This window comes from Jatropha curcas, chromosome 8 (genome assembly GCF_041381405.1).
Source record: "Jatropha curcas cultivar XTBG-Jc1 chromosome 8, XTBG_Jcur_1.0, whole genome shotgun sequence".
In the NCBI taxonomy this organism is placed as follows: domain Eukaryota; kingdom Viridiplantae; phylum Streptophyta; class Magnoliopsida; order Malpighiales; family Euphorbiaceae; genus Jatropha; species Jatropha curcas.
Window position 1 is genome coordinate 25,846,733 of NC_143158.1, and position 111,589 is coordinate 25,958,321.

The 111,589-nt window shown below is 31.4% G+C and overlaps 12 protein-coding genes, 1 long non-coding RNA gene, 1 other non-coding gene and 1 pseudogene across 15 annotated transcripts; 6 read left to right on the plus strand and 9 right to left on the minus strand.

Moving 5' to 3' along the window:
* Positions 1 to 4,589: 4,589 nt before the first annotated feature.
* Positions 4,590 to 5,818, minus strand: LOC105635611 (putative xyloglucan endotransglucosylase/hydrolase protein 23; annotated as a pseudogene). The gene is made up of 3 exons (XR_016322228.1): positions 5,545 to 5,818; positions 5,264 to 5,457; positions 4,590 to 5,185 (listed from the first exon to the last, which is right to left on the minus strand). The product of XR_016322228.1 is annotated as a putative xyloglucan endotransglucosylase/hydrolase protein 23 (transcript).
* A 5,642-nt stretch (positions 5,819 to 11,460) lies between these two features.
* TRNAR-CCU (transfer RNA arginine (anticodon CCU)) lies at positions 11,461 to 11,533 on the plus strand. Its single transcript has one exon. It is a non-coding gene; the product is annotated as a tRNA-Arg (tRNA).
* A 153-nt stretch (positions 11,534 to 11,686) lies between these two features.
* LOC105635612 (putative xyloglucan endotransglucosylase/hydrolase protein 25) lies at positions 11,687 to 14,089 on the minus strand. The gene is made up of 3 exons (XM_012218694.4): positions 13,637 to 14,089; positions 12,913 to 13,106; positions 11,687 to 12,151 (listed from the first exon to the last, which is right to left on the minus strand). Exons 1-3 carry the CDS (start codon positions 13,919 to 13,921, stop codon positions 11,821 to 11,823), a joined length of 810 nt encoding a protein of 269 aa, XP_012074084.1. The 5' UTR covers positions 13,922 to 14,089; the 3' UTR covers positions 11,687 to 11,820.
* Positions 14,090 to 15,741: 1,652 nt separating this feature from the next.
* LOC105635613 (cyclin-dependent kinase C-2) lies at positions 15,742 to 22,310 on the minus strand. The gene is made up of 13 exons (XM_012218695.4): positions 22,151 to 22,310; positions 21,901 to 22,056; positions 20,508 to 20,589; positions 20,202 to 20,292; positions 20,048 to 20,077; positions 19,753 to 19,862; positions 19,586 to 19,658; positions 19,378 to 19,498; positions 19,108 to 19,225; positions 17,808 to 17,947; positions 17,624 to 17,681; positions 16,631 to 16,701; positions 15,742 to 16,523 (listed from the first exon to the last, which is right to left on the minus strand). The coding sequence occupies exons 2-13, from the start codon at positions 22,008 to 22,010 to the stop codon at positions 16,001 to 16,003; spliced, it is 1,527 nt and encodes a 508-aa protein (XP_012074085.1). The 5' UTR covers positions 22,011 to 22,056; positions 22,151 to 22,310; the 3' UTR covers positions 15,742 to 16,000.
* Positions 22,311 to 24,723: 2,413 nt separating this feature from the next.
* Positions 24,724 to 26,749, minus strand: LOC105635614 (xyloglucan endotransglucosylase/hydrolase protein 22). Its single transcript, XM_012218696.4, has 3 exons — positions 26,383 to 26,749; positions 25,855 to 26,048; positions 24,724 to 25,296 (listed from the first exon to the last, which is right to left on the minus strand). The coding sequence occupies exons 1-3, from the start codon at positions 26,656 to 26,658 to the stop codon at positions 24,909 to 24,911; spliced, it is 858 nt and encodes a 285-aa protein (XP_012074086.1). The 5' UTR covers positions 26,659 to 26,749; the 3' UTR covers positions 24,724 to 24,908.
* A 2,881-nt stretch (positions 26,750 to 29,630) lies between these two features.
* On the minus strand, positions 29,631 to 31,533 carry LOC105635634 (NAC domain-containing protein 2). Its single transcript, XM_020679911.3, has 3 exons — positions 31,060 to 31,533; positions 30,448 to 30,728; positions 29,631 to 30,374 (listed from the first exon to the last, which is right to left on the minus strand). The coding sequence occupies exons 1-3, from the start codon at positions 31,469 to 31,471 to the stop codon at positions 29,901 to 29,903; spliced, it is 1,167 nt and encodes a 388-aa protein (XP_020535570.1). The 5' UTR covers positions 31,472 to 31,533; the 3' UTR covers positions 29,631 to 29,900.
* Positions 31,534 to 46,146: 14,613 nt separating this feature from the next.
* LOC105635636 (xyloglucan endotransglucosylase/hydrolase protein 22) lies at positions 46,147 to 47,413 on the minus strand. Its single transcript, XM_037641308.2, has 3 exons — positions 46,915 to 47,413; positions 46,646 to 46,839; positions 46,147 to 46,568 (listed from the first exon to the last, which is right to left on the minus strand). The coding sequence occupies exons 1-3, from the start codon at positions 47,185 to 47,187 to the stop codon at positions 46,160 to 46,162; spliced, it is 876 nt and encodes a 291-aa protein (XP_037497236.2). The 5' UTR covers positions 47,188 to 47,413; the 3' UTR covers positions 46,147 to 46,159.
* A 950-nt stretch (positions 47,414 to 48,363) lies between these two features.
* On the minus strand, positions 48,364 to 49,648 carry LOC105635615 (putative xyloglucan endotransglucosylase/hydrolase protein 23). Its single transcript, XM_089724829.1, has 3 exons — positions 49,277 to 49,648; positions 48,977 to 49,170; positions 48,364 to 48,880 (listed from the first exon to the last, which is right to left on the minus strand). The coding sequence occupies exons 1-3, from the start codon at positions 49,547 to 49,549 to the stop codon at positions 48,487 to 48,489; spliced, it is 861 nt and encodes a 286-aa protein (XP_089580955.1). The 5' UTR covers positions 49,550 to 49,648; the 3' UTR covers positions 48,364 to 48,486.
* Positions 49,649 to 51,766: 2,118 nt separating this feature from the next.
* On the plus strand, positions 51,767 to 53,067 carry LOC105635616 (putative xyloglucan endotransglucosylase/hydrolase protein 23). The gene is made up of 3 exons (XM_089724828.1): positions 51,767 to 52,136; positions 52,243 to 52,436; positions 52,533 to 53,067. Exons 1-3 carry the CDS (start codon positions 51,864 to 51,866, stop codon positions 52,924 to 52,926), a joined length of 861 nt encoding a protein of 286 aa, XP_089580954.1. The 5' UTR covers positions 51,767 to 51,863; the 3' UTR covers positions 52,927 to 53,067.
* Positions 53,068 to 54,923: 1,856 nt separating this feature from the next.
* LOC105635617 (putative xyloglucan endotransglucosylase/hydrolase protein 23) lies at positions 54,924 to 56,224 on the plus strand. Its single transcript, XM_089724830.1, has 3 exons — positions 54,924 to 55,287; positions 55,375 to 55,568; positions 55,664 to 56,224. Exons 1-3 carry the CDS (start codon positions 55,024 to 55,026, stop codon positions 56,055 to 56,057), a joined length of 852 nt encoding a protein of 283 aa, XP_089580956.1. The 5' UTR covers positions 54,924 to 55,023; the 3' UTR covers positions 56,058 to 56,224.
* A 4,978-nt stretch (positions 56,225 to 61,202) lies between these two features.
* On the plus strand, positions 61,203 to 62,500 carry LOC105635620 (putative xyloglucan endotransglucosylase/hydrolase protein 23). The gene is made up of 3 exons (XM_012218701.4): positions 61,203 to 61,573; positions 61,680 to 61,873; positions 61,971 to 62,500. Exons 1-3 carry the CDS (start codon positions 61,310 to 61,312, stop codon positions 62,362 to 62,364), a joined length of 852 nt encoding a protein of 283 aa, XP_012074091.2. The 5' UTR covers positions 61,203 to 61,309; the 3' UTR covers positions 62,365 to 62,500.
* A 2,885-nt stretch (positions 62,501 to 65,385) lies between these two features.
* On the plus strand, positions 65,386 to 66,654 carry LOC105635618 (putative xyloglucan endotransglucosylase/hydrolase protein 23). The gene is made up of 3 exons (XM_089724774.1): positions 65,386 to 65,732; positions 65,824 to 66,017; positions 66,113 to 66,654. The coding sequence occupies exons 1-3, from the start codon at positions 65,469 to 65,471 to the stop codon at positions 66,504 to 66,506; spliced, it is 852 nt and encodes a 283-aa protein (XP_089580900.1). The 5' UTR covers positions 65,386 to 65,468; the 3' UTR covers positions 66,507 to 66,654.
* A 535-nt stretch (positions 66,655 to 67,189) lies between these two features.
* Positions 67,190 to 68,520, plus strand: LOC105635621 (xyloglucan endotransglucosylase/hydrolase protein 22). The gene is made up of 3 exons (XM_012218702.3): positions 67,190 to 67,544; positions 67,644 to 67,837; positions 67,971 to 68,520. The coding sequence occupies exons 1-3, from the start codon at positions 67,245 to 67,247 to the stop codon at positions 68,374 to 68,376; spliced, it is 900 nt and encodes a 299-aa protein (XP_012074092.1). The 5' UTR covers positions 67,190 to 67,244; the 3' UTR covers positions 68,377 to 68,520.
* A 784-nt stretch (positions 68,521 to 69,304) lies between these two features.
* On the minus strand, positions 69,305 to 70,576 carry LOC105635622 (putative carboxylesterase 2). Its single transcript, XM_012218703.4, has one exon. The coding sequence runs from the start codon at positions 70,502 to 70,504 to the stop codon at positions 69,548 to 69,550; it is 957 nt and encodes a 318-aa protein (XP_012074093.1). The 5' UTR covers positions 70,505 to 70,576; the 3' UTR covers positions 69,305 to 69,547.
* A 28,318-nt stretch (positions 70,577 to 98,894) lies between these two features.
* LOC119370234 (uncharacterized) lies at positions 98,895 to 102,871 on the minus strand. Its single transcript, XR_005177787.2, has 2 exons — positions 102,084 to 102,871; positions 98,895 to 99,263 (listed from the first exon to the last, which is right to left on the minus strand). It is a non-coding gene; the product is annotated as an uncharacterized LOC119370234 (long non-coding RNA).
* Between the last annotated feature and the right edge of the window lie 8,718 nt (positions 102,872 to 111,589).

Here is a 111,589-nt window from a genome sequence, read left to right on the forward strand (position 1 = left end):
CACATGAAACCTGTTCTGAAATATGGTAGTAAGGAAGTGGTGTATGCGGATGTGGTTAGTAAGCTCCTTACTGAGGAGAGAAGACTGAATGAAATGAAAAATAAATCATATGAGGATTCAGCTTTATTTGTCGGTACCAAGAAAAAGAATAAAAGCTCCGGAAAGAGGAAGGTTGTCTGCTGGGTTTGTGGTCAAACTGGACACGCGAGGAAGGATTGCTCGAACGGTGGAGCTGATTCGGCTAGAAGCTCTAACGTTGTTGCTGCCAATGTGATCTCCTGTGGCGAAGGAGATGATGTGTTCTCTCTGTAATTGAGAGATGTGTGTCCTCATGGCATGATTGCTACCCGTTGAGATGCCATGAAAGAGGACGGATTATTGGTAGCTGGTCCACGGAAATGCGCACGGCATTGGTTGACAGTTGATGCAAAGTGTGTGGTGGAAAAAATATGTCGATGGCTAATGAACTCTCAGAAAAGTCAACAGGAGGGTTGCACCATAAACTACTAGCGGGATCCGACATGGCCGATGGAAAATTCTTGGAGTCGGTAAAGTGGTTCCAAGTGGCGATACTCTTTTATGGTGGAGTATGATAATTCTTGACGATAAGAATTATGATTGTCGGTAGCAGACAATGTTGTGTTTTTTTTTTATTTTATTTTCAAGGTGGAGATTGTTAGCCTCCTTTGTTGAATGTTGAAAATAAAAGAAAAAAAATAATATAAAATTAACTTTTGCTCAATCCCACATCGGGGAGATTGAGATTTGAGGGTAGGTGGTTTGGTTATAAAAGGAAGCTAATGTTTAGCTTTCCAAACACACCAAAACACACTTGAACGTGTTTTATATTAGGGAGCCTTTTGGAATCCCTTGGAGTATAAAATATTTGGGGTGTTTTGAGGGTGTCAAGTAGAAAAATATTTTGTAATTGTGGTTGTAACAATTTGCCGCATAGTGAATATTTTTCTTGATTGTCGTTTGGCAACGGCCGTGGTTTTTCTCCACTTGGGGAGTTTTCCACGTTAAATTATCGTGTTCTCTTTAATTTCTCAGTCATTATTTTATTCTCATTTGTTCCTGCTTGAAGCCGATCCGAAGGGCGGGAAAAATAGCGATTTTCCTAACAAATAATTATAATAATCTTAATGTTGCAAAATCAAAATAACTTACAATTTTACAATCTTGTAATAATACATCCATTTATGTAAGGTTTTGGTCGTCGTACCTTTCTTTCAAACCATTCCACAGAAAAAACGGATATTTAATTATCAAATATACAATGAAAGAAAGTTATTGCCTTTGTGATATTTTTTATTAGATCCTTAATTTCCTTCTTTAATTTTATCTATAGGATCCATCGCTTCTAAATATAATAATTCTTGCCCGAAATACAAAAGTTCATAATTTCAAGATCTATATATTTAATATCACGAAAGTTATTATAATAAAATAACGTAATTTTATTAGATAATAAAATCATAAAAAAATAAATAATTGAATAATAATATATAGATCTTACTGGCAATTTAAATTAAATAAATTCAAAAAAAAAAATAAAACTTAAGATCTAAATATAATAAGAACAATATTATTTTTATAATGGACAAATAAATTATCACGATGTATTCCAATATGAATATACATAAACCGATCAAAAATAAAATATCAGTTTATAAACTAATAATTGCTAAAACTGTCATTATTTATCAATGAATTCAAAAACCTTACAAACTGATGCAACGAATATATATTCACATCAGTTATATATTTGTTCTTAATCTTTGCGCTCTATATAAAACTTTATAAATAAAAATATAAACTCGTAAAACGTGATCTAACCATGACTGAGGATTCTCAAAGCAAGCACGCAGAATAACATAATTGATAGTAAAATCGCAGAAAATAATCAATGAAACTAGTATCACATCATAACATAATTATATTTAATCAATAATAATTATTCATGCATGTCAAAAATAAGTATTTTCTCATATAAGCAATCGAATTTTCATATTCCGGATTCGAATGTAATTCTAGAAAAATTTAGAGGATACATACGTAAATATCAATTTATAAATTCTTAAGAAATCGATTCTGTGGCTTACATAGTTTCTATAGTCTCAAATTACAAGATGAACTCCTTTTTTTTTTTTTAACCCATATCAATAATGCCACTATAACTGCAACACAGTAAACAAAAATTCTGCTGCTCATCAAGTGATAATATATAAATATCTACATATATTTTTATTTTATTTTATTATATTTTTTTTATGAACACAGTAAACAAATCTAGCAAAAAAAGCATATTGAGAGTAGCATATATAATATATTTACAGCATAAATTCAGATAAACATATATAATCAAACTAGTATTTATAATATATGTATACTAATTAATTATGTCGATGCACTAATAGATCATAACATTGGATTATTATATTTAATCTTAATAAATCTTGCTATCTCAATGATTCATAATATATTATCATTAGATCAATTCATAATAAACATACCTTTAAATTTTGAATAAATTAAAATACTTCAATCTTAACTTAGTTGTCGCAAACCATACGTTATCCTTTTGATTACAAAAGTGGTAGAATGAAATCGTGGTAGAACAATCATGATGATAACGTATTATAAAATAATAGGAAAAATAGAGAGAAGACGATACTGTATTTATTATTGATGAGAAGCCACATATATATAGTTACATAAGTGGATCCCTAACAGAGTTTTACATAAATCAGGAAGACAGAGTTCGTAATAATTAAGAATATAGACTTTTAGTCTATATAGGACATCTACTTATTTTTTGTAACAAGAAGTAGAAAATGTTTGAAAATAAGAAACAGAAGAAAAAGAGGAAGAAAAAAAAAAAGAAAGAAAACAAAAAGAGGCAAAACGAAAAATGAGGAGGAGAAGGAGAAGAAGGAGACAGAACAAGATGGTGATAAAAAATAAAAAATAAAAAGAAGAAGAGGATGAAAGAAAGAACAAAAAAAAGGAAGAATAAGATGATGATGAAGAAAGAAAAGATAGCAAGAGAAGAAAGAACAAAAAAAGGAAAAAGAAAAGAAGGATGAAGAAAATAAACTAAGAAAAGGAAAAAAAAAAAAAAAAAAAAGAATGAAGACAAAGTGAAAAAAAGAATGGTGCTTAAAAATAAAATTTCGACATTTAATGATATAATTTGTTTTTCGCTAAATGCTGAAATTTTATCCGTATATGTTGTTTTTGCTGTCCATTATTCTTTTTTTTTTTTTTAATATCAGTAATCTGCTAGTAAATGCCAATAAACTAGTGTTCATGAATGCAAAATATAGTTTATTCCATGTATTAATTAATTTGTTGTGCACTCTCTGTATATTAAATTATTAAAAGAAACTATTAAACAAGACTCTTAAATTAGTTTTTCATTTTCAACACTTTATATATATGACTATATTTATTGCTTCACACTTATAAAGATAAATTTAAAAATTTGGAGTTTATTTCCTAATTAAGAGATCGTTTTTGTTTTTGTTAATTTGTTAGTAAATGCAATTTATAAATTATAAATTATAATATATGAATAAAACAATCCTTTTAAAAAAATGATAATAAAGCAAACCGCACAATAGGCGGGCATTCAACTAGTTTAAATATATAATCTCATGTTACTAAAGTTTTTTTACTTACGGGCTGTAACTCATTTAGCAACGTAGGCTGGATATGTGGGAAGAGCTTTCGAATTCGATACGCATTAAATGCATTTACAAAGGAGCCTTAACTATGACTAAGCCCCAAGCCGGATTACGCGTCCTCATATCTGATAATGGGATTCGGATACCGGTAGTTTACACCAAAAAAAAAAAAAAACTTCAGTTTTTCTTTAAATGAGAAATAAACTGATACTATATGAGATTTGAAATCTAATTGTCAACTAGAGTTCTTGTAGCTCAGTGGATAGAGCAACTGTTTCCTAAGCATAAAATTATAGGTTTGACCCCCTATCTGGCGCGTTTAAAAAAGAAAATTGACTTTTTGTACTTGTTAAGCATACTTTATATTTTATGATTTTATGAACGTACATAAGAAAAAAAATGAATTATATGAGAAATTGAATTGCTTATGCGGTATTTTTATTATTATTTTATTTGATTATTTAATTTGAAGAAATTAAATTGTAAAACTCTTCATTTCTTTTCCACTAATTTATTAACCATATAATAAATATATTACATTAATAGAAAAATTCTTTGATTTTTTTTTTTGCACTAACAATTGAAACAATAAATATATTACAATTTAATATATCATATCATTAATAAAAGTAATAACTTTATTAATATTCTTTCAAGTAATAAAAATTTTTATTTTCTTTTATTCAATAATTAATGAAATTAAGTGTATCATTGATATTATTTCAAAGAAATAAAAATTTCAAGATTACTTTTCTAATACTCTATAAAATTTCGGTTTAAATTTGTAGTGCTTCTTTTTCCTACTCTATATTCAATTTATAATGAGATAATATTTAATCGGATACAAAAACAATTAAAATTCATGGCCCAAAAATATTGAATATTTAATAAATAAGAAGATAAATAATAAGTTTGAGCCTGTATAATGTTATTTAATTTTTTTAAAAAAAAATAATAAAATTATACACCCGTGCAATGCGCGGTCATTTGACTAGTAATAAATAATATAAAGCACACACTGGAAATGTGTATGCATAACAAGACAAAAAAATACAATTAAATTGCCATAATTATTTTTGTTCTTACAGCTTCAAACTAGCTAATTGGTGACATAACACTCAGTAGGAAGGCCTTGTGGAAATCGTCCAGTGTCTTTACAGTAATCGTATATCATGTAATTATCTTGCACCCATTTCATCTGACCTTGTCGAGCATAATCAAGCTTTTCCCAAAGCCATGAATTGTCATCAGATGCAGAATTTGTGCCACAAGAAGATGTTCCATTAGACCATACGCAGGCATTGGCACTGAAGTTCCTGTAAGAAGCAATAAATGGAGCTTGACTCCAATCTGTCTTTACAAGACCGCCTCTTGTAGCCCAATCATCAGCATTCCAGAGACTTGAGTAAATTTTCATTGGCTGATAACTTGGAAATGGAACTCCACTGGATTCCAAGTTCTTGAATTCTCTAATAGGAATGCCATCCACAAAGAATCTGAAGTTCACAAAGTACGATTCAATATAAAGAATTTGTATTTATTATTTGAAAGAAGATTAATTAATGTATTCTTACATTATGCGTTGCGAATTCCAGAGAATGGTGTAAGTGTGAAAATCGGCAGTAGGATCGAACCAGAGATAGAATTGTTTCTCTCTATCGCCTTTGCCTTGGCTGTATATATTCGTATGGAGAATATAAGGATCCCCACTTAAATTCCCCAAGAACTCAAAGTCGATCTCATCATGATTTGTTCCTAATGAGGAAACCTGCACCATATATCTAAGTATAATATTAATTATCAGAATATTAATTAAGGCTTAATTACATATACATGCAGAGAAAGAGAGACTTACGTAATAGGGCAGTGACAGTTCCAGCAGAATTTCCAGGGACAAGTTTAATCTGCATATTAATCTTAGCAAATAAATATTCATTCTTTGATTGAAATCCTGACCCAGTGGATTCATCAAGAGAGAGTGTCAGAAGATCTCCATTGTTCATTTGAACATTTCCCCATGTAACGTAAAAATCATTGTAGAAGTTACCGGCGACGAAAGCCGACGAGAAACTGATTAGAAGAGAGATTATTAACCCTACTGCTCCTCTCATACTTGAATGTAAAATGAAAATAGGTTGGTGATGAATTTAATTTGATATAGTGATTGTATTTATATAGAGAAGGAATGCAGGGAAGCGACAAGGTAAAAAAAAAAAAAAAAAAAAAAAAAAAGGAAACAGAATACAGATTTCTGTTAATAGTTTATTAGCTGTCAATTAAGAGGAAGTTGCTTTTAGGCACTAACATAATGGACATCCATGAATAATAGCATTGTTGAAAATTTTGTAGGAATTTAAGAAAACAAAAATTTGAGTAGAATAAAGTCAAAATAAACCATTTATATTTTTAAATATTAAATTTTAATTTGGATCTCTACTGAAAAAGAAAGACGATAGCTTTAACTTTATCTAAATCTCGATCAGAATTAAGTGGTTTGTATTAATGAATCTGGACACTTGCCCTTGACATAAAAAACAGACGTGCGCGTCCTTTCTAACCTACGTGATACGTTGCGTTTTTCCTGTTCAACTAGTAAAGAAAGAAAATAAAAAAAAAAAATCAAAAGACTTGGTTTTTGTTTATGCGCGTTACGACTTGAGCTGTCAGAAATACCGTCACAGTCCATACACCAACGTATTCTACCAAACGTTTTCCTATTTAACGCGCTGTCTATTAGTATTTTCTATTTTGTCATTGATGGTCCAGTTAGTATAAAATTGACTAAGAAATTCATTTATAAATAAATCTAAAAATTGAAAATTTTTTATTTTTATTTTAAAATATATTTGTTCATAATAATCTTAGAAGATTAAGAGGATGGATTGTCTAGATTTATGGAATTTATTTAGAAATTTTATAATTTTTAGTAGAATTTGGTTTAATTATATTCAAATCTATAGAATTGAGTTAATAAAATTTAATTTTTCATTTTTTCTCATACGAATACAAAAATTTTAAAATATAAATAAATTTCACAAAATTTTATGAAATTTATTTATTCCAAATAAAAGGTGTCAAGAATTGTTTCCCGCAGCTATAATAACCGCGGTCGAAAATGTGTCAAGAATTATTTCCTTGTAACTATAACTCGGTTATCAATCATGAAAATACTTTGTAACTATAACTCGGTTATCAATCATGAAAATACTTTTCGCCGATGAGTGAATCGACTCACTCACATACTAAAAGAATAATTAATTTCTTTTTAAAATATAGTTTTTGGTATATAGATGAATTCATATGTCAAACTAAGTTTAGTAAATTATAAATCATGCCAATTCACTGTAATGTTTATTTAATAAAAAAAAAATTTATGTAAGAATTTATCTAATAATCTCTTAAATTTTCATTATTGGTTTTTTAATTTATTATATATATATATATATATATATATATATATATATATGTGTGTGTGTGTGTGTGTGTGTGTTAAATTTGAAATAAAAAGACAGTTAAAAATGGACAAAAAAAAAAAAAGAACCCTTTGTTTAGTTTTTTTTTTTTTGTGAATTTTTGCATTGTTTATGTGTCTATATTTTGATTGCACTACTTACTGTATATATCTTATCTACATGTATTTCTGAAAAAGTTTGCTGTTTCTTCTTTTTCTTCTCCATTAATGGCTATTTCTTTTATTTAGTATTTATTTTATTTTATAAATTTACGGATTTTTCTTTATTTGCTTATATTTGAATAGCCACCTAATGTAGATATCTACATCAGTATATATATATATATATATTTATAAGGAATTGCTAAATAGATTCATGTTATCTAACAATTTCCTTTAGATTATTTTCTAAAAGTAGCTTATTACTGAACATGTACAACAATAAAAATATGTCAACACAAAACCCAGCTATTTTTACCTTTCCAACACACAATTTATTTATTTTTGATTACATTTTAAGATTATTTTATTCTTCTCTCATTTATTGTTGATTCATCTTCAAGTTTCATCTAATAACAAATGGACGTATGACTTGACAAGTCAAATTCAAATCGCCTCAATGCTTAAAAAAAAAAAAAAAATCAATAGTTCATGAAATGCACCGCAGCCACCTAGTCATTATTGGATTCACTCCCAATTGAATTTTTTAAAAAAATTATATATATATATATATATATATATATATATATATATATATACTAATTAGTCATTTTTATCACGTGCATTGCACGTTGTCAATTCTCATTATATTTTTATTTTTTTTATACTTTTTAATTTTTTATTTATATAATATTAAAATATAAGTTTTGTTGAAATTAAAATAAATATAATTAGTTAATTTGTATTAGACGTTACCATATAAGCTACTTGTAATGTTATTTCTTATGTGTTTGATTCTATTTTTATATAATGAAATGGTTTCAAAATAAAGTTCAATTTAATCCTTATACATAATCTTTTAGTCCCTAATTTATAAATACATATTCTTAAAATACTAATAGGTGCTCAAAAAGAAAATCAAGTTATCACACAATACCCAAACCTTGCCCTCAATCCTAAATCAATATCTATATACAGATTTAATGGAAAATAATAATAATTCTTTTACTGGTAGATAAAATAAAAGAAATGAGAAGATGATAATTATTTTGGCTATAGTGAAAGAATTACTTACCAAGTGCATTAAAGAAAGGAATATATGAACATACACACAAACTCTTGAAATCTAAAAAATGACTCAAAACAGAAAGATATAGTTCTAGTTTTTTTAATTCATAAACATTATTTTCTTTCAAGTCAAACATATTTAGGATATAAAAGAAAAAATATCAAGAAAATTAAAAATGCTTAATCACGAGGCCATCTATTTATTGCAAGGGAGATATAAATCTTTTACTAAATTAAAGTGATAGTAGTTACAAATTAATTCAATAACGAAAAAGAAAATAATAAATAAATTTTTATTAAGAATAAAACTCTTTTAAGAATTCAACATGTAATAAGAAATAAATTATATTAAAAGAATTACTAATTTGAATTTCAAAAATAACTTTGAAAATGCTATAATTTAATTAAATTTAAATTTGATGGAAAAAAAATCAAGTCAATAAACAATATTACAAAGCAAATCAAGTATTTGAATATGAATTTGAGTTTATTCAAATGTTTTATTTCTCTATTGTTCTAAGTCGCAAATTTAAAAATAAATAAATAAGTTAATTAAGTAATAAAAAAAAAGATCACATAAAAGAAACGATATATCATCTCCAAATAAACCCACAATTTTTCCTACAACCATAGAAAAAAAAGAAGAATATACTTTTTTTTCTTTTTTATTATATATATATATATATTCATTTAAAAAATAATTTTTAGAAATCATATCCAATCAAAAATGTAATTTTTCTTTTTAACCACAGGTATCTGAGCCCACTGGGCTATAACTAAATACTGCTCGCATTAGGTAGGATCAAGAAGAGATAAAGTGCTCCTAATGAGTATTTGCTTCATCCATAAGGTTTGAACTCTCAACCTCACTTAAGGAAGAAGAGTGTTAAACTACTCATCCAAACACTCATTCGTACAAAACGTAATTTTCGAATTGGCTATGACTAACACTATTTTAAAATATTCTAAATTTCATTGAGGGCAATATCAGAAATCCTATTATTTCCCCCAATTTTCACATTTATATATAGTATAGATATAGACAAATATTTACCATATAACATGTTCAAATAATTGGTTGTGCCTTAGTTAACAACTGTTTATTTTAGTCTAAATTCATGAGTATTATTCAATCAGTATGGAATGAAATGACTCTTATTTTAATTTCATTCCGAAATAATTTATACTTTGAAATTTCATTACATTCGGTTCTAAATGGGTTTTAAAATTTAATATAGCATTTTATACTATTCTATGAAAATTCGGCCTAGAATTTAGTAATTTTAAATTTTTTGGCTATAAGTACAAATATAATCTATATTGTGATATATTTTAAGATATAAATTTAAAATTTAATAAAGAATAATTAATATGTTCATTTAAAAAATTCGAATGAGGTAGTTCAGTGGCAAATAGCATTTATGGGGTTGATTTTATAGCTTAGATTATAGGTTCGAGCACTTACATGGTTGATCATTATAACTTAAGTTATAGGTTCAATCCTCAACAATGCAAATTTCCCCAAGCCGGACTCTTTGCCCCGAAGACGAGCGAAAATTAGTCCAATAGAGTGGGGTATTAAAAAGGAAACTTTCTTGTCAAGCACAATGAAAGATAAGGACAATACCTTTTCTTGATTGCTAGATGACTTCAACTTAAGAGCATATAAATTATGACTCTATGAAGCCAACTTTAGTTTTTTAATTTATGTATAGAGTTTGTTAGGCCAATATTAATTACTAATTAAGATTAAAATTTTCATTAAACTAGGTTGCTTACAATTAAACGGAAGTTTTTTAAATACTAAATTTTAAAATACTTTATTCAAATATTTAATTTAATATTTTTTGTAATTTAATATTTTATTATTCAAATATATAATTAAAAACTAAAAAGAATGAATAAAATTTCAGCATAAGAATTAGAATATAGAATTTTCTAGTATGTTACTTTCTATATTCCATATAACAGTTTTTAAAAAATGCATTCCAACATAAAATTTAGTTTGGAAAGAAAGATTTTGGATTGGAATTCCAAACTAATTTACATGTCTAAGTTTAATGACAACTCATTCAACCTCTAACTTATCCATTCAAATAATAATAACAAAAAGTCAGTCACTAATTAGCAATGAAATATATAAAATTAGTGACATATGCGTCAGTTGCTAATTAGCGTTTTTTTATCTAAAGGTGTATAATGATATTAAACTTATAAGTCACACGATTAAGTTCTGGGAAAGTATAATAAAACATAGGCTAAGGGACATTACAAAGGTGTTGAAAAAATCAATATGATTTTATACATGGTAGACCTACAACAACAACAACAACATTTTTCCTTCTAAAAAGAGTGATAGAAAAAAGAAAATGGATCTATGCATAGTGTTTATTAACCTAGAGAAAGCTTATGACAGAGTATTGAAGGGAATACTCTAATAGATATTAGCTAAAAAAAGGAGTTCCTGCGAAATATATAAGCATCATCCATACAATAACCGGTGTGAGAAAATCACGGTGTAGAGGAGTTTTCTGTAACAGATGGGCTACATCAAGGATTTGCTTTTGAGTCCATACTTATTTATCTAGTGATGTATGAGCTAACCAATAGTGTTCAAGAGGATGTTGTTTAGTGCACATTATTCAAATGATATTGTCCTAATTAGTGAAGCTAGTGAGGGAGTAAACTGAGAGTTGAAACTATAGAGGGTAAGGATTTTAGACTAAGCATAAGTAAGATGGAATACATGCACTGTTAGGTTAAAGAAAAAAGCAGGAAAGTGAGGTTATAATATTAATTGAAATGAAAGGAAAAGAAAAAAAAAAAAAAGGAGAATTTGTAAATGAAATGAAATTAAGTTACAAAATTTCACAATAAAAGTCATTTGCTAATTAAAATATTTTATTTTATATATTTATTTATTTATATGTTAAATATTTAAGATATAAAATTATTCAATAACATTTTAAAATGAAAATAACAACACAATACATTTATTTTAAATTAACGTACAAAACAAACGATGTATAAAATCTGAGGGAATCAAATAATATGGCAGTACAATTATGATTGTTATATTAACAAATCAACGAAGCGCCTGTAGCTCAGTGGATAGAGCGTCTGTTTCCTAAGCAGAAAGTCATAGGTTCGACCCCTATCTGGCGCGTATATATTTTTCCAAATTTTGCTAATAATGGAAATTCCAATTTTTTTTCAAATTTTTTTTAATATAAAATATTTAAAATTAACATTAATATTGACAAACTAACTTATAACATCATCGTATTTTTAAAATTTATCTACAAATATTTTCCATCTATGAAAAAAACAACATTATATTATTACATGTGGAATGTTTATATACATACTTACCCATATGAACATGACACATACACATATACCTTCTATCTTACAATAATTGTTATATTTAGGAATAATTAATTACACTATTAGCTAATGATAACATTCTGGAGGGAAGCCATGAGGGAATCGCTTAGTGTCAGTGCAATAATTGTAAATCATGTAATTTTGGTGCACCCATTTGAGCTTCTGTTGTATAGTCGCATCCAGTTGCTGGTTTAGCGAAGGCTGAGCATTGAAGTTTCTGTAAGAGGCACTGAAAGGAGCTTTACTCCAATCTGTCTTTATAAGACCACCTCTTGTGGCCCAATCATCTGCATTCCACAGGCTAGAGTATATCCTCATTGGCTGCTTTTTTGGGTAAGGAACACCGTTTGATTCCATGTTCTTGAATTCTCTTATGGGAGTTCCATCTACCAAGAACCTAATTCAAGAATTAAAATCAATAGTTAAAATTTATTTATTTTTTTTAAATTAAAATGCAAAGCTATCTGGTGAGGATATTTGGTATTTGAAATTTTAATTTTAATTTTAAATTTAAAATAAAATAACATCCTAAATTAAATTAAATTAATTCGATTAAATTATAATTTTTTTATATAAAAATTTAATTTATTCAATCAATACTAATTCAATTGATTTGAACCGAAACGAAGTCAAGTATCCTAGGATCTGTGTGGACACATGGCGAGAACCAAAACATGGTGCTTGCTTCGCCTGGTTGTACATTTTGGCGACATGGCTATGGCTGAGGGTGAAACATCGCACACGTGGGACAAAATTGTCTCCAAGTGCTACAGCCGTGCTCAACGAAACAATATAGCTGCTCTCAGAAATTGTTCTTTTCTTAGGCCTTGGCTTTTTTAAGAGATGGACTAAAAACTAGTTTAAAACTAACTAAAAATCAATCAGAATCACTTTGGAAAAAAGTAAATTTTTTAAAAAACTCAAAATGAGTCTATCTAATGCAGTCCCCTCGAAGAGTTCCAGGAGTTCGAACCTTGATTTCAAATCCTCTTGACCATAAATATTTTTATTAATTTAGTGAATTCAAATGAGAGAGTTATTCATGTTATGTAGCATGCAGTGTTGACGGCTCATTAAATCTCTCAATGAATATAAAAATAAATAAATGAAAACTTAAAATGGAATTAAAAAAAAAAGAAATGACTAATTAATACTTACAAAATGTGCTGAGGATTCCAAAGAATAGAATAGGTGTGAAAATGTGCTGTTGGGTCAAACCAAAGGTGGAATTGTTGCTCTCTCTCACCCCTGCCTTGGCTATACACATTGGTATGAAGTGTGTAAGGTTGACCACTCAAGTTTCCCAGGAACTCAAAGTCTATTTCATCCCATGTAAATCCTGGTGATTTCATCTGAAATAACACAATTAAATTAAGTAGCTAGCTAGTAATATAGATATACCTTGAAGAATCTAGATATATTAAATATTAAATATTTATATTTTGAATATTTTGAATTTGAGAAATTCAAAAATTACTTTTTTTTTTAGAATTTAGATATATCTTTTCACTTTTTAGTATCCAAGAATCTTTTTTCGAACTGTAAGTCGTAAAAAATTTTAATCTTTTTAATAAATGCACTTTTATTACTGAATTTTAATTTTTATTTTCACCTTAATGCAGCAAATCAACACATTGTTGATATAAATTGCCTATTTGATAAGCCACTTTTTGGTGAGACATGTTAATCTTGCCTACTATGAATATATAAATTAAATCAATATAATACTTATGTACAGAAAAATAAATTTCGAAAAGATGGACAAAAGTTATTTTAAATTTTCAATAAACAATTTAAAAAAATAAAATAAAATTACATTTTATGGATAAAAGAACATATAGAATTGAATATTTATGCAAATTAAAAATATTGGAGAACTTACATAATAGGCAGTGACAGTGCCAGCAGAGTTGCCAGGAACTAGCTTGAGTTGCATATCAATCTTGCCAAAAAGATACATTTTCTTTGATTGAAAGCCAGAGCCTGAAGTTTTATCAAGAGAAAGAGAAAGAAGCTGACCATTGTTTAGGATCTTTCCTCTACCTTGTCCCCAAGTTATATCAAATTCTTGGTAGAAGTTACCAGAAGAAGCAACCACAAAAGAGCCAACCAAAATGGAGAATAACACAAATATAAACCTACTTGACTTAGGAGAAAAGGAAGCCATTAATGGATACAGTATGGCCAGTGAAGCTTGGTTGAAAGATGAGTGTTAAGTTTATAGTAGTGAGAGAAAATACAAGCAAGAAATGAATTGACAAAAAAGGAACAATTTTCTTTTATCTTTTCACGGATCTAATAAATAGTCTTGGTTTTAATTAAATAGAGAACTTAATGCTAACCATGTTGAAAGTTGCTCTTTTTTGTAACAAAAAATACCTTTTCTTTATATATATATATATATATACTTCCGGTTAGTTGTCAAACTCGTGTCCGTTTTAACAGTCTATGGTAAATCTGATTAATCCTCATTTATTTTCGAAAGCAAATACACTGACATATAAGAGTTTGCATTCGAAGATTGAACCCATAATTAAGTTATTGTAATCAATACTAAAATGTTAATGCTTTTCTCTCAAATGTAATTAACACAGTTCACAGTTATTTATATGAAAATCTAAATTGAAACACAACCATAGCATCTACTATCAAAAATTTATAAAAAAAAAAAAAGTAATATGCATTTTCTTTAATAATATTGGCTTATTTGAACTTAAATCAATTGATGTAAAAGATTAATATTAACAAATTAGATAATTAATTTTTCGGACTATATACTTTTTATAATGTAAATTCGGAAAAAAAATCCAACAAACCTATTAAGGACAGAACAAATCCATTAAAAGTTAAAATTATAATTAAAAAATATTGAAAGATTGCATGCATTGTAGGGTTGAAGCTGTGAACAGGTGGGTATAGAAATGGTCCAAACCTGTGATGTCTTTTCCTTTTTCTTTTAAAAAAAAAAAAAAAAAAAATACAAGTTTGAAATTGTTGAACAGGTTCAGTGCTTGCCGCTTTAGGACAAACACCTGATGTTTATCTTTATCCGTTCCAGAACTCCAAAACTGGATTTTCTGCCGCCACCTCAACCATAAATCTGACAATTAACTATTAATTAATAGATATTTTCCTGATACAAACAGAAAGAAATATCTTTGGAATATTCTCGGATCAAGTCTTTTTTTTTATTTTTTAACACGTTTCTTCACTCATATAGAGATGATACTTTAATAAAATTCTCGTGGAGAGTTCAAATTGAATTTGATATATTGCTTTGTGAAATTAAATATGGTTAATGACAAATTTCAAACTTAATAATATTTGAAAGCTTTTAAGAAAATTTTTAATTCAAGTGCCTACTTCATTCAAATATAAAATTATATTTTAAATTTCTGAAAAGTGAGATGAGATAACATGAATCTTTTTTTTTTAACTCAAAATTTTAAATTTATAGCCCTGATATAAAATCTCTTTAAACACTAATAGCTCCTAAAATTGAAAAGATTGTTTCCTCACGGATTCAACTAATTATAAAGGACGAGTCCATGTCCAAATAACTTTGACGACAAAACCATCACATGAAAAACATCTCTTTCTTCCCTCTCCACTGGCTTGTGAACAAACTGTCCATATTCAATTCATGTTGAAACTAAAAGATTTCCAAAGAAATTTTGTTAATTGAATTCAAGAATATCTTTAATCAATGAATTATGAAATATATATATTTGCTATGTATGGATAAGCACAGCACTGACTGTATTTTTTTTGATATTTCGTCCTGGGATAGACTTGGATATTATTTAAATAATTTTAGAACAAATATGATTAGTAAAATTATTAACAGCTTAATATATTCTTAAATGGATTTTAATTCACTTTCATTTCTATTCGATAATGCTTTATCCACTTATATAATCTTTTGATATTTATAAACACATTTACCTACTTGCTATTGCAACCCAATTTATATAAATAAATAAAATATTTTATGAAATAAAAATGAATTATTTAGTAATGCAGATACAGCCAAAAGAAAAAAATTACAGCCATCTATAATTCTAAGGTTCCAGAGGGATTTAGTGATGTAGATCACAACCATAATATATTTGAAACTAAGCTCAATAATGGTCTCTGCTCTCTAGTACAGAAATTTGGAACTGCAGGAACCATAAGAAAATTCTAAAGAACTCAAATGATCATGATTTCAATATATGCTTAAACCGAGTTTAATAATCAAATCACACTACTGTTGCCATCCATAATGCTGGTTGTTCCGGTTTCCGCCCATCATGTTTGAACCTCGACCAGCGCCAGAACTACCATATGGAGCGCCACCTTGGGGATAATTTGGGGCACCTTGGGGATAATTTCCACCACCACGAGGGGCACCAGGCATGCCACTTGAACCATAGGGAGGTGCCCGACCATGTGGAGGATATTGTCCAGTCCCGTAGCCTCCACCTTGACCTCCACGGTTTGGATGGTTGTATCCTCCACTTGTTCCACTTGGGGGGTATCGGCCAGGCCCGGGTTTGCCATAATGGTGGCTAGGCCCTGCAGCGACCGCTGGTTGTGAATTATGTACAGGCTGATTAGGCCCTGACCTCATTTGTGCATGTGCCTGACCAGACTGCTGAATAGGTGGAAGGCGACCATGCTGCTGGGGGTGTTGCAGTTTCTGACGTTTTGCGTTTTCTTCGTGCTGTCTTTGTTGCTGGCGCTTTTTCTTTGTCTGAAACTCGTGGGATGATTCATATTTAGGTAAACTGACCGAGAAAAGGAAAACAATTGGTCAAGGAAACAAGCCTACTAACATATGCTACAATCATTGTGTTATTTAAAATAAAACAATGCAGCCAAGAGCAAGCCAAACCTCCTAGGGTCACAAGGCAATGGGTCAGTCCAGAAATATTCAGCATCAAGTGCATCCTTAGCAGATATTCTCTGTTTTATAATGAAAAATAGTAAAAAGCACAAAGTGAGATATAGTTGAACATAATTCAACTGATGCAGCACAGTGAAAATTTGAATTTTGCATTCAGAACACCACCAACTGATAATCCAGAGAACATTGCAGGGGCATTTTTTTGTCTCTCCCTCTCTTTAATCTTTTTGCATGCACTTTTTTCTGTTTTGCTAGAGTTCATTAAAACTTATCATAGATCAGAAGGTAAATAAACTGTAACCTGGATCTGCACCTAGGTTACCTCGTAAAGAGCAATTCTCATACAAATGTTCAGAGAGAGATCCATATCCATTTACTTCAAAATTAAAAAAAAAAAAAATTAAAAAATGAAAAATGCCATCTTTGCAACACTTAAAGCAGCCAATTCATCAGGCCAATGTCTATCATCAAAACCATGAGGTAAGAAAATCAAATTGAAAATAAAGTGCACACTAGTCTAAGAGATACTAGTGCAGAATGATTAATATTATGGCTGTTGGCTAACAGAGTTGTATAATAACATTAAGCAAGAAGATGGCACATACTCATAGAAGGGCTTCTAAACAAAATCAATCAGAAAGAAAAAAGCAACGCCAAGAAATGTAGAAAGCCAATTTCACTAGTCATGCATTTACATCCCTGATAACTTTATACTCTCAAGGAAAATGTAACACAGATTCATCAAAAGATGCAAGGAACCGGTTTAGTTCAGTCAGTTTACCAAACTGTGTGCAGCCCTAAGGGTGGGAATAGTCCAAACTAACGTTGACATGTAACTCCAATTTAAAAATGACAAATAACTCAACTCCTAGACATTTAACAGACATTCAGACTCCAAACCAGTAGTAGAACATAGGATAATCTAAGCCAATTCTATCATATTAAACAAAATGACTATTAAAAAAACTGATAAAAAGATACCTGAGAGGGATCAAGCATTAGCATTCTCTCCAATAACTCCAGAGCATGACGGTCAAAACTATTACACACACACCAAAAAAAAAAAAAAAGAGGTAAGAAGGCAGAAAAACTTGGGGGGTTTGGCAGGGACGAGTGGTGGGGTTTGAAGAATTAAGCAAAAGGCACAAAAATTGGTAAAACTTACTGTCTGAAAACCTCCCTCAGGCGTCTCTTCATAGGCCTTGTTGGTTTAAAATTATTATACCAAGGAGTCTTAGAAACTCCAGGCCAATTAACCTCATCTGGAGATCCACACAGCTCAAAAATCTTATTTAATTGTTCTGGCTACAAAAGTCAGAAAAAGACTATTAGAATTATAGCAAGTCAGCAAATTACTGATGTAACAATTAAAAGAATCAAATTGCAACATAAAATCAACTCCTATAACTTTTTCTCCGAATCACAACAATAAACTTTTGTTAGGGAAGTCTTGAAAATGACGAACAAGTTACCATACATGTGTCTACATAGTAATGAAACACAAAAGCTAAAAATCCAAACAAACAAGGCAATTTATGGATCAAATCGCACAGCATAGACAGCAGGATAAAAAACTTGTAAATATTTGGACAACTCCTCTTTTTAAATATAAAGTAGGTGAGAATAATTGTTGACTTTAACATTTGACTAGGGAACTAGGTTGGTTGAATGGCGTTAGAAGGGGGAAAAACAATGTTAAGAATTTAACAAGCACTCCAATAACAATAACCACTGTAATGAGCCTCAGCCCCACAGCTAGTAAAATATATATAAGAAAATTCATACAATCCGCTAAATAATAATTAAACACAAATTAAAATCTTAGTAAATTACCCTTTAATTACTCCTGTAACATTTCACCACTATTGCTTTAACCCTATAACAAATTAACAACCTTCTATGTATTTATCCCATAACTAATCAAAGAAAGCACATCTATAGAAGGCTAGCTATCAATACCTGACCAAAAACAAGATAGAAAGATCAATATCACTAGTCTATTTCACTCAAAATTATCTAGACATGATCATGATGCAGGCCTGGCAAGATTGTGAACACTTGAATAATGGGTCTCTCCCCTTGTTTTTCTTTTTCCTTCTCTTTCTAAAATTAAAATGTCATTATCCACTCAAAACACATTTAACAGTGATGCTATTCAAATTAGGGGTGGTTAAATATTGGGAATGAAAGTTAACCTACTTCATGAAAGGAGTTAGATTCTTAGATACGCCGGTGAACTTAATTGAGCTAGATCTGAAGTGAATCTTATATTTCAGATCCATATTTAAATAAGGTTTTTTACTCATATTCATAAACTGACATTCATGTTCAATAAAAAAAAAAACTCAAAAAATGAAATTAATTCATTATCAAATTCACATCTCACAATTCAAATCCTTCTGTCCAAGTGCAAGGTGATGATCATTCATGAGGCATGTAAAAATCAAGAATTCTAATCTACTTACCTCATCTTTTCCAGGAAAAATTGGTTTCCCATGAAGAAGTTCAGCAAAAATACAGCCGACAGACCACATATCAACAGCTGGACCATACTTTGTTGCTCCAAGCAGCAACTCTGGCGGTCTGTTCAAAAGAAGTAAAAGTTGCATTTTCATTTTTATGTTTCTTCATATTTCTCACATTAGTTAGGTGGAAGGAAGTAGTGCACTGTGTAATAGAAAGTAAAATTTTAGCTAATCAAATATGAACAGTCTTTTCATTGTATAAAACTCTACCTGTACCATAAAGTAATAACACGATTTGTAAGATTTCCAGTGTGATCACTTGAGAATGATCGAGCAAGCCCAAAATCTGCAAGCTTTAAATTACCTTCATTGTCTATGAGAAGATTAGAGCCTGCAATGAAAAAAGAGTTCAACTACCCATTGTCTTCTGAAGTAAAAAAACAATATTCAATGATAAATTATTTGTTTCCTTAATTACCTTTTATATCACGATGAAGCACTTGGTTTATGTGACAATAGTGAAGGCCTGTTAAAAGCTGCCTCATATAACACTAAAGAAAAAAAGTGCAAGAGTCTGAGATAAAATGATGAGAAGAAAGGATAGTGTCAATGTGAAGCACCAGAAGCTCCATCTCATCTTGATACCTTAATTTGAGGAACTGAAAATCTCATCCCAGGACGATCAGCAAGACCTGTCAAATCATGGTCCATGTATTCAAAGACCATGTATATTCCACCTTTATACTTGTTACCATCTGCAAACCAACATTACAGTAGTCATTAATCAACTACCCTTAAACAATCTGACCATGTGCATCATTGGATGCAAAACCATCAAAAGAATGGTATGTGCATGCACATGTGCACTTGGATGGACACATCCACACACTAAAAAATTGTGATAAACCAACAGCAAAACATGCAAGAGTGGAGGACTTGCCTGTCCTCCCCTGCTCATCCTTCTCAGGACCTGAAAAACAGCCCAATAAATTTAGATATCTAAAGGAAACAACTCCTACACTATGTCATGAATAATTACATCAAAAGTGCAACACCATACATGTACAATGAAATTGGAAAGCTTACAGCCTTACCAGGAGAAGTCACGATCTCTTTCAACTTAAGCACGTTTTCATGATGTAACTTCTTTAGAATTTTGATTTCACGTATTGCTGTAATGGGAAACTGCAGAAAATTCAAGAATTATTTAATAGTGGAATATATATTTCTTTTCTATATTGAGCAAGATAAACTGACAACCCATTTTTAACTCATTGAACTCAGACACAATGCATAAAAACTAAAAGTATAAAAGGATTAAACAGAAGATATAAAGGGATATATCAATGTCAATCAAGTAATTTGTACAAACAAATAAACTCATAAGAATATAAATGTACCCCTTCTCTTTCATTGTCCATTCTTATTTTCTTCAAAGCAACTATTTCACCTGTCTTGCGTTCTTTGGCCATGTAAACCTGACTGCATGAAGAAAAGCATGCGCGCCAATCATATTAATGTCATCAGCTTCAAAAATCATAAAGGAAAAAATATGGAAATTTTTCTTTGACAGAAATTGAAAAAAAAAAAAAAAAAAAAAAAGCTATGAAGCAAAGGGCTGGACAAGAATGTGAAGCATGTTTAAATTATAAGATACTCATGCTTGTGTTCTTTACAATATATTGTACTATTTGTTATTTCTGTTCACTTTTCAAAGAAATTCAAGGCTGGGCAATAATGAACAGCTTGCAGGAAATTTAGACAGTGGAGAACTTGAGGTTCGCAACGATGAAAACTGCGTTGAACGTTGAAATATTCTTCTCAAAATTATGAGTACCAAGGACATCGTTTAAAAAATTTTGGAAATTGCACAAACAATAAATACCACTTGGCAGAAAAAAACATCAACATCACATTATGTTGCTCTTAGATTATGGAAAGACATGCTTAGATTCATTATTTTGTCATGCCGAATTACAAGCATAGATGTTTTAAAGGAAAATTATGCACTTAGAATAAATTTCTACTATCTCTTACTTTAAACAGTCCTAATCGCATCATCTTATTAGCCCAATATGAACCCAAAGTAACATATTTTCCAGTTTTTTTCCACTAATCAAACATTTCAAATACATTCCAGATCTCAACTTGTGTTTCTATACAAGACATTCCTTCTAGCAGATCATACCTATAAACCCTCTGTTCACCATTGTTCTCTTTTCAAACATCCATGCAGTCAATAACTAATTACTAATTAGTTTACAGGAACTAGATCTCCTCTCTTTTGATACAAACCATGAAATTCATTAATTAGTCAAATTTTTGCACACAATAAAAGTAGCAATTGTCAGATTACTTAAGCTATCTCACATTTTGGCACTGTTAACACATGCACATATCCATTCAGCAATAATTACACCCTTTGTTCTTTTTAGGCTTTTATGTGGGTGAATTAAGGCAAGTATGTATGGGTGACACCATTAACAACTCTCGTTACTTCTCAAAATCTATCCTTTACCAGACATCTCCATCCACAAACCCAAATGTTCAAATTCTCAAATTCATTCAACTTAAGCTTTTCATGAAGCTTCATAACGCATCATGAATTCATTACACTAATGTAACCACAACCACAAGACCATCAGAATATCCTATATGGGTGTAGACAGAAATTAATTTGAAACAACATTAGATTTTGCAAAACCCTAAATTTAAATTTAAAAAGAAAAAAAAACATGCACACACACAAGGAGCACCAAAAAGATAACAAATTTGACGGGGAAAAAAACTGACCCATAAGTACCCTCGCCAACCTGCTCCAATTTTTCAAAACAGTCGACGCTTCTTGAACCCCACAAGGGCGACTCATGGATATTGAGCTGTCCAGCGGCCGCAATAGCCATTGTTTAATCCTCCAACCTTATTCTTCTTCCCTTTGTTTCTTGATTGCTAAAGGTAAAAAGTCATAATATTTCCATCTTAAATGCCAAAATAAGAAAATTACAAAGGGAGAAACAGAGAGACAGCGAAGACATGGATATACCTTGTTGTACTGAGACTATGGAGTTCAGACCCTCGATCAAGAGAGAGACAGAAAAGAACAGTGGCCGTTGTGACGACAGAAGTGTGAAGGAGGAATAGAATTTGACGAGTCGTGTTTTGAGGATGCTACGCTATTAGCTTTTTTGTGTTCCGAGTACGATTTCTAAAACGATGTCGTTTAATTGGTAGGAGAAGACCAACAATGCATTGTTAATGGAGTATACGCCTGTTTGTACCGGCTTGTTTGGTTGAATTACATGTGTAAAAATTCTGTGAAATTCAATTAAATTCTACTTTTTATCTATTTGATTTGACTGGAATGCATAATTAAATTTTAAAATTTTAATTTTATGGATTTAATTACACCTAAAAATAAATTTTATCAAATTTGATTGGAGTATAATATTATTTGTTGGAGTAGATGGTATATATTTCTCTTTCTTCATTTACAATAATTAATAACTCAATAATAAATTTACTACATTAATAATAAATCCTTTAATTTAATTTTCAATAGTTAATAACATCATAACAAATTGATGCCATATTTTCTTTTTTTTTTAAATTTTAATATTTTAATTTAAGTATCTCCTAATTTGAACAGATTCTTATTCAAAAATTATAAAATTCTTTATTTTTTTTCAATGTTATAAAGCTATTCATTTTCTCTTTCCAATAATCTAGGGATGAGCAAAAGTATCGACCGAACCGACTCATTTCGATTTGATTTGATTTGATGTCCAAGAGAGATTTGGTTAGTCGGTTCATTCGGTTTGAACCAAATTTATTGTTCGGTTCAATTTGATTACACAAAAATTCAAGGTTGGGCTTAAAACCGAACCAAAATGGTAAAATCGATAAAAATAGACCGAAATGACTGGTTTGATTTGATTGATTTAATTCATATACAAATTTTGGTCCACTTCGATTTATTGTAAAGAAACATCGGTTTATATTTTATGGCTTCGATTTAGTTTGAACCAAACCGAACGTTTATTCAACTTTGCAATAATCTATCTATCTATATATAAATATACACAACAATAAAAGCCGACATGGCATTTAGAGATTTGAATTATTGACTTGGGATCTAATTTGATATTATTTAATTTATCTAATCTTTTTATACAAAAAAATTATTATTACATCCCTATATATATCGAAATACAGTCACTTTATCTCTGCCATTTTAGAAATGCTTTTTGAAGTCTTTATAATTTCAGTCCGTCGATCATTTAGTACTTCCATCCCATTTAGCAGTGAAGTCAATGAAAAAAGACAAAAACTTTTATCCTCCTCTCACATTTTCGTTTTCTATCAAGATATCCGCTCCTTCATTATCTTCTTCACCAAATACCACCATTAAAATTCATCCCAGCATTAATCAAAAATTAACAAAACATTCAAAATCCAAATAAAATATCAAAGAAATATTCAACAAGAGATCAACAAAATCAAAATAAAAAAAAAGTAAAATAAAATCAAAATAAAACATAATAAAATGAAAAAATAAAAGAAATCCTCGGATTTCATGGTGGGTAATCATGAAAATCTATAAAATACAAAAATAACAAACAAAAAGATTATACATTTTCTAATTTTGTAGATAAAAAAATCTTTAATGAAAAATATGAGAAAATAGAAGGAGGAAGGGAAAAGGAAAATATGCAAAATTAGGGGAGCGGCAATCGTAAATAACTCAAAAACGTTTATTAAAGAAATAAAAAAATAAAGAAAAACCACCTTTGAAACTTCATCCCATAAAACAAGAAAAGTAAAATATAAAAGACATCAGATAAAAGAAGGGACATAGTATGAAAAATATGTCATTCTTTTTTTTTTTTTCCAATGTTAATAACCCATAATATATTAATCTAAAAAATATTTTAGAACTCTTCATTTTCTTAATTTTTTATTTTAGATCAAAATATTTTTTTATTTTATTTTTTTTAAAATATAATTCATTAATTATAATATCAAACATTACACAACACTCATATAGATCATATATGAAATTTTATTATCAAAAAGCTAATAAAGTTTACTAATATTTTAACAAATCAAAAGAATTGTATTAGCTGATATTTTAACAAATCAAAAGAATGGTATATATTATTTTGAATAATAAAATTAAAATATAAAAGAGATAATATTATATCATTCCACATCTTGACAAAAGATGTAAATTTTCGTTTCGACAACATAATATAACTTTTTTAAGATCTTCTATACTTTTGTTTTTCCAATAACATATGATGAGTTTGAACAAATGACGTACTAAGATGATTTTTTTTCCTAAGAATTTACAACATATGATGTACTAAGATGAGTTTCTATGAAATCAAGATCTAAGGTCTTCAACTAAATAAAATTAAATATTAATTATACTTTTACTTTAGTAATAAATTTTCATAAAGAACGGACCAAATCCTCACAGAAAATGAACAAAAAATTCAAAATACAGAGACAACAAAAATAACAAAAACCAAAACAAATCTACTGAAAGAAAAACAGACCAAATTTATTAAAAGTGAACAAGAGATGAAAAAAAAGAAATAAAGAGTAAAAGATGTATTGAAGTAAAAAAAAGAAGATAGGACTACTATTTTACTTTTTCTTATTCCTTTATAATTTAATTTAATCATATACATCAATTTCTGCATTGCTCCAATCTTATATCAGATAAAAGAAAGAAAATCTGGAAAGCTCTAGAGCCAAAAAAAAAAAAAAAAAAAAAAAGAAGCAAAACTCTCTCTCTCTTAATTCTTGTTAGTGATAGTACATTCTAGAGGAAGGCCCTGAGAGAACCTCTTAGTATCTGAACAGTAGCTGTAGACCATATAATTCTTTCTCACCCATTTAAGCTGCTGTTGACTTGCAGAATCAAGTTCTTGTGAAAACCATTTGTTATTATTAGAGCAAGAAGAAGCTCCATTAGACCAAACACAAGCATTGGCATTGAAGTTTCTAAAGGAAGCAGTGAAAGGTGCTTGTGTCCAATCTGTCTTCACTAATCCTCCTCTTGTTGCCCAATCATCTGCATTCCATAAGCTTGCATACATCCTCATTGGTTGGGTTTTTGGGTAACCCACTCCCATTGATTCCATGTTCTTAAATTCTCTAATTGGTCTACCATCAACGTAGAATCTGTTTAAAGATAAAATTAAACAAGTCAGCAATAGCCCAAAACAATAGTTTCCTAATAACTTTTGATTTTTTTTTTTTATAATTATAATAGGGAAAATTCCTATTTTATCCTTATATTTTATTAAAATACATGACTCTGTGCTTGCGTTTTTAGAAATACATAGTTTTGTTCTTATCTTTTACTTCTCTCATACTGTTATACCATTCTGTTAATTTTTTATACATTTCCGTTAAATTCAGGAACATATTAGTTAATTTTTCAAAATACTAGGACAAAATAGTTAATAAATATAAAAATAAATTAGTTAATTTTGACAAAATATAAAGATAAAATAGTAATTTTTTGACGAAAAAGTACAAAAAAATTAATAGAATGATGTAATATTGCAACAGAGATAAAAGATAAGGATAAAACTATATATTTTTAAAAATGCAAAGGTAATGTTGTATATTATGGCAAAAATAGGGGTAAAATCATAATTTTCTAATTATAATAATATAATTAGAAGCAAAGTCAATAATTTTCAAACAGAGCACTATTCGTATGCATATACTTACACAATATGCCCAGGATTCCAAAGCACAGAATATGTATGGAAATCAGCCGTTGGATCAAACCAAAGGTAAAATTGTTCTTCTCTATTTCCTTTTCCTTGAGTGTAAACATTAGTGTGGACTAGATAAGGGTCGCCACTAAGGTTTCCCAAGAACTCAAAGTCTATTTCATCCCAAGATGATCCTTGAGAGTGGAACTGCAAAGTAAAACATTTCTTTTCTTTTAGTAATATATAACAATAAAATATAAAAAGCCGTGTTTCACAGCAACTTTTTAAATAGCTTTTTAACAATTTAATCAATCAAAACGTTAAGTTATTTTTCACAGTGTTCAATAACGTAGTGTTTGAATTATTTTTTAAAAGTTAAGACAATATTTTATAAAAAATTAACTTTTAGCGTATTATGAAAAGTTACTTAAACAACTATCAATTACTCAAACAGCTATCAAATCGGCTAATTTGGACGCACAGACAGAAAGAACTTAGAAAAAAAAAGAAAAGAATCTAAATATTAGAACAAGTATCTTACATAGAAAGTGGTAACAGTGCCAGCAGAATTGCCAGGGACAAGCTTGAGTTGCATATCAAATTTGCCAAAGAGATACTCATTCTTGGATTGGAAGCCAGAGCCAGAGTATTTATCAAGAGAAAGTGTAATGAGATTACCATTATTAAGTATTTTACCACGCCCATCTCCCCACGTAATATCAACATCTTGGTAAAAATTTGCAGCCATAGCAACCATAAAAGAAGAACCCGCTATAAGCATCAATAGTAGTAGAGCTAAAGGATTTGATCGAGCCATATTAGCTAGTAGGGCAAGTAAGGCAGTTTCAGGAGTTTGGGACTCTGAGATATGTTTGTTTTGTTTTTCTGACAAATTGAAAGGATTCAATTTGGTGGGTATTTATAGGGAGAGGTAGAGGTAGGAATGTTCAGATTTTGGGTTGTTGCAAAGAAATGAGAAGTCTACAGCTGGATTCCAGAAACTAGAGCACATAGAAATGCTTGTCATGATCACCTATTCCAACTACATGCAGCTTCTAGGAAGTACTATTTATTGGTTTGTTGTTGCCTAGGTTTTGTGTCCACTGTCTACACCTAACCCACTAGCAAATTCTCCTGCTCACAAATTCTGTATTTTGTACCAATTAGTTGGTTTTTTCACTACTGTTAAACATTATTAAATTAACACCAACATGCAGTTGGATTATAAGAGAGATCGTTCCATTTATATAGGCAAAAATTTTTATTTTACAAGTTCCATTTACATAGGTAAACTTAAAATGGATTTTGCGTGAAGTACAAAAATCATTTTGCTCCTTTTTTTATTTTGTGAAATGCATTAATATATATATATAAGTTTCTGTTATGTTGTGACAAACTTATTTATTGATGTATTGAGGGTAAATAAAGAAAAATAGAGAAAATTTAATCTTTGTGCAAAAACAACTTTGCATATAAATGATGAAACGGATGGAGTATAAATTTTACTTGCAAGATAAAAGGTTTAAATTCACTATTATTGTGTCGAAATATTATTTAGTTCGAGCTTGAAGAAAACATATGCCAAGTAAAAAATATATAAAAATAAAAATTATATTTAAATTTATTTATTCATTATTTATTTTAGATAGCTTTTTATAGTTTTTGAAAATGATTTCTCATGTATACTTTGATTTCCATTGATCTCAATAAAAATTTACATTTTGATTGACTTAGTAATTAAGTGATTAATTTTTTCATAAACAAAGAATTATATTCTAATTGAATTAAATTTTTAACTCATTACAAGCTAAATATGTCAAATAAAAGGATTATAGTGTATTTTTCACATTATACTCTAAATTTATAAAAATTCATAAAATAAAATACTCGAATTTAAGTCTCGAGTGGTATATGCCAATTTTTTGCAGAAAATTAAAATATAAAATGGCTTTTATTTTTTCTTTTTTTTTTTTGGAAAAAAAGAACTTTAATAGTCAAAATAAATGAATAAGGGCCTGTTCGGTAATATTAGCTATTAGCGACTAGCTGTTAGCTGTTTTAATAGTGGTTGAAAGTGAAAATGTTCAATAAAAATAATTGTTCAATTGACAATAAATTTAAAATGACAAAAAAAGGCATTGAAATATTCACCTAAAATTTTCAATTAAATTCATTATAAAAGAATGATTTCATATCTAGATTTTCAAAATTTAAGAGAGTAAAAATTGAAAAGTTTACTATTTTATAAATAAAATGGAAAATTTTTAATATTTTAGGAGATCAACATTTTTAATTTTTAATATTTATTTGAATTTAAATACAAATATATAAATAATATTTTGTTTTCTTTTACTATCAAATAAAAATAAGTTAAACAAAAAGATAATAAAATAATGTGATAATTAAGGATAAGATTTTATATTAATTAAGGATAAAGATAAGATTGAAAAAAAAAAAAAATAGTAAAACAAGTGAAACGCTGAATATTTAGATAACACTCCATAGACTTTTAAAAGAACTTTAACTAATTCAAAACACTAAACACCATTATGTAACACGACCGCCCTTAGTAACCTAGAATTGACTCATGGCTAGTTGGCTACGATGCCAACTTGCACCAATTTATACTGGTTACGCCGGTAATTGGTAAGTTCCCCCAGCCACTTATTTGGTAGGGTAGGCTATAACTAGAATGTTCCTTGGTCTAATAAAATCTTACGCGCTCATAGTGCGCAGGCGGCAGCCACTTAGTTGAGCTTTGACCTTCTAAAGGACCATTTCCACCAAAAGCTTGATTGCCCCAAAATAAACAAACAAATAAAGTAAGAAAATAAAAAATATTTGGACACACATAATGAATGCTCGCAAAAAATCATCTCCCACTCATGTTCTTTTCTACCTACAAAAGTTAGAACTAAGTTTATCCATATCTATGAAATTAAGTGAATTATGTGATAAAAGCCTATGAATGAATTATTTTTGTTTATGACCAGCAACACCTTCACTTTTATATTGTTACAATGTTTACTATGTTTATTTCATTAGTAAATCTTTTTCACTTATTCAAAAAAAAAAAAGAAAAAGAAAAAAGAAAGGATAAGGAAAATATGTTTACAAAATCTTTCAATTTTTGAAATCTTGATTTTGAATGAGTCAAAGGATAAAAAAAAAAAAAAATTCTAAATATAGGATTTTTAGATTTTGAATTTCAAAATGAAATTTTGATTTTGTTTATCAATTCAAATCTTTCGGAGAAATTTAAATTTTGATTTTCTGCTTTTTTTTTGGGTTATTTTTATTTTCTATTATTTGTGACAAAAATAAATTTTTTCAGCTGTGTGAAACTTATTATTAAATTAAAAAAATTGAATGTTGTTCTTACATAGTTTAAATACTTCCGAAGTTTTAAATGTATCCGATATATATTTCAGCCTTTTTGATAATTAATAATTTGAAAATATCGATCTTTTCAGAATTAACTATGTATGGTTAGGGTATGTGCAAATTGAGGAGTTTTTTTTTTTTTTTTTTTTTTGCTTGATTAGAGTTCTTTTTTGGTTTTATTTCAACTATTTATTCTCTTATCTCAAAAAAAGAGATAATCTTCTCATATGAACTTTGTATTGTTGATCTTTTATCTAATATTTTCAAATTAGATTGGATTGTTTTGGGTGAGCTTGAACCCTAAAAATGCTATTTTTCCTGTAAAATAATTAGGACTATAAAAAAATGCTAATGGTGGCAATAGTACATCTAACAAGCAAAAAAATAAATCACACAAAGAAAACATTAAACAAACTAAAATAAATCACATTAACAAATCCTAATAGCAAATGCTTAGCATAATCAACCTAGTTAGAAACCATCTTCTAAGCTAAGTCATATTGTTTATCTAGCTATCATGCCTTTTCAAAGATCACCAATCCTAACAGCAAAAACAGCTAAAACATAACCTAAGAATTAATATGTTCAAACAACTAAATTTTGCCTTAAAAAATTAAGGTCAGTACGCCAATGGAAGCTATCACCTTCAAATTGCAGACTCTCCACGCAATATAGTCAATGATAGTTGTCACCATTCTTGTGTTGATAGGGCGGGAAATGATCATAGTTGTCAAAAGAGGAGAAATCACCCAATGTATCCAGATTCTCCAGAGGATGATAATTGAAATAGTCAGTTGAAGGATTGGAATGACTCTGAAATGGAAGGTTGGGACCTAACACAGGTCCGATTCCGTAAGCATACTGCTCGTCGAACGATTCAACATATCCATTAAAATGATGAGATGCAACCAAAGTAGAATTTGCAATATGGGTATTAAGATATGGATTGATTTCATGGTTGTAAGTTCCCACAATAGGCAGTAAGTTTTCTTTCGATTCTCTAATTGGCAACATTGTTGAATGCTCAAGCTCATGCTCATTTTCATAAGCATCAGTTTCTTTTGTCGGAGCTTGACCTCGAGGTCGAGCGGGAGCTCTAAAGCCTTTATCAAATTTCTTATATATCCTACATAAGACCCAGTCATCAAGCTGCCACAAAGAACAAGGTGAGACTAAGAATTAGGGTTTTAAAAGATATTAAACAAAAGGGAAAGAGGAAAACCTTCATATCGTTTCCCTGTCTTTTTCTCTTTTGAGGTTCGTTCACTCTATATTCATGCATAATCCAATCAGTTTTGTCACCTCTCGGAGGTTTTCCTTTGTAGAACACTAATGCCTTCCGGAATCCAACTTTAATGCCTCCACTGTAAATAGGCTTATCTGCACCGGTAGCCTTCCAGTATCCATCGCCAGCAGCTCGATTAGGTCTGTCCCCATTTGGGTACTTTCGATCTCTCGGCGTGAAGAAGTACCATTCATTCTCCCCATGTGGTTTATAATTTGCTGCCATAAATTCATCATATTCATTTTGAAGGACAAAATTAAATACGAAATAATCATAATTGAGAAAGAAAAAAGCAAAATATAAAAACAAAGCAAAACGCACATATCCAGATGCTTTATTGAAATTTAATTATCAAAATACAAAACAAATCAAAACCCAATATAATTCAAATAAATAATATATATATATAGTACGATTCCTTTGTCCTCATGATTTATGTATCAATCCATCAAAGAACTAATTATAAAACGACTCAAAGAATCCAAATATGGAAACAAAAGGTGATAAAAATCCAATATATGATTTAGTATTATATATATAAATTATTACCTGCAAGAGTCTCAGGATTATGCTTATATAACTGAACCTCTCTGATCCTATTAGCAGGCAGAGGTACGTTATCAATTTTCTTTTTGAGGTAGCTAACAACAAGCTCTCTGTCATAGGGTTTAAACCTATACCCAGCTGGGAAAGAATCCAAATAAAGCTCTTCGTTATCTGCCAGAACCCTAAATCCTCCATTATCACCATCAACAGAAGCAACAATAATATTAGTACTGTTATTGTTGTTGTTGCCATTGTTAATCAAAGGATCAATAACTGAAGTATTAGAAGAAAAATCAGTATTAGTAGGAGAAGAAGGCAGATGATATATAGAAGGGCTATGGCTTTGATCAGTAATAGTGTTATCTTTGTTTTCAGGGTTTGTTACAGTAACCTCCCGCTTATATTGGTCCTCCATCGTAGGACTCTGTGAAGGAGAAAGAAGAGAGTTTTTTTCTGATTGAGATACTGGAGTTTTGAATGATTTAGAATACAGGGACTCTATTAATATAAATATCAAACGAGTTAAAAATATTTAATTGAAAAAATATAGATAAAATAAAATAACAACAAAAACAAATTATAAGAATCCTCAGAGAAAAAATAGATAGTTCGGTTGATTAAAGTTTATCTTCTATTTCTTTATGGTTTTCTTATAGTTATCATTTTACTGACCATATACAACCCTATTATTATTATTATTATTTTTTTTTTTTTGAAAAGGCCCAATTAATTAATTAACTATCCAAGAATTTTCACGTAAAAAATTTTCACCTAGACTGTATAAATTGATGTTTAAACTTCGTATTCCCAATTGATGTGAGAGAGTTTTCTAAAGTGCTCAAGATAGTACCGCAGATGAAGCATTTGTTGCAAAAGGTTTGCAGCAGATAAAAATAAAATTAATATGGTCTATATAATAAATTATATATAAATATGAGAATGAGAAAACAATTCAATGGAAAACGCCTTAGGAATTTTTATTATTTTTTAATAGGTTTAGGAATCTTAATTAAATTAGAAATTTTATTTTTTTTATTCATTGGAAGGTCAATGTGCCGAAGGAATACTATAAATTACACAATAGGGTAACGTTCCTCTTTTCTAATCAAATTGGTAAAAACTCTTATATCTCGAACTTAAGACTTCGCATTTCTCATATAAATGAGAATACTGACTAGAGAAAGACCTATTTCGCAAAACAATCTTATTAAGTGTCCCATTTTATAATAGTTATAATTCACATTTGATTATAACTAATTTTACATATTATGTCCAAAACTACTTGCTCTATAATTTTCTTTCTTGATTATGTTTTTACTTGATTTCAGTTTGCATTTCATATTTTTTTTATATATAATATTGCACAAAGTCTTAAGTTAAATGAAGTCGACCAAAGCTCACTCCAATTAATAAAAACAATATTAGTATTTGTATTACCAATAGATTTAAGCTTAAACCAAAAAAATAAGATAAAGGAGCATTAGCTCAACGCTCGTCTGAGTTGCTATATAATCTACTATCACTACGGACTACAAAAAGTCAAATACAAGACAAGCACTGAATACCAGAATTCTTAATCAACAACTTGAAAGTTCTCTAAGCATTTATAACCTCACATCCTATCTCAAAGGTACATTCAATCAAATGCTAATTATCTTTATAATTCTTCATTATATTAAAGCATCAGAGTGCTTGCAGGCATTGTTCTGAAAATCGAACTGAACTGACCGATTCTATGGGTTTAATAGGGAACGAGACTCTAATCTGGTCTAGATTGCATAAAAAAATCGCAAGTCAAAAAAACTGGCTTGACCCAGAGGAGATCCAGCTAAAAACCGGTGAACTAGACTGGTTAACAACAATTCTATTAAAAATCTGGACTTTCCTTTAAAATGTTGGGCTTTTTAAAATTTGGGCTATTAAAAATTGGGCCATCTGATTTTTTTTTTTTTTTTTTTTTGTTTTTGGACCTATTTGTTTCTAAAACCAAAGTCATAATATATTAATTAAAATAATATAATTTCCTAATTTTAAAGTCACATGTGAAAAATAATAATATATTTTATTGTAATTAATTAATTTTTTTAGTACTAATTTAGTCATATTTTATTCTTTTTCTTTAAAATTATTTATTATTTTTTAACGGCCAAATTTGAAACTGTTTTTTATTTGATATCAAAGTTTTTTTTTAACTTATATTTTCAATTTTATTTATTAAATACATTTAAAATAATATATATAAAATCTAGTTGAACTATATTGAACCTGGTCGAATCTTCCGGTTTAATGAATCTCTATCTTCATCAGTTCATTGAACGATCCGATCTTCATAACACTGATAAGAGGTACTCTTCGCCAATGATGTTTTTAGTATGAGATTCTTACGCCAACTGTGATTTCAATCCTCTGCACTTGGGCATTACCCACGGTTTATATATCATCGGGTAACATGTTATATCTTAAACATTAATTTGTGATTTACATAATTGAAAACTACAAAATTTTTTTTCTAAGAACAAATATTGTATAATTTCTAATATTTAAAATTCTTATAAATTTTTATAAGGAAAAATTCTTCAAAAGTAAGAAAGTTCATTCATTTAAGTGCTTGAATTGGGAACATCTAAAATCACATTTCCCAAACAATTAATGGTTCAAAATTATAGGAGGTGTTAATTATTTTGCTTTTAATTTAAGTAGAGAAGTTGGGTGCTTTCGGGTTTCCTTTTCTGTTGATTGAGCTACATTAGTTTTTATTTAGGTTTACTAACGAGGTGTGTTTTTAACGGGTTAGGTATTAAATGGGGAAAGGCTAATATGGATATTTTTTAAATTAATTTTGGCTAAATATGTTGGTTTTTTAATATTTCCTATTTATGACATTTAGTAAAAAATGAAACTTGTGAATATGACATTTGCCTAAGAGCCCCTATTCAATAATAAATCAATTTTCAAAATTCTCTAAGCCAATATTAATATATTAAATAATGTGAACTTTAATAAGTACCACATCAATAATTTTCTAAATTCAATCTAAATTTATTATATATGACTATTGTAATTGCGGAACAATCTAAGAGTTTAAAATTTCAAAAAATATTTATCAATGTATCTTCTAGACATCTGATGAGAGAGAACAATGAGATATTGGAGAACCTGTAACCTAAAAAAAAAAAAAAATATTAAGGCAAAGGTGGGTGCCTAAACTCAGTAAGTAAGATTAGATAACTTTCTCATCCCACACATCACATAAATATGTATTTAAAATCAATTTAGTTATCTAACTAGTTATATAATCATACAATCAATCATGCAAATGGCATGGCAATAGCAAACAAAAATACTAACACCTTTACATAATCATATCAAGTGGAAATTGGTCAGTGGTGTCACCAAAATCCCCAACGAGCCGTTTTCACACATGGTCCGCCCTCTCATCACGTATGCACCAGGGAGCCGATCCTCCATACATGGCCGACTGGTGTCAACCTCACTTGACCTTTTTTTATACTCTCTTTTCTTTTCCATACCAGCTGGAGGCCACCCTGTAGTTTTTCATATCATATTTCATCAAATGCACACGAGGGATGCTGATCTCCTCATACATGGCAGATGTATCATAGACCGCCTCAAAAACCCAACAGTAACCCACTTCATTCCAATTCTACACAAACAAAGCATACAATTAGCACGCCACAATTAATTAAACAATATTCAATAGCAACAAAGTGCAGCACAAATAGCAATATACCAAGTAATGCATGTATAACATTTAGTCATGCATGCATAAATGCAAAAATGCTGGTGGATGATGTGAATTATCTAACACTACTCACTATTTTTTAACTTAGCAAGAAGTTGTGCTCCTTTTTCAATATCCTGTTATCTGACATTTGATTCCTCGGGACATGCAAGAAAATAATCAAAATAACTTTATCATTCATGAAGCCTGATTGTTATTTCTAGATTCTGATTTCAATAATAGTGCATCTATCTTTTTTGCAACTATTTAATCTGAATATTTTGGGTTAACAAAAATTCCTTATTTCAGTTTCCTACTCCTAACTTATATATTCTAATCTTATATATGTTATATGTGCTAGCCTAAGTTCAAAGTTTCAATTCAACTACTTTAATTTTCCAAAATATTTGATTAGTTTCGCTGTCCTTATTATTTTTCTAATATATATTTTCTCAAGTCTAAATTTCTTATTCCATATTATCCACTCAACTACCTTGCCGGGCATTCGACAGCATCTCCCCTAAAATTGAATTATCTAATTTGTGCAAAATCACAAACTAATCAATAGAAACACAGCCCAATCCACGGGTGAATAATGCTAATTAAAAGAAATCTCATCCACCATCATCACATCATATATATCAATATTCACATATCACATCATTACTATTATCATAATATTTCATTTTAAATTTACATTTTCATATTATAAATAATCGTTAATCTCAGTTCGACTGATAGGGATCCGCCACCACTCATCAATAAAGCTCAAGGAAGCATGGAGAACAATGTAGGAGATCCGTTGGTGCTTCCTAATGGACCGATTACACGAAGCCGTATCAAGCGATATGGGGCAGCCATGTCCTTATATTTTCAAGTCCAAACAACACAAGAGCTTCATAATGTGGCATTTAACAAGTGTTGTGAGGAACTTGAAGGCCTTCCTAGGTTTCAATGTTGGAGGCATGTGCTGATGGTGTGGCACGCCCGTGCTAGAGTCTGCCTCCTGTAGCACGGGTGCTAGACACTAGCTTGGACGTGTTTTTATGTTTTTATGCTTTGGCTTAGTTCTTTGTTATTTTTGTATGGGCCTTTTTGTTAATAGGTCTATTCCATAAGTTACCCAATATGTTTAGGTTAGTATAAATATTCTCATCTTCTTTGTAAACAAACAACTTTTGATAAAATTGAATTACAAAAATTATCAAGCTTTGCTTGTTTCTTTGCTTAGAGTGATAGTGAGAGATTGCTTCCTCTAATTGCATCAAGAATTCTACGTAAACTTATCAACTTATTGTGACGTTTATCCAATTTTTACAATCTCGATTATTGGTGTTTTCGTTTCCTTATAAACGAGGGGTGCCATAGAGGCGAATTTTATCTCATTCTTTGATCCGATCCACTCGATTAGGGGTTCTAGGAATCCTTTCCTACGGGTTCCGCATCATCGACATTATCACTAGTTGCATTCAATCTCAATTCATCAATATTTACATAAACATCTATGTATAATATAGATATTTCGGTTTCCACTAATAGATAATTAACAATTAAATATTTATATAAGATCATTTGTTAAGTCGTAAGCTAACCACATTAATATCTTTAAGGTAATTGAATTACTTAAAGTTGTTGAAGCTCACTTTTAACAATAAATAATTCTAACTATTATTTACTTAGATTCGATTCTTCCATCTATATTGGAAATGGTTACACTATTAGAATTAAGCATCTAACCTCCATTAACCGACTAAAATTCTCATCTTACATTTCTTATGCACAACCAACTAGACTTAGCTAATCTCAATTCATGATTATCTAATTAACTAACTAATTAGGGTCACATTACCCATTGTTTTATCAAGTTCAGCGACTTTTCGGCTTCAAAGCCTTCTAACAAAATTTAATTAGTTCTCACCTAACATCCCTACAAGGTTTAGATTCTTAAATAATATTTTAATTAGTTTCGAACCATTTTAGTTAATAGAATTAATCCGAGTCTGCGTAACACTCATACAATTAAGTTTTGTAAATCTTTAGCTTCAGAATCTATTTATCAATTTGCATCAATTTGCAATTCAACTACTAAACAAGTCGGTATATGATTTTTGTTGCATATTCGTAATCTACGAATTAATCTACTCTAATTGAATTTAGCAAGAAAATATGATATCAAAACATAGAGCTCACCAAATTAAATTCGGATTGTAGAACCATGATCATCACGAAGAGGACAAAATTCTGTTTCTTAGGTCCTTGCCGGAGAGTCACGAGCCGGTCACAGGACCGCCGTACACGGTGGCCGAAAAATCAAGCTTGCCAAAATTTAACAGTGATCACACCATCCGACTTGCAATTTGGTAAGGAGCCCGTTTCTGATGTTAATTTAAGGGGTGGCTGAGTTGATTGGTTGGAATAAGCCTCGATAGGTGTTGCACCACCGCCGTTCATGGTGGTTTCCCCATCCAATGCCCGTCGCTAGGATTGAAGGAGGGGAAACTTCGTCTACTGCCTCCTGTTTCCACCTCCATCATCGTGAGTTCCATTTCACAATATCAAAACAACCACCATTACCACCGCCAGAAGGCCCATAACCACCACCAAGTAATAGTATGCATCCAGCGAGACAGATGTGGGGCTCACATGATCCTAATGTGTTTTTTCGGTTGTTCATTTCAGCATGAGACACTAAATTCTAAATTTTTTAAAGTTCAAACAATCAATTGATAACATTTTCTCTTTAGATACCAAAATAGAAAAGAAATTGAAAGTTAAGGCACCTACAATAGTATTATCTCTAGAACTAAAAAAAATTAAAAGATGATACATGGAGTTTTTCAAAATTAAAATTTGTAATAGAATTAAAACAATAAAAAAATTTTCTAATAACCCAAAAACAAAATAAAAAAAATTGGAAAAAAATACATATATTATGAAATCTAAAATTACAAAAATACAATATAAACATCCAAAACTGGAAACAATTAATCAAACGTAGGAAATAATTACACCCACTTTCAACAAATTGTACCTTATTCTTCACCAAAGTTATTTTTGCTTGGCCATGGAATCTCATAATCCCATCTTACATCCTTCTCATCAAATGCATATAAACCATAAACTCCAACACCCCACATGCAATGCTTAAAGCAATCACGTCTTCTGATCTTTCTCCTGTTATCGTACACCACAAAATGGCCTCTGTTTGGATAGCTTCCATTGTAAAACTGCAAATCACATTCAAATTTTGTGTGTCCAAACAAGTATTCATCATAAAATTGCCATTTGAAATCTTGTTTGAATTCTAGGTAATGTTTTCCCAATGTGTTATCTTTAGACCAGCAATTCACCATTAATGTCCCTTCATTCTCTACCCAATTCACTATGTGTATTTCTCTTTCTTTATAAAAGAATCCCAAACATTGTGTCAATGTCTCCATTATACGTATGCTTGCAAGAATTATTGCCAATGTAGAACTTCTCATTTATGAAAAGTAGGTTTTTACCCGGCAAAAATCAAATTACAAATCATAAATCTCCATCTTATTGACTTGAGAGTTCAAATCTGCTAGTTTTGGTACCAACGATTGTCCTTCTTTTGGCATTTTTGTGATTACCATGGCTTTTTTTTAAAATTTTTTTTTAGAATTCATTTGAAAATATTCAAAAGCAAAGAAATTGGAAGGATTAGAAAGTTTCAAACTCCTAATTCCGTTTTTCAAGGGGAACCAACCAATTGTTTTTTATCCCAAAGGTTTAAGATTTAAAGCGATATGATTGCGGTTAAAGTTTCAGTGTTTCACTGATGATGACAGTTCATATCCCAAAATGCTAAAAAAGAATAAAAAAAAAAATATTGATTGTTGTACCAATTTCATGACAAAAAAATACTTTCAATTTTATCCACAGATTGTGACTCAATTGTCAATGGAGGTTGAACATATAGAAAAGTTCTTGGATTTGGTGCCTACTAAATACACTTGCAGGGAGGGACAAAGAGCCTTAAATGTAACTAAGTCCCGAGCAGAATTAGGTTATCACTAATAATAGAATTCAGACACCTGTGGTTTAAAAAAAAAAAAACCTTTCAATTTTAAATTTTGGTATAATTTCATCCTATTTTGATTTTTATACCAATTTTACCCAATGATAATTACAGCTAAAATTCTCTGAAATAGCTAGATCCCTTTAAGCAAGTAATCATAGATTCGATTTGAGGACTTGCGTATGGAAAAAACTCACCTGGAACTAATCTTTATCTTTTGAACAAAGAATATTACTTTTATTAATGTCCCAGGTAATTGGGAACTTTTAACCCTCCGCTGCTCCCATCACTTTGGTGGATTAAAAAACTACTAATTATCATTAAAAAAAAAAAAAAAGAATAATGCTAAATGGAGCAATGCTAAATGGCTCATGCTGAGCCTGGCACAATAAAAATCAACAAGAATCTCTACATATAGAATATCGCTCTTAACAAATTTTTTTTGAGTGATTAAAAATTGAATTTGAAAATTATTCTCTCTCTCCTATTTTAATAATGATAAACTGACAAAATCACTAGGAAATAGGAGTTTGCAGATTTGCGATTGAAAAGAAACTATGAATCACATAAAGGGAGAATTAGATTAATGTGAAGAAAGTCGAAAACGAAGCTTACCCTACCCTTAAAAACCTTCAAAAATACTCTTTCCTTCAAACAATCTTTTATTATCTTTTGTTAAATTTGAAATATATATTTATATATATTAAAAATGTTAAAAATGGAGTAATTTTTTCAATCTTGTTTATCATGCAAAAAAAAAGAGAAGAAATCTAAGGACCAAAACGAATACTGAAACTATTCAGTTTGCCCCTAATTTGGTTAGCCAAAAGTTTGCTCCCTTTAATTTTATACTCTATCTATCTGTATGGACGCCGTCTTTGCCATCATGTATCTTTTCTCTTTATTTTTTTTTTTAATCTTATCTGAATTCTCCACTTCCTCGTTTTTTAGTCGGTGGTAACTACCCAAGAAACCAATAACATCCCACGCAGATAAGTAGGGTAAGCATGGGTAGGCATGGCCAAATTACGGTTCCGGGAACCGGAACCGTCGGTTCGAACCAGCCCGGAACCGTAACCGGAACCGGTGAGAAGCGGAACTGGGATGAACCAGAACCGGAACCGGAAAAATCCGGTTCGGTTTCGGTTCCTGCAAATGAGGAACCAGAATCGGCGGTTCCAGAGAACCGGTCGGAACCGGACTGGAACCGCCGGTTCTCCGGCCGGTTAGAATCGCCGGTTCGAACCGGCGGTTCTAGTCGTTGTAACTGTCAGATTTTTGAATTTTTTTTTTTTTTGTGAAATGTCTTAATTACCTCTCCCAACAGCCATAAACGGCTATATAACGGCTAGTTTTAAGGGTATTTTTGGAAAAATAAATTTTTGGATTTATTATAAATACCTCATTTTATTTACAAATTCATTACAAAAAAATCTCAACTCTCTCTAATTACTCTCTCTACAATATACTACACTCTCTACTTACTCTCTCTACAATATACTACACTCTACTCTATATTATTCATTTATTCTTCTCTACTCTACAATATCTCTTATTAAGTAATTATTCTATCTAATTTTTTTTATTCAATTTTCCAAATTATATTTTATTATCATATAATGGCAAGTGGAGGAAACTCAAATTCGGGTAAGGGCAAGGGAAAAATTGGAGAATCATCTATCCCTACAAACGGCATCTATGATATGATTCCCGACCAATTTAATTTTGAAGGTTTTCCAAATGAAAATTTGGATATTCCAACTCAAGAATCCGAATTTAATGAGCAATTTCAAGAAGATGAAGAGCAAGAGCAAGAGCAACGAGCAAAAATTGTTACAAGAGCAAGACAAAGTTCCGACATATTCTCCATTCATTTCACAAAAAAATTCAAAGGTGAGAAAATGTACGATGTAATTTGCAATTATTGTGGAAAATCTTATAAATTTAAACAAGCGGGCGGCTATGGATCATTTTGGAAGCATTTGGAGGCAAAACATCCAACAAAAATAGGAGTTGATCGGTCTCAACAACAAATTTCCGGATACGCTTCTAACCTTTCTTTATTTAAATATTCTGAAAAAATACAAAAAGAAGAATTAGCAAAAATGATTTCTATGGAACATTTATCTTTTAGTTTTGGTGAAAAATTAGGTTTTAATAATTATTGTCAAAAAGCTTTAAATCCTTGTGCTAAAAGAGTACCAAGAAATACTGTAAAACGAACTATTATTTCTTTATATAACAAAGGAAAAAAAGAGTTAGAACTTTTATTTTCTCAATTGAAAATTCGTGTTTCAATTTGTTGTGATGTTTGGAGTGATCATTGGCAAATGCATTCTTATATGGGTATTACATGTCATTGGATTGATGATGATTGGAAAATTCAAAAAAGAATTATTGGTTTTCGTGTTTTTGATGATAAACATACTGCAAATAATATTTATAGAGTAATTGTTTCAATTTTAGATGAATATAGGTTGACAAAAAAAAATTTTTCTATTTCATTTGATAATACTTCTGCAAATACTAGATCAATTATTGAACTTAAAAAAATTTGTGAACCAAATATTGGTGGTAAATTTTTTCATATAAGATGTGCATGCCATGTTTTAAATTTATGTGTACAAGATGGTTTGAAAATTCTTGATTCTTTTATTTCTCCAATTAAAAAAGCTATTTCATATTTATGGACACATCTCCAAGTGATGAAAAGTTGGGCTAAATTTTGTAAAGAAAATAATAAAAGACCAAAACGTTTTCCAAGGGATGTCCCAACTCGTTGGAATTCAACATATGAATTACTAAACGAGTCTTTTTCTTATAAAGAATTATTTTTTTTTTTGTTACTAATAATATTGAGGATATTAATTTATATCCACAAAATTGGGAGATTTGTGCAAAAATTTTAGATATTTTAAAAATTTTTAATGATGCTACCTATAAATTTAGTGGGGTTTATTATCCCACATCTAATTTATTTTTACCTATGTGTATTAATATTGTTACTGCACTACAAGAATTTCAAAATGATGATTTATTAAAAGATTGTATTTTTTCAATGAAAAAAAAATGGTTATCTTATTTTAAAAATATACCACCTCTTTATCTTGTTGCTATTGTATTTGATCCTAGATGTAGAATGGATGTTTTATGTGATTATTTGACTATTTATTATGACGTATTAAATCTTGATGTAGAAGATAATGTTAATATAAATGTACTAGTGCATGAAGTTAAACAAAATATTATGCAATTATATAATGAATTTGTTCAAGTTTCTAGTTCATCTACTTCTATTTCTACTTCTTCTCAATCTAATATTCCACAATTTTCAACACAAAGGGTAAGTGGTATTGATGTTGCTCAACAAGTTTTATTGCAAAGACAAAAAAGAACAAGGGAATCCAGTTCTATTTCTGAATTTGACAATTATCTAACAACTTCTTTTGAGTTTGGTGATAATTATGCAGATGCAGATTTTTCAATTTTAAATTGGTGGAGTCGTCACGCAAATACTTTTTCAATTCTTTCTTTACTTGCAAAACAAATTTTAGCAGCTCCGGTCTCCACTGTTGCGGTTGAACAAACTTTTAGTCAAGGAGGTAACATACTTGATGAAACACGATCTCGTATGACACCCGATTCATTAGAAGCACAAGCGTGCGTGGATGATTGGACCAAAGCCGAACTAAGAGCCCAAGAAAATCCAAAAGAAAATGAAGATTTATTTGATTTATACGATGGGTCCTCAACGGGAACATCAACTGGTGGTGCAAATAGCGATTAAGGTAAAAGGGGTGAAATTGATATAAGGTAAGTAAGAACTACGTGGGCTTTGATTCCTCTAAACCCCAAGAGGATACGTAGGCAACTTAATTTTTTTTTTAAACAAAAAAAAAATTAAGTTCAAGCCCATTTTTTTTTTTAATTTTGTTCAAACTTAAAAAAAAAAAAATTCAGTTCAAATTTTTTTTAAAAAAAATCATTATGTTCAACACTCAACAATTCAAGTCTTTAAAAAAATAAATTTAATTGAAGTATTTTTTAATTTTTTAGGTGTATTTTTTAATTTTTTACGTTCAAATAATTTTTTTTTAAACCGATCTTCAAAATTTAAAATTTTTTAGGTGTATTTTTTAATTTTTTATGTTCAAATAAATTTTTTTTTAACCAGTCTTCATATTTTAAATTTTTTTAACTGTATTTTTCAATTTTTTATGTTCACATAAAATTTTTTTTTAAACCGGTATCCAAAATTTAAAATTTAAAATTATGCGATACGCCGGAAAACCAATCGGAACCGTCGGTTTTGTAATCGGATCGGAACCGGAACCGGAACCGGACCATTTCGGTTCAGTTCCGATTCCAGCTTTTCTGGAACCGGAACCGCCGGTTCCGGAACCGTGGCCATGTCTAAGCATGCGGTTTCGCTAATTCGATAGATTCGGTTAATTTAGTAAATTTGATTCGGTGAAAAAATGTTCAATTAAAGAAAATTAAATTGTCGGTACTCGGTTAAAATTTGGTTAAAAGTTAATTTAACTGAATTAATCAAATTAGCTGGCTCTCAAAATTACCGTTTTGATTAAGCAGATAATAAAATTAAAATATTTTTAATTTTTATTTTAATTAAGTGATGATTAAAAATTTTAGTTAATTTTTATTTCGGTTAAGTTGGATCAGTTAATTAAGTTTTCATTTTAATGATCAAAATTTGTACGACCAAAACGTTTGGTTAAATTTGATTAAATTCGGTTAAGTCAAAAACAAATTTCAGTTAAAAAAGTTATTCAAATCGACTGAATTGGCCAAATGCTCCCTCCTACAAATAACCCTACAACCAAAAATCATTACAAGGACAAACAAAAATGCATGATATTTTTTAGAATAAAAAGTAAAACTATGGTCATTCAAGAAATTATATAAAGTTCTCATATGAAATTGCAAAAATAAAGTAATAAAAAATGCTATTTATTTAGCAAACCAATTAATTTAACTACATAGTATAAAAACTTTATATGATAAACACATTCTCAGAGCCAAAATAAATAAAAAGAACACTTTGCAAAGTTACAAACACAACTGCCCAGTTCAAAAAAAAAAAAAAAAAAACGCACAACTGCTCTAGAGAACATTCCAAACATATTGCAGAGCAGCTGTTTGACAAAAGTCCTCGCCACACCTTGTCTATTTTTTTACAAATACCTCTAAATTATGCAGTTTGAACAACTAATCGGCTTGAGATTCTCATGTCTACACAATAAATTCCCCAGTTGAAAATTTGAAGTGAAGTTATTAGCTGTCTTTGCATTTCTCTCCTGTTGTTCAATTTGTAGTGAACATTTTTCTTATTATTGTCAATGTTGAAAATTTTCCTTCAGTGTGATAGTGTTATTTTTATAGTATTTTTAATATAGTTTTTATTAGGATTTTTAGTACTTTTAATTACTTTATTTAGTTTTTGTTTTAGTTTTATTTATGTTTTGGTGTAAAGCTTCCTTAATCATAATTCATTTGATCTTAAGAAATTTGTAGGGCTTTGGTACAGAAAAGAGTAAAATAAAACAAAACACTCAGGCTTTAGCACGCCCTACCCGTGCACATCAGCACGCTCGTATTGAATTCAAGGAAAATCAAGTGGAGACTCAGACTCTAGCACGCCCAAGCCGTGTTATATGGCACGCCCGTGCCAAAAGAGGACATCAACCCAAAGGCGTGTTTACCTAAGCATGGCCCGTGCTGCTTTTCATCATGGAGACTCAGAGCCTACCAGGCCCTAGTCGTGCTATGTGGCACGCCCGTGACACAAATCCTTATCTAAGCGTGCCCCTGAACACGGCCCGTGCTGAACCCTCTGTAGAATCAAGTTTCGGCACACCTAAACCGTGCCTCACAGCACGCCTGTGTTATAAATAAAGTGCTGTTTTGAGTCGAAAAGGCCAGCCAATCCCTATCACTTACATGAGCCCACCTAAGATACTTTTTTGATGTGCAAATCAAGTTCTAATCCTATTTAGGCGCATGGAAGAGTCCTAATTGATAAGAAATTCAAAACTTAAACAATTTCCTATTTCCAAAAAGATTTTTTACTTAATGAGGATTCTATTTCCTAAACGAAATCGGATTTTCGCCCAGGAAGTCTATATAAAGAGAAGGCCATTCATTGTATAGGGCATCTCTGGTTCTAGCATTTTTTTGTTCTATTGTTTTTCTCTTTCTCTAAGACTTCAAGTGCTCAAGATTTGTGTCAAGATTTAAGGAAACCGTCCATGTTATTTGTTGACTAGTTTTATCTCTAAATTTTTAATCTTGTTTTTATATTTCATTATTCAGATTGATTATGGAATTATTATCAAGTTTAATTGAGTTGTATTTAATTACTATGTCGAACTAAATTCTCATACTAGCGATTTGATGTAGCTTAATTTCTCCAATTTATAATATTAGATTTGCTTTTCCTTATTTATGATATAATTTAATATTGAACTTAATGCTTACACGCATAGTTTCTCCCCTAAATTGATTTATTTCATTAATCACTATCGGAAGAAGGGTTTTTGATATTGAAAATGTAATAAATTACATGAGAATAATAACTTAATGTGGAAGCTATATGGTGTGACTCATGGGGGATTTTAATAAGTTAATGACCTTAGGTTATGAATTCACAAAATAAACCATAAAACTTAATGATTTAATTCATGTTTGATTGCGCTATTGGAAGATAGGTAATTGGAGGTTAAAATAACTAACAATACATCGGGAGAGCTTGTTAGTGATTTTAGGGTTGTTTCCCCTACTTAAACAATTAAAATTGATTAACGAACTAATAAAATAAATTAGATATAATAAAATAAATTAGATAGAATTAAGTGAAGTCAAAATCCCTAGTAGTTTTTAATCCTTGATTTCTTTTAATCAAAATTGTCTTGCTTATTTCTTTTTATTATCTTTTATTTGTTGAATTTAATTTCTTAAAATAATTTCCAAATTACCATTTAAATAATAGTAGGTTCACATAATTTTGATACTTGATACACAGTCCTCATCGGAACATTTTGATACTTGATACACAGTCCTCATGGAAATGAACTCTACTCACTCACTCTTTGTTATTTGTTGCAATTTCGTATACTTGCAAATATCACTATCAAATTGAAATCGGAAATGAGAATAGAAGCTTATTGAAAGTAAGCTGGCTAATCTTTCTATTTTTAATAAGAAATGAAGAGCTTGAAAAGATTTATGTTATTATGGAGCTTGAAAGCTAGATTTATATAATAATATATAGAAAATTTTGGAGCTTATTATATTATTTATATCTCAAAGGCACATTCAGGAGGTAACCCTTGTGGAAAACGCTTGGTGTCTGTACAATAATTATATATCATGTAGTTATTTCGGACCCACCTTAGCCTCTGCAGACTTGTTGGTTGAAGTTCCTCTTTAAGCCATTTATAACTTGAGGGCCTTGAAGATGGAGACTTTAGATTATTGCAAGAAGACACACCATTGGACCATACACAGACTTGTCCACTGAAATTCCTGAAAGATGCAGTGAAAGGAGCATATCTCCAATCTGTTTTGATGACCCCCCCTCTTGTAGCCCAATCATCAGCATTCCACAGACTGGAGTACTGCCTCATCGGTTGGTTGTTTGGGAATTGAATGCCCTTAGATTTCAAGTTCTTGAATTGTCTTATGGGTGTCCCATCAATGAGGAAGCTATAAACAAGATTTCAAACATATAAATATGCAAAAACAGTCAAAAATCAATTCAAATAATCAAGTGTTAAACTTACACAATTGCGAGAGGATTCCAGAGAATGGAATAGGTATGGAAATCCACAGTTGGATCGAACCAGAGATGAAATTGTTGCTCTCTGTCGCGTTTGCCTTGAGTGATTACATTAGTATGAACAGTGTAAGGATCACCACTTAGATTTCCCAAGAACTCAAAATCTATCTCATCCCATGAAGACCCTTTTGAGGAAAGCTATAATAAGAAATATAAATATAAGATAATAGTACTGATAATTAAATCTTGGACATGAATGAACTGAATACTAACATAGTAAGAAGTGACAGTTCCAGCAGAATTGCCAGAGACGAGCTTGAGTTGCATATTCACTTTCCCAAATAGATATTCTTGCTTTGACTGAAAACCCGACCCAGAATCCTTATCAAGAGACAGAGTAACTAACTCTCCATTGTTGAGTATGTTAGCTTTCCCATTTCCCCATAACATATCAAATTCTTGGTAAAAATTACCAGACAATGCAGAGTTGACCATCATTAAAGACACAAGTAATTGCATTTGCATTAATAATGTTGAAGTAGCCATGTTAAAATCTTCAGTTTTCCTTTTTTTTTTTTTTTTTTCTTTTCTTTTCTTTTCCGGTAGGTGGGTTCATATAAGGAAGGTGAAAGCATAGAAGAGAAGGAAGGTTAAAGGGAAGACAGGTCTTATGCCTAGTTGTAGAACTAGGAATGAGAGCTGAGCACAGATGGCAATGAGGTGAAAAGAAAGAGAATGCATGTCCAACAAGTGACAAAATACTCCATTTTTAGATTACACGTTTGTGTAATTGAATGATGAAAGTTTATTTCTTAGATCACATTGTACTCGGTTTTGCAACTAACTATGTGCATATATTAATATTGAATTGATTAATTTTAGTTAAAAGAAAATTAATTTTAGTTTAATATAAATTTCAACTTGATTCTTTGAAATTTTTATTTATATTATATTAAGATTTTTTTTTTTTTTGGTAACAAAGTGAGGAGGAAAAAAGAGGACCTCTCTCTCAAAAAGCTAACAATTATATTAAGATTTATTTTAATTTTATATAGTGACTACTAAAATTATTTTTTAAGTTAATATTTTTAATTATATAATTAATATATTAAAATAGAAAATTATATATATATATATATTAATAGCAATTTTTCATTTTAATAATTATTGCTGCTAAAATTTTATAAACAATCAATATTTATCAACCAAGAGCTATCAACTATCATTTATGTGTTATCAGCAACTATTATCACCTAGCATGACAGCTAAATTAAACATGTCTTAAATAAATGAAAATATTTAGTATAAAAAGTTTAAGAATTTAGTTGATGTTTTGACTTTTTGTATACTAAAAAGGAAATTATTAAAATATTTTGTCATACATAATATTCGAAATAAATCCTTAAATTGAAATAAAGTCCTATAAAATTTATTTCATCTTTAAAATGAATTTTTTTTTTGAAAACAATCTTTAAGACTTTATTAATAAAATTTAATAGCAAATGAATTTTATATTTAAATTAACTATAGAATTCTTTTGAAATATTTAACTTTATTAGTTTATACTTTGAACTGATCAATTTTAATTAGCCTGTACCCTTGTTACGTTTAGTATTCATTTATAATTCTGTTAATTTAGTGAATATTTTCTGGTTCAAACATAACCAATTTTATAGAATCTACTGGTGAAAAATCACAAACAAATAATGGACATCTATCTCGGAATCTGGAAAATGCTCCCATATTAGTATATTTCAATACTCAATCCACAACTTACAATATGACAAATAACAAAAAGAATCAAAGAATCAAACACACTCCTATATGCAATATTTGGGTTTTGGATCAGGACAGTTTACATTCTGTAGGGAGTCCTTGTGGAAATCTCTTAATATCAGTGCAATAATTATAGATCATGTAATTCTTTTGAACCCATTTGAGCCTCTCTTGACTTGTTGAATCAAGCTCTTCTGAAAGCCAAGAAGTTGTGTTAGATGCAGCATTTGTACCACAAGAAGATGCTCCATTAGACCATACACAAGCATTGGCATTGAAGTTCCTGTAAGAAGCAGTGAAGGGAGCTTGACTCCAATCTGTCTTCACAAGACCACCTCTTGTAGCCCAATCATCTGCATTCCACAGACTTGAGTAGATTCTCATTGGTTGACTCTTTGGAAATGGAACTCCTGCGGATTCCAAGTTCTTGAATTCTCTAATCGGGGTGCCATCAACGGAGAAGCTGAAACAGCGGAGAGAAAGTTTATCATTAGTTAAAAAAATTAAAATTCAACTTGAAAATAAGTAAGTTGAAGATTTGATGGAGTTTCTTGCTTACATAATGCGTTGGGAATTCCAAAGAATGGAATAGGTGTGGAAATCAGCAGTTGGGTCAAACCATAAATAAAATTGTTGCTCTCTGTTTCCTTTGCCTTGGCTAAACACATTGGTGTGAAGAATGTAAGGATCTCCACTCAAATTTCCCAAGAACTCAAAATCTATCTCATCCCAAGTAGAACCTTTTGAGGATAGCTGCAAATTCAAATATATCATTAGCAAAAACGAATATATATGTATTTTAAAAACAAAACAAGCTCTAAATTTAGTGATCCTGAAGCCGCAACAGAAAAGAACTTACATAATAGGCAGTGACCGTGCCCGCAGAATTGCCAGGAACAAGCTTGAGTTGCATGTCAATCTTTCCGAACAAATACTCATTCCTGGATTGAAATCCAGAACCGGAGGCTTTGTCTAGGTTAAGTGTAAGAAGCTGGCCATTGTTGAGTATCTTAGCGCGGCCATCTCCCCAAGTAATGTCAAAATCTTGGTAGAAGTTACCACCCAATGCAGCCAATATCAAAGAGCTAAAGTATGTAAGCAACAATAGTAATGAAACTCTTGAAGGATCCATTGAAAATGGAAATGTGTTTGTATAAGAGAGAGATATCTATATCTTTTGTAATGAAAGAGAAATTGTTTTCAAGTGAAGAGGTGATTTGCGGGTAAAGCTTCGATGGGTTTTTATAGTCGAAAATCGGATGAAGAAGTGAAATAGCTAGAGTAGGTAAGAGCAAATGCATAGGAAGTTTCGGATGGGTCAGGTTGTTTCCAGTTGGCAAAGATTATAGAAAGCTGGACGTAATGAATAGAATAGCAAGGAACAGAGAACAAAAGAAACGCGGTTTCGACGAGTGGAGAGGGCCATCACTTCAGGATTCAGTAGCCAACGCCAACCATCCTTTTCCTTTCGACTTTCACCAAACACAAAAAGTGTGGGTCTGCTCGTTTACTTGCTCGCTCCTTTCTTTTCTATCCACCAGACAACTACTGTGCCCATTTAGTCGGTGATACTACCAAATACGAAACAGGTCTTACAGTCAGATGATGAAGACCCACCATTTATTTGCTTTTGTGGGTTCTTTTTCTATACTAAACTTGTCAAAGCTCCCAAATGACATCGTGTTGACGTATATAGAGTAAGTAAAGGTGACGAGTACATTGATGATTGTGGAAAAAGCAATAAGGTTCAAGGAAAAATAATGATTGTGACTCCCGTCAAGTATAAAAATTACAAACGAAAGTGCAAGCTATACATATTTTTTCTGTATCCTATCTATTGATTCAAAGTAGAAATTATATCAAATACAAATTATTTTAAATACAGATAATTAATCAAATATAGTTTGATTAGTTTATTAAGTTTTATGAAAAGTGGAAAGTTTTCAATTTCGAAACCTCTTGATAATAAGAGTTTTATTTAATTTGGTAAGTTAGAGAGAGATAGTCTGGTATAACCTAAAATATCATTTCTATGACATATAAAAAACAAATTAAGAACTGACTATTTCTGTATTATCCACAATAAAACATAGAAAATACACTCCCGACGAGTCTCTTCTTCTGATCCCTCTCGATCATGGGTCCAAAGCCTATCAAGGCTTTTGGGTCAAAAGTTTCATTAGGCCTATCAAGGCTTTTTCATCCATTGGGCCCCAACTGGACCAGCAATAGCAGAATTCAAATATATAACACGATTGAGAAATGGTTGTGTACATGTTAACTATTTATTAGTAAGTCAGATCAGCCAGAAATGAATATAACTCACCAGTTCATTTTAACACCGTTAGTCTTATATCTAAAAGAATACGAGGATACTCATATGTAACGGGAAAAAAACTTGCTGTATATTTTCAGAATTAACAACAATAAATTTCATCAGTTAAAAATATTAAATTAATATTTTATTATTTAAAAAATATTAGGACAAAAATTGGGACAAAAATTATATATTATAAAGTTAAATGTTTAAAAAATTATACATACTCTGTTTGTTCCTACGTAATTGTCAAATCTGAAATTTTAAATCTCTTAAGAAAATTATTAAATTTATTTAAATTATAATAAATTATTAAGTAAATTAACTATATTAACTTTAATCTAATATATCCAAATACTAAATTTTTAAACAATTGAAGCAATAATTATTGGTCATATACAAATTGTAAATCTAAAAAAAAAAAAAAATTATTACTCATCGAAACAACAAATGTGACAAACATTTTAAAATGAAAAATATGTGGAAATTTAAAGAACAAATTGAACATATTTTTAATTTATATTACAACAATTATCATCATAATTCTAATCAAGTGTCATTTAAATATATTGCGCTCCAAATTTGAACAGGTGATAGTTGAAGTGATGAACCCTTGGATAAACTACCAAAATAATAATAATAATAACAATAATAATAATGTGGTATCATCACCGACAAAAATAGAGGCGTTGGTGAATTTGGATAAGATCAAAAAATATATATAATATCCATATATTTTGGAGCAAGTAAAAGAGCGGACCCAGGCTTTTATGTTTGGTAAAAGCCGAAAGGGAAGGGATGAGGATGGTTGGCTACTGAATCCTGATGGCCCTCTCCGCTCACCAAAACCGCGTGTTATTATTATTTTGCTTCTCTCTCTCTTTTCTTCTGTTCATTACGTCCAGCTTTCCATAATCTTTGCCAACTGGAAACAACTGACCTCTCTGAAACTTCCTATGCATTTACTCTCTTACTTGCTGTTTCTATCTCACTTCTTTCTCCAAGTTATGACTATAAAAACCCCATCAAAGCCTTCTCTGAAAATCACTTCTTCACTTGAAAAGCATTTCTCTTTCATTACAAAAGATATAGATATCTTTCTTTTTATACAAACACATTTAAATTTTCAATGGCTCCTTCAAGAGTTTCATTACTATTATTGCTTGCATATTTTAGCTCTTTGATATTGGTTGCATTGGGTGGTAACTTCTACCAAGATTTTGACATTACTTGGGGAGATGGCCGCGCTAAGATACTCAACAATGGCCAGCTTCTTACACTGAACCTTGACAAAGCCTCCGGTTCTGGATTTCAATCAAGGAATGAGTATTTGTTTGGAAAGATTGACATGCAACTCAAGCTTGTTCCTGGCAATTCTGCAGGCACGGTCACTGCCTATTATGTAAGTTCTTTTCTGTTGCGGCTTCAGGATCACTAAATTTAGAGCTTGTTTTGTTTTTAAAATACATATATATTCGTTTTTGGTAATAATATATTTGAATTTGCAGCTATCCTCAAAAGGGTCTACTTGGGATGAGATAGACTTTGAGTTCTTGGGAAATTTGAGTGGAGATCCTTACATTCTTCACACCAATGTGTTTAGCCAAGGCAAAGGAAACAGAGAGCAACAATTCTATTTATGGTTCGACCCAACTTCTGATTTCCACACCTATTCCATTCTTTGGAATCCACAACGCATTATGTAAGCAAGAAACTCCATCAAATCTTCAACTTACTTATTTTCAAGTTGAATTTTAATTTTTTTAACTAATGATAAACTTTCTCTCCGCTGTTTCAGCTTCTCCGTTGATGGGACCCCGATTAGAGAATTCAAGAACTTGGAATCCGCAGGAGTTCCATTTCCAAAAAGTCAACCAATGAGAATCTACTCAAGTCTGTGGAATGCAGATGATTGGGCTACAAGAGGTGGTCTTGTGAAGACAGATTGGAGTCAAGCTCCCTTCACTGCTTCTTACAGGAACTTCAATGCCAATGCTTGTGTATGGTCTAATGGAGCATCTTCTTGCGGCACAAATTCTGCATCTAACACAACTTCTTGGCTTTCGGACGAGCTTGATTCAACAAGTCAAGAGAGGCTCAAATGGGTGCAAAAGAATTACATGATCTATAATTATTGCACGGATGTTAAGAGATTTCCACAAGGAATCCCTACAGAGTGCAAACTGTCATAATTCAAAACCCAGATAATGCATACACAGTATATATATCCATGAGTGTGTTCCATTATTTTATTGTTTTTGTTATTTGCCATAGATAGATGTCCATTATTTGTTTGTATTTTTTTTCATCAATAAATACGTTTTTGGCATGCATATTATATAATTTCAAAAGGGCATGTCGGAACATGGTGGAGCATATTACAAATATAAAGTATTCAGACGTCTACACATTATTATTGGGTAAATGGTTTCGGCTTACGATTATTTAGACTCAATAATAAATTGACATCTGTAATTTTCAATTAAAGCGTTGTGGTTCAAGCATTTTGGTCATTAAATTGCAGTTCTATTTATTTATTTATTTATTTTGTACATAAGAGATGAAAAGAACACTAAAACTATTTTTTTTTAATTCACTGGAAGGCCTGTTAGGCTGAAATAATATTGCAGTTATATAGCCCTTCTCTAGATTTATCAAATTAGAAAAAATACTTGTGTTTGAGAGCAGTCGAACTTGAGATCTCTTACATCACATCAGACCATACTTAATTGGCTTAAAACCTAAACTATTTAGAATAATTTAAGAGTAAATGTATTGGATTAGGACCGTATAAGATTTTAAAAAAATTATTGAGTTTGATAGAATTAAAGAATTTCCACGGCTCATGTGAAAATCAAAGAATGAGACTAACAGGAGGATGCAGGCTCATCTGCACTAAAATTAACATATTGAAAAGTTAAATAACAGTTCTAATTTTAATTATTTTGCTTTTTTTATTAAAAAAATTAATTTATTTTATTAATATAATAAAAAAAATTAATTCAAGCAAGCTAATCCGAGTCAAAAAAACTTCTCTAGTACACTCAAAACCGAACTTGAAAAAGTTAAGCGAAAAACCGCAATAGCTGTGTAACATCAAAACACAGGAAAAAAAAAAATCCAAACTATTTTCTTGAGTTAAACCTTTGTCTATATCTTTGTTAATCATGTTAATTGAACTATACTTGATGTGATTTTATGTTAATTTAACTTGATACTGTTATTCCTCTTAATTTGTAGAATTTTAATTCTAAAATAATAAAAGCTTTTCATTTTTCTTTTTTTCAATGATTATTAATAGTCTATAATATATTTAATTTAAAAAATATTTCAAAACTATTCATTTTCTTAATAGAATATTTTTCTATTATAGAGCATAATATTTTCTTTTTCACTTTTGACTTAATATTTTTAGAGTTGACTTGTTTATTTATTTATTTGACATTAGAGGTGACTTGTTTATTAATAAGCAATAATATGTGTATTGAATTAATGATAATACTCTTCCCTGTATTTATGATAATGTGTCCTTTTTTGTTATTGGAGAATTTTACAATTTTAATAATTTCCTTTAGTTATGGACGTTTTGTGCATCAAGTGGTATTACTATTTTTTCTTATTAACATTGAATTTTTAATCAGAAAATTATTATTTACTCCCTTTATTATAATAAATTACACTAATCAGAACCTATGTTTTTTAAAATTAATTTGATAATTCTTTTATTTTAATTCTGTCTAACTATATACCCGTCCATTAATTTTTTACTCTTTTTCATGAATTGAAAAGAAAAACTGAAATTGATAATTTATTTATTAAAATACCCTAGAATTTTATCTTAAAAAAAAAGAAAATGAACAAAATAAAAAATTATACTAAATGAAACATCATACAACTATTTAATTTTCTCTACAAATCAATCAAAAATGCAAAAATCTCCAATGAACCGAATAAATCGACCGTACGAAATAAAAATAGTTATCTGATGATCAAAAGCATCAATCAGGTGACAGTCACTCACCAACCCTGCGTTGCATTTATGCGAAACCGCGTCTCTTGTCGCATAATGTCTTTTTAGTGCGCTATATTTTATTCACAACTACAACTGGGCACAGCTGAGGGCTTATACCGTCACTGGACCTTCCTATGCCTTTCCTTTTCAAATTCAAATGGGTATAAATACCAGCCTATCTCCTCATTTACAACATACTAGTTCTTTCTTTTACTCTATAAACATTACACATATAGTTTCTTAATATTTCTGAGTTCAACATCAAGAAAAACTCATCATGGCTTCGAATAGTTCTTTAATGCTGCTAATGCTTCTTGGCATCTTCTCTTCCATGGCAGCTGCAAATTTCTACCAAAATTTTGACATTACATGGGGAGATGGCCGTGCTAAGATTCTCAACAACGGAGACCTTCTTACGCTAAACCTTGACCAAGCTTCTGGTTCTGGATTTCAATCCAAAAATGAGTATTTATTTGGACAAATTGATATGCAACTCAAGCTTGTACCTGGCAACTCCGCCGGCACCGTCACTGCCTATTATGTAAGTACTTTTTTCTTCCTTTTTGATTTTTGTTGTAATTTTTCAAGTATGTATTCATTTTGACTAATAATACCTGTGAATTTGCAGTTATCCTCAAAAGGGTCTACTTGGGATGAGATAGACTTTGAGTTCTTGGGAAATTTGAGTGGAGATCCTTACATTCTTCACACCAATGTGTTTAGCCAAGGCAAAGGAAACAGAGAGCAACAATTCTATTTATGGTTCGACCCAACTGCTGATTTCCACACCTATTCCATTCTTTGGAATCCCCAACGCATCATGTAAGCAAGAAACTCCGTCGCATCTTCAGCTTTGTTCTTTTTAACTTTAATTCTAATTTCTTTATTAATAATAAACTCATTATCCTCTGTTTCAGCTTCTCCGTTGATGGGACCCCAATTAGAGAGTTCAAGAACTTGGAATCCGCTGGAGTTCCATTTCCAAAGAGTCAACCAATGAGAATTTACTCAAGTCTGTGGAATGCAGATGATTGGGCCACAAGAGGTGGTCTTGTGAAGACAGATTGGAGTCGAGCTCCCTTCACTGCTTCTTACAGAAACTTCAACGCCAATGCTTGTATTTGGTCTAATGGAGCATCTTCTTGCAAATCTAATTCACCTTCCGGTAGTAATGTGTGGCTGTCACAAGAATTAGACACAAACAGTCAAGATAGGCTCCAGTGGGTACAAAAGAATTACATGATCTATAATTACTGCACAGACACTAAAAGATTTCCTCAAGGCATCCCTCCAGAATGCAGCATGTCATAGAAGGCTGAGAAGGACATAACATTCAATACAATTTTTGTTTTTCTTTTTCAACATATCTTGATTCTTTTTCTTTACATTCTTTTGTTCTATGCAATTAGATATGACAAAATTCGTTCTATGTAAAGCTGCTTTGAATCTTGATTAATGCTATTTGTTCATTATCTCCATTGAGATCTTCATATCCAGGTTGGAATGAAGCATATATGAGCAACTTAAGGACAAGAGATTTGAAATTCGATAACATGAGTCTAGCTTTTCTTCAAATTGCATAATTCAGAAGTACAAGTAAAAAATTAGGCAAGGTAGTGGCGAGATCGCCCTCCAACTGAAAGCGAGAACTTTTGTCAAACAGCTGGTCTGCAGTTTGTTTGCAGTGTGCTCTGAAAAATGTTAGTTTCTTTTTTGGTGTGTTCTGTTAACTAAAGACGCATGCCGCTAAATGGAAATCAATATAGGATGCATAATTTGCTCAATTAAGAAAATGAATTTACATACAGTTTTTGCACAAACAAAAGATAAACCAATCTGAACAGTAATTTAATGAAATGTAGAGAGCCATCATAATTTTCGCTTGAGAAAGTGCTAGTCTTAGGTCGTATATAGCTTTTATGCTATATACTTATAGCCATCCAATTCCAGTAAGAACAGATCATTTTTATTATACCCCCAACTTTACGGCTTATTATAATTACACTCTAAAACCAACCCAACTGACAGACACTCCAGAATCTGCAGTTCTTGCTGCACTTGGGTTGGCGGTGTTGCATCTTCAATCCCTTCTCTCTAGTCTATGCTTCTCTCCTACCTTGGTTGTCCTCTGTCTTCCTCTCCCACCGCCTTTTGGCATCTAGCATCCAGGTCTGAGAGAGAGGGATTTTGAGATGAGATCCATGAAGGAGGGGTAGAGAAGGGAGAGATGAAACGGTAAGGTTTCTTTTGTTCCTTTAAACAAAACTCACCGTTTCACTTAACTGGGATGGTTAAGTGAACTCAACAAAGTCCAACGGGTCCCAGAAATAATAATATTATAACGTCTAATTTTGACCAAAACCAAAATGGGGCACAATTTTGACAAAAATATAAAAATAAGGTGCCTTAAAGTTGGTTTTGGGGTGTAATCTGTGACGAAGTGTAAAATGGAGGGTACAAATGATGGTTTACCCAAGAATAGACCGAGTGCCATCCAATTCCCTTGGGATAGCTTCAGTCAAAACCTAGTACTTTAATCTTAAGACTAAAACCCACAAGGTATTAGGATTTTTAAGTAAATGCCAACCAATCTTTATAAAAAAAAAAAAAAAAAAATGAAGATGTTTTTGCAATGGAGATGGAGAGAAGGATGCTTAATTTCTTATTGCTTACCAAAAACAACAGTACATAACAATATATGTATATTTGGGGCAAGGACTACTTAGTACAGGAAACTAAGATGAACATTTGAAATTTGACTTAACCCCAAAATTAATACTTCTTCTGTTTTATTTTGTTTGCTTGTTATTCTTTTTTGAAAATGTCCAAAAATATTTACAAGGTTTCTAAAAGCATTTAGTACGTTATTGCGTGTAGGTGGTTAGGGATATAAGGTCTTGGATAAAATTGATCAGCATCTTCCCTCAAAATATTAGATATTATCGTTGATTTATCATCAAACTCAAGTGCCCCTTGGGTTCACCCTTCGCTATGGTTTTATATACTTAGACAATTATTTTTTTCCATTGTAACATATATGATTGTTCATTAATGAATGATTTTTACTAATATCTTAATGAGTGAAGAGTAAAATGATTTTTATTGATTAAATTTTTAATATGCGTGTTTTTTGAAACCATGCAAATAAAATAGGATGGAAAAAGTACATCATTAAATTTAAACCGTATACTTTTTTTTTTTATTTTAACCACAAGGATCCCCGTCCAGGAAAGGACCGAGGGGCTATGCCCCTGCAAATTAAAAAGTTTTTAAAATTTTTAGTGTGAAATGTTTGGAAAAAAATATATTTGAATTTTGCTCCCTATAATTAGTAAAAAATTTTTTGGTCCCCCTAACTATTTGGGCTGATTTTGTCATTGTTCCGAACCCACTGGATTAAAACTAAATCCTACTTGCACCGAATCGGCCCACTACAGCGAGTATTTACTTCATCCATGAGAATTAAACCTTTCGATCTCAATTAAGAGAGAAGAATGCCGAACCACTCATCCCAACGTTTATTTGTGATAAACCATATACTTTATGCCAAGCAAAAATATCAACACATATTCCAAAACTTAGACCATCGTACATAATTTATTTTTTGCAAAGTTCATTTGTGAATGATGGACTGGTTGAGCATGATTTTTTTTTTTTTTTCTAATGGAAAAATTCTCTTGTTTTATCTTTTGGAAGAACCAAATGGAGATTATTGAGGTTCGTAGAATACATATTTGACAAAGCACACAGAGAATGACCTTTTTTGCAGTACAAACAATTTTTTTTTTCCCTTTCATTTTCATTGCATATCAGCTGAGGAATTTTAAGAAAAAGCAGATAAGGAGATTTCTGAACCAACTTGGCAATTGGCATGACTTATTAGTGCATGCTTCACAAATATGCTGACAATATTTTAATTACTTTGACAGTAAAGGAGTTTAAAAAAAAAAAAAAAAGCAAACAAGCAAATTGTTTTTCTTTTTTTTTTTTTTTTAAATGGTAATCCATTAACAATCTTATGTTGAGAAATGATCTTAATAGAATAAATTATTCTTTATTCTTTGAGTTGTAATTGTTTTTTTTTTTTTTAATTTAGAGATCAGGTTAGGCATCAAATTGAAAACAATTTAAATTGTTAAGAGAATATTTTGGGTTACACAGCTGAGATAGTCCTTTTCTTTATCGAGAGATGTTGAATATGTACTTGATAGTGGGTCAGTTTGGTTCGGTTTAAATATAATAATCAAACCAAACTTAAAGTGGTGGTTTGAAAAAAATTAAAATCAAAATCAAATCATGAAAAATTTCAAACCAAACCTAATCTTCGGCGACAGTTTGATTTGATTTGGTTTGGTTTGACAGTTTGAAATAAGAGAAATTAAACTTCCTTGTTCATCTAGTTAATAAATATATATATAAAAAAAAAGATTAACATTATTCTAAATATGAAAAATGAATTGATAAAAACTATGCCATAAAATACACATGATTTTGAATAGCTATTATGAGTTTTTAAATTTATATATATACTTTGTATAGTATAAAAAATATTATTTATTTAGAAAGATAATAATTAAGCAATTTATAAATATAGAATTTAAATTTGATTTAATTATATCTATTACTAGAAATTATAAAAAAATTATAATTTTACTCACATATAGTTTATATATATATACATGAATGTTTAACATTTGAATATTTTATAAAATAATTATACAACTTATCTAATCAACAAGAAATTATTATTCAATTATTATCCAATATAACAAATCTCATAATTTACTATCCAATATAAAGTAATTAATACAACAGAAATTTTCATTAAAAAAATTGAATTGTATTGAAAAATTCAAAATACATATATATAATTATACATGGATGTTTCATTTGGTTTGGGTGGTTTGATTCCAAAAACATAAACCAAACCAAAAGCTCGGTTTGGATGGTTGTGACTGTAAAATCATAAACCAAACCAAAAGCTAGGTTTTTAAATTTTATAAAATCAAATTAAACCATCAATCTTTTAATTAAAACCGCAGTTTTAATTCGATTTGAATCGATTTGGACGGTTTAGGCAGTTTGATGAACACTCTTACGTATGGTTGTCAGAAAATACTTGTAAATAATCGGCATGATGGGTTCCATATTATGTATAAACAAGTCAGACCCAAATGTTACATGTGGCCTTAATATAATTTGAGCTTTTGGTGCTTTTCACCATAATATATACTATTTTTGTAATTTCTGATTCTTTTCACATCTCTAAAGATTTCACATATAAATTTAATATACAAAATTAAAGGTGGATTTGGACGGAAAAGAGTAAAGAAATGCATCACTCGTGATGCATAAAGCTTTTGATCAGTGGAGATTTATTTTAATGACACCCCATAATACATAAAGCTTCATGAACCAGTAAAAGAAGAGAGCGAGTTGAATAGATGCTGATTTTTCTGATAGAAAGCTAATAAAAAAACGTTTTCTTTTTTAAAAATATTATTATTTTTTCGGTGTATAATTAAATATATTCTGGTTTGTAATTAATTTGGTATATAAATGGGCTCATATCCCATGTAAGTAAATTTTTTTATTAAAATTACGGATTCAATGTATAAAAATTGAAAATAATGGATAAGCAAAAATTAAAAGAAGATAAAATAGCAAATCTTTTTTTTTTTTTATTTAGAACTAACAGGTGTAATCCCTCTTCGGCCATTTAAGTGTATTTTAGAAGAATCTAACTTATTTTATTGACTGAATTACCCTTTAGTCAATACTCAATTAATTGAAACTTTGGTGTAGATATCTAAACAAGTAAAATTGAAATAAATAATTAAATGATATTTTAATTTTCAAAAAGTGTCATCTAAATGGTATAAAAAATAAAAAAAAAACTGTCAAATTTAACGAAACAGATAATGCTAACAAAAGAAAGTGACAACTACAAACGCAAAATGAAAATTTTGTGAGGTTGATTAACATCTTTATATCAAGATTATGCAGTTTATCAAAAATACTTATCGCATTTGGGTATTTAATTTCTCTTAAAAAAATTATTTAATTTTTCTAAATTATAATAAATTATTAAATGGATTGATGAAATACTTTTAATTTAATATTTGAGTTGAAACCATTCAACTACTTGTGTACAAATAATAAAAAAAGAAAAAAGTTTATTATTTATTAAATCCACGTATCTGACAACTATGCATTTGGTTTTTGCACGGATCCTTACAAAATGAAAGATACTAATGCAAGAATCGAAAGCATCAACCAGGTGACAGCCACACGCCAACCCTGCATTGCATTAATGCGAAACCGCGTCTCGTGTCGCTTAATGTCTTTTTGGTGCGCTATATTTTATTCACAGTACAACTGTCCAGCTGATGACTATACTGAACCTTCCCATGCCTTTTCCTTTTCAAATTCAAATGGGTATAAATACCATCATCGTCTCATCTTATCTCCACACTTGTAACATACCAGTTCTTTCTTTTACTCTATACATTGTATACGCAGTTTCTTGCTATCCCTTATTTCAACATCAAGAAAAATTTATCATGGCTTCACATAGTTCTTTAATGCTGCTATTGCTTCTTGGCATCTTCTCTTCCATGGCAGCTGCAAATTTTTACCAAAATTTTGACATTACATGGGGAGATGGCCGAGCTAAGATTCTCAACAATGGAGACCTTCTTACGCTTAAACTTGACCAAGCTTCTGGTTCTGGATTTCAATCCAAAAATGAGTATTTGTTTGGACAAATTGACATGCAACTCAAGCTTGTCCCTGGCAACTCCGCTGGCACCGTTACTGCCTATTATGTAACTATTTCTTTCTCTCTTCTTTTTTTTTTTTTTTTTTTTTTTTGCTGTAAATTTTTAAGTATATATGTATTCATTCTGACTAATAATACTTGTGAATTTGCAGTTATCGTCAAAAGGGTCTACTTGGGATGAGATAGACTTCGAGTTCTTGGGAAATTTGAGTGGAGATCCTTACATTCTCCACACCAATGTGTTTAGCCAAGGCAAAGGAAACAGAGAGCAACAATTCTATTTATGGTTCGACCCAACTGCTGATTTCCATACCTATTCCATTCTTTGGAATCCCCAACGCATCATGTAAGCAAGAAACTCTGTCAAATCTTCAGCTTTTTGTCTTTTTATCTTCAATTTTAATTTCTTTACTAATAAGACAATCTTCCTGCTCTGTTTTCAGCTTCTCCGTTGATGGAACCCCAATTAGAGAGTTCAAGAACTTGGAATCCATTGGAGTTCCATTTCCAAAGAATCAACCAATGAGAATATACTCTAGTCTCTGGAATGCAGATGATTGGGCTACAAGAGGTGGTCTTGTGAAGACAGATTGGACTCAAGCTCCCTTCACTGCATCTTACAGAAACTTCAAAGCAAATGCTTGTGTATGGTCTAATGGAGCGTCTTCTTGTGGCACAAATTCTGCATCTAACACAACTTCTTGGCTTTCCGACGAGCTTGATTCAACAAGTCAAGAGAGGCTCAAATGGGTGCAAAAGAATTACATGATATATGATTACTGCGCTGATGATAAGAGATTTCCGGAAGGATTCCCTACGGAATGCAGCATGTCATAAAAGAACGACGACATACTGTTCAATACAAAAAAATTTTTCTTTTCTTTTTTAATTTTTCAACATATGTTGATTCTTTCTTTTTCTTTTCCCATTCTTTTGCTCTATTTAATTGGATTTAACAAAATTATTTCTACTATGATGTTTTGTTCAATCTTAAAGATGTTTTGATGAATGCTATCCAGGTTGGAACGAAGCATGGATAGCAGAGCAACTAAATTGGGATAAGAGATCTGAACTTTGAGAATATGAATTTGAATTTTAAGTTGCATAATTTAAAAAGATTAAACAAGATTTTTTACTTTACAAACTCAACCTCCCTCAATAGCCTATTGAACCGAACCAAATGAATCGATTCAACACTCTTAATTGCAATTATAAACACAGTTTTTTTTTAAAATAAATTTATATTTTTAAATTCAGAAAACGTATACAAGGTATTCTTGTTATTTATGTACTTTTTTTAAAAAAAAATTTCAAATCTAATTCTTATGACATCATATATAGGCATGTCAAGGGTTAAGTGATTTTGGTTAGATTCTGGTTTAAACTAAAATTGACTAGTGTGAATAAATAATAATAATAGATTAACGATAAATAGCAAATTAGGTCAAAGAAGGCATAAACAAGCGCCTAACAATTACTTTTTTGAAAAATAATTATTTAGTCCTTCAGGTTTTACAAATTTAATTTTCTGATCCTTATACTTTATACATTAAGTATTTAGCCTTAAACGTTTAATTCATCTCATTAAAAGGTTTTTCGTCCGAAATTCATAGTTTTTATTGTTAAAAGAGTGTGAAAAGACAAATTACCTTGGAACAGAAAGATCAAAACCCTTCACCTGTTAAAAGAAGACTAAACAAAATTCACAAAAGTTCAATTTTAAGAACTGATTTACAAATTTTAACTATCAAAATATGCTCAAAGCAGATGTTTTTCTAATAGTCCAAGAGAGTTGATTTTACAAATAAGTAAACCATTAAAATACTCTAAACTTTGCATCTTATAACAATTGCACTTTAAATTCAACTTAATGCCTCAGACACTCTAATTATAACTTTTTATTATAATTGTACCTTAATTTGAAATTGGTGAAAATTAGTGAATAAAACATAATAAATATGGGTCCCATAACTAAAATTTCAGTGGATTAACCCAAGGAATGAGTTGGTTAAACTATATAATACTCCAAACTTTGGTTATTAGAACAATTGTACCCAAAACGATCCTAATCCCTTAGATACCCTAATTTTAACTTTTTGTCACAACTACATCTCAAATTCAAATTATGACAAATATAATGCTATAATTGCACCTTGATTCAAATTAGGGTCACATTCAATTACAATTTCACTCTAAATTCAGACTTCTTAATGGAATAAATCCTAGATTACTAGAGAAGAAGTGACCAAGAAGAGATGAGTTCGGAATAAAGTAAATTATAACAAACATATAATCATAATTACACCCTAAATTCAAAATTTCATCTCATATTGATATGCAAACCATAGTTTACTCGAGAAAATATATTGTCCCACAAAAATAATCTTAAACCTCCAAACACAAACTGCGACTATAGAAATTGTGAGTCACACATTTTACACATTAGGTTAGTTTAATTTGAAGAGTTGGTTAAGTGAAATGGTGTGTTTCATGAACCTCTTCTATCAAGCCATTATGAAACGTTTTACTTTATTCTGAACTCATCTTCTATTGATTACTTCTTCTCTATTAATCTAGGATTTCTATATAAAAATAAGATAAAATTTGAATTTAAGGTGAACTTATATTAAATGTGACCCTTAGTTTGAATTTAGGGTGCAATTAAAACATTATATTTGTCATAATTTGAATTTGAGATGCAGTTGTGACAAAAAGTTAAAATTGAAATATTTAAAGATTATTGTCGTTTTGGAGTACAATTGTTACCATAACTAAAGTTTGGGGTATTATATAATTTAGCGAACTCATTCATTGGGTTAAGTTAACTCAAGTATGTGTTGTGGAGCCCATATTTATTATATTTTTTTCACTAACTTTGATGAATTTCAAATTAGGGTACAATTATAACAAAAAGTTACAATTGGAGTGTTGAAGAGTTAAATTGGATTAAGAGTGCAATTGTTACCAGACACAAAGTTTAGAGTTTTTTTAATGGTTTACTCTTTTGCAAATAACCCATAACTGAGAATTTCTATTTAGTTTCAGAGATTCACAAACAAATAAATGACCTAGTTTTTGAAATGTAATTTATTAAGTTAAATCTCAAAATGAATATTCGGGTCTTAATTTATAAAAGAGTTGAGCAAAAGCATAATATCAAAAAATAGCAATAATGAGCCACAATTAACAATAATGAATAACAGAAATAATATTTGGTTCTAATCACATCTGTTTTATTTGATTTAAATAATATTTTCTTTTTCATTGAGGGCACCTTTGGTCATTAAAAAAATTATCTTATGTCCTCTATTTTGTCTTTTTGTACTTTTTTAATTGTAAATATCATGAATTTCAGAGGGAAGAACTCTCGATGAGATGGAACCCAACCTTCAGGACTAAATATCTAACATATAAAAATATAAAGGCAAAATAATTAATTCTGTAAATACTCAGTGACTAAATAATTAGTTTCCCTTACTTTTTTATTCTTCAAAACAGTTTCCATGAAAAATGTTTTTAGATTTCATAGTTGAAAAGAATAATTTACTGTGGTTTACGGAAAGGTATAAACCTTCACAGCTAACTCTGATCAACGGCTTTCTGTCGAGCTCAGACAGTATTTGGTTTTGCACTTTCGCACGGATCCTTACAAAACGATCGAAAGCATCAGGTCAGGTGACAGTCACACACCAACTCAACGCGTTTCGCGTCACGTAATGTCTCTTTAGTGCGCCATATTTTATTCACAACTACAACTGGCCACAGCTGATGACTAATACACCGTCACCGGACCTTCTTCCTTCCTTTGCCTTTCCTTTTCAAATTCAAATGGGTATAAATACCAACATCAACTCAGCCTATCTCCTCACTAAAAAATCCTTTCTTTTACTCTATACGTAGTTTCTAGCAATCCTTGAGTTACCTATCGAGAAAAATTCATCATGGCTTCACATAATTCTTTAATTCTGGTAATGCTTCTCGGCATCTTCTCTTCCATGGCAACTGCAAATTTCTACCAAAATTTTGACATTACATGGGGAGATGGCCGTGCTAAGATTCTCAACAATGGAGACCTTCTTACGCTTAACCTTGACCAAGCTTCTGGTTCTGGATTTCAATCCAAAAATGAGTACTTATTTGGACAAATTGACATGCAACTCAAGCTTGTCCCCGGCAACTCCGCCGGCACCGTCACTGCCTATTATGTATGTACTTACTCTCTCTCTCTCTCTCTCTTTTTTCTGCAACTTTTCAAGTTTGTATTCGTTTTGACTAATAATACCTGTGAATTTGCAGCTATCCTCAAAAGGGTCTACTTGGGATGAGATAGACTTTGAGTTCTTGGGAAATTTGAGTGGAGATCCTTACATTCTTCACACCAATGTGTTTAGCCAAGGCAAAGGAAACAGAGAGCAACAATTCTATTTATGGTTTGACCCAACTGCTGATTTCCACACCTATTCCATTCTTTGGAATCCCCAACGCATCATGTAAGCAAGAAACTCCGTCGCATCTTCAGCTTTGTTCTTTTTAACTTTAATTCTAATTTCTTTATTAATAATAAACTCTTTCTCCTCTGTTTCAGCTTCTCCGTTGATGGGACTCCAATTAGAGAGTTCAAGAACTTGGAATCCGCTGGAGTTCCATTTCCAAAGAGTCAACCAATGAGAATTTACTCAAGTCTGTGGAATGCAGATGATTGGGCCACAAGAGGTGGTCTTGTGAAGACAGATTGGAGTCGAGCTCCCTTCACTGCTTCTTACAGAAACTTCAATGCCAATGCTTGTATTTGGTCTAATGGAGCATCTTCTTGCAAATCCAGTTCACCTTCCAGTAGTAATGTGTGGCTATCACAAGAATTAGACGCAACAAGTCAAGACAGGCTCCAATGGGTACAACAGAATTACATGATCTACAATTACTGCACTGACACTAAAAGATTTCCTCAGGGCATCCCTCCAGAATGCAGCATGTCATAGAAGACTGAGAAAGTCAAATTTTTTTATTTTTCTTCTTCTTTTGTCAAGATAGCTTGATTCTTTCTTTCTTTGTTTTTCCCTATTCTTTTGTTCTATGTAATTAAATTCGTGTTTACGAAATTCAATCTATTAAAGATTTTTTTATTAATTCTTAAAGATTTTTTGATGAATTATTAATGATTTTTAAGTAGTTCCAATAATAGATAAGGTACAGACAAGAGGGTGCTCCAACTCTAAGTGAGAACTTTCATCAAACAGCTGGTCTGCAACTTGTTTTCAGCAAAGACAAAAAACTAAAAATTAAATTTAGTTGTTTCCAATTTGGTAATTTCAATTATTTCTGACCTATCAAACTAATCGAAACGAATAAATGACATAAAAAATTGAAAAAAAAAAGTGCAAAAATCAAAAAGAAAACAAACTGTTCCAACAAAATAGGATCACGTGTTTTTTGTATACTAATAATTTTTTTAATAAAAAAATTTACTTTTTAGGCAGTTAAGGACACAGCATAAAGGCATAAACTCTGGATTGTCTGGTTACTTCGTGTCCGCTAGTGCGATTTTATAGCAATCTTCTTTACATTTTCCCACACCAACCACTTGTTCACAGCTAAGCTAACCTGACTGGATCTTCTCACTCTTTCTTATTTTTCACTTCCTAACTATAAATAGCAACCTAAATCTTCACTTTCTATAAACCCATCTCTAATCTCATCTTAACAACTAATTAAACCACATGAATACTAAATTAATGGCCTTTTCTTTTTCTTCTTCTTCAAATGTGGTGCTTATTCTGCCTGTTTTAATCATAGCCTCCCTGGTTTTTGCTTCTGCTAGTAAAATCTACAATGATATTGATATTACATGGGGAGATGGTAGGGGTCAGATACTTAACAATGGTGAGCTTCTTACTCTTAGTCTTGACAGAACTTCTGGTTCTGGATTTCAATCAAAGAATGAGTATTTGTTCGGAAAGATTGATATGGAGATTAAGCTTATACCTGGTAACTCTGCTGGAACTGTCACTGCCTATTTTGTAAGTACTTCTCTGCTATTACTCAACTGAAGCTCATTTGATTTCATTTTTTTGAAAGTATAAATTCATTTTTCATTAAAAATAAATTTGAATCTGCAGTTATGCTCACAAGGGTCTGCATGGGATGAAATAGATTTTGAGTTCTTGGGAAATTTGAGTGGTGACCCTTACATTCTCCACACCAATGTGTTCACCCAAGGCAAAGGAAACAGAGAGCAACAATTCTATTTATGGTTTGATCCTACTGCTGATTTCCACACCTATACCATTCTTTGGAACCCCCATCGCGTCCTGTGAGTAATCGATCTATCTGACCTTTCTCTTTCTTTTTCCGAAAGCCCACTGGTCTGCAGGACAATTTCTAACCTTTCCCTTTTACTAAGATTTCAATCCACTAATTGTTTTTACATCCTCTTTGTGTTTCAGTTTTGCTGTTGATAACATTCCCATTAGAGAATTCAAGAACTTGGAGGCTATGGGTGTTCCATTTCCAAAGAATCAACAGATGAGAATTTACTCAAGTCTATGGAATGCAGATGATTGGGCCACAAGAGGTGGTCTTATAAAAATAGATTGGAGTCAAGCTCCATTCACTGCTTCTTATAGAAATTTCAAAGCAAATGCTTGTGTTTGGTCTAATGGGGTATCTTCTTGTGATACAAATTCTTCACCTTTTCGCTTGAAAACTAATTATTGGTTCTCACAACAGCTTGATACAATAAGTCAAGAAAGACTTTTATGGGTGCAAAAGAATTATATGATATACAACTATTGTGATGATGTCAAGAGATTTCCTCAAGGCTTGCCTCCTGAATGCTACTTGTCTAATTAGGCCAAAGTGACTAGGGACTATTTTTTATTAAACATTATTCTTTTATTCTTTTTTAACTATTAGATTTTTTTTTATTTATTCATTTGCTTTGATGCAGTAGAAATTGATATTTGTAGCCAATAATATTATTTCACATTTCTCTCATTCTCTATTTTTTTTATTTTTCAGATCATTTGACACTCTTTTTTCTTAAGTTTGATCAAGAGATTCATTCTCATAAATAAAATAAATTTTCATTACAACAACTCGATTAATTCGGCATTAACAAAATTTAATTATAATCTAGTGGGCTGAGAATATTTAGTGAGTTAAAATAATATATGACTCAAAACAGATGGAATTAAAATAAATATGATGAACGCATAATTAAATAGTGGTAAATAATATATAATTGTAAAGATGAGAAAGACAAATAACCAACAAACAAACTTCCATAATTCTATTTATATTCACAGAAAAATAAAGAAAATAAAAAAAAATTCTGACAGAATATCTTAAACTTTGCAAACTATCTTGCTTAAATTAAGTTAGATATAATTACTAGTAATTATGATAAAATTCTTCCTGTACTTCATACATTTTCAATCGAAAATTAATTTATCATAAATTTAATATTCAAAACTTTTAAAAATTTTTTTATTTTAGTATCAAAACTTTGCTTTTTTTTTTATTATTATTATTATTTTTTTTTTTGGCAATAAAGTGTTTAAACCTCACAAATTTGTCAATCAAATGCCTTATCAAATGTATAGCTCGCTGAAATTTCACTAGCCAGTTGCTCATCAAAACATTGAAAAAAGGTGAGATGGCGAAAAAATGATAAGCTTGTTAAAACTCATGTGACCAGCAAACCATTATACTTTCATGTTATTAAGGTAAAGGACATTTTCTACAATAGAATATATAAAGCTCAAAATGGCACACGCTGTGAAACTAAAACCATCAGAATGGGCTCTTTGTTATCAAATTTCATATTGAAATATAAGAAACATTAAAGCAGACAAAGTATAGTTTGCTGGTAATCCCATACTTGCTCATACTTCTACAACTCAAAAGCTGCAACTTAATTCAATAATAATAAACAACATATTCTTCTGTAATGTGATACCAAGCAACAAGGCTATAACCTTCGACATAGTTGACTACAGTGCATACAAATTAACAAACCATATCATGCGTGGTTGAAGAAAGAAGCAAGAAGCTTGAACAAGCTCTTAGCATTTTCACAATCAGGATCAAATATATGGAAATTATGATCCTCTCCTTTCGTTTCAATTAATTCTGCATTCCCTTGCCATCCACTTTTCCCCAGCTTTTCATAATAAAGCTTTCCTCTATCTCTTAATATATCTTTCTCTGCAACAACCGCCATCACTTTCTCACAAGCCAACCCTTCAAGCCTTAAAGATCCATCCATAAAGGGATTAATCAGAGGATCATCACATCCCTTATCCGATGACGCCGGACAAACAAACATCCACCAATCATCCACCATTGATTTTCTTTGCTTGTCAGTTATTTCTACTCCTATAGGATCTTTTCCCCAAAAGTAGGGATATATCATGGCAATTCCTTGAACCTTCAGGTTTAAACGACACCGTTCGGTGTCTGTCAGCTTTAAACCAATGTAATTTGCCATATTAGCACCGCAACTGTCTCCGGCCAAGAAAACCCTATCAAAGTCTGCGTATTCGTCTAGCCATGGCTCCTGTCTTCCGCGACAAGCTACCCACTCAAGCGCAACCCACGAGTCCTCATATGCACCAGGAAGAGGAGTTTCAGGAGCTAATCTGTAATTTACTGAGACGAGAATGATTTTGGCCTCTGCAACCATTTTGTTGAGACTGTTATGGTATTTAGGATCAGCTGTTGATGATAAGAAAAAGCCTCCGCCATGGTAGTAGATTACAAGAGGAAGCTTTTGATGGGGTTTTGTAGAATTTGGACGATAAAGTCTCACTGAGACGCCAGTTTCTGGTATTACAATTACGTCCTTGGAAAGAACATGGGTCTCAGGATCTAAGCCTGCAGGAGCTATTTCTGTTCCTGCAAGTCTTTCGATAGTTCCATCTTTGTAGACTCGAACATAAGGAAAAATGAAACGAGATACTTCAGCTTTGGTTTCCATGTGAAAATAGAGAGAAAGAGATTTTAAAGTTTTTTCTAATGAAATGCAAGAGAAGAACGTGCAAAATACAATATTACGATAACACGAAGTATGGGGTTTATATAGTTGAAAAGATGTGCTTTAAAAGCTATTTTCTAATATCTATAGGTATTATAATAATAATAATAATAATAATAATATAACATTAATTTGTCTTCCGACAAGTTATATGTTTTATTATTTTATTTACTAAATATTTAATAAATTAATGAAACCAGAAAAGGGTTTGCATGTTTTATATACAGGAGTTTTCAAAAGTAAAAGCGATTGTTAGGATTTTCATACTTTATTTTATATGGAAAATTTCTTGAAATGGATATTTCCTGATTCAATTCTTCAAATAAAATTTGACTTTGATGAATATTTGTTACATATTTCACAAATATAAACTGTTAAAGTGCTTCTCACACATATATGATTCTTATATGTGTCTCCTACAAATAATTGCTTAGCTAAGATTCCAAAACATACACGTTTGAGTGTTTGACCTTCTGCTGTTAAGCAAAGCCACGTGCAAAACTCTGCACCACCATAATAATATATGTCATCGCATTGCATTAAATAGTTTTAGTTTTACAATTTTCTACTATAACATCTTTTTTTTTTTCAATTGTCATTTCATTTCAATTTTCAAAAGGTCAAAATATTTTTATTGCTTTCACCTGTAAATCGGTGACAATTAGATTGGGAAGGCGACATTTTCCAAACTCAGAAATTTTGGAGCACAAAACAAATCGTAACAGAGTCTGCTGAAGCAAGTATGTCATTTAAGTTAGGGTTAGAACACACTTCAATTATTTGTATTGGCTGAACGATGAAGTTGCGAGTTGAAATAATATTTGACTAAATCTTTTTTTTTTTTTTTTTACAAAAATTTTCTATTACAAAACCGTGAAATTATTTTTTATTTGGTTCATAAATATTTTTGAAAATTTACTTTTAGCCCCCAAATTTTGAAGTATGGTTCCATCAATGCTGCCAGTAATTATAATTCACTAATGATTAATGGATTAATAAATATATGTTTATAAAATTGTAATAAACTAGTCATATACTTGGGCATTAATTTTTATTTCTCTATTGAATTTAGGTGAAAAAAATTTCACCTCTTTAATTATTTTTGTTATTTGCTACGCAGCATTAGTTTCAACTTTTTTAACCTGATGAATTGACTTCTCCACCTATCAATTTCGGAGAAAGAACCGAATTAAAAAAAAAAAAAAAAAGAAATCAAAAGTATAAAATGACTTCAAGAAAAGGGTACCAAGAAAAATGTTAAAAAACTCTATTTCAAGAAAAAGACATCAAGACAAATTTAAAGAAATAAAATTTCAAGAAAGGGGACAAAAATTATAAAAAATAACAAATATAAAAGAAAAATAACAAACAATAAGAAATAAAAAATTTGTAAAAGTAAGTAAAGCTCAAAGTTGCAATTGATTCTAAATAAACAAATCTTTATATATTCAAAGTCTTGCAGTAGAAGTAATATATTTGCCAGTTACATATATTTGTTAATAAGTATTTGTGTAACATAAAATTATTTACATGTAATATTTATTTTTAATCTTTTCGAATTCAATATATTAGCATATTAAATTATTTTAATGAAGGAGGCATAAAAAAATATTATAATGTAGTAAATTTTGAGAGGTCATTACTATTATCTTGTTTGCTTTTGGTTTTCTTCTTATTTGGTTGAAAACACTCCATCTATTCACAAATGCAAGTCATTTTAGAGGTGGGTTTTTCTCCATAAGTTTTTTTTTTTTTTTTTTTTTTTTTTTTGAGGAAAATAAGTATTTATTGTTTGAGAATATTAAAAATTATTTAATATCTTTTTTATATATATGCACAATAATTATTAAGTTTTAGTTCCAAACTAATTTTTTAAGCCCGCGCAATGCTGCGAGTGATCTTTTTTGCAGTAAATTGATTTATATCATAAATAATTTTATACATTTGTATTAAATTTAGAACAATTTATATAGTATGTATTTACATAAAACTTATGATATTTTAAAAAACATTTATGTACTCATATCACATTAAATTATGAAATAAATAATTATATAAATAGGTAAAAACAAATTCTGATCATATTAACTGACCTAGTGAAAAAAAAATATGATCAGAATATGATCAAATTCTGATCATATTCCCTCTTTTGCAACTAACCAATATTGTTGAGCCAAATCACTTTCTTGTTGGATTTCAAATCCAAAGTCTTCTTTTGAGAATCGAAACAATGGACATCATCGAAAGCATAAAAAGAATTGAAGCACAGTTAAACTCATAACAGATAAATTGGAAAGATTTAGATAAATTCACATAAACTATAAGTACATTCTCCAATCTGATACCAAAATTTTTCTTCCTCGTAATATCGAGGTTCTAAGAGACGAAATTCCAACATGATGAAATTATTGTCTAGCATAAATAAATATTTTGTTCTTGAAAATAGAATAACAGAACACATAGCTGAATAATAAATGAACACCATAATTCCACGTGAAGATTACAAAAAAGAACTGACTTATGAAGATTAGATGAATATTGGCAATGAAAACTCTAGTCATGGTTGTCTACTGTAGCATCATTCATATACTTGGGAGCTGACTTTAAAGATGAGAATTTCATCTCTCCTAATGGGCAGTGATGGCAATTTGCAAAACTCATCTTGTTGCATTGCCATTTCTAGTGGACTTCAATTGTATCATATGCTTTCAATCGCAACATCTTTAATAGAAGTAAGATATAAGTAATCATATCTATAGTCATAATAAAGAATATAAGTGATCTACATATTTTCTTTTTAAATCATTGATTATATTGTAATTTTTCTAGATGCAAGTAATAATAATAATCTATATTTTCTCATACATATCATTGATTATCTTGTAATTTTTCTACATGTTAAGTCTTAGTTTTATTTTCAGATTTCATGCATTTAAACATCAAAATAGTATAATTTATATCAGTAACTATTGTCTTTCTAAAAATATTTCTCAATATATCTATTTTATCAAAAAAAAAAAAAAAAAAAAAAAAAAAGAAAGAAAGAAAGAACGAAAGAAAAAAAAGATAAATAGAAAGAGAAATATGTGTTTTTCACTATAAAATATGAAATGGTACATATTTTTTGTACCTTTTATAGAAAATTTACTTCATGAGGGATTTACCGTATTGGAAGAAAAAATTTTTACTGCCATTTATATTTGACAAGAAAGAGGAGTAAGTTTAAAGTGTTGTGGGTCCCTCCGACATGTGGGACCCACCAGCTTTGAAAAGAAAAAAAAAAAAAAAAACAGGAAACGTGTTATTTGAAAAAGAAGAAAAGTTAGGCAATTTTTGTGACATCCTACCGAGTCGAGTCTTTGCAGAGAGTCGAGTAGTCGAGTTGAACCAAACCCGGTTGGGGTAGAATGAGATTATAAGTGGACTTACTTGAGTGAGAGAAAAAGATCAAAGCATATGGGTGAGGATTTATTTGCATTAAAAGATCAAGCTTGGGTCTTAAGTCGTAACCTGTTGACAATTGAGGTACCATTTAGGAAGTTTCACATAAAAATTCATTGATATTTTGATGGCCTACCCGTAATAACCATTTCACTTTCCCATTTTCATCTTTATCTTCATCTTCTTCATTTTCTTCCTTTCCTCTTCCACCTTCCTTTCAATTTTCATGGTAGTTAAGCCTTAACTTCAACTTCTCTTCTATCCAAGTAAGTAAACCTTCTTGAAGTTGATAATTGAATCATTTGGTGCTATTTTTAGAATATTCATAAGAATTCTTATTTATAGGTGAAGTGAGTTCAAAGGTAGTAGAAAAAGGAAGTTAAAGAAGAGCTCAAGCTTTTTGGAGTAAAGGTTTGATATCTCTTTTCATTTACCATTTTCTTTGCATGAGAATTTGTGTGGTGTGTTGCTAATGAGACAATATTGCTTCATGTTGAGTGGGAGGACTGGTAATGGTGAGAAAACAGGGGAGGAATTGAATAAATGAAGTAAATAGTGAGTTTATGCTGAAACAGGTTTTGCTGGAAATTTTACCAGTAACTTCATCTTGATTTTGACCCCATTTAATGATGGAATTAGGAAGTGTCATAGAAGAGTTATTTGTTCCTCTATGTGTTATCTTTACATGGTTTTTGAATCATCCAAATCGGAGTTGTATATTGAGAGATGTGACCAAAAGAGTACAGACTGTGCAGGCTGGAAAACGCGACGCGCGCGGGCGAATTGCATGACGAGCTCGCGTTGCACGTCTCGCGCTCGCGAATTTGCACTGCGCGCTCGCGACTTTCACCTGAAACACACTGACTCTCATTTGGCACTTCTTGCGCTCGCGACTTTGCACTGCGCGCTCGCGACTTGTGCCCGATACTCACTGACTCTCATTTTTGCATCTCGCGCTCGCGACTTTGCAAGGCGCGCTCGCGACTTGTGTTTTCATGCACTTTTGGACTTCATTTTCAATGCAATTGGATTCCTTTGCTCAACTTGTATGCCTCCAATCATTTTAAAACAAAAAGACAACATTAGAACATGGATCAAAACAACATGCAAGCATGCAAATGATGTGAAATCAAATAAACATTATGATTTATGAAGTTATGAACTATTAATATGATGTTGTGTTATATTATTGACATACCAACATTATGCTCCATTGAGGTTAGGTAGAAACCACTTAGATAAGGCTATGTCGCGACATAGGATAGCAAATCTGCACCCCATACAGTTTGGTACTCCGGCTAAAGGCCGTTGAGTGGATATGATTATATATGGGCCATAGCAGCCAAGCATACAGTATTCATCCAGTTTCATACAGTTTTTTATTGGCTCAAGGGTCAAAATGCTTATCTCGGATTTTGATGATTATTACAAAACAAATAAATTTAAATTATACTATTTGTGCTAATTTTATTTTATGCAGAATTTCTTTGGAAAGAAATTATACAAGGCAAGTCCTACATTGAGAGTGAAGATTTCGAAGATCCTAGTAATCTAGGCATTTAGGAAACTTTGTAGGATAGAGAGAAAGGTTACATATGAGCACAAAAATCTTTTTCTCTCTCAAAAGTATTTTCGGAAATTAGATTTTTTTTTAAATAAATTCCTTTATTGTATTTTCGAAAATATTTCTTTAAAATCGAAAAGATTTATTTTCCTAAAAACTAAAGAGATTTCCTCTCTAATGTTTTTGGTAATAAAATCTTTTATCTTTTTCGGAAATATATTTTGAAAGATCTAAAGTACTTAAAATTATTTTCTTACCTAAAAACGAAAAGGAATATCCTTCGGTTTTAGTAAGAACATCTTTTCCGCAAATAATTCTTTCCAAAATAAATGCTGTCGAAAATCTTTTCTAAAGGAAAGTGAAAATCGGGTTTTATTCTCTTACCAAAAAGGGGTAAAACAATTTTTGGTAACAAAGATTTTCACATCTTCTAAAGATAAGGAAAGAAGATATTCTGATCTCTTTCCAAAAGGTGACAGCTCCTTTGTTTTTCTATATAAAGGAACATTCACACCTTAAAAATTTTGGTGAAGTAAGAGTAATTGTTTTAAGAGCACTCTCTCTCATTGAACGAATCTTTTTCTCTCAAAACTTACTCTACCCCCATTTTCTTTTCATCTCTATACTTAAACGTCTTTATATTTAAAGAAGAAAAGAATTTTTACAGTTACATTTGAAAAACAGTTCTGTGTTCTAATCGTTCTTCTAATCTGATAAAACTGTTTTTCCTGTGCTTATATAGGCGTTTCTTTCTGTCTATTTAGATTGTGTAATCTATAGTAGACAGGCTCTTTATTTGTTAAACTTTTGTGTGTAATAGCTTAGGTTAGAAGCTATTGAGATAGAGGTTATCAAGCGACCTTCTCCATGTGTGGGATAGTAATGTCTTGAATTGAGTTTTCTGTACTCTGCCAAAAACAGAAAAGGGTTGAGGTTTACTAGAACCTTTGGAAAATCTAGTGGGACAAAAAGAGTAGATCTAGGTGTTGATCTATTTGCCTTGTACTGTTGGTTTGTCTCTTACCCTTGAAAAGAGATAACATAGTTGAGGATCTCAAGATGCGTCTTGAGGAGTGGATGTAGGCGAGTTAGTGCCGAACCACTATAAATCTCTGTGTTGATCTTTTCTATTTTCTGAAGTTTGCTTGATATTGTCTTTATTTCACTTCTGTTTAATTTTAGAAACGCTAAAACTGTTAATGATTCAGATGTTCTAAAACGGTAATAAGCCTTATCTTTTCTGAACATTAGAACTCTGGTATTCTAATAAAGTGAATATACAATGTTCTAACTGTTGTTCTATTCCCAGTATATTTCACTGTTTGGGTTTCTAGTTAATGTTCTAAACTTTATGAGGACGTTCTAATCTTGATAGCTCTTCATCATAAAGTTGTTCTGATATTTGATTAAGGCTCTGTGAAGAAGTTCTAAATTCAATAACTTTCTTTCACATAACCTTATATGATTTTCTAAATACTTTATGAGGAAGTTCTAATTTCTATAACTTTCCTTCATAAAGAAGTTCTGATAGTGTATAAGTCAGTGAGAAGCTGTTCTAATCAATAGCTGCACTTTGCACAGACTTTCTATCTTTTATAATTAGAACATTGTGAGGATATTCTAATCCATATTCTATTCTCACAAAGTTCTGTGTGTTTTTCCGCTGTGCTTAGAATTCTAATCCTTGTTTAGAATTTCTAAAATTTATTTCAGTTTTTAGAAAACCCAATTCACTCCCCTCTTGGGTTGTGCCATATATATTCGGGACCCACAATCTGGTATCAGAGCTCCGGCTCTTGACTTACCGAAGCTTAACCGCTTAAGAGATAAGATCCCATGGCAACCCCACTTCCTCTTTCTTCTTTAGAAGGACAATCTGTTTCTAGACCTCCTTTGTTCAATGGCTCTAATTACTCTTACTGGAAAACTAGAATGGAGAATTTCATGAAATCAGTTGATATAAACTGCTGGAGAAATGTTATCACTGGTCCTCGTATTCCCATGAAAACTGTAGGAGATGAGCTAGTTAGAAAATCAGAAGAAGAATATACCGATGCTGATTGGAATGACATTGCTGTAAATGCAAAAGCCATTAATATTCTTCATTGTGCTTTAGATGCAACTGAATACAACAAAGTGTCTGGATGTAAATCTGCAACAGAGGTATGGCAAAAACTTAAAGTAACTTATGAGGGTACAGATAGAGTAAAAGAATCCAGAATAAACATCCTTTGGAGAGAATATGAAATGTTTAGTATGAGAGAAGGGGAAACTATTGCAGAATTAAATTCTAGATTTACAAATATAGTTAATCCTTTGAGAACTCTCGGAAAGGAAATTTCAGAAGATGAGCTTGTTAAGAAAATCCTTAGAATTCTACCTAGAAAATGGGATTCTATAGGAACTGTCATGAATTACAAAGAGACTCCTGTCACTTATGATTATCTTATAGGAGCTCTAGTTTCAGAAGAAATGAAATCTTCGTTAACAACAGAAGATAAGAAAAAGAAAGGACTGGCTTTGAGGATAGATTCTAGTGAAGAAAGTTCTTCTGATCTTGATAGTGATGATTTAGCGCTTGTTGCTAGAAGATTTAAAAAGTTCTATAGAAAGGGTGGAAGGCCACAGAAAAAGTTCAACAAAAAGAACTTTCCATCCAAAAATAGCAACTTGCCTAAGAAAGAACCTTCTGAAGTGGTTTGTTATGAATGCAACAAACCTGGACATATCAAGCCTAATTGTCCTAAACTGAAAAAGAAGTCAACGAAAGAGAAGCTGAAGCAGGCTTTCGTAGCTGCTTGGAGTGATTTAGATGATTCTAATCCTGAAAGCCATGATGATCAAGAAGAGATTGCTAATATCTGTTTAATGGCTACCATCGATTCTGACTCCAAAGAAATCAGTTCTCTGACTTCAACACAGAAAGCTGGAATCAACGAAACAAATGCAACGATCCATGAGAATGATGAAAGCACTGTAAGTATTTATGAACCCGAATCAGAAAGTGATCTTCTAAATACTTACAATAATCTTTGCAATGAGTTTGAAAAACTTGTTAGAAAGCATAAAGTTTTAAAGAAAGATTTCAGAAAATTAAAATCTGAGAGTAATCATTTAAAAGATGCTTTTTATCAAGAAGTTACATGCAAAGATCTTATTATTGAAATCAAAGATCTTAAAAGTTGCAATAATCGATTTTCTGAAAATCTGACACGTCTTGAAGAAAAATGCAAAAATTTAAATTCTGAAAATGAATCTTTGAAAGCTGAGATTAGAATTCTAAAGTCAATTTCAGAATCATTTTCTAAAGAGAAAACAAGTTCTAATAGCATTTCTAAACTGAATCGTGTTTCTAATCAGAAAAATGCTGTTTCTAATGTTGTGACTTTAGAACATCAAAGTTCCAACAAAAAGAAGAATCATAGTGCACCTGTTACCACTAATCCTCCAGGACCCAATATGAATTGGGTACCTAAATCTGCTTGATCTTTTCAGGTGTGCCTAAGGAGCGAGCTGAAAACAGAGATGTGGTACATGGACAGCGCTTGCTCTAGGCATATGACTGGTCACAAAAAGAAGTTCACCAGATTAGAAAAGAAAAAGGGAGGTACGGTAAGCTTTGGAGACAAAGCAAAAGGTAAAATCGTTGGTATTGGTGTGGTAGGTTCTAATCCTTCAATAGAAGATGTATGCTTAGTAGAAGGATTACATTATAACTTGTTAAGTGTAAGTCAGATTTGTGATAAAAATAGAAGAGTGATCTTTGAACCTTCTCATTGTGAAGTTCAGAACATGCAAGATAACAAAACCTTATTCGTTGGAAAAAGGTTTGGAAATATATACCTTGTAGATCTCTCTGATATGCATAACCAAGATATATGCTTAGTTTCTATTGATAATTCTAGTTGGTTATGGCATAGAAGACTTGGTCATGCAAGCATGTTCCTTATTTCTAAATTATCTAAGAAAGATTTGGTTCGTGGTTTGCCAAAGTTGAAATTTGAAAAAGATCACATTTGTGATGCTTGTCAAATGGGCAAACAAACCAGAACCTCTTTCAAATCTAAGGACATGGTTTCTACTTCTAGACCTTTAGAATTGCTGCACCTTGATTTATTTGGTCCAATTACTCCTTCTAGTCTTGGAGGAAAATTCTATGCGTTTGTTATTGTAGATGATTACTCAAGATTCACCTGGACACTCTTCCTTAGAAATAAGGATGAGTCATATGACATGTTTGTTCATTTGTGCAAGAGAATACAGAATGAGAAAGGCTACAACATCACAGCAATTAGAAGTGATCATGGAGGAGAATTTGAAAATCAGAAATTCGATGCTTTTTGCAATGAAACAGGAATCTTCCATAACTTCTCAGCACCTAGAACACCTCAACAAAATGGAGTGGTGGAACGCAAGAATAGAACACTTCAAGAAATGGCTAGAACCATGCTAAGTGATTCTAATTTACCAAAGTATTTCTGGGCAGAAGCAGTTAACACTGCTTGTTATATTCTAAACAGGGCTTTGGTAAGATCTAAACTTAAAAAGACTCCATATGAGTTATACAAAGGTAGAAAACCAAATATTGGTTATTTTCATATCTTTGGGTGGAAATGCTTTATTCTAGATAACAAGAAAAATCATCTTGCTAAATTTGATGCAAAATCTTATGAAGGGATTTTTCTGGGATATTCTAATAACAGTAAAGCATATAGAATTTTTAATAAAAAGACTCTAGTTGTAGAAGAATCTATTCATGTTGTGTTTGATGAAACTGACTCTACTTCTAGAACATTAGAAAGTGATGATGCTGTAGATTCTAATCCTGAAAAGCAGAATGAGCAATCAGAACAACTAGAACAGCCAGAAAGCAATCAGAACATCAATAGTCAGGCTGAACCGGAATTAGAACATGAAGATCAGAACATTGTTGAAAGTCAAATGCCAGAAACAGAAAATGAAGATTCTCAATTACCAAAAGAATGGCGATTTCATAAGTATCATCCCCAAGAAGATATTATGGACAATCCCTCAGAAAGGATGATGACTAGAGCTCAACTTAGAAGATATTTTGGTAATGTTGCTTTCGTTTCTCAATTAGAACCTAAAAATTTAGAAGATGCTCAAAATGATGAAAGTTGGATTCTTGCTATGCAAGAAGAGCTAAATCAATTTGAGATAAACCAAGTTTGGAAACTTGTTTCTAGACCTAAAAACCATTCTGTTATTGGAACAAAATGGGTGTTTAGAAATAAGCTTGATGAACATGGTAATGTTGTGAGAAATAAAGCAAGATTAGTGGCTCAAGGGTACAACCAAGAAGAAGGCATCGATTTTGATGAAACTTTTGCTCCGGTTGCTAGACTTGAGGCCATTAGAATGCTTTGTGCATTTGCATGCTTTAAAAACTTCATGTTGTATCAAATGGATGTGAAAAGTGCTTTTCTAAACGGTTTTCTAAATGAAGAAGTGTATGTAGAACAACCTCCTGGGTTTGAAATTTTTGATAAACCTAATCATGTTTACAAACTTACTAAAGCTCTTTATGGTTTAAAGCAAGCTCCTAGAGCTTGGTATGAAAGACTGAGTAAGTTTTTATTAGAAAATGGTTTTTCAAGAGGAAAGGTTGATACAACACTATTTATTAAAAATAAAGCACATGATATTCTAGTTGTACAAATCTATGTTGATGACATAATCTTTGGTTCTACTAACGACCTTCTTTGCAAGGAATTTTCTAAGATTATGCAGGGTGAGTTCGAAATGAGTATGATGGGAGAGTTAAACTTCTTCCTAGGGCTTCAAATCAAACAATGTGAGAATGGAATTTTCATTAATCAAGCAAAATATACTAGAGAGTTGTTGAAACGATTCAAAATGGAAAATGCCAAGGTATGTAGTACTCCAATGAGTCCATCGTCAAAATTAGAAAAAGATGAAAAAGGCAAGGACGTGGATATCAAGCTGTTTAGAAGTATGATTGGTTCTTTGCTATATCTAACGGCAAGCAGACCAGACATACACTTTAGTGTTTGTCTATGTGCTAGATTTCAATCGTGTCCCAAAGAATCTCATTTAATTGCTGTAAAAAGAATACTAAGATATCTTTGTGGAACTTCTAATCTGGGTCTGTGGTATTCTAAAGATGATACATTTGATCTTGTTGGGTATAGTGATTCTGATTTTGCAGGAAGCAGAATAGATAGAAAAAGCACGTCTGGGACTTGTCAATTTCTGGGTAGCGCCCTTGTATCATGGTTTAGCAAGAAACAGACATCAGTTGCTCTTTCTACTGCAGAAGCAGAATATGTTGCTGCTGGAAGTTGTGTTGCACAAGTTCTATGGATCAAACAACAGTTGGCAGACTATGGACTGAAATTAGAAACAGTGCCTATCAAATGTGACAACATGAGCGCCATCAATTTATCCAAAAATCCAGTTCAGCATTCTAGAACCAAGCATATAGAACTCAGACATCACTCCATACGTGATCATGTACAAAAAGGTGATATTGTGATTGAGTTCATTCCCACTGAAAAGCAATTGGCAGATATTTTTACAAAACCTTTGAATGAAAGTCAATTCTGCACAATTAGAAGAGAACTTGGTATGTTAGTTCTAAACTCATAACTTTAGAACTCTGTAAGTATGTTCTAAACTGCTTTCTAATTTCGAGAATAGAAGATTTGCTTTGTTCTAATTTTTATTCTGTGTGAAAACTGATTTTTGTCTAAAAACGCACGTTTTCTTTTATGACTTTCTAAAAGTCATTATCAAAATCTTGCTTTAGATCAAAACAGTTATTTTATTGTGTTTGTCTTTATATTATTTTTCGTGTCTTTAGTGCTTTGGCGGTTTTTAGGGTTTATTATTTTTTTTTTTTTTGTGCTCTTTATTTATTTTATTTATTTTGTCTTATTTGCCGTTTTGAATTCCATTTAAAAACTGTTCTTTATTTCTTTCTTCCGCCACTTAAGCGTCTCTATTGTGTGTTAACTGCTTAACGTACTCTTCATCTTCTCTTTGCAAAACTGAAACCCTAAGTTGCTTTTGAGTTTTCGAGAACCACAACAATGGCCGAATCAAGTTCAAACTCCTCTTCAGACTCTCTTACCGAGCAAGAGCTTCAACTTCTGAAGAAGCTCTCTAAGAAATACGAACAGAAGGAGTCAAAGGAGAAAAAGGCCGAAGAGAAAACCAAGAAAAGAAAAATTGAAACGAGCACTTCACAGAAATAGGGAGTGAAAGCTCATGACAAAGGTAAGTCGATTCTCTCAACTTACCCTCTTATGCGCTCCTATGTGATTGATTGGAAATTTTTTGGTGGCAATGATTTTAACTTTAAGGAACTTTTTGAGTTCCAAGGCTGGATGAAGTTTCTGTCTCTAAATGTGCTATGTTATGAAAACCTAGTCAAGGAGTTTTATGGCTCATTGAAAGTCTGTGGGACAGAGGAGATCTCTGTGAAACTTCAGGGTGAAACCAGGGTGATTTCATATGATGATTTTGGGAGAATTTTTAATGTACCTAATGCTGGGTCCAGAGTGACCAAAATCAAAGATGTATCTAGGGTTAGTGATTACAAGAAGGAAGACTTTGTGAAAAAGATAATGAAAAAGGTATCTGCAGACAAACAGGGTTCAATAGAATGCTCCAACTTGACAGAAAGCATGAAATGGTTGTACAAGATCATTGTACATTATATCTATCCTAAGAGCGCTTCACTTACGTATGTGAATCAAGTGGAACTATGCATTATGTGGCACATAGTTGAGAAGAAACCTCTCAATCTATGTCACATTGTGTTTGACAAACTGCAGAACAACCCCAAAAAGCTACCCTATGGTATGATTCTCACGCCTGTGTTTGAGTTTCTGAATGTTGATTTAGATAAGAATGTTGGTCAGTTTGTTTCCAAGCTGGATAGTGGATCCTTGAAAATGAAGGATGAGGAATCAGGTGAAGAGAAAGGGAAAGAAGAGAAGACAGACGAAGAAAAAGAAAAGGGAGAAAAGAAAGTAAAAAGGGAAACTGGAAAATCAAAAGAAGAAGTAATCAAGGAAAAGGAGAGTAAAGAAGAAGTTGAGAAGAAGAGAAAAGAAAAGGGGAAAGGAAAATTAGATGAAATAGAGAAAGAAGAAAAAGTGAAAGAAGAGGAAAAGAAGACTGAAGAAAAGGCAGAAGAAGAAGAAACACAAGAAGAAGAAGAAGAAACTGAAAAGGAAAGTGCCACAGAGAAAGAAGAATTAAAAGAAGAAGAAGCAGAAAAAGAGAAAGAACATGAAAAGCTAGAAAAAGAGAAGCAAGCTGAGGAAGACAGCGATGCTGAGACTGAGAAGATAGAAATCAGTGATGAAGAGAAGACAACAGAGGAAAAGACAGAATAAGAATCTGAGTTGCTGTCAGCCCAAAGATGTAGGGAAGCTATGCTAATAAGATTAGAAAGAGAGCTAACAGAAGAACATAACAGGGAACTTGATGAAGCGATTCAACAGTGCAAAACTGTGATTGAACAGAATCAGTCTCTCATCAAGGTTCTGGAAAGAATGAAAGATGTAAATACAAGAAAGTTAGCTACTCTAAAAGTAAAAGGAACACCCTACGTTCCCTCCTCAGAAAAGCCAAAGAATGTGAAGCACACTGCTGGCAAGCATAGAACACATGGAAGAAAGCCTCCACTGTATCCATCTTCTAAAAAGACAGAAAGTTCTTCTGAAACTGCTCCAGCTCAGCCTTTGAGAAGTTCTAAGAGACTTAGAACTGGTCCTAAGCCTCTCTGATTTGTTTTCTAGATGTTATGAACTATCTATTTTATCTTCTTTGTTTTATTTTCGCAGGATTATTTGTTTCTTTCTTGCTGTGACTATATCTAACCCTTTTTATATGATGACAAAAAGGGGGAGAACAGGTAGTCTGATGGTAATTGGTGACAGATATTTTGGTACTTGGCAACCACAAGGACTTATATTTTAGTGGTTATAGCAGTAATCTGTATGTTTATTGTTTTCTAATATGGTCTATTTTTGGTGAGCTATATTTTCTAAAGCTGTGTGATTTTAGAACTAAGATTCTTATTCTAACGACTGTTTTACAGGTTGGGCGTAAGATCTTCTGTTCTATTCTATTTTATTGCTCTGACCATATGTTCTAAATATTAGAACTCAGAATATCCTGTTTATCTTTGCTAGTTCTAATTCTTGTGCTCTGATTATTAGAACTAAGAATATCTTGTGTATACTTGTTAGTTCTAAAATCATTTTCTAAAAATGCCTCCTTAGTTCTAATTTTTCATAAAACAGTTTTACTGCATCTATTCAGGGGGAGCAAAATACATGTTCTAATTTGCTTTATATTAAAATCTTTTGACACTGATTAGAACTCTTATGCATAAAATTCAGGGGGAGCATATGTATTTATGTTTGCTAAATTTATTGGTTTTGTCATCATCAAAAAGGGGGAGATTGTTGGCTCAAGGGTCAAAATGCTTATCTCGGATTTTGATGATTATTACAAAACAAATAAATTTAAATTATATTATTTGTGCTAATTTTATTTTATGCAGAATTTCTTTGGAAAGAAATTATACAAGGCAAGTCCTACATTGAGAGTGAAGATTTCGAAGATCCTAGCAATTGGATTCCTTTGCTCAACTTGTATGCCTCCAATCATTTTAAAACAAAAAGACAACATTAGAACATGGATCAAAACAACATGCAAGCATGCAAATGATGTGAAATCAAATAAACATTATGATTTATGAAGTTATGAACTATTAATATGATGTTGTGTTATATTATTGACATACCAACATTATGCTCCATTGAGGTTAGGTAGAAACCACTTAGATAAGGCTATGTCGCGACATAGGATAGCAAATCTGCACCCCATACAGTTTGGTACTCCGGCTAAAGGCCGTTGAGTGGATATGATTATATATGGGCCATAGCAGCCAAGCATACAGTATTCATCCAGTTTCATACAGTTTTTTATTGGCTCAAGGGTCAAAATGCTTATCTCGGATTTTGATGATTATTACAAAACAAATAAATTTAAATTATACTATTTGTGCTAATTTTATTTTATGCAGAATTTCTTTGGAAAGAAATTATACAAGGCAAGTCCTACATTGAGAGTGAAGATTTCGAAGATCCTAGTAATCTAGGCATTTAGGAAACTTTGTAGGATAGAGAGAAAGGTTACATATGAGCACAAAAATCTTTTTCTCTCTCAAAAGTATTTTCGGAAATTAGATTTTTTTTTAAATAAATTCCTTTATTGTATTTTCGAAAATATTTCTTTAAAATCGAAAAGATTTATTTTCCTAAAAACTAAAGAGATTTCCTCTCTAATGTTTTTGGTAATAAAATCTTTTATCTTTTTCGGAAATATATTTTGAAAGATCTAAAGTACTTAAAATTATTTTCTTACCTAAAAACGAAAAGGAATATCCTTCGGTTTTAGTAAGAACATCTTTTCCGCAAATAATTCTTTCCAAAATAAATGCTGTCGAAAATCTTTTCTAAAGGAAAGTGAAAATCGGGTTTTATTCTCTTACCAAAAAGGGGTAAAACAATTTTTGGTAACAAAGATTTTCACATCTTCTAAAGATAAGGAAAGAAGATATTCTGATCTCTTTCCAAAAGGTGACAGCTCCTTTGTTTTTCTATATAAAGGAACATTCACACCTTAAAAATTTTGGTGAAGTAAGAGTAATTGTTTTAAGAGCACTCTCTCTCATTGAACGCATCTTTTTCTCTCAAAACTTACTCTACCCCCATTTTCTTTTCATCTCTATACTTAAACGTCTTTATATTTAAAGAAGAAAAGAATTTTTACAGTTACATTTGAAAAACAGTTCTGTGTTCTAATCGTTCTTCTAATCTGATAAAACTGTTTTTCCTGTGCTTATATAGGCGTTTCTTTCTGTCTATTTAGATTGTGTAATCTATAGTAGACAGGCTCTTTATTTGTTAAACTTTTGTGTGTAATAGCTTAGGTTAGAAGCTATTGAGATAGAGGTTATCAAGCGACCTTCTTCATGTGTGGGATAGTAATGTCTTGAATTGAGTTTTCTGTACTCTGCCAAAAACAGAAAAGGGTTGAGGTTTACTAGAACCTTTGGAAAATCTAGTGGGACAAAAAGGGTAGATCTAGGTGTTGATCTATTTGCCTTGTACTGTTGGTTTGTCTCTTACCCTTGAAAAGAGATAACATAGTTGAGGATCTCAAGATGCGTCTTGAGGAGTGGATGTAGGCGAGTTAGTGCCGAACCACTACAAATCTCTGTGTTGATCTTTTCTATTTTCTGAAGTTTGCTTGATATTGTCTTTATTTCACTTCTGTTTAATTTTAGAAACGCTAAAACTGTTAATGATTCAGATGTTCTAAAACGGTAATAAGCCTTATCTTTTCTGAACATTAGAACTCTGGTATTCTAATAAAGTGAATATACAATGTTCTAACTGTTGTTCTATTCCCAGTATATTTCACTGTTTGGGTTTCTAGTTAATGTTCTAAACTTTATGAGGACGTTCTAATCTTGATAGCTCTTCATCATAAAGTTGTTCTGATATTTGATTAAGGCTCTGTGAAGAAGTTCTAAATTCAATAACTTTCTTTCACATAACCTTATATGATTTTCTAAATACTTTATGAGGAAGTTCTAATTTCTATAACTTTCCTTCATAAAGAAGTTCTGATAGTGTATAAGTCAGTGAGAAGCTGTTCTAATCAATAGCTGCACTTTGCACAGACTTTCTATCTTTTATAATTAGAACATTGTGAGGATATTCTAATCCATATTCTATTCTCACAAAGTTCTGTGTGTTTTTCCGCTGTGCTTAGAATTCTAATCCTTGTTTAGAATTTCTAAAATTTATTTCAGTTTTTAGAAAACCCAATTCACTCCCCTCTTGGGTTGTGCCATATATATTCGGGACCCACATTTTTCTTATCACTTCGGTTTCACTATAACCTTATGGAGCCATTCAGATATCTTGACATAACATTTCATGAATCATACAGTATTATAACCAGTACGAAAGATAATCAAGGTATAATGAAAGGATCATGCTATATGTGCTTATATGTTTAATTATCCATATGCATTTACATGCTTATTTCTATCCATGTATGTGCTTAATTATTTCTTTATATGTTGAGATATCCACTGAGCTTTATTTGCTCAGCGAGTTACCTGTTTAACTCGCAGGTTTTGAGACTGGACCATAGAGAGTCAGCTTACAACTGCTGCAGTTCATCTGTAGAAGACTCAGTCTTCAGGGTAGCTACTCATTTTAATGTGTATCTTTTGTCTAGCCTTTTCATGGCATGTACAGGGCACACAGTTGGGCCCATTTCATTTTGTAAACTAGTAACATGTCTTGTAAATATAAATTACATTATTATTGTAAACAACATCAGCATGATATTTTATTCAATATACATTATGATTTCAGCATGTCAGGCCATACAGTCAACCAGTTTGTAGCGTCTCGGTTCGGTTCATTCGGGTTTACGGGTGGACCGGGAAGGGATGTTACAAATTTTGGTATCAGAGCCCTAGGTTTAGTTTCCGCGGGCTTGCATTCATAAATCAGTATAGTGTACATGCCATGACTACCCTGATGAACTAAGCAGTTGTTGTTCGTTTAGGAGGATGTCTCAGGAAGGTGAGAGCGAGTCACACGCCTCCAGAGCAGTGGAGGGTGAGGCTCCAGTAGCACCAGGTCAAGCCAGAGCAGTGGAGGGTGAGGCTCCAATAGCACCAGGTCAAGAGGTGTTGTTAAAGCAACTTGCAGATACTTTTAGACAGATTGCAGGGGTGATACCTCAAGCACCAATAGTAGTAGAAAGAGAAAGAAAGCCCCCACTAGAGAAGCTTCGAAAATACGGGGCGAAAGAATTCAGTGCTAACAAGGATGATAGTCCAGAAATAGCTGAGTATTGGTTAGATGGGACATCGAGCGTTCTGGAACAATTACAATGTACACCAGAGGACAAGTTGGTTTGTGCCACATCATTGCTCATAGATGAGGCATATACATGGTGGAATACTGTTCAGCAGCGAGTATCAGCAGAGCAGCGTACATGGCAATTCTTCTTGGATGAATTCAAGAAAAAGTTCATCACAGAGGCTTACCTAGATGCGAGAAGGAAAGAATTCTTATACCTGAGGCAGAACAGAATGTCAGTTTCGGAATATGAAAGAGAATTCACCAGGCTTAGCAGATATGGTAAGGGGATAGTGGCTACAGAAGCCGAGAGGTGTAAAAAGTTTCAGGAAGGCCTGAACGATGAGATTCAGATGGGAGTGGTAGCTTCCAGATTCAGAGAGTTCTCAGCTTTGGTAGAGGCAGCTCAGGAGATAGAGCGAATTCAGGCCAGTCAGCGTACCAGACGCCAGCGGTCTCAGCAGAGGAGAGACCAAACTCAGAGTGCACCCAGTACCTATCAGTCAGAAAGCAAGAGATTCAGAGGTGCTAGTAGTTCAGCTAGTTCTAGACCTTCCTTTAGCCAAGGCGTAGCTAGGGGTGCTAACACGCCAGCGGTATCAGTTGTGGCTAGTTCTGCTGGTGGTAGTCGAGGTTCAGGCAGAGGAACTGGTAGAGGCACCAGTAGAGGTGCAGAGTCAGCCGGTTATACTTTTCCACCTTGTGAGCATTGTGGCAGACGGCATGGTGGAGATTGTTGGTTGGTTACTGGTAAATGTTGGATATGCGGAGCATCAGACCATCAGAAGGAGGATTGTCCGAAGAGGGCAAAAGTTCCTATATAGTTCATAGCAGGCAGAGGGAGAGGTGAGAGCTCCGGAGGGCAGAGACAGCAATCAGAGACTGTGGACAGACCCGATACAAGAGGTCCAGCCAGGGTCTATGCTATGCGAACCAGGGAAGATGAGGAAGCTCCAGATGTAATAGTTGGTGAGTTTTCTTTATGTGATCATACAGTTTCTGCTTTAATTGATCCTGGATCATCTCATTCATACATTAGTGTACCTAAACCTTGGGTTAAAGGGTTAGCAGTTGCACATGTGAGTCAAGGTATGGTAGTTACTAATCCATTAGGCGATGTAGTAAAAACTCATACAGTGGTCGAAGGATGTCCAATTGTTATTCATGGAAAAGAGTTTCCAGGAGATCTGATGGAGTTGCCATTTAGAGAATTTGATGTTATTCTAGGTATGGATTGGCTATCCAGACATCAGGCTATAGTTGATTGTGCAAAGAAAACGGTGACACTATATACAACAGCAGGGGAGGAAATTATAATAGTCGGGAAGCGGCGAGATTTTCTGGGTAATGTGATATCAGTCATGGCAGCAAAGAGATTAATTCAGAAGGGTTGTGAAGCATACTTGGTATGTGCATTACAAGCAGAGAAAGGACAGTTAAAAGTGCAAGATATACCAACAGTGTGTGATTATCCAGATGTATTTCCAGAAGAGTTACCAGGGTTACCACCAAGGAGGAAAGTGGAGTTTACCATAGATGTCTATCCTGGAGCAGCACCAGTATCAATTGCATCTTATAGAATGGCACCAGCAGAGTTAAAAGAGTTAAAGATTCAGCTGCAGGAGTTATTGGATAAAGGCTTTATCAGACCCAGTGTATCACCTTGGGGAGCACCGGTATTATTTGTAAAGAAGAAAGATGGATCATTCAGACTGTGCATTGACTACAGACAACTGAACAAACTGACAATCAAGAATAAGTATCCATTGCCTCGAATTGATGATTTGTTTGATCAGCTAAAAGGTGCAGGTATGTTTTCTAAGATCGACCTTAGGTCGGGATACCATCAGTTGCGGATAAAGGAAGAAGATATCGCTAAGACTGCATTTAGGACCCGATATGGGCACTATGAATTTTTAGTCATGCCATTCGGTCTCACAAATGCACCAGCGGTTTTCATGGATCTCATGAACCGCGTGTTTCATTCATATCTGGATCAGTTTGTGGTGGTGTTTATAGATGACATTTTGGTCTACTCCAAAGATAAGGTCGAACATGATAAACATTTGCGGATTGTACTTCAGACACTGAGGGATAAACAGCTGTATGCCAAGCTCAGTAAGTGTGAGTTTTGGCTGGAAGAAGTTTCTTTCTTAGGACATGTGGTGTCATCTGAGGGTATCAGAGTGGATCCTAAGAAGATTGAAGCTATTGTTGATTGGAGACCACCCAGAAATGTCACAGAAGTTCGAAGTTTTCTGGGTTTAGCCGGTTATTACAGAAGGTTTGTAAAGGGATTCTCTATCATTGCATCACCTTTAACAAGATTATTGAAGAAAGCAGTTGTATTCCAATGGGATGATAGATGTCCGCAGAGTTTTGACATTTTGAAGAAAAAGTTGACTGAAGCACCAGTGTTGACCCAACCAGTGTCAGGTAAAGACTTTGAGATTTACAGTGATGCCTCTCATACTGGGTTAGGATGTGTACTCATGCAAGACAGGAAAATGGTAGCTTATGTCTCCAGACAGTTAAAGCCACATGAATTGAATTATCCAACCCATGATTTAGAATTGGCAGCCATTGTTCTAGCATTCAAAGTATGGCGACATTATCTGTACGGTGAAAAGTGTTACATTTACACAGATCATCAGAGTTTAAAGTATTTACCGACACAGAAAGATTTGAATTCAAGACAACGGAAGTGGATGCAGATTCTGGATAATTATGATTATGTCATTAATTACCATCCGGGCAAAGCTAACATGGTAGCTGATGCCCTTAGCCGGAAATCATTGTTTGCTTTGAGAGCAATGAGAATTAGCATGGAGTTGCAACAGCAGGGAGTTATTCTAGCACAGATGCAAGTACAGCCATCTTGGGTTCAAGAAGTTGCAGAAGCACAGGAGAAAGATGCACAAACAGCACTATGGGTGAAACAAGTACAGGAAGATCATGGTGGAAAATTCAGATTGGATAACAGTGGAGTATTGTTTTATGAAGACAGAGTTGTTGTACCGCAGATAGGGGAGCTTAGACAAAAGATTCTACATGAAGCTCATAACAGTCCATACACAATGCAACCAGGTAGTACCAAGATGTATCACGATTTGAAGAAAGGTTATTGGTGGCCGGGTATGAAGAAAGACATCGGAAATGTTGTAACAAGATGTTTAACATGTCAACAAGTAAAAGCAGAACATCAATTGCCAGCTGGGTTACTTCATCCAGTAACAGTGCCAACATGGAAGTGGGATCAGATCACGATGGATTTTGTTACTGGATCACCTCAGACGCAGCGGAAGCATGATGCAGTATGGGTGATCGTGGACAGATTAACTAAGTCCGCACACTTCCTACCAGTTCGGATGGACTATTCTCTAGACAAGTTAGCAGACATTTATGTTAGCGAAATAGTTCGACTACATGGAGTTCCATCATCCATTATATCTGATCGTGATCCAAGGTTTACATCGAAGTTTTGGGGTAAACTGCAGGAAGCATTAGGAACGAAATTGCATTTCAGTACTGCATTTCATCCTCAGACAGATGGCCAATCAGAGAGAGTAATTCAAATCCTGGAAGACATGATGAGATCATGTGTTATAGAATTTGAAGGCAGTTGGGACAGATATGTACCTCTCATGGAATTTGCCTACAACAACAGCTATCAATCGAGCATTAAGATGGCACCATATGAAGCATTGTATGGTAGACCATGTAGGACACCTGTGTGTTGGACAGAACTGAGTGAGAAGAAGATTTTGGGTCCAGATTTGGTTAGAGAAACAGAAGAGAAAGTGGAAATCATCAGAAAACGACTGAAAGAAGCAAGTGATCGACAGAAGTCTTATGCTGATTTAAAGAGAAAGGATATTGAGTACTCAGTCGGTGATAAGGTATTTCTGAAAGTTTCACCATGGAAAAAGATCCTAAGGTTTGGATGAAAGGGTAAGCTTAGCCCTAGGTTCATTGGTCCATACGAGATTCTTGAACGTGCAGGACCAGTAGCCTATCGCCTAGCGTTACCTTCAACCTTAGATCGGATTCATAATGTCTTTCACGTATCCATGTTAAGGAGATACAGATCAGACCCATCACACGTGTTATCAGCAGAAGAGATTGAAATTCAGCCGGATCTCACTTATGAAGAAGAACCTGTTCAGATCCTAGCCAGAGAAATTAAGGAATTGCGGAACAAGAAAATAGCATTGGTAAAAGTTCTTTGGAGGAATCATAAGACAGAAGAAGCAACTTGGGAATCTGAAGAAACCATGCGACAACAGTATCCACAATTGTTCACAACAGGTAAACTTCGGGACGAAGTTTTTATTTAGGAGGGGAGAATTGTGACATCCTACCGAGTCGAGTCTTTGCAGAGAGTCGAGTAGTCGAGTTGAGTCGAGTTGAACCAAACCCGGTTGGGGTAGAATGAGATTATAAGTGGACTTACTTGAGTGAGAGAAAAAGATCAAAGCATATGGGTGAGGATTTATTTGCATTAAAAGATCAAGCTTGGGTCTTAAGTCGTAACCTGTTGACAATTGAGGTACCACTTAGGAAGTTTCACATAAAAATTCATTGATATTTTGATGGCCTACCTGTAATAACCATTTCACTTTCCCATTTTCATCTTTATCTTCATCTTCTTCATTTTCTTCCTTTCCTCTTCCACCTTCCTTTCAATTTTCATGGTAGTTAAGCCTTAACTTCAACTTCTCTTCTATCCAAGTAAGTAAACCTTCTTAAAGTTGATAATTGAATCATTTGGTGCTATTTTTAGAATATTCATAAGAATTCTTATTTATAGGTGAAGTGAGTTCAAAGGTAGTAGAAAAAGGAAGTTAAAGAAGAGCTCAAGCTTTTTAGAGTAAAGGTTTGATATCTCTTTTCATTTACCATTTTCTTTGCATGAGAATTTATGTGGTGTGTTGCTAATGAGACAATATTGCTTCATTTTGAGTGGGAGGACTGGTAATGGTGAGAAAACAGGGGAGGAATTGAATAAATGAAGTAAATAGTGAGTTTATGCTGAAACAGGTTTTGCTGGAAATTTTACCAGTAAATTCATCTTGATTTTGACCCCATTTAATGATGGAATTAGGAAGTGTCATAGAAGAGTTATTTGTTCCTCTATGTGTTATCTTTACATGGGTTTTTGAATCATCCAAATCGGAGTTGTATATTGAGAGATATGACCAAAAGAGTACAGACTGTGCAGGCTGGAGAACGCGACGCGCGCGCGCGAATTGCATGACGAGCTCGCGTTGCACGTCTCGCGCTCGCGAATTTGCTCTGCGCGCTCGCGACTTTCACCTGAAACACACTGACTCTCATTTGGCACTTCTTGCGCTCGCGACTTTGCACTGCGCGCTCGCGACTTGTGCCCGCAACCTCACTGACTCTCATTTGGCACTTCTCGCGCTCGCGACTTTGCACTGCGCGCTCGCGACTTGTGCCCGATACTCACTGACTCTCACTTTTGCATCTCGTGCTCGCGACTTTGCAAGGCGCGCTCGCGACTTGTGTTTTCATGCACTTTTGGACTTCATTTTCAATGCAATTGGATTCCTTTGCTCAACTTGTATGCCTCCAATCATTTTAAAACAAAAAGACAACATTAGAACATGGATCAAAACAACATGCAAGCATGCAAATGATGTGAAATCAAATAAACATTATGATTTATGAAGTTATGAACTATTAATATGATGTTGTGTTATATTATTGACATACCAACATTATGCTCCATTGAGGTTAGGTAGAAACCACTTAGATAAGGCTATGTCGCGACATAGGATAGCAGATCTGCACCCCATACAGTTTGGTACTCCGGCTAAAGGCCGTTGAGTGGATATGATTATGTATGGGCCATAGCAGCCAAGCATACAGTATTCATCCAGTTTCATATAGTTTTTTGTTGGCTCAAGGGTCAAAATGCTTATCTCGGATTTTGATGATTATTACAAAACAAATAAATTTAAATTATATTATTTGTGCTAATTTTATTTTATGCAGAATTTCTTTGGAAAGAAATTATACAAGGCAAGTCCTACATTGAGAGTGAAGATTTCGAAGATCCTAGTAATCTAGGCATTTAGGAAACTTTGTAGGATAGAGAGAAAGGTTACATATGAGCACAAAAATCTTTTTCTCTCTCAAAAGTATTTTCGAAAATTAGATTTTTTTTTAAATAAATTCCTTTATTGTATTTTCGAAAATATTTCTTTAATTGGATCGAAATACTATTTTAAGTAATTATAGCATTCAGTAGACAGTGTTCCATGAAATGTTATATCCATTAATGTTTAGTGTTTTATAATTTTTTTATTACACCTATCCCATCACTTATCTTTGCCTTGTTCCCTGCTTTTATTGTCATTTTGTATTAAACAATTAATCAAATAGTTATTTGTACCGAACACTTTTATTTTAAACCACTATATAAACAATTAAAACACTAACAATTAATATTTAACAGCTAACCATCAGTACAACAATTGACAGCTATTAAAATAGCAACAACTATTAGAACAACTAAAATTGCCCAAGCAGACCCTTAATATTTGTAACAGCTTTTAGAGATTAGGGAGCGTTTCACCAAGGGTTCAATTCCTAATGTTTAGCGTTTTAGATTTTATCTTTTGACACTCTTACCTATTGTTTTTTCCTCTATTTTTAAGGCTTAAAATCTAGGTATTCTACTTGCCATAACATTCTTTTTGAATTTGGTACTCTTGTTATTTATTTGATTTTTATTTCTCAAATTTTAAAGGAATATATGTCATTTTAATTATTTTACTATTTTATTTCTTATTGTCTTAAAATAAGGACAAGAGCATGTTGTTAAAATTAAAAAAGAAATTTATTTTTATAATATCATATTTTACTTAAGGGCATGTTCAGTAATACTAATTGTTATAGTAACTGTTAACTATTCTAATAGTTGTTAGCTGTTTTAGTAACCGTTAACTATTATCTGTTAGATGTTAATTGTTAATTGTTAATTGTTAACCATTAATTGTTTATGCAGTGGTTTAAAGCAAAAATGTTTAATAAAAATAAATGTTTGATTAGCTGTTAGAATTAACATGATAAAAAATGAAATTAGAACATTGACTTAGAATTGAAGTAGACTAATTAATAAAAAAAAAGAAGAGTATACATGTATACAGTGACAAGTGTTAAATTATTATCATTTTTTTTTAATTTTTTTCTATAACAAAAGATTATTTTTTATAAAATTAAAATGAAAAGACGAGAAATTTCTTTTTTAATTTTAACAACATGCTCTTGTCCTTATTTTAAGACAATAAGAAATAAAATAGTAAAATAATTAAAATGACATATATTCCTTTAAAATTTGAGAAATAAAAATCAAATAAATAACAAGAGTACCAAATTCAAAAAGAATGTTATGGCAAGTAGAATACCTAGATTTTAAGCGTTAAAAATAGAGGAAAAAACAATAGGTAAGAGTGTCAAAAGATAAAATCTAAAACACTAAACATTAGGAATTGAACCCTTGGTGAAACGCTCCCTAATCTCTAAAAGCTGTTACAAATATTAAGAGTCTGCTTGGGCAATTTTAGTTGTTCTAATAGTTGTTGCTATTTTAATAGCTGTCAATTGTTGTACTGATGGTTAGCTGTTAAATATTAATTGTTAGTGTTTTAATTGTTTATATAGTGGTTTAAAATAAAAGTGTTCGGTACAAATAACTATTTGATTAATTGTTTAATACAAAATGACAATAAAAGCAAGGAACAAGGCAAAGATAAGTGATGGGATAGGTGTAATAAAAAAATTATAAAACACTAAACATTAATGGATATAACATTTCATGGAACACTGTCTACTGAATGCTATAATTACTTAAAATAGTATTTCATGGACCATAGAGAGTCAGCTTACAACTGCTGCAGTTCATCTGTAGAAGACTCAGTCTTCAGGGTAGCTACTCATTTTAATGTGTATCTTTTGTCTAGCCTTTTCATGGCATGTACAGGGCACACAGTTGGGCCCATTTCATTTTGTAAACTAGTAACATGTCTTGTAAATATAAATTACATTATTATTGTAAACAACATCAGCATGATATTATATTCAATATACATTATGATTTCAGCATGTCAGGCCATACAGTCAACCAGTTTGTAGCGTCTCGGTTTGGTTCATTCGGGTTTACGGGTGGACCGGGAAGGGATGTTACAATTTTTCTTTGACAAAGTATAAAGACGTGAATGAGTTATACACGACTTATTCAATGAACTGCCTATAAAAGGAGGCAAACGAAGCTCATTTAAGCACAGCACAACACACCAACAGACACAGCAGAAAGACGAAAGAAATGTAGAGAGAGTTAGTTATTTAGTTTTAGGAAGGGTTTCCTAAAACTAAGGAGAGTAAAATAGTGAGGAAATTATTTTGGAGTGTTTTTGGGAACCACTTTGTGTGCCACTATTTTTGTATTACTCTCTTTGTAAGCCTACTATTTTTAAATAGTGGAAGAATGATTCGGAGTTTGTCCCGTGGACGTAGCCCTAAACAGTTAAGGGTGAACCACGTAAATTTCTGAGTGTCACAACTTTACTTTTCCGCTGCGTTAATTTTCTCTTAATTCTTTGTGAGGGCTCAACAACTGATATTAGAGCTGAAGCAAGTGGTACCTGAGGCCCAGCAAGTGGTATCAGAGCTGATTCCTAACATAAAGTTGTTTCCTTAAATTTAAAACCAACCTTACTTATAATGGATTATCAGGTATGATTAATTACAGTGCAGGATGAATTTAATTAATGGTGTCATATATTGAAAAGTAAAATGAAGTCTAATAAAATTAAATAAAATAAAAGTGCAAACAAAAATTACAAATTCTCTTGACCATTGGAACTCCATATGTTAGGAGATTAACACTATCGAAACTCCAATTGTTTTTACAAATTCTCTATATGAAGTTATTTCTATTCCATGATATGAATAGGAAATTAGACGGGCCAAAATTATGTTCTGCAAATAAAATACATTTTATTGAATTTTTTACTACTAATTCATGGCCATGGCTACAATACACTCACTCATGTATGCAAATTAATAATTAAATCTATAACAATTTGACAAAAACTACAGTTTTTTCAAACTTAATATGTACCAAGTGAACAGTCTAAAATCTAATTATTTTAATTTCATCAATCAAAACAGCCTAATCTTTTTTTATAGATTTTTTTTTTCACAGAGAAATAAATTAGAAATAGAGAGGAGAACTGAAAATTAAAAAAAAAAATGGAAAACTCTATTAATAAATGTAAAACTTCATAATAGCTAATATTAAATGATAGAATCAAAATTTCAAGAATGAAAGGATAAATTTTGCCTTAATGAGATTGAGAAATAATATAAAATGATAGAAGCCAAATTCACTTACGCTGTTTTCAATGCTTGCTTTTTGTTGCTTTACTTCATTTAAATTTACTAATTATGGGTTACGCTTACCTTCATTTTTTCTTTGACTTTTGATTAGAAACTGAGTATTACTCCTCCCTAATGTAAACACAATTCTAAATATCTAACCAATTTTAAATTTGCATTATTTTGTTGCCAATGGAAACAATCATGACTAACTAAAATTCGACAATGGAGCAATCTCATGTGCTAAAATTCATGAATACTTATTCGGTTATAGGTCCTGTAGTTATTTTATGGCTCAATATATAAATTCATCATCTTTCTTATTACGAAAAAATTTTATAGTATCATTAGCTTTCACTTTAATCTATTGAGCACTTCAATTTATAAAACTTTGAAAATTATTATATCAAAAGTTATACTAATCACATATCAAATCAATATTTTGCATATAAAAAATTAAAAACTTTAAAAATTGTTACAATTAACTTGACCAAATGTGAGATTATTATAAAAATTGAAATTTAGAGTGCCACAAAGACGATTTTATAAAGTCCAAAATGCCACAAACTTCTTTTTTTTTTTTTTTTTTTTTTTGTTAAACTTCAAAAATTAAATTATGTACTCGGCGATTATTTTATTTCTGACACGTACGACTCACTTTTCAATAGGGAAAAAATGCCATAAAAAATCTAAAATATGATAGATTAGAAATAATAAAACCGATGCTTCTTTTATTAATTACCTTCTTTAATTTTCTACTTTCTAGATTTTAGAATATTAAAGTAATAAGGAAGCAAAGTTCGTATAGAATATCGTAATATATATATATATATATATATATATATATATATATATATATATATATATATATATATAAAAAGAAATAGCTGAAATTATATATTGTCCTCTTATAAGTTAATGTCAAGTATAAAATGTTTGTATTCAACATTTATGCACGTGCCTTGTCAAGTATAAGGAAGCAATTTTCTTCAATATTTCATATTCCAGCAAAATATATTTCAGTAAATCTATCTTTGCATCCTCACAGCAAAACACATCTTATTACATCTCAATTGCACAAAAACACAGAAAAACCCTCTCTCCTACAAACACAAAAGAAGATAAAATTAAACCTGAAAATTTTCCAAATGCACAAAAACATCAAGCTTCCCGATCGTCCCTCTCCCACACTACAATCAAGTGATTGAAGAGTGTATTTCCATTGAGACCAGAAATCAATCATTGCCATGGCAACCTCTCTGGACTCTCAAAATCCTCTTTCCTCCACAACACAAAGCTCTTCTTCTTAACCAAGTCAAGAAACAAGAGAAAAAGTAACCTATATAATAAAGTACTGAATATTAAATTTTTGCCTACATCTCATATTTAAAGTAGATGATTCATCTAAAAACTGGACTTTACTTTTTTTCTACTATCAACAATATGTAATTTCTTTAGAACTGAAATCTTACAATCCAAACTTTCCAAATTACCTATTAAAAATAATGATTATTTATAAACAATCAAACACAAATTACAAACTTGAAAAACGAAATTCAAAGTTGATAATCAAGAGAGTACATAGTAAATTACTCACCAAGAACATGCAATTAAAGGCCAAAGACAGAAAGTGAAATCAAAAAGAGAGCAGAAAGAAGCAAAACATTTAGGAGATAAGAGTAAATTGAAGAAAACTTGAGTAAAAAAGAGAGATAACAAATAAATTCAAGGAATAAAACAGAGAAGAAAAGCGAGAAACAGAGAAGGAAGGAAAAAAAATGGAAACCATCTGTCTCTCCAACACTATGCATCATTAACATGTGTCTTAGCTTTTGACAAATATGTGAAAAAATTAAAACAAAAATTAAAAACACATAATTTGAATTTACAAACTTTGGGTTCAATGATAACTACAGATACCATTACACCAAACTCATACGTTTAAATTTTTCTACTACCAAACTATACACGACATGCTCAAACAGAAGAGGTGGGCACTGATGAGCAGTGCAACTCCCCCGTTTTAGTATATATATAAATTTTTTGGAGTCAATCTTTTGTTTCTAATATTTACTCTAATCAATTTCAATTTGATTAGAAAGAAATTTTGAAATACTTTTGTAGGAAATATTTTTTAAGAAAAATTTTGAAAATTATTAGATATATTAATAAAATAATGGAGCATAAAGAACTAAAAGATAATGTCGGACAACATGATTTTTTATTTTCAAAATTAAAAATATTTCAAAAACAGATTTGGTTAGTAATATAAGTCTAAAAATTTAAATGCACACTGAGCCGTAATCTAGTGGTGTAATCTAGTGGTAAGTACAAATACGTTCCGACAATAGATCTGAATTCAAATCCCTCTCCTTCGATATCCAAAAAAAGAGTCTAAAAAATTTAAATGAATATTTATTTTCAAAAAACCAACAGAGTAAGGACCTGTGTCATGGACGGATGGATTTGAGTGCTTAATATTTTTTTGAAGCCCATATTTAACTTTCTTATATAAGTACTAACCACTATATATATATATATATCTTGTGGACTCTGATAGAAGCCCGTAACCATCCTAGTCCCCAAAGTGGAACTACTTGTATAAAGTTTAAAATAAAAATAATAATTTTGATTTCCAACCATTGATCTGATCGTCTCAACGAATCCTAATGGTAGTGGAATTTTCATGATTGGGACGTTTTTATTGACCAGTTCATGGATGACAGAATATCATAACATCTTAGCTGAAGAGTCGCTATAAATATGCATTACCATATTACCCCCCCTAACTTAATTTTTGTATATATGAAAATATTATTTTGATTATTTTGAAAGAAAATTTACGACAATTTATCATTTATTCATTTTGTAGCTTAATTTGATTTTTCCAGCCTTATTATTTATTTTACCTTTTTATTTCTTTTCTTTTACATATCATCTAATTACAAATTTTTAAAAATATTTTACTACCAAATGCTAATAAATTTAGCCACCCTCAACGTGACCGAAACCCAAAACAAAACCAAAAAGACTTGTTCAATCCAAGTTTGACCAATCGCAGTGAGACAATTTTTTAATTCTTTATTGGAAGTGACATATATTATTAATATAAAAGTATAAATAAAACTTAATAATATTTCTTATTTTGTTTAAAACAGAAACAAGTCTAGGACAAAGGGAATATCACATTCGTAGAAAAACAATTAATTGATAATTTAAAAATAATAACCATAATTATTAATTTGATCTATTTTTTCATATCCGTAAATTCAAGTTTTAATTCATAACAGCACAATTTATATTATTGAAAATACGTTCTGAATAGCACAAGTAATCCACAGAAGTCAAGAATTAAAATATTTTATAGATCAAAATTATTAATTTTGAAATAATAAGAAATAAAAGTATAGTAAAGCAACTTCATGGGTTAATTTTATAATTAATGCTCCATTTGTTTCCGTAAAGGAAAATAATTTGCTGAAAAAATATTTTCCAAATGACTTATTTTCCGTTGTTTCGTTGTAATATTGAAAATTAATTAAAAATATTAAAGTATTTATCTCATAAGACCATAAAATATATTAATAATAATAGAAATTTTATAATTTAAAAGTTTTATTGTTAAATATGAAAAGAATGCAAAAAAAAAAGTATAAATTATGAAAGCCGGGCCATTGGTGCTAGCCACTGATGGTGGTCGTCGGTGGTAAACGATGATTAATAAATAAAAAATATATAAATTTATAAGGTCTGTCAATATTCGAAAAATGTTTTACTCTTTCGAAAGTAGAAATTATTTTCTTTAAAAAAATGATTTAAACGTCCCAAACATTATGGAAAATATTTTTCCTGTAAATTATTTTACAGAAACAAGGAGAAACGAACGGAACCTAGACCTTCATTTGATTTCAATTTCATTCCCAAAAAGAGCCAAACAGACCTTAAAAACTTTTCCAATAGTACCCAAAAATAAACTGATAAAGGATGATTTATTATTTCTCTAATACTCTTATATAAATGACATGACAGCTTAATTCTGAAATCAAAGTCGGAATTCTAAATCAAGAAACTCTGAAAACTAAATTCATATAAAATATTCAAGAAAACACGCATAAACCACTAAAAACCAACTGGGGGTGCATCCTGAGACGAAACTTACCTGCAAAATCAGGATTCAAAACTTCAAATCGCCACAGCTGGATGGTTTCCGAGCATAGAAACACCTATACTGTAGAGAATGTTGTTGGATACAGAAATTAATACTGCTGTATGAAAAATTAACTAATCTCATACAGTATTAATTAACTGTAATTAATGGCATCAAAATGCAAAAAACAAGAACGGATTAATATCATATATATTGAAGATCTGGCAAAGATCTTCATCCCTTCTCCTTGTTCCATCTGTTACATCTTCAAGAATCAGGATCCTCCATTATTGAACAAGAGAGAGGAAACAAACCATCTCTATCATAAATTGACCTACAGCAGTCTCTGTCACTTAAAAATCCATCAATTTATAAATCTTTTTCAAAGAAGCAACAGGTAGTAATAAAAAACAGAGAATTGGATTTTTGGACTATACTGGGGAGCTCCATTGGAATTTGAGGGGTCATTTCAGGGTTTCAATTTGGGATGATGAGGATGATCGATCACCTGCAAATTCAAATTCGCCCATTAATGCCCAAATTTCTACTCTGCTCATCGCTTCCTTATTTATAGGGAGAGGCGTGGGCGTGGGCGTGGTTTGGTTTTTTGTGCTTTATCAGCCGCGTACTTGCTAGCTGTGATCGACACCCCTTTTTCAGGACTTTTTTTTTTTTGGAAAAAATAATATTCAGTAATTTTTTAATCAAAATAATAATATTATTATTATTAATATTATAAAAAATACCTCAGGGGATCCATGCTAAACCCATGTCGTCGAATCCTGATTGATCGTATTTGTTATTGATCTTTCAACCACTTTGCTGCCCTCTTCCATGCATAATTTATCTTTAGATAATATTTCATCCGTTCCGTTCCATTTGGTTGTAGATTTTTGAGAGTTTATTAATTATTTTTTTAATTTTATTTATATTTATAGGTGTTTTGTAGCAAAATTAATAGGCAATTTTTAATTTTAAGACGCGCAATTTAGACATTCTACTATATATTTTTAGAAAATAAATATATTTTTAATCCTTATTAATTCTAACTGTGCCACTGCACATCTACAATAAAGGGAATGTATAAACGAGAAAATAAAAGAAATCCACATTTTTTATTCCATTTTTACTATAATAGGATTGGCAATTTTTTTTATACATGTAAATTGCATAATAGTGAATTTTCCCTAAGTGACAATTGAGTTGCTTATACTAAGTTCATGAAATCAAACCTCAACAAAGAATATATAATTAATCAAGAAACAATTAATTTGATTTGGTTGATTATTTGATAATTAATTGATGCTAATTAAGACTGATGATCTCATTTTCCCTATTTTTTAATAATTTAGTCCATACTCTTTTACTTTAATATCAATTTTATCCAAAAGCTAAGGTGCATGCAATTACGCAAGCAAAATAACATGACGTGAAGAATAAGTACATGGAACTATAAATGATACATTCACTCTCCCAATAAATTTGCATTATTAAATTGATTTCTAAAATTTAAAATTCGAGCGATCTTAATTGTTGTAATAGTTGTTAGTAGAAAATTTTAAGTAAACTCATTGTACCACATAAGTCATAAATTCAATCAATAAAATAAAGTCACATCATCAGCTTGCTTTTTTTCTAGCTTATCTATTAATTCTTTCATGTTTTCTATTTGATTAGAGATAAAAAAAAAAACCTAGTTGCGTTGTTTCATTAAATGGGTCTATAGTCTATTTAAGAATTTCTCAGCAAGTAGTTGTTCTCCTGGCAGTAGTTGTCAGCTATTAGCTTCTGGTTGGTTATATAGTAATTTTAAATTAGAAGTGTTAGTAAAAATATACCGTTAATTAGTTGTTTAACTTAAAATAACAAAAAAGTATATTAGCTGTTTAATTGGCCGAATTGGAAAAAAAAACAATAGGTATAATGTCAAAAAAATTTAACTAATCTCTATAAAACGCAAAACGCTACAGTTTTTAACATTTGATAAAAAGCTAATTCAACTTCTAAAGTTATAATAAATATGATGTTACCGAATAGTACAAATAAAAATAGAATTCTAATTAGCTCAAAAGTTGTTGCGGAAAACAAGCTTTCATTAATCAATTCAACTAACCATAGGTGATTAGATTGAAGAAAGGAATCTCCACCCTCTTATTATTGCCAATGATATCATATGGAAAACAAATCCCTTGGCTAATTAGATAAATTATAAATCCAAAGTTTTATAATAAGCCCATTGGAAAAAGAAAAGTGAAAGAAGAATGTTGGAGGATTAATAAAATTAGTACATTTAACTCTTTGTCTACACAAAAAATAGACATAACAAGATTTCTGGTGCTAAAGCGTTTATTCCAAGTCTTTTTACCTTGTGCTGGAGTCTCAATTTCAAGTGAGGTTCTATCTTATTTGTACAAAATCATTAAATGAATTGTAATTATAGGGCTTCCTTCTCTTGTAGAATTGTCATTCCGAATCTCAATTCAATTGTTTTTTCTAATTATGAGAATGGAAATGTTTTTAAACTCAAGATATCAATTATTTGATTTTCCTTTTATACATTTAGAAAAGATTTAGGGTTCTTGGAGGGTTTTGAGGGTAAGGTTAAATTATTAGATTGTATGGGAAGAAGATTTGAAGGAGAGCTAGAGAAGTGTTTTGATCATTATTTGAAGGGTTTAAAACCTCCAAAATCCCATATTTCTCAATCCACTAAATTAGAGGATTGGAAAGAAATAAAATTTTTTGTTTCTCATATTGCTCATCATATTTAATCTCATTGAAAATTTAGTTTAAGAAGAATTATTTCAATAATTATATATTAATATTTTATTAGAGAAAATAGTTCTAACCAATTTATATATCTAAAATAAAAATTTCATGGGAGGATATTTTTATAATATCATATTTTACTTAGGGCATGTTCAGTAATACTAATTGTTATAGTATCTGTTAACTGTTCTAATAGTTGTTAGCTGTTTTAGTAACCGTTAACTATTATCTGTTAGATGTTAATTGTTAATTGTTAACCATTAATTGTTTATGCAGTGGTTTAAAGCAAAAATGTTTAATAAAAATAGATGTTTGATTAGCTGTTAGAATTAAAATGATAAAAAATGAAATTAGAACATTGACTTAGAATTGAAGTAGACTAATTAATAAAAAAAAGAAGAGTATACATGTATACAGTGACAAGTGTTAAATTATTATCATTTTTTTTTAATTTTTTTCTATAACAAAAGATTATTTTTTATAAAATTAAAATGAAAAGACGAGAAATTTCTTTTTTAATTTTAACAACATGCTCTTGTCCTTATTTTAAGACAATAAGAAATAAAATAGTAAAATAATTAAAATGACATATGTTCCTTTAAAATTTGAGAAATAAAAATCAAATAAATAACAAGAGTACCAAATTCAAAAAGAGTGTTATAGCAAAGTAGAATACCTAGATTTTAAGCCTTAAAAATGGAGGAAAAAACAATAGGTAGGAGTGTCAAAAGACAAAATCTAAAATGCTAAACATTAGGAATTGAACCCTTGGTGAAACGCTCCCTAACCTCTAAAAGCTGTTACAAATATTAAGGGTCTGCTTGGACAATTTTAGTTGTTCTAATAGTTGTTGCTATTTTAATAGCTGTCAATTGTTGTACTGGTGGTTAGCTGTTAAATATTAATTGTTAGTGTTTTAATTGTTTATATAGTGGTTTAAAATAAAAGTGTTCGGTACAAATAATTATTTGATTAATTATTTAATACAAAATGACAATAAAAGCAGGGAACAAGGCAAAGATAAATGATGGGATAGGTGTAATAAAAAAATTATAAAACGCTAAACATTAATGGATATAACATTTCATGGAACACTGTCTACTGAATGCTATAATTAATTAAAATACTATTTCGATCCAATTAAAATATTAAATACTACTTCAAACACTGCTGCCAATCAGAGCCTAAATTTCCGAATAATCTAATCAATAGACATAGCATTTTAACTCTAGTGAGAACACTAAAAACTCTCTTCAATACTGTTGTCAAAGAGTCTCTTTAACTTTCTAATACGTCAAAATCAAACAACATGATAGTATTAAACAGTCACGTACTTTACTTCCTTTTAAATATAAAAAAATTCTATTTTCTTACTTGACCATATCTTAAATTACTTTGTTTTACTTTATTTTAGTAAACTCTCACTCTCCTCATCCAGACAAATTAAGCCTTAGAGACCAATAATAAGGTTTTTATCCAATTCATTAAGAGAAAGAAATAAAATGCTAAAACTTTTATTTTGAAAAAAAAACTTATTACGTAAGTTGCTGTTTGTTTTCGAAACACCCCGTAATTTTATTTTCAAAACTATAGAATTTTATTAAATCAAAAATCTGAATTTTTGACGGTATGAGCCGTAAATAGTGAACAATCTTAATTTGAGTTCAAGTTTTGCAAATTGAGCCCAAGCCCAAATATATTGTCGAAAATTTTGAATAGAGAACAGTTAAATTTTCGAGTAATAATATGAAAGTCCATGTCACGACCCAATTCCATGGGCCGGACCGGCATTAGGGCCCAGGTAAGCTTAAGGCCCCCGAGACCCGTAGTAAGCCTGAAACACTAAAAAAAAATTTATTATCTCAATATAATTTTAAGCATTCAGTCCATATTATTATGAAAAATAAACCTCAATATCTTATTATTTCTCAGCCCAAGCTTATCTTCTACAGCATTCTATAGTTCGAGCCGAATTTACAATACATCACATTCTAATATGGGTTTACAGAATTATTTTGTCTATGTAAATTTACAGCTAAATATGTGTAAATTCTACAACTGCGGAGTCACTAGCTCTTTGGTATACATAGCTTTTTATACGCATAATTACATAGTGAAATAATCATAGAACCAGGAAAATTTCTCTGTTGCCCTGCGCCGAAGAAACATAGCCTAAACCGGATTAAAGAAAAACTTATTTCCTGAAAAAAATAAACCAGACATGTGAGTTTTCTAAGAAGTAATATTTATTGCACAACACATGCATTCACACAAATGTATAAATATATCAATCTAGTCATCCGACTAGTTATGTGCTCACGCAACCAATCACACAAATGGCATATCACCAGCACTCACAAGTAATGTCACCTTCAATTAATCAAGCAAGTGGAAATTAGTCAGTGGCGCCACCTGAAACCCCAACGAGCCATCCTCACACATGGCTCGCCCTCTCGTACATGTGCACCAGGGAGCCGATCCCCCATACGGCCAACTGGTCTAATCCTCACTGACCAGTCCTCTCATTATTTTTCCATTCTCTCTTCTCTTTTCCATATTAACAGGAGGCAACTCGGTGGTTTCCATCCAATCTAGATCATCAAGTGCTCACAACAGGAGGCCACCCTGCGGGCTACAATCAAATCTAGATTATCAGGTGCGCAACTACAAGAAGCCATCCTGTGAATTTCCATATAATGTATATCATCAGGTGCACAAGGGGGCGCCGATCTCCCATTTTTCCGGCCGACGGTCAAGTATCATATCATAACCGGATCCATATCACAGACCGTCCTCACAAACCCATGGTGGTCCACTTCATCCCAATTCCACACAAACAAAGCACAACATATTCACAGCACAAATAATCAAACATTGCAATCAAATGCAGACATACTGATCAGTTGAACATCGTAATGCAATGCGCAATTAGACATCCATTTCTCAAATGCAAATAAATAATTAAATAAAATAAATACCATTAACAATAAACAATAATGATAATAATAAACAGTAGTAATGGAAATAAATAAATAATTAGATAATTAAATGAATAATAAAAATAATAAATAAATAATTAGATAATTAAATGAATAATAAAAATAATAAATAAATAATTAGAGCACTCTATTTATCATATATTAAGTTATCGAATTAATCTAAGTAAACTTATTAATTATGTTATTAATTAAAACTAGTCTAGGTTCTATTGAAATTTCGGCAGCATCTCCCCTAAAAATAGGACTATCTACCTGTTTAAATATCACAATAATATTATATATTTATCAATCAATGCACACAGCCCATCCGTCGGGCGATCAAATAGATAACTTTTCCCTTCCTCCATCCGAATAATAATGTCAACATTCAACTATTAATTCACAACTCATAATAACCTTCAAACATGTTCCAATAATATTATTGAACGTTCTTTGCTTCACATAAATATAATCAGCTTCTTTAGCTAATTGACAAATAAATGAAAATCCTTTATACATCTACATATAAACAGAAGTTATACCATTAAGTTAATTAGCTTCTAACTAATATAAAACTCCTTATTCAACCTTTATTTCATCATCCTTGCTTAAGTTATAAACAACATCTTTAAACATTTAATAAAATTCTAAACTAGCCACTAAGAACCAATGCTTCAATTAGATTTCAATTCCATAAATACTTCTACTAGGTAACCCAACTCACAACTTGAACGTATAACTAAAGCTTCCTAAATTTCCTTCATCTTGCCACGCAAATACAATTTCTATGTTAGTTCGTATAAAAATGGCAACGATTACCTGCAATAGCTACCCCCCTCCAAATGCAATAGGTTCTCCTTGATTTAGACTTATACATATACACACAAATTTCACTCATTTCCCATCAAAACTTAGATTCTTAACATCCTATAATCCATGTCAAGCAATGGTTTATAGAAATAATGAGATATAGCTGCTGCCATTTTAAAATTGCTCTAATTTATTATATAGAACATGCAGTAAACACATTAGCCTACACATAAAAAAAAAAAATTTCAGTTTATAGCTCATGTAATTTATTTGACAATGGTTTAAACTAATTTGCAATTACATTCTTCCAAAATTCAAGACTAACCAACTAAACATATCTGGCTATAGCTATTTCCGCAAGTTAATCAATTTAATTTATTTACAGAAGACTAAAAATGTTCTATATATGTATATATATATATATATACATAGGCTATTCTAATAACCTAATTTCCTATTATTCAAATTAATTTACTTAATTACTCTATTTAATTCATTAGTTAATCAATTCGAAATCTATAAAAAAAATTTGAGAATTGAGTGTTAGAGCGTACCGAATGAAAATCGGATGACGAATCCACAATCCAAGCGAGGAGAGGAAAAATCTGTCCATTGGGCCTCGCCGGAGGCTCGCCGGAGTGCAGCCGTCGGCCACCGTTCACGGTGGCCGGAAATCATTGTGACCCAGAAACGTGCGATTTGTACACCCCTAGAATCGAAATTTCGTCAAGGACACAAGTCCATACTCCGTTTGTTAAATCGGTGGCCCATTTGGCCTAAACCGGCGCCACCCGAAGCTTGGCGCCGCCATCAATGGTGATTTCACCACCGAAGCTTGATCGTCGGAACTGGAGGGAGGGAGACACGCGCAAGGCCAAGAAGAGTCGATTGAAAGTCTCCTCGCCGGCTGTGTCCACCGAAAACGGCGAGAATCGCCTGAAAATAGCTTTGCACGGTGTCGCGCTACTTCTAACGCGATTCCTTCTCGTTTCAAGCTCTGTTTCCGCAAAACGAGACTACAGATGGCTTCCTCCCATTGTGCTCTTCAATTTAGAGCTATGGCTCGCCGACTTTGGTGGCCGGAGGCCGGAGATCGGAGAAGAGGCAGAGAGGAGAACGTGCTGAGAAGAAGAAGGAGAGAAAGAAAAGAAAAAGAAAGAAAAAAAAAAGAAAGGCGGTTTCTAGCAAATTCTAGGCCACTCTGGTTCGATTCAAACCGGTTTGGTCCAAATCAATGGTTTGACTTGATTTTTGCTTGGTTCGCAGGTTTTCACTTGATTTTTTCAGATCCGGTTCAATTTATTTTACTTATTTTAATTAGGTTTCATAATATATCCTCCATTAACTAAATAAAACTAAAAATATAGTTAGTAATCATATTTGATTTTTAGGAAAATTAATTTATATATATACATAATAGATTAATTGCTGGACTTTCATATTATTACTTGAAAATTTAACTGTTTACGATTCAAAATTTCTTTTCGACATTTTATTTGGGCTTGGGCCCAACTCGTGAAACTTTTGGGCCCAAATTAGAATTGTTCACTGTTTTACGGTCCATACCGTCAAAATTTCAGATTTTTGATTTAATAAAATTCTAAAGTTTTGAAAATAAAATTACGGGTTGTTTCAGTCCAGCAATTAATCTATTATGTACATATGTAAATTAATTTTCCTAAAAAAAAAATCAAATCAAATATGATTACTAGCTATATTTTTATTTTTATTTAGTTAATGGAGGAAATGTTATGAAACCTAATTAAAATAATTAAAATAAATTGAACCGGTCCCGAAACTCAAATTGATTTTTCGAAAACCACACGAATAATCTGAAAACCAAATGAAAAACCTGCAAACCAAGCAAAATCGAGCCGAATTATTGAATTAGACCAAACCGGTTGGAATCGAACCGGAATGGTCTAGAAGCTCCAAGATTTTTTTTTCTTTTTTTTTCCTTTTTCTCCTTTTCTTCTTCTCCTGGGTAGGGAGCGCCAGCGCGTTCTCCCCTCCCTCCTCGTTTCCGGCCACTGCCCGGCGAGAATGATGGGTGGCGATCAATCCCTCTCATGCCGCCGGTCACGTTGTTGGTCCTTCTTCACATCGATCGATCGAGTTTCTTCCCTTGCGACGCGGTTGCCTCCTCCGACAGTGAGTCAGTGCGATTTCCGGTGAGGCTCAACGGTTTTCAGCGACTTCTGTGGCTTAGCTCGGTCGGAAAACAAGCCATAACATTTTTGATTTAATGCTTTTGACAATTTAGTCACTGGACGGAGATTTGAGGAGATTTAGATTTAGATTTCAATGTGAGTTAGATTTGGGATTTTTGACAAATTGGCGTTGAAAGGTGAAATTGATACGGGATTTGGGTTCTTTGTGAAAAATCGAGTCAGGGGCCATGGTTAGAATCAAAATCTGGGCAGTTTTGCTTTTTCCGGCCACCGTGTACGGCGACTAGCGGCGGAAGTCCGATGACCGGCCGGCGACACTCCGACGAGGCCCCGAGAGACAGAATTCTCTTCTCTTCGCGCTGATCATGGAATCGTTGCCCGATTCTCAATTGGTACGTTCTAAGACTAAATTCTCAATTTTTGTATATAAGGAACTAATTGATTAATGAATTTAATTGAGTTATTAAATAGATTGAATTGAATAATAAGAAATTAAATTATCGGAATAGCTTAAATATATATATAGACATTTATAATCTTTTTTAAATAAATTAGATTGATTAGTGTGTGTGATTGCGATAGCGAACATGATTAGTTAATTGGTTTAGGATTTTAGAATAATGTAATTGCAAATTAGTTAAACCATTGACAAATAAAATTTACATGAATTATAATTATAATTAGAAGACTTGACATGGAAATAAGAATTCACATATAGAATAGCTAGATTATTGAATCTATTATGAATTTTTGGTAAGGAAATGATGACTCGTTAGTACGATAGTAGGTA

What these genes read in the sequence shown, in the direction of transcription:
- LOC105635614 (XM_012218696.4), bottom strand. Translation starts at nt 26,658, where the DNA reads ATGGCTCGATCAAATCCTTTAGCTCTACTACTATTGATGCTTATAGCG. An exon ending in GCACTGTTACCACTTTCTAT is followed by an intron (nt 26,049 to 26,382) that starts GTAAGATACTTG and finishes TTTACTTTGCAG; the next exon opens with TTCCACTCTCAAGGATCATC. An exon ending in TGGAATCCTGGGCATATTGT is followed by an intron (nt 25,297 to 25,854) that starts GTAAGTATATGC and finishes ATCTTTAAACAG; the next exon opens with ATTCTACGTTGATGGTAGAC.
- LOC105635634 (XM_020679911.3), bottom strand. Translation starts at nt 31,471, where the DNA reads ATGGAGGACCAATATAAGCGGGAGGTTACTGTAACAAACCCTGAAAAC. An exon ending in TAATCCTGAGACTCTTGCAG is followed by an intron (nt 30,729 to 31,059) that starts GTAATAATTTAT and finishes AATTTATGGCAG; the next exon opens with CAAATTATAAACCACATGGG. An exon ending in GACAGGGAAACGATATGAAG is followed by an intron (nt 30,375 to 30,447) that starts GTTTTCCTCTTT and finishes TCTTTGTGGCAG; the next exon opens with CTTGATGACTGGGTCTTATG.
- LOC105635622 (XM_012218703.4), bottom strand. Translation starts at nt 70,504, where the DNA reads ATGGAAACCAAAGCTGAAGTATCTCGTTTCATTTTTCCTTATGTTCGA.
- LOC105635636 (XM_037641308.2), bottom strand. Translation starts at nt 47,187, where the DNA reads ATGGCTACTTCAACATTATTAATGCAAATGCAATTACTTGTGTCTTTA. An exon ending in GAACTGTCACTTCTTACTAT is followed by an intron (nt 46,840 to 46,914) that starts GTTAGTATTCAG and finishes TTCTTATTATAG; the next exon opens with CTTTCCTCAAAAGGGTCTTC. An exon ending in TGGAATCCTCTCGCAATTGT is followed by an intron (nt 46,569 to 46,645) that starts GTAAGTTTAACA and finishes TCTTGTTTATAG; the next exon opens with CTTCCTCATTGATGGGACAC.
- LOC105635612 (XM_012218694.4), bottom strand. Translation starts at nt 13,921, where the DNA reads ATGGCTTCCTTTTCTCCTAAGTCAAGTAGGTTTATATTTGTGTTATTC. An exon ending in GCACTGTCACTGCCTATTAT is followed by an intron (nt 13,107 to 13,636) that starts GTAAGTTCTCCA and finishes GTGTTATTTCAG; the next exon opens with ATGAAATCACCAGGATTTAC. An exon ending in TGGAATCCTCAGCACATTTT is followed by an intron (nt 12,152 to 12,912) that starts GTAAGTATTAAT and finishes TTCTTGAATTAG; the next exon opens with GTTCTTGGTAGATGGAACTC.
- LOC105635615 (XM_089724829.1), bottom strand. Translation starts at nt 49,549, where the DNA reads ATGGATCCTTCAAGAGTTTCATTACTATTGTTGCTTACATACTTTAGC. An exon ending in GCACGGTCACTGCCTATTAT is followed by an intron (nt 49,171 to 49,276) that starts GTAAGTTCTTTT and finishes TTGAATTTGCAG; the next exon opens with CTATCCTCAAAAGGTTCTAC. An exon ending in TGGAATTCCCAACGCATTAT is followed by an intron (nt 48,881 to 48,976) that starts GTAAGCAAGAAA and finishes CCGCTGTTTCAG; the next exon opens with CTTCTCCGTTGATGGCACCC.
- LOC105635621 (XM_012218702.3), top strand. Translation starts at nt 67,245, where the DNA reads ATGAATACTAAATTAATGGCCTTTTCTTTTTCTTCTTCTTCAAATGTG. An exon ending in GAACTGTCACTGCCTATTTT is followed by an intron (nt 67,545 to 67,643) that starts GTAAGTACTTCT and finishes TTGAATCTGCAG; the next exon opens with TTATGCTCACAAGGGTCTGC. An exon ending in TGGAACCCCCATCGCGTCCT is followed by an intron (nt 67,838 to 67,970) that starts GTGAGTAATCGA and finishes TTTGTGTTTCAG; the next exon opens with TTTTGCTGTTGATAACATTC.
- LOC105635613 (XM_012218695.4), bottom strand. Translation starts at nt 22,010, where the DNA reads ATGGCTATTGCGGCCGCTGGACAGCTCAATATCCATGAGTCGCCCTTG. An exon ending in TTTCAGTTCCTCAAATTAAG is followed by an intron (nt 19,659 to 19,752) that starts GTATCAAGATGA and finishes TTTTTTCTTTAG; the next exon opens with TGTTATATGAGGCAGCTTTT. An exon ending in CTGAGGGAGGTTTTCAGACA is followed by an intron (nt 17,682 to 17,807) that starts GTAAGTTTTACC and finishes TGTGTGTAATAG; the next exon opens with TTTTGACCGTCATGCTCTGG.
- LOC105635617 (XM_089724830.1), top strand. Translation starts at nt 55,024, where the DNA reads ATGGCTTCGAATAGTTCTTTAATGCTGCTAATGCTTCTTGGCATCTTC. An exon ending in GCACCGTCACTGCCTATTAT is followed by an intron (nt 55,288 to 55,374) that starts GTAAGTACTTTT and finishes GTGAATTTGCAG; the next exon opens with TTATCCTCAAAAGGGTCTAC. An exon ending in TGGAATCCCCAACGCATCAT is followed by an intron (nt 55,569 to 55,663) that starts GTAAGCAAGAAA and finishes CCTCTGTTTCAG; the next exon opens with CTTCTCCGTTGATGGGACCC.
- LOC105635620 (XM_012218701.4), top strand. Translation starts at nt 61,310, where the DNA reads ATGGCTTCACATAGTTCTTTAATGCTGCTATTGCTTCTTGGCATCTTC. An exon ending in GCACCGTTACTGCCTATTAT is followed by an intron (nt 61,574 to 61,679) that starts GTAACTATTTCT and finishes GTGAATTTGCAG; the next exon opens with TTATCGTCAAAAGGGTCTAC. An exon ending in TGGAATCCCCAACGCATCAT is followed by an intron (nt 61,874 to 61,970) that starts GTAAGCAAGAAA and finishes CTCTGTTTTCAG; the next exon opens with CTTCTCCGTTGATGGAACCC.
- LOC105635618 (XM_089724774.1), top strand. Translation starts at nt 65,469, where the DNA reads ATGGCTTCACATAATTCTTTAATTCTGGTAATGCTTCTCGGCATCTTC. An exon ending in GCACCGTCACTGCCTATTAT is followed by an intron (nt 65,733 to 65,823) that starts GTATGTACTTAC and finishes GTGAATTTGCAG; the next exon opens with CTATCCTCAAAAGGGTCTAC. An exon ending in TGGAATCCCCAACGCATCAT is followed by an intron (nt 66,018 to 66,112) that starts GTAAGCAAGAAA and finishes CCTCTGTTTCAG; the next exon opens with CTTCTCCGTTGATGGGACTC.
- LOC105635616 (XM_089724828.1), top strand. Translation starts at nt 51,864, where the DNA reads ATGGCTCCTTCAAGAGTTTCATTACTATTATTGCTTGCATATTTTAGC. An exon ending in GCACGGTCACTGCCTATTAT is followed by an intron (nt 52,137 to 52,242) that starts GTAAGTTCTTTT and finishes TTGAATTTGCAG; the next exon opens with CTATCCTCAAAAGGGTCTAC. An exon ending in TGGAATCCACAACGCATTAT is followed by an intron (nt 52,437 to 52,532) that starts GTAAGCAAGAAA and finishes CCGCTGTTTCAG; the next exon opens with CTTCTCCGTTGATGGGACCC.